General features: G+C 45.2%; 2 protein-coding genes across 4 annotated transcripts in view; both read right to left on the bottom strand.

Moving 5' to 3' along the window:
- Positions 1-21,107, bottom strand: part of LOC137536225 (membrane-spanning 4-domains subfamily A member 4D-like) — an 82,950-nt gene extending 61,843 nt beyond the window's left edge. Inside the window, exons 1-2 of the mRNA XM_068258343.1 lie at positions 20,948-21,107; positions 1-256 (exon numbers count right to left, since the gene is read on the bottom strand). The exon at positions 1-256 is cut by the window's left edge and continues 56 nt beyond it. Of these exons, the coding sequence (XP_068114444.1) occupies positions 1-256; positions 20,948-21,037 (346 nt within the window). The 5' untranslated portion in view covers positions 21,038-21,107. The remainder of the gene's footprint in view (positions 257-20,947) is intronic.
- Positions 21,108-43,929: 22,822 nt separating this feature from the next.
- Positions 43,930-95,132, bottom strand: LOC137534262 (membrane-spanning 4-domains subfamily A member 12-like). 3 transcript variants are annotated; one of them, XM_068255669.1, is made up of 7 exons: positions 95,047-95,131; positions 90,106-90,397; positions 80,256-80,366; positions 80,115-80,171; positions 74,018-74,149; positions 59,787-59,909; positions 43,930-46,927 (listed from the first exon to the last, which is right to left on the bottom strand). In XM_068255669.1, exons 2-7 carry the CDS (start codon positions 90,376-90,378, stop codon positions 46,844-46,846), a joined length of 780 nt encoding a protein of 259 aa, XP_068111770.1. In that variant the 5' UTR covers positions 90,379-90,397; positions 95,047-95,131; the 3' UTR covers positions 43,930-46,843. The 3 variants fall into 3 exon arrangements, with proteins under 3 accessions (XP_068111770.1, XP_068111771.1, XP_068111772.1); XM_068255670.1 differs by lacking the exon at positions 95,047-95,131 and adding an exon at positions 94,762-94,865; XM_068255671.1 differs by lacking the exon at positions 90,106-90,397 and having other exon boundaries at positions 95,047-95,132.
- Between the last annotated feature and the right edge of the window lie 49,047 nt (positions 95,133-144,179).

The raw sequence follows: 144,179 nt of genomic DNA on the forward strand, positions 1-144,179 counted from the left end.
CAGGCTTGGGGACTGTGGAAGTCACTGTCAGCTGTGGCTGACCGTTAGAGACAGTGAAGAATGGAGGAGATACTGTTAAAGAAAGATATGCTGGGGCAGCAGGTTGGGCAGCAGGCTGGGCAGCAGGCTGGGTGTCGGGATAGACGTACTCGCTACTCCCATTTTTTTCTCTAGCAGAATCTTGACTTGGTGGCTCATTAGTATTTCCAAGACAGGTATCGTAATCATATATATGTGAAGCCATTCTCAGGTCCCACTGAAGAAATCAAACAAACAGAGAATGAAAAATGTAGACAGCCTTGAAAGATAACTACAATCAAAGCTTCTATCTCAGTAAGGGCTGTGGAATCGGTACAAAAGTCATCCAACTCCTACTCCTTAGTTGATAATTCCACCGACTCCTCTAATTTGCATATAACAATCTTGATGATTGAAAGCATACAGTATAACATAAAAAGCATTTAATCACTGCCAAAGCTTAGGAATTTTAAAGCTATATTACAGAGAGTCTGAAGCCTTATAGAATTGTTCTTTTTATTTAATATTTATCTTCTGCACTATCACCATAGCTAAAATGCCTCATCTCCACGGCAGAACACTGTATTTAAACCCCCTTAATCCCGGGGCAAAAATCCATGACTTTCAAAGTTGTGGATTTTGCTGCCCAGGGAGGCAGAGCTTAGCGTTGTAGCTCTGCCTCTATTAGCGTCAATCCCTGCTGATCTCCGCCTCTCCCCCGCCCCTCTCAGTGAAAGAAGACTGAAAGGGGTGGGGAGAGGCGGCGATCAGCAGGGATTGATGCGAGTAGAGGCAGAGCTACGGCCCTAAGCTCTGCTTCTACCAGGAAGCAATTCCCGCATTTTGCCCCGGGTATTTGGGGGTTTAATTACAGCATTCTGGCACAGGGATTATTATTATTATTTATTGAATTTATAAAGCGCCAACATATTACACAACGCTGAACAGTAATTTAGGTTACAGACAATATTTAGGGGTGACATACAGCAATATGACACTACAGGAATACAAGAAAACCAGATAACACACCATAGTATGAGTACCAGGTAATGCTTAGTCAGTCACTGGATGGAGCATGGAGATTAGGCAAGTTAGGTTCACTCAGACGCATAGCATGGGTTCACAGTAATGGAGGTGCAAGATCAGGTAGGACACAAAAGGAGGAGGACCCTGCCCAAAGGCTTACAATCTAGAGGGAGAGGTAAGGACACAAATGGTAGGGGACTAGAGTTCAGCTGTAAGTTTAGAGCACTTGTGAGGGGTAGTTGGCCAGAGTGAAAAGGTGAGTTTTGAGGGCTTTCTTGAAGATGTTGAAGGAGGGGGCTGCCCTAATGGGTGGAGGTAGGGAGTTCCATAGTGTTGGAGCAGCTCTTGAGAAGTCCTGGAGGCGTGCAATGGGACTTAACTATTGTGATATTGCAAAAGATAAAAGTTAAATAGAAACAGCAATTTTATAAGGCTTCAGACTCTCTTTAAGAATTTGCTTTTGGGAACAAAAAACTCCTAGCCAGGAAGCTGACTGACACTCTGCCCTGTCATCCTGGCTTGGATGTACATCACAGGAGCCTATAGACACAGATGGCCTTGCCGGCATCCTAGACTTCGCCCTCCACGAACCTACAAACAACCACCGAGCATATGAGATGCTACACTGGGGCATGCTAGGGCATAGCCCCCCTCCTCCCCCCGGAATCACTATGCCCCCTGAGCACCCCCACCCTCACTCAGTAACTTACAGTTAATTGTTTCCAGGTAAATTTTCTTCAATGATAGCAAAATCGTATGGACAATCTGCTCTGCTCAAAAGCTTCTGAGTTCTGTTTGTGATGTTTACATTTGGTTCCAATCATTGCTGAGCTAGTTAGGCTTAATTTTATCACCTGAGTTAGGCAAAAAATATTTAAAGCTCACCATACAACCCAATTTTAATCCCCCAAAGGGGCCTCACCAGCCAACCATCGCGCCCCCTTTGAGCCTTTTGAAATTTGAAGCTGGAGCCGCCACTGTCTAGAGCTATTAAGTAGTTATAGGTGACCCGAAGTATTAAGTAGCTAAAGGGGCTCCCACCTAAGGGGAGATCTGGTCAGTGGAATGCCAAGAGCTGGGCGAGTAACCTCTCACACTCTGCTCGAGACTCGGCATAGGGAAATAGAAAGGGAGGCACTCGGGGAGGGGAGAGAGACGATTTCTATCATCAGGCGCCTGTAGGCATGTGCCTACAGTGTCTTGTGGTAAATCCAGCCCTGCAGACATTCCAGCCTGTTCTTGTCATTGTGAATTCCCAAGCATTAGGGCAGCACGGTGGCTTAGTGGTTAGTGCTCTCCCCTTGCAAGCGCTGGGTCCCCAGTTTGAATCCCAGCCAGGGCAACATCTGCAAGGAGTTTGTATGTTCTCCCTGTGTCTGCGTGGGTTTCCTCCCACATACCAAAAACAAACAGATAAGTTAATTGGCTTCCCCCTAGATTGTCCCTTGACTATGATACATGCACTACATGATATAGACATATGACTATAGTAGGGATTAGATTGTGAGCCCCTCTGAGGGACAGTTAGTGACAATATACTCTGTACAGCGCTGTGTAATATGTCAGCACTATATAAATACTTTAATAAGCATGTTGTCTGTATAATTAAATTCACCACATGAGCCGGGTTCCAGCATTTAGCTCTGCTACCTTGCAAAAAGGCCTTTCTGGATATCTTATATAGAAAAAGCCAGGGCTATTTTCTACAAGGGGGCAGATGTATGAGCCAGAACCCAGCTGATATGGGGTTCCAGTGAATCTTAATATGTTATTATTATTTATTGTATTTATATAGCGCCAACATATTACGCAGCGCTGCACAAAAGATTAAAGGGTTAACATACAAGGTAGGGCATACAGGAAACTCACAACAAAACAAGATCATGCAAATGATTTGATAATACAGTGTCATAGGTCAAAATAGAGACTGTTCTAGTCCACAAGAGGGGTGATTGTCAGTAAGATTGCATAATCAAGCTGGAAACACTAAGGGAGATGGCCCTGCCAGAGGCTTACAATCTAAAGGGTGGGGGTGGAGACAATAGGTGTATCTGTTGAGAGGGTGTCTAACAGAACATATTATGGTGCTGGTGTAAGGGGGTATGCGAGCATGAAAGGGTGAGTCTTGAGAGCTTGTGTGAAGGTATTACAGGTGGGGGCGAGTCTGGTGGCTGGAGGGAGCGAGTTCCAGAGAGCAGCTTATTGCGGGTGGACCTGGCATTCCAGAGGCCACAGGAAACAGGGAGTGAATGCCTAGGGGTAGGATGGATAGGAATAAGGTTATGCCGAGGGGGTGTGTGGGTAGAGTGTGGGGGGGGGAGGGAAGGGAGGTGCATGGGGGTTGAGGGCCAAAAGGGAGTCTAAGGACAGAAGGGGAGAGGGTGCGGGGAAACAGAAGGGGGACAAGGTGTAGAAGGAGGTGGAGGTAGAGCATGTGGTGATGGGGGAGAGCGAGATGGGGAGGAAGATAGCTTGGAAATGGTGGAGGGGTCAGGGAGTGAATAGGAGGGAACATTTTGTACTGATGGAATAAGGTAGGATGGGGTGTGGAGAGTGGAAGCATAGACAGGGGGACAGCAGTTAGACCAAGATGAGATAAATGTCACCAATGATGTGGCTGAAGGGGTTCAGCAAAGTTGCATCAGTAATCAATCTGGTAAGGAGCAGTCCACAAGAGATCAGCAGTGAAGTTGGCAGAACATCAATGATGGCAACAACAAAAAATCCAGCTGTGTGTGATTGGTAGATGGGGTGTCTGGTTGGTAATTATTATTATTATTATTATTATTTATTGTATTTATAAAGCGCCAACATATTACGCAGCGCTGGACAATAAATATATACAATGATACAAGGATGACATACATAGGGTTATACACATAGAACAAAGTTATACATACAAATTGTACAAAATACATGATCATGCAATATGGGCAGGTTAGGTAGGCCCAGTAATACAAGTACAGGCTGTCATAGGACAGGAGCACATGATCCTGTAGATTACACTAGGGAGTGGAGGACCCTGCCAGAGGCTTACAATCTAAAGGGAGGGGTGGAAACACTAGGGGGGGCTGTTAAATATTCCTTAGAGAGTTACTGTGTGGTAGGAGGTGGGTAGGCCATCATAAAGAGGTGGGTTTTGAGGGCTTGCTTGAATGTGTTGAAAGAGGGAGCAAGTCTGATGGGTGGTGGAAGGGCATTCCAGAGGGTGGGGGCAGCTCTTGAGAAATCCTGCAGGCGGGCATGGGAGTGTGAAATGCGCGGGGTGGTGAGGCGAAGGTCGTTGGAGGAACGGAGGGGGCGACCTGGTGTATACTTGTGAACAAGCTGCGAGATGTAGGTAGGGCATGTTTTGTGCACAGATTTATACGCCAGGCATAGAATCTTGAAACTTATCCTGAGACGGATAGGGAGCCAGTGCAGGGATTCACAAAGGGGAGATGTGGATGCAGAGCGGTGCGAAGAATGGATGAGTCTTGCAGCCGCGTTCATCACTGATTGAAGGGGGGCAGTGCGTTTCAGGGGGAGGCCAGAAAGGAGTGAGTTACAGTAATCAAGGCGGGAGATGATGAGGGCATGGATGAGCAGTTTGGTCGTGTCCGGGGTTAAGAATGGGCGGATCTTGGAGATATTACGGAGGTGGAAATTGCAGGCTCTTGTGATGTTTTGGATGTGTGGGATGAAGGAGAGGTCAGAGTCCAAGGTGACACCCAGGCAGCGGGCCTGGGAGGTAGGGAGAATGGTTGTGTTGTCGATTGTGAGGTGGAAACCTGGGATGGGTGCAGCAGCATGGGGTGGAAGGATCAGGAGCTCAGTTTTGTCTAGGTTAAGCTTTAGGAACCTAGCTGACATCCAGGAGGAAATTGCTGAGAGACACGAGGAGACCTTGTTTATGGTGGTGGCTAAGAGATCGGGGGTATGGAGGTAAATCTACGTCGGTAATGACGTAGGTTGTCTGGAGGTCGGCGATGGATCAGCTGGTGGGGAGTTCAGCAGTGGAGCAGCCAGCGAAGATCAGCAGTAGTGTGGTTGGTGAGGCACGGTGAAACCATCAGTAGTTTGGTAAGCCGGTGTGCAGTGCTTAAATTTAGCTGGCTGTATGTTTAGCTGGTGTATGTTCAATATGGTATTGAAGGTACTTCTATGCAGGGTGCAGAAAATCAACAGCCCAGAGTTTTGTGCTAGTTCACTTCTGTTCCCTTCTGGCTCAATTCTGGTATAATTCTGTTTGTCTAAAGTACCCTTAACATTAATACCCTTAAATTTATACACTGCTGACCAAGGTCATGCTGACTATATGATCTGCTAATATATCCCTGACTAGATTGATGTTAACAAGCAGACTAATTGCAGCTGTGAATATACTAGACACTAGACTCTAGCCACACAGGGGCAGGGCCAGTCTAAAGATATGCAAATTGTGACTAATGAAATGAAATAGGCAAATGGTAACACAGGAAGAAGCCCCAATTATTAACACTTATAATTAAGCAGATTGATGCAGAATTTCGATTTTAAGCATACAGCCAGGAAAATCAATCAGTTGCATACCATAAAAGCAGATTGATGCAGAATTTAGATTTTAAGCATACAGCCAGGAAAATCATATAGGAGCAATGTGTTGGGACATTCTAGCTTTTAAGCATTAGCGTACCTCTGTATTTTTTATGTACACTAGAGATGCATTTTAACTACACTTAGGATATAACTGTAGAGTAGGTGTTAAATAGAAATCAAAACTAATCCTGAGTCAGAGTACTTGTTGTCAGTGGTGGGCCAAAATTTTGAAATTCGCAATTATGCATCGTCATCATAATGCAAAATTTCAGAGAAAATTGTAATTCATTTCGCATGTAATAGTAGTATTTGAAAAAGTCGCATCATTTTTGGCCTTCCGAGGCCAAATAAAAAAAAAAGTTAAATACTTGCATCACATTTGAAGGCACAGAGGACGCCGTCCACACCCTCCGTGCCGTTCTGCCGGGTCCCCGCCGCTCAATAGCCCCCCGGGCCAGCTCCCGACCTCACGGCCCGGGCTCTCCTGCCTCTACAAACATGGCCGCATGAGCTGGCCGTGGCTGCGCAGTCCGCATAGCCGCGAGTGTGGCTGCGCAGCTCTAGGGCCAACCCCCCGATCCACGCTACAGGAAACAGGGGCTATTGAGCGGCGGGGACCCGGTGGAACGGCATGGAGGGCGCGGACGACGTCCTTCGTGCCTTCAAATATGATGCAGGTATTTAACATTTTTTTTCTGGCTTCGGAAGTCCTTTAATAGCAAAGCCCCCATACATGCTATTGCCACCATTGCTAGATATGTTAAGCAGAATAGTGGGTATAAGTCACAAATTTTTTTTTCAAAAAGACTGTAGTTTTTGAGAAACTCAATTTTAAAAATGCAAAAAAATGGTTTTTAAACTGGCATTTTTCTATGTTTAAAAACCATTTTTACTTGCATTTTTAAAATCGAGTTTCTCAAAAACTATATGGTCTTTTTGCAAACTTTTTTTGACTTGTGCCCATGATTCCCCTTAACATATGTAGAAATTTTAGTGTCAATAGCATTTATGGGGGCTTTGCTAGTCACTGCTAAAGTCGGCACGGAATTACACAACATTTTGTGAAATTTTATGTAAAATTACGAATGGCTACATGAAATCAATTGCATTTGCAAATTGTTATTACGTATAAGCGTAATTGCAAAAATTTACACAAAATTTAGCGAAATCATAATTTATTGATTACAATCATCACTACTTGTTGTAGAGGGTTCAGAAAGGAACACAGTTCAGAAAGGAACAGAACATCAACCGGGCCCTAGGCACATGGGTACATCTAAGGGCCTGTTTCCACTGCACGCAGATTGGATGCAGAATGGATGCAGAAAAACTTACTCCAATGAAAGCCTATGGGCCTCTTTCCACTAAACGCAGTTTTTCTGATGCAGATTTTCCCATAGACATTCATTGGAGTCAGTTTATCTATGTCCATTCTGCATCCAATCTGCGTGTAGTGGAAACAGGCCCTAAGAGTGATGTGCAGGTATTCTGCAGGAGAATAAGGGGATTTTTCCTCTATTACATATTCTTCATGCACAATCTGAGCCAGGTTTACCAGTGATAGGCAACACTTCTGCGTTCAATGTGCACAACATTCTTCTCATTGGATTTTCAACAGCTCTACAACATACCATATTAATTGATTAAATACAAAGGGAGTGCATACATGCAATTTGCATAAACTTGCAAAGCAGAATTATTTGCATCTCATTGACCACTAGATTGGTTTATTATTTCACTTTTGTGGACTAAGCACTGCTATTACTGTGTATATGTTATTTATGATGACTATTATCTGAAAAATGAAACATTTTATTATATTTTCTCTTTTAAAGAGAACCAGAGACGAAGCACCCTCATGTATTTTATTACATTTATCAGTGGGAACATGACAGTAAACACCTACCCTGCTTTTAGTTTTATTCTTCTCAGTCTAATCTATCTGTTATCAACTGTGATAAGAATCCACCGACTGATTCAGTCTATGTTTGACCTGGAATCATTATAGCTGAGTCACTCTTCTGTGGAGTCTTTTCAAGCCCAAGCCTGCCCCCTCCTGGCTCAGATTTCATACTCAGAGCTGTTGACATGGGAGGGGCTGCTGCTGCCGAGAAAGAAGCTCTGACACACACAAGTGTATCTGTGTGCAGTGTGCAGCCAGTCATTATCTACTGTATGCAGTTTCATTTCTATGAGAGACACTTCCTACAGGCAGCCACACAGCATACCAGAATAATAGTTGAAAGCAGACAGATGAAAGGTTGCAGCAGCCCTGCTTGTCTATAGTCTCATATAGCCTAGACAGCACATCCAGAACAACTCATAACCCGGAAGTAGTGTTGGGCGAACATCTAGATGTTCGGGTTCGGGCCGAACAGGCCGAACATGGCCGCGATGTTCGGGTGTTCGACCCGAACTCCGAACATAATGGAAGTCAATGGGGACCCGAACTTTTGTGGTTTGTAAAGCCTCCTTACATGCTACATACCCCAAATTTGCAGGGTATGTGCACCTTGGGAGTGGGTACAAGAGGAAAAAAAAATTAGCAAAAAGAGCTTATAGTTTTTGAGAAAATCGATTTTAAAGTTTCAAAGGGAAAACTGTCTTTTAAATGCGGGAAATGTCTGTTTTCTTTGCACAGGTAACATGTTTTTTGTCGGCATGCAGTCATAAATGTAATACATATAAGAGGTTCCAGGAAAAGGGACCGGTAACGCTAACCCAGCAGCAGCACACGTGATGGAACAGGAGGAGGGTGGCGCAGGAGGAGAAGAAGGCCACGCTTTGTGAGACACAACAACCCCGGCCTTGCATGAGGGCAAGAAGCGTGCGGATAGCAGGCTTTGTACCGCCATGCAGTCATAAATGTAATAAAGATAAGTGGTTCAATAAACAGGGACCACGCGGCAACGCTAACCCAGCAGCAGCAGACGTGATGGAACAGGAGCAGGCGCAGGAGGAGAAGGCCACGCTTTGTGAGACACAACAACCCAGGCCTTGCATGAGGGCAAGAAGCGTGCGGATAGCAGGCTTTGTACGGCCATGCAGTCATAAATGTAATAAAGATAAGTGGTTCAATAAACAGGGACCACGCGGCAACGCTAACCCAGCAGCAGCAGACGTGATGGAACAGGAGGAGGCGCAGGAGGAGAAGGCCACGCTTTGTGAGACACAACAACCCAGGCCTTGCATGAGGGCAAGAAGCGTGCGGATAGCATGCTTTGTACCGCCATGCAGTCATAAATGTAATAAAGATAAGTGGTTCAATAAACAGGGACCACGCGGCAACGCTAACCCAGCAGCAGCAGACGTGATGGAACAGGAGCAGGCGCAGGAGGAGAAGGCCACGCTTTGTGAGACACAACAACCCAGGCCTTGCATGTGGACAAAAAGCGTGCGGATATAGCAGCAATGCTTTTTGCCGCCATGCAGTCATAAATGTAATACAGATGAGAGGTTCAATAAACAGGGCCCGGAAACGCAACACCATCCCAGATGTTCATTGGTCATGTTACTTGGTTGGGGTCCTGGAGTGTTGCGTAGTCATTTCCAATCCAGGATTGATTCATTTTAATTTGAGTCAGACGGTCTGCATTGTCTGTAGAGAGGCGGATACGCCGATCTGTGACGATGCCTCCGGCAGCACTGAAACAGCGTTCCGACATAACGCTGGCTGCCGGGCAAGCCAGCACCTCTATTGCGTACATTGCCAGTTCGTGCCAGGTGTCTAGCTTCGATACCCAATAGTTGAAGGGTGCAGATGGATGGTTCGACACAGCTACGCCATCTGACATGTAGTCCTTGACCATCTTCTCCAGGCGATCGGTGTTGGAGGTGGATCTGCACGCTTGCTGTTCAGTGGGCTGCGGCTGCATGGGTGTCAGAAAATTTTCCCACTCCAAGGACACTGCCGATACCATTCCCTTTTGGGTACTAGCTGCGGCTTGCGTTGTTTGCTGCCCTCCTGGTCGTCCTGGGTTTGCGGAAGTCAGTCTGTCTGCGTACAACTGGCTAGAGGAGGGGGAGGATGTCAATCTCCTCTCTAAAGTCTCCACAAGGGCCTGCTGGTATTCTTCCATTTTGACCTGTCTGACTCTTTCTTCAAGCAGTTTTGGAACATTGTGTTTGTACCGTGGATCCAGAAGGGTATAAACCCAGTAATTGGTGTTGTCCAGAATGCGCACAATGCGTGGGTCACGTTCAATGCAGTCTAGCATGAATTGAGCCATGTGTGCCAGAGTCCTACCAGAATCCTCATCATCCTCTTGTGAGCGTTGTGATAGTTGTTGTGATGCATCATAGTCGTCACCTTCCTCCTGGTCTGCTTCTGCTGACCATTCGCGTTGAATTGTGGAAGTCCAACGTGCACCGCTCTGGCCCTCGTCAGTGGTGGCATGAAATTCCTGCTCCAACTCCAGCTGTTCCTCCTCCTCTTCTTCGTCATAGCTGCTGGGGCCAGCGTTCCCTGAGGCGGATGGCCTGATGTTGGTACCATCACGCTGATCGTTTTCTCCTTCAGATTCCCCCAGTTGCATCATGACAGCTGTTTCCTTGATTTTTAACATCGACCTCTTCAGTAAACACAGCAGTGGTATGGTAATGCTGACTGAAGAGTTGTCACTGCTCACAAGCAACGTGGATTGCTCAAAATTTTGGAGGACTTGGCAGAGGTCCAACATGTTGGCCCAATCGGATCCACAGAAGCTTGGCAGCTGGCCGGATGCGCCTCGGTACTGCGCCGTCATGTACTGGACCACTGCACTCTTCTGCTCGCAAAAGCGGGCTAGCATGTGCAGCGTAGAATTCCAGCGCGTAGGGACATCACACAGCAAGCGATGGTGGGGGAGATTGAAGCGCTCCTGCATCTTGGCGAGTGCCCCCGAAGCAGTACTGGAATTTCTACAATGTTTGGACACTCGACGCACCTTCAACAGCAGATCGGGCACGCCTGGGTATGTCCTCAGGAACCGCTGAACTACTAGGTTCATCACGTGCGCCAGGCAAGGGATGTGTGTCAGCTTAGCCAACCTTAAAGCGCGAATGAGATTACTCCCATTATCACACACAACCATGCCCGGTTTCAGGTCCAGCGGTGCCAGCCACAAATCCGTCTGTTCCTTTATTCCCCTCCAAATTTCCTCCCCTGTGTGCTGCTTATCCCCAAGGCAGATTAGCTTCAGCAACGCTTGCTGACGCATGCCAACAGCTGTGCTGCACTGCTTCCACGATCCTACTGCTGCTGGGTTAGCGTTTCCGGATGAGGTACAGCTTTGAGATGCGTTGGAGGAGAAGGAGTCAGAGAGGTAGGTGCTGCTGTTATCCAGTGGGAGGGACGGCGGTGCAGCTGTTTGTGGCGTGGGCAACACCCGTGCCGTAGCAGGTGAGGAATCGCTGCCAGGCTCCACAAGGTTCACCCAGTGCGCGGTAAGGGAGATGTATCTACCCTGGCCGAACGCACTCGTCCAGGTGTCAGTGGTGAGGTGAACCTTGCAGGCAACGGCATTCTTCAAGCTTCGGGTTATTTTGCTGACCACGTGCTCATGCAACTCAGGCACTGCAGAGCGTGCAAAGTGGTAGCGGCTGGGAACCACGTAACGTGGGATGGCCACTGACATCATGCCCTTGAAGCTGTTTGTCTCCACCAATCGATATGGCAGCATTTCGCAGGCCAGAAGCTTGGCTATGCTGGCTGTTACTGCCACGGCCCGGGGGTCATTTGCTGGCAATTTCCTCTTGCGCTCAAACATCTCCGACACAGACAACTGAACCGTAGCGCTGCACACGGAAGGGCTGTTGGTTGTTGTGTTTGATGAACACTGGGAGACCTCAAGAGCACTACTCCGGAAAGTGACAGTGTCAGCGTCGTCTGATGTTTGTGAATGTTGTGAACCACGCAATGGCTGGGCTACTGCTGCTGCTGAGGCGGGTCTGGTGAACCCAAGGGAGGCAGTGTTGTTTCTGGTACCCTGTCCTGACGCGTTTGCCCAAAGAGTGGGATGTTTGGATAGCATGTGACGGCTCATGCTGGTGGTGGAGAGGTTGTTAATATTTTTCCCCCTGCTCAGGCGGGTCTTGCACACCTTGCAAATCGCCATGGTAACATCCTCAGTGCAGTCTTCAAAGAAAGCCCAGACTTTGGAGCACCTGCCTCCTTGCTGGCGATTTCTGTTTGCTCCTCTTTTGCCTCTCACTTGAACTTCCACGCTTGTGGTGCCTGAAATTGCGCGCCGCCTACCTTGTGGCACAAGGCGAACTCGTGCAGCAGTGTGTTCTTCAACAGACTCATCTGTGCTGCTGCTACGACGGCGATGTTCTCGTTCACAAACAAAATCTGGGTCTCTGTCCACATTGTCCATACCCTCCTCTTCCATCTCCTCAAACTCGTCATATGTCATTGTGGGCCACCGCCGTGGAGTAGAGCTCCCCACAACAACCTCTGCGCAGCACACTCCAACGTCGTCTTCCAGATCTTGTCGGCCGACCTCCTGCAATTGCAACCCCTCCTGCCCAAATTGCTCTGGGATTTGGGTTTCCGAGTCCTCTTCGGACTCGCCTCGTATTTCAGTGCGCGGTACATTTCCCACAGTTAACGGTTGTGAATCCAGGCACAACATTTCTGGCTGTTCCTCCATTGACCTTTGAAAGGTGGAAGTTTGTTGGGCTGGGAATAGCTCCTGCGAATACCCCATTGTGTCCTGAGGTAATTCATCGGACTGGTTATCTGGCAGTTGTGTGCGTGGTGTCGCTGCCGGTTGTGTCAGCTTTGTGCCCACTGGCTCCTTGTAACTGGCTGAGGACTCGGACCTCGTGCGTGATGTGCTGGTGCTGCTTAACCCACTGCTGGACGCTTGAGAGGTCATCCAAGTAATTATCTGGTCCTGTTCTTTTGGATTTGTGAGGGTTGTTGTCCTGGACAACATGGGTGGTATTGAGTGGGTTTTCTTGGGTGCTCCCCTGTGGCCTGTACGTGAACCGTCAGGGGAAACACCTCTTCCCTTGCCCCTCCCTCTTTCACCGGATTTCTTCCTCATTTCACTTATCCTTACAGTACACGCTGACTGGCAGCAGTACAGTGGCAGTACAGAAATGCTATACAGTACCACTATTCCCAGCAGCGACACAGAGCACAATGCTATACAGTGATGGGTGAGCGGTGTACCACTATTCCCAGCAGACACAGAACAGTGAACAGAATGCTATATAGTGTGGCTGAGCGAGCGGTGTACCACTATTCCCAGCAGACACAGAACAGTGAACAGAATGCTATATAGTGTGGCTGAACGAGCGGTGTACTACTGTTCCCAGCAGACACAGAACAGTACACAGAATGCTATATAGTGTGGCTGAGCGAGCGGTGTACCACTATTCCCAGCAGACACAGAACAGTGAACAGAATGCTATATAGTGTGGCTGAACGAGCGGTGTACTACTGTTCCCAGCAGACACAGAACAGTACACAGAATGCTATATAGTGTGGCTGAACGAGCGGTGTACTACTGTTCCCAGCAGACACAGAACAGTGAACAGAATGCTATATAGTGTGGCTGAGCGAGCGGTGTACCACTATTCCCAGCAGACACAGAACAGTGAACAGAATGCTATATAGTGTGGCTGAACGAGCGGTGTACTACTGTTCCCAGCAGACACAGAACAGTACACAGAATGCTATATAGTGTGGCTGAACGAGCGGTGTACTACTGTTCCCAGCAGACACAGAACAGTACACAGAATGCTATATAGTGTGGCTGAACGAGCGGTGTACCACTGTTCCCAGCAGACACAGAACAGTGAACAGAATGCTATATAGTGTGGCTGAGCGAGCGGTGTACCACTATTCCCAGCAGACACAGAACAGTGAACAGAATGCTATATAGTGTGGCTGAGCGAGCGGTGTACCACTATTCCCAGCAGACACAGAACAGTGAACAGAATGCTATATAGTGTGGATGAGCGAGCGGTGTACCACTATTCCCAGCAGACACAGAACAGTAAACAGAATGCTATATAGTGTGGCTGAGCGAGCGGTGTACCACTATTCCCAGCAGACACAGAACAGTGAACAGAATGCTATATAGTGTGGCTGAGCGAGCGGTGTACCACTATTCCCAGCAGACACAGAACAGTGAACAGAATGCTATATAGTGTGGCTGAGCGAGCGGTGTACCACTATTCCCAGCAGACACAGAACAGTGAACAGAATGCTATATAGTGTGGCTGAGCGAGCGGTGTACCACTATTCCCAGCAGACACAGAACAGTGAACAGAATGCTATATAGTGTGGCTGAGCGAGCGGTGTACCACTATTCCCAGCAGACACAGAACAGTGAACAGAATGCTATATAGTGTGGATGAGCGAGCGGTGTACCACTATTCCCAGCAGACACAGAACAGTAAACAGAATGCTATATAGTGTGGCTGAGCGAGCGGTGTACCACTATTCCCAGCAGACACAGAACAGTGAACAGAATGCTATATAGTGTGGCTGAGCGAGCGGTGTACCACTATTCCCAGCAGACACAGAACAGTGAACAGAATGCTATATAGTGTGGCTGAGCGAGCGGTGTACTACTGTTCCCAGCAGACACAGAACAGTACACAGAATGCTATATAGTGTGGCTGAACGAGCGGTGTACTACTGTTCCCAGCAGACACAGAACAGTACACAGAATGCTATATAGTGTGGCTGAACGAGCGGTGTACCACTATTCCAAGCAGACACAGAACAGTGAACAGAATGCTATATAGTGTGGCTGAGCGAGCGGTGTACCACTATTCCCAGCAGACACAGAGTGGCAGTAAACAGAATGCTATATAGTGTGGCTGAGCGAGGTACACAGAGTGGCAGTAAACAGAATGCTATATAGTGTGGCTGTGCAAGCGGTGTACTACTATTCCCAGCAGACACAGAGTGGCAGTAAACAGAATGCTATATAGTGTGGCTGAGCGAGGTACACAGAGTGGCAGTAAACAGAATGCTGAGCGAGCGGTGTACTACTATTCCCAGCAGCGACACACAATGACTGGGGGGGACCCTGGCTAGCGTGGCTGGAGCGCGAACTACCCTGCCTGCCTACCCAAAGCTAAACCCACAGACAAATGGCGGAGATATGACGTGGTTCGGGTATTTATTTACCCGAACCACGTGACAGTTCGGCCAATCAGAGCGCGTTCGGGTCCGAACCACGTGACCCGTTCGGCCAATCACAGCGCTAGCCGAACGTTCGGGGAACGTTCGGCCATGCGCTCTTAGTTCGGCCATATGGCCGAACGGTTTGGCCGAGCACCGTCAGGTGTTCGGCCGAACTCGAACATCACCCGAACAGGGTGATGTTCTGCAGAACCCGAACAGTGGCGAACACTGTTCGCCCAACACTACCCGGAAGCAGAACAGGTATGAGCCGGCGGCCATATTGGATATTTCCTGGAGCAATAATGGATAAAAAACACTGAAAAAGGCACACCAGAGTGGCGAAATTATCAGGTAGAGCATTTATTCTTTACAAGCTATCAACTGATATGTTTATTTTGTGTGAATCGTTCATCTCTGGTCCCTTTAAATACAGTTTAAATGTATTAGGAGGCAGTGCATTTTTTTCGGATTCTGACTCAAGGTACCTAAAAATTGCTCTGACTCTTTAACTCTGACTCCAACTCCATAGCTCTGATCTCAGTATTAGGTGAAGGCCAGCATACTGAATCATCTACCATCTGTTTAAATCCCTTTTCCCTTTATGTGTCATGTAAGGTATACTAAATATGATTTACCTTCTTAAAACAGAAGATATTTGCAATAGTTCACCTTTAACCACTTAAGTTCCAGCAGTCTCTTTCCTCTTAAGGACCAGAGACCACTGGTACAAGAAATGGCAGAATAGCGACGAATACCGAGGAATTGCCGCCCATACTCGCCCCAATCGCTGTCACCGCCGCATGTCAGTAACCTGGGCCACCCACTCTGTCGTCTCTATGACTATGACAGCAGAGTTCCTGTGAGCCGGTCAGGAGCCGATTTCATTGGCTCCTGACCCTGCCTATCAGTGTAACCCAAAGAGAGCTGCTTGCGTTGATAGACAGGGTCGGGAAAAACTATAAGTCCTATAAGGCCTATAAGGCCTTTTTGAAAAATGTTCCTCTTGTTCCCACTGTTCTTCTTAACATATCTGGCAAATTTGGTGTTTCTACCATGTAAGGCAGCTTTGCTATTAACCGCTAAAGTTGGCGGGTTTTAATCACAGCTGTGATCATTTCTAAATCCATGATCACGAGCCGGATTTGGACCACCCATCACGGGTGCATTCAGAACTGAATCCGTGAATTCGGATCACGACATCGGATAGTGAAAATGCGGTGATCACGAGCTTGTGATGGGCATCTCTAATATCTCTTTATACCCCTGAAAGCCAAGCATGCATCCAGAACTGCTGGTGTATATTGTGCCTATAGCTTATACATTTTATAGGGCAATACCAATCCAACATGCAAACAGCTGTCTTTGGACTTAATGTTTCTCATCACCAGTGCATGACATGGATTAATATGGTTTTATGGGATAGGGATTTGACCAGTACTACAGAATACCCAGATAGCTCATTGTGACCCGGCCAGAACCACTAGTAGAGTATACAGTATGTGGCTAAAAGAGACCAAAATCCCTCTTACTAAAAAAGTGATTCTAAATATAATTTTGCCTTCTTAAAGATATTTTTAGTAAGAGAGCTTTTTTAGCAGGAGGGCTTTTCGGTCTCTTTTAGCCCCTTATACTGTCCTCTGTACTTTACTTTCTGGGTCAACATGAGCTGTTTGGGTATTCTCATGTTAGTTAGTTAGTTAGTTAGTTAGTTAGTTAGTTAGTTACATAGTTTGGTTGGGAAAAAAAAAGTAATTTGTCTATCAAGTTTATCCAGAAAATATGAAACTGTCTTGATCTTGACTTGAGGAAGTAAATAAAAAATCCTTACAAGACTTACAAGCCTTGGTTGGTTGGAATAATTCCTTCCTGCCAATCAAATAAAATATCTTGATCAAAATCGCTAGGAATTACCTAGTAACTATAGCCACGGATGTCCTTCAATGCAAGACCCCTTTAAATGCAGATATAATATTTGTCATAACTACATCCAGTGGTGATATTTCCCACATTTTAACTACGCTTCCTATAAAGAACCCATTTCTAAATAGATGGCAAAAACTTTTTCCCCCCATACACAGATCATGTCCTCTAGTCCTTTGCAAAAGCCTAGAGACAAAAAGCACATCTGCCAAGCGTTTGTATTGTCCGCGGATGAATTTATACATGCTAAATAGATTATTTCTAAGGCGCATTTTCTCTAAACCAGGGCTTCTCAACCCTGTCCTCAAGTACCACCAACAGTGCTTGCTTTGTGGAAATCAATAGAGGTAGTTAATCAGCTCCGCTGAGACACTAAGAGCCCATTCACACTTGAGCAGGAATCGCGCGATTCCAGCTCACCGCAAACCGCTAGCTCATGTAATCCTATGGCAGTAGTCTCATTGCCACAATCGCAGGCTTTTTGCGGTTAGCGTTAACCGCAAACGCGTTACTTGCATTGTTTTGGCAGTGATTCTGGAGCGATCACTATTAGCATGTATAGAAGCGCTAATCGCGATCGCTCCCAAAATTCTACTTCGTCCAGTGATTTTTTTTTTTGCATTTAACGTGGAAAAATCACTTCCACAAAATGCTAGTGGTAATCGCTAGCGTTTTGTGATTTTAGGTGTGAACGGGGCCTAAGTACCTAACCTGTGAATGTTTGTGGTTTTCGGGCCCCATAAGACCTACTGAGGGTTCAGAGCCACCGGTGAAGGAAGAGAAGAAGCTGTCTGGAGTAGGTAAATATTGCTTCTTCCTTCCACGCACTATCAGTGCAGCAGCAGCAGGTTTCAAACTAGGCATCTTGTCTGAAGCTGTTAAGGGTAAAGATAAGTATAGGAGCTAGAGAATGCCTGAACAATTCGCCAGTGGACAGTTCCTGGCATACTTGGGCTGTCCTCCTTTTGCATTTAATGCAAATTTTGTTTGTAAAAAATGTGCTTATTTTTTTTACATTAACCTCCTTAGCGGTAATCCGCAGAACAGGGTGGTAATCCCGTGTCTGAGAGAGTTTCATGCAGGAGCTGCTGCAGACCTCTCTGAGGTATGTTTTTCTTCTTATTTTTAGGGTCTAAAAGCTTGTGAAAATATTTTATGGCTTTTAGACCTTACATCTGGAAATAATCATTACGCCAGGAAGGTTAAAATCACTGGCTGCTGACTTTAGTGGTTATAAATATATAGTGGGGGCAAACACCACAACAAAAAATTGCAGGGTGTTTTAAGAAGGACAGCGGGAAAAAGAGGAAAAAAATCCAAAACCCTTATAGTTTTAGAGAAAATCAATTTTAAAGTCCTTGTGCTGAGTGTGGGAAATGGGTTAATGGCCGCTGACTTTAGCAGCTAATAGCAAAGCCCCTGAAAGTTCTAGAAACACCAAATTTGCAGGGTATGTTAATGAGGAAGGTGTGAACAAGGGGGACAAATTCAAAAAGACCTTATAGTTTTGAAGAAAATCATTTTAAATTTACACTAGCAAAAAAGTACATTTAAATGTGGTAAATGACAGATTAATGTATCAACCTAACGGTAGTGTAAATGTACATGAATCAAAAGAAACAGCAGTGAATTTCATGATGGGGGTTCCAGGTGGTCAGTACACAGCGCATAATGACCACCTAGAAACCACCTGTGAGGGGTAGACTAATGACCACCTATGAAGAGTAGATTAGTGTAATGACCGAAAGGCTGAGCATATGGGAATGAATATGGGGGTGGACAGGGCCTTGTTGTAGATGCTTGTTGTGTACAGCCTTGTTGTAGCTCCAGCTCAAGGTCAGAGCCTTGAGACAGAAGCTGTTGGCATACTGGAAGCCTACTTGTTCTTAAATGCTTGTACTTGTTGATTTTAATGTGAGTGCACTACTTTTTATGGATTTTGGATAAAAGATTTGTATACTTTGCCAAGCAATTGGAGGAGGATTGAAAAGCTGTATGAGGATTGAAGAGGTGGACATGATTGGTTGAGATATTGACTGCTGTTAGCTGTTTTATAATCAGAACAGCAGAGCAGAGGGTGAAGAGGCCATCATTATATGTGGGGGAGGAGTGTCGTTTATAAGCGGTGGTGAACATAGCTGAAACATGGTCGTCGTCTGTGATTTGGGCAGCAATATCAAGAGGTGAGAGGCTATGATACTTGGGGCCTGCTGGTGACGGTGTTTTGTCAATGCACTCCATTGTTTAATGTTCTTGGGACATACAGTATTGTTGCATGGTGGTTTGGTATGCACTGTTGAAACAGTGTAAAGCTATCTGTATTTAGTTTTTTTGGCTTGTTTTAAAGTACTCAGGGATTGGACTGGATCTAAAGCACACGTGTGGGCGCAAGCTCCAATATTGGACTTTAAGATATACATACACAAGATCGCTTCTGTTGCCAAACTCTACATCAGGGGAGAGGGGGGACAATATCAGGGAAAGTTATACAAAGGGAAAAAGGGACAACTAGACCACCAAACTAAAGTAAAGGGAAAGGGGGGGCTACTAGACCACTAAGAAAAACAATTAGGTGAAGGGAGCAAAGCAAAAGCGCCATTATAATGGATGCACAGCATAAGGGTGCAAAACATAAGGACCAATACAATGAAGAACAACATAGGGAACACTAAAGGGAGTCATACTGAAAAATACTTGGTTATTTCAAAATCAAACATCATCACCATACTTTTTTTTTTACCAGTGACATAATTTGAGCGTTATGATAACTAGGATAAAGAGTAGCCTGGTTTTTATTTAAAGCAGTACTCTGTATTTTAAATCTACAATAGGTGAAAACTAAAGGGGCACATACACTGGTCGATTTCTGCCAACGGCCGATTTGACCACTCTGATCGAATTGGCTAGAAATCAATGCATCAGGAAGCATGATCGATTGGCCGAACGATCGATTTCCGACCGATATTGACCAATTTGCTCAATTGGTCCGGATGGAAAATCTAGGCTCGGAGAGTTGCATTGGATCAAATGGTGCAATAATGCATTTCAATCAATTTTCAATAGAATGGAAATCTATTTGTGAAACGTTGTGCAGTTAAAGGATGATCATATTGCAACATACTGTTCCTAGTGTGAAAACAGCCTTAAAGAGAACATGAACTGAAAATAAAAAGTCAAAATAACCATACACAGGTCATACTTATCTCCTGTGTAGTCTACTCCTCAATTTCTTTTTCCTCTCCTGCGTCCCGTTAGTCCACTCTGATGGATGGAATTCTCCATCCTCCATTTTAAAAATGGCCATTACCCCCTAACAGCTTCCTGGTCAGCACACTGTTAAACTGTAATATCATCCATTTGAGCCATGGGGAAACATGGACATTACTTTGCACATTCAGTTGTAACTGACAGCTGCTGATACATAACTGAAAGCAACTGGTATATTTTAGTTCTGACAAAATATTGTCAGAACTGGAAGGGATCACTGTAAGAAGATAAGGTGAGCTTCTGAGAGGAGCTGACGGTGAGGTTGGTATGTAATATTCATTTGCAACTATGTCGTGTTTATTTTAAATAATTTTACTCGCTTCAGGTCTCCTTTAAGCACTCCTGAAATTAAAATGAAATTAACCTGTAGTTCTACTTTTCTACTGTAGTTCTAATTTCCTTAAAACTCCCTTTTTTGTGCTTAAATATAAAAATTATAGACAAATAAGAAGTACACTTTTTCCAGAGTAAAATGAGCCATAAATTACTTTTCTCCTACTGTATGTTGCTGTCACTTACAGTTGGCAGTAGAAATAGACAGAAGCGACAGGTTTTGGACTAGTCCATCTTTTCATAGGGGATTCTCAGAAAGGCTTTTATTCTTTATAAAGATATTCCCTAAAAATGATTTAAACAATGATGGTGGCCAGCTTCCCTGCTCGCTACACAGGTTTTCTGCAGTTGGACAGAGCAACTGCCATTCACAAAGTGCTTTTGAAAATAAATAAATTCCTGAGAATCCCGCATGAAGAGATGGACTAGTCCAAAACCTGTCGCTTCTGTCAGATTTCTACTGCCTACTGTAAGTGACCGCAACTTAGGAGAAAAGTAATTTATGGCTATTTTACTCTGGAAAAAAACGTACTTCTTATTTGTATATGTTTGCACATATTTTTTACATTTTACAATTTTTTGCCATAGTGCCCCTTTAATTATCAGTGAGAGTAAACTACAATCAGACTAAACTTCAACTGGAGAGAACCTGCCAGGCAAACCAGGCCATCTGAAGGAAGATTGGAGTCTACTTACAGTTGGCTGCTCCCGCTCAGTTTGAGAAGGTGGACTTGAAATAACGGTTATATAACCTCTTGCAGTTTCCTCTTGGCAAAGTACCAGCATTTGTTACATGTTATGTTTCCTGGAAGATCTGGATCTATTTTGTTAGGGGAACTTGAAAAGTCATGTTGGAGGAATGTTTCCTAAAAAAAGATACATATCAAAGGTAATTATCGGAAGATCTGTGATCAATTGCAACACAGCGCAAATCTGGTTACGGTCCAAGCAGTGACTTTTATTTATACTATAATTTGTTTTCCTCTGCAAACCAAAGTAGAGTATTGCTTTCTTCAGTAATCAAACCAAAGTGCAGAGTCGTTCAGCAAAATTGCAAATATACACTACAGTCTTTCAGCACCAACCAGTAGCATTGCCAGGATCCTGAAAGAGTTGAGGCAACCTTGGGATGCAAGAAAGGGGAACTATGTGGCATGCGCAGCGTGCTGCACCAAAGAGTAGGCATAATAATATTGGATAGTGGGTGGAGCCAAATGTGTAAGAACCTAGCAGAGGTAACTCAAAAGTCAACAGATTTGCCCAGCAAAACTTTGGATGTAGCTTCCTCTTTATGAATAAAAAAAACAAGGTCTAATTAACAAAGAAAGAATCTTATAAGATAACAAAATTGACATTTTCCTAAATACCACTTCTTAGATTATAATTAAAGGACTTACGAGCCCAAATAGTAAAAAAAAGTTAAGTACCTTAACAGGGGCCCTGTTCGGCCGGGCATTCAGCAGATCGGGCGAACCAGGTGTTCGGCCGAACTCGAACATCACCCGAACAGGGTGATGTTCTGCAGAACCCGAACAGTGGCGAACACTGTTCGCCCAACACTAGTACACACTAGTACACACACATATGAATGATGTGTTTTTTGAGGGAACATGCTGCAGAGCTGTTGTGTGGGGAATCACTGTGCTTAAAGGACTTACGAGCCCAAATAGTAAAAAAAAGTTAAGTACCTTAATCATTTTAAGTGCACGGAGGACGCCGTCCGCGCCCTCCGTGCTGTTCCGCCGGGTCCCCGCAGTCTGATCGCCCCCCCGTGCCGCTCCCGACCCCACTGACGGGGTCGGGCTCCCCTTCCTCTCCCAAGATGGCCGCCGGAGCCGGCCGCGGCTGTGCAGTCCGCATACGCGTTAGTGCGGCTGCGCAGCTCCAGGGCCTCCCCCCTCGATCCACGCTACTGTGCGTGGATCGAGGGGGAGGCCCTAGAGCTGCGCTGCCCGGCCTCCCTCAACGCGTCCTACTCCGACTCCTCCTCCTCAGTCACTTCATAGTGCCAGCCAGCCACTGCAGCAGCCAGCCACCACCACCGGTACTATTTTACTTTCGTCAAACTTTTGTATGGGGAAGCTGGCAGAGGGGGGAGCGCTAGCGGAGGGGGTGGGGGGAATTTCCGACCCCCCCGTGATCGGGGCATGCTCCCCCCTTATGCCTGCGACCCCATAGGGCCCCCAAAAGCGGGATGTTCGGGGAGTTCGGGGTTCGGCCCGAACATGCCGAACATCGCGGCCATGTTCGGCGAACGTTCCCGAACATCCAGGTGTTCGCCCAACACTAGTGTGTACCACTAAATTTTGAGTGTGGAGTCGCACTCGCTTGGCTTCCATCAATTTCAGATGGTCAGGTGTGCAGATCCAATAGTCCCGGACACCATGGGACTCAAACTGTAGCAAATGAAGAGAAAGATCCGCACCACCTTCAGAAAAGCTTAGTCTGTTTTACTGGAAAAAGACATACAAATTTAAAAAGAACTTTACGGCAGGAAAAGTAAAGTTCTTTTTAAATTTGTATGTCTTTTTCCAATAAAACAGACTAAGCTTTTCTGAAGGTGGTGCGGATCTTTCTCTTCATGTTTCTCTTCATGTGTACCACTACTATCTACTCCATTCATTATTCTCATCACACACACAACTTTTGTCTAAAGTGAAACAGTTTACATATGTGGATTCCAGGTGAGACCTATCCACCATGGTAACCAGAAAGTAGCTTTGCCCTGAGAGGGCATTGGTCTATGAAATTAGATCCTGAAATCATCTTATCTTTTGTGATCAGTCATTGTTATTATGTTAGATTTAAAAGTGCTTGTGATGTCTTCAAACCCAGGATCATTGTTGTCCTTAGAAGACCAGTAGATTCAAAAGCGTTGGTCAGCCCTCAAGGGGTTACATTTTCAGTTGTTCTTAGCTGTTTTTCCATTAAGAGGAATCATCATTTACTGTTGAGTGCATATGATATCTCAGGCAGGACCAAGGCAGAGGCTGGGAAGGCACCAGCGCCAAGTCTACAATGACTTAGTCTATCACCTCTCTGCTAATTCTCTGTTTCATGACCTCCAATCTGGATTCCACCCCAGCCACTCAAACGGAACTGCCCTACTCCAAGTAACCAATGACCTGGCAACTGCTAAATCTAAAGGCCTCTACTCGATTCTCATCCTCCTAGATCTCTTTTCCACTTTCGACACAGTGAACCAACCTCTCCAAATCCTCTCATCCATGGGCATTTAGGGTCTTGCTCTCTGCTGGCTTCCCTTTTATCTCACAGGTAGGACCTTCAAAGTCGCTCAATCCGGCACCACCTCCTCTCCACAACCCCTCAGCTCATCAATTCCTTTGGCTTTCAATATCACGTGTATGCTGACGATTCCCAACTCTGCCTTTCAGCACCAGACTTGGATACTTTAACAGCTCATGTCCCTGACAAAACACTACTGCCTCCTTCATGCCCTCCCGTTTTCTAAAACTCAATATGTACAATACTGAAATGGTAGTCTTCTTTCCTCACAATTCAATGCCCTTGCCCAGGGTCAGCTTTCTGGCAAGGGCCCTTAGCCCGAGGCCTAGGGAACGTGAAAATCTGTGTTATTTAGGGCAGCTGGGGACAGTAAAGTGTGAGCAAACAGTAATGATTAGAGATGGCCCGAACGGTTCACCGGCGAACAGTTCCAGGCGAACTTCCGGTGGTTCGCGTTCGCCATGTAAGGTGAACTTTCCCGGAAGTTCGGTTTGCGCCCATAGTGCACCATTAGGGCCAACTTTGACCCTCTACATCACAGTCAGCAGGCACATTGTAGCCAATCAGGCTACACTCCCTCGTGGAACCACTCCCCCCCTTATAAAAGGCAGGCTCCGCCGGCCATTACACTCACTCTCGTTAAAGGATTTAAAGTTGATTCATTTCACATATACAGCAGGGCCTCGAAAGTCCTCTTGTATTGTTATTTTTGGTCACTACCTTGGGACATGCATGCCTGCCTGCTGCCTTCCTTGGATGTGTGGTGGTAGCCATATCTTAGGCTCCAACTCCGGACCAGAATCGAACCAGGATTCCCCGGCCATTACCCGTGGTCACCATGGTACTGAGAAAGTACCATAGAAAGTTTCACACAGTTGAATGAATGGCAGAGTTGCCCTCCATAATAACAAATTTTTGGCAAATGCTTTCGATTTGGTTCGTCTTGCGCTGGGTCAAGGGTCCATCACAGATGCCTGGTCTGCAAAGCACAGTCAGGGCAGGTACATTACTTATACAGCATAGGTCTCAGGCTCCCACTCTGGACCGGAATAGAACCCTGATTCCCCGGCCATTACCCGTGGTCACTCACAATGGCAGACTTGCATAACAGATTCTCGCCTCCTTGAAGAGGTGACCAACCTGGTGAGTCGCAGTGAAGGCACCATCAGACTAGCCCTCCATAACAGATTCTCGTTAAATGATTTAAAGTTGATTCATTTCACATGTACAGCAGGGCCTCGAAAGTCCTCCTGTATTGTTATTTTTGGCCGCTACCTCAGGATGTGCGGGGGTGGTAGCCATTTCTTAGGCTCCCACTCCGGACCGGAATCGAACCAGGATTCCCCGGCCATTACCCGTGGTCACTCGAAATGGCAGACTTGCCCTCCATAAGATTCTCGTTGCAGGTACTGAACAGCAAGCAGAACAAGTATTTAAAAAAATAGATGTAAGCATTAACAATGGTAGAGAAAGAACGATTGAAAGTTGATAAGGCAGTCAGACATTACCTGACATCACTGAGTGAGGAAGAGCAATCTCGCCATGGTGTGCACCAGTCCAGCACCGCCGTCACTACGCAAACAGCTGTTTGTGGTGCGTTACACAGTGAGTGTGAAGCAGTACTCTAATTACACTCCCTGATTGATGTATACACATGCAAGATGTTTTAAAGGCCTGCAATTTAGCATTCAATGTGATTTCTGCCCTTAAAACGCTGCTTTGCGTCAAATACAGATCTTTCCCTGGGACTTTTGGCGTCTATCCCACTCATCCATGCAAAAACTCAGATGTTAGATCCCTTGAAACATCTTTTCCATCATGTTTGTGGCCAGCGTAAGGGTTTCTAGTTTACAAAGTTCGCCTCCCCATTGAAGTCTATTGCAGTTCGCGAAAGTTCGCGCAAACCGAACCTTTCGCGGAAGTTCACGAACCGAAAATCAGAGGTTCGGGCCATCTCTAGTAGTGATGGATTGAATATCAAATTTTGCAAATATACTGCAAATGATTGCAAACCGTCCGTTTGCTGTGGGCTCCATAGACTTTAATGGCAGGCAAATTTCTAAAACTTTCAGGGCGACTCTGCAGCCACAATTTCTTTAAAAAAGATGAAAAAGTGTACCAAAACCTGGACAATAGCATGGCGGAGGAGGATCAACTGCAAAATAGTCGCCAAAAAATACATATTTTGCGCAAACGCTTTTTAATGGTTATTATGAAAGTTTAATGGCTGCTGATTTTAGCGGTTCAAAGCAAAGCCCCCATACATGCTCGAAACACAGGTTGCTGTGGGTGCTCCAGGGTGCTGGCTTGGGTGAGCGCTATACGTGCGGTGAGCCGAGAGGAGAGCGGGAACCCCACAGGGACAGGGTTCTAGCTATACTTAGCTAGAGCGCATAAGCATCTTTAAATTTGCCTCCAATGCTAGCCATTGGTCTATTAACAGACTAATGTGAATCCTCCAGATTCCCGGGTATCTTCAATCAAGCTCATAGAGGATATTGGCTTGGGATCATTTCCGAGGATAATGGTGTGGAAACATTTTTTAAAGGTACTGTATTTTTTGCACTATAAGACTCACTTTTTCTCCACCATCACTGTGTCTTATAGTCCAAATGCAAGAAGTTCCTAACTTGTGAACATCTGCCAATATGAACCTCCAACCCGCCGCAATGTCGGGGACTCCCTGTACTTTGCCCATACAGAGGAGGACACAGGGGGGCAAACCGAGGACACAGGTGAACCCAAAGCGGCATAGAATATGACACAAGGAGGACAGAGGCGGACACATGGGGGACATAGGAGGAAACAAGGGGGGCAGAAGAGGACACAGGGAGGCACAAGGGGGGCAGAAGAGGACACAGGGAGGCACAAGAGGTACAAGGGCGCATGAGGTACAAAGTTGGCATATCCACAAGATGCCCCTTCACCGTGGATGCACTAGGTTTAGTATAGATTTTTTACCCCTGTTTTTTTCCCCCCTAGGTACTACTTGTGGTCAGGAGTGTCTTATAGTCTGAAAAATGCGATAAGCATTCTTAGTTAATTAAGAATAATAAAGGACTTTCTTTCGTGGTTGTGTTTTTATTTCTTGTAACCCTTTGTGGAAATGGGTAAGGGGTACTATGTATTTATTTATGTATTGTACTTATAAAGCGCCAACATATTACGCAGCGCTGAATGCACCCCTATATTCATTTCTCCTGGGGAGTGGACTGACATCTGGGGGTCCCCTTCTTAAAGGGGACTCCCAGATGTCACCATGAACCCCCTCCCCCCGGGCTTCATCAGCCCCCACCTCCTCCTGTGGTACTGGGGGTGGGGAAGAGCCTCTTGTTCATGGATTGGACAAGGGCTCTGGGGGAGAGGGGAAGGCTTGTCCCCCATAACTTGGACCGTATGAGCTGGTATAATTCAGAGTGCGAACCTCCATGCGGCCGGGGCTCTGCATTCTTGCAATACCAGCCTGCATGGCAGACAAGGAGTTAAAGAGGCTTGGGAGAGGGCACTCCACGTTATTTTTTAGGCATTTCCCACACTCTTAACAAAAATTGTAATGGTCCAAAAAACAGGCAAAGTTGGCGGGAAACCTTATACAGCCATATTGCGGCTGTATAGCGATCCCTAGCCAAAAATCTTTGCCACTTCCATGGGGGTTCCAGGGAGTCAGTACCCACTATGTACTGACCGCCTGAAAACCCCATCATGAAACTCACTGCTCTTTCTTTTGTTATACGTAAATTTATTAACATTAGGTTGATACATTATCTGTCATTTAACCGCATTTAAATATAGTATTTTTTTCCTATCGCACCTGTAAAATGTTCTCCATAACTACAAGGTCTTTAAAAAAAATTCCTCTTGTCACCACTGTCCTTCTTAACATACCCTGGTGTTTCTAGCATGAACGGGGGCTTAACCGCTAAAATTAGTGACCATTGACTTTAATGTAAAAATGCGAATGCAAATTTTTAACAAAAACACTATCCCAAGTTAACTGGGCATTGTCTCCCGATTAACTGTTATGGCCATCACTAGCAGATAGTCGGGGCGCAATCATTCATGCTGCCCAGCTACAGCCTGGACTCTACTCCATGGGCAGGCTGGATGGCCGGGTCTGCCACATGACTCTTCGAACATCTGACAGCATCTGGTAAGGGATGAAAGATCTTGGACATTAGGGTCAGGCAGCAATCCTGTCCAGGAGACAGCCAGCAAGCTAACACACAGGAGCAGCCAACTTATACATGTTGCCTGGCTGCAGCTCAGCTGACTGTCCTTCATTGTGTGCCTGTCTGAGTCTGACCTCCTTGCCGCACCGCTGGGGTGATGGAGGCGGAGAGCAGACTACAGGCTATAGCAGCACAGAGATGGTCTTGCAGGGCATGGCTTTATGTTGTTAGCTGTCCCGAGTTCTGCCACCTGCCCATTTAGTCAGAGTTAAATGTGAACTCTTCCACCCTCAGCTCAACACACTACCATTTGGAAATTCCTCTGTCTCCATAACACTCCTAATTTCTGTTGTGAGTGTTATGGGGAGGGACCTGGGACAAGAAATAAACAATGATTGCACTCAGCTGCAATTAAGATAAGCTGATTTGCTGGGGATGGAGGCTGCTGCTGGATGCTCTGTGTGTCTCAGCCTGCCTGCTTGACAGCTTATATGATTTAGGGTGCCCATACATTACTTGGTTTTCGGCATCAATATCCAGCCACTTTGATCATAATGATCAAATCTTGCAGAGATCGAGGGCACACTATGGTCAACCAATCACACATTTACATTACATTTACATTGATTTCTGGTTATAATCTGACATGCTGGAAAACTGTTCAAAGGGCTCAATTGGGTGCACAGTGCTAATGGCATTTGACTTTCCGACGACCGATGGACCCCTAGCTAGTCTCCCCCAAGTGTATGTGTGTGGAATCAGTACAACTGTAACACCAGTGCACCTTCTCGCCTCCTCCTAAGTCTGCCATGTTCCTTCATTGCCACCGGGGCGCCTGTACTAGCGATGAGCAGAAATTACGCCTGTGCCTAATTACGCATCATAATTCACAATTAGGCATCAAAATCGTAATGCGAACTTTTGGGGGAAATTGTAATTAATTTTGTACGTAATTGTAATATTTTTAGTAATTTTTCTTAATGTTTTGCATAATTTTCAAGTAATTTTGTGCCACCTTTAATGATTAATAGCAAAGCCCCCATGCATGCTATTGCTACCAAAATTGCTACATATGTAGTGGGTACAAGTCAAAAAAAATAATTTTTCAAAAAGACCTTGACATTTTTGAGAAAATCTATTTTAAATATGCAAAGAAAAATGTTTTTTAAACTGTCATTTTTCTGATTATAAAAAACATTTTTCTTTGCATTTTTGAAATCGATTTTCTCAAAAAATGACAAGGTTTTTTTTTTTTTGATACTAATGTATGTAGCAATTTCAGTGTCAACAGTAGTGATGGCTCGAACCGTTCGCCTGGCGAATCTTTCTGGGCCTCTTACTACTTCCGGGTCGCAATGACCCGGAGTAGCAATTTCTGCGCATGTGCATGACGTCATGAGTGACGTCACGCTCATGCGCAGAGAGTGCCCGGCAACAGGAGCGCGATCTAGGACGCACTCCGCCGGGCAGCGCAGGCGTACTACTCCGGGTCATTGCGACCCGGAAGTAGTAAGAGGCCCAGAGTAGCAGAGCGGTTCGCCGGCGAACGGTTCGGGAACCGTTCGCTACATCTCTAGTCAACAGCACGTATGGGGGCTTTGCTATTCACTGCTAAAGTTGGCACAAAATTATGCAATTTTTTATCTGAAATTATTAATGACTATACAAAATTGATTGAATTTACAAATCGTAATTATGTATAGGCATAATTGCAAAAATGTACGTGACATTTTGCACAATCGTGATGAGCTGATTATGATCATCATTAGCCTGTACCACGTGACATTGCCGCATGTACTGACCGTTCAAAAAGACACCAGACACAGGAGGAGACAGAAATTCATGCCACTATGACAGATGAGGCTGCAATGTGGCAAAATGATTGATTCCTACCACACATAGCACAACAATTTGATTTCAGCTGGACATTGCTTGAAAATCGATTGCACTGCAGCATTGCACTGTTCAATGCGGTGCAACACTTTGCGCCGTGGATCGACTGCTGTACCAATTGATCTACATTTTTCATCTGGTTTGATCAATACTTTTAATCAATTTTAGGTGTATCTTGATCAAAAAGTGTTCTAAAAGGAATCATTTTGGAAGTTGATCCCCTGAAGATTTGATAATTCTGATCGAATCGTCTAGGCAAATTGATAAGTATATGGGCTTTGTAGTGATAGGCGTGGGAGGCAGTGACATAATATACCACATTCCAAATTATTATGCAAATTATATTTCCTTCCAATTTTCCTAAATAGTGGATGCAAGTGGCAGTCAGCATCATCTTTTGGTCATCAACAATTAGAGCATGATTCAAATATTATCCAACAAACCTACTCATGATAACAGGATTTAAAAAAAAAATTAAGCAAAAATTAAAATGCACTGTTCCAAATGATTATGCAGAACAGAGTCCTCCAGTGATATCTGAGTTGCTATCATCCTGGTGTCCAGGCCTTAAAGGAATACTGTAGGGGGGTTGGGGGAAAATTAGTTGAATTTACCCGGGTCTTCTAATGGTCCCCCGCAGACATCCCGTGCCCGCACAGCCAATCACTGATGCGCCGGCCCCGCCTCAGGTTCACTTTCAGGATTTTTGACTTTAAAGTCTGAAAACCACTGCGCCTGCGTTGCCATGTCCTTGCTCCCACTGATGTCCCCAGGAGTGTACTGTGCAGGCCCAAAAAATTGTATGGTGTGGAATCAGCATTATGCATGTTGGTTAATTAAGAATTAAGTTGATTAGATAGATTAAGTTGATTAAGTTAAGATTAAGTTGATTGTTTCAATTGGTGTACTTAGCTTGGGTAGGCCAGAAGTGTTTTCTCCTGATGAGGTATACATGTGTGAAAGGTCCAAAAAACCCATCACGTTCCTTAATTTGGCCTATTTGTAATTATTTTCTATAATTCAATTTAACATACGGGAGTGAGACTGCATCTACACCCCCTTTTGGCATATTGTACCCAATTTTTCCAAATACTGGAAAGGATCAATATGTATCAAACCATACTGATGTATTTAGTGGCGTTTATAATGATAGTTTATGTGTTTAAGAATTTGTTTAATACATGTAAAAACGTGTATTCAAAGTATGGCCTATCAAGTGGACTTGTCCTCTTGTGTATTAATGGTTTAATTATCATACATTTATTTCATCTTAAAAGTCACATGACCCACTTTTTCTCATTCCTCCTGTGGGGGAGCCAATATTGGCCCATAATTACCTAGTGATCTAGTGAAATAAAAAGAATGGAGGGTGATTTACTCCTGGTTCTGCTCCTTTAGGATCCTAGATTAGCTCACGTGTTGTACATACTAGTAAACTGACCAGTGACCAACAGCATCACCAGCAGCATCACCATCCCCACCACCCTACACCTGTTGTCTCGATAAAATTTCAAATAAAAAAAATTAAGATTTTTTTTAACTATAATTCGAGAACTGACTTCCCTACTGGCTGTATTGGCTAGAGATATCTCTGTGGGACACCCCCATCTGATAAGGCCCAGCACGATCAGGTGCCAGATTTTGAAGGACATAGCAGGGCACAATGATACTCACAGCTTTGGCTGGGCTGTACATCATTGAGCCACCTGTGATTTCAAGGTATCTGCACCTTGTTTTTTAAGCATGCTGAAATGTGTACATGCAAAAAGGGTGCTACAGTAATCTGGGTGCCGAAAAGAGCTGCTAGGAATATTGGTAAAAAACATTGGACTACTCAATTCTGATAGTAAATTATTAATAAAAATTTGCAATATTTTACTAACACCTAACCTAACCCTGTTCTGGCATGAGCTCTCCCTCTTCCCTTGCCTAACTCTAAATGCCCCCCTCCCCCGAACCACAAAATGCAAAATGCCCCACACTAACTGACCCCCATATGATTGTGTAACCCTAACTGATTCCCCCACCCCACACAATACCTAACACTAATTGACCCCCTGCTACAAAATGCCTACCCCTACTGACCAACCTCCCCCCCTTCTCCCCCTCCTTGCTCTAACTGGTCCTCCGCTGCAAAATTCCTAACACTAACCTACCCCCAACTGATGCCTAAATCTCACAACGATGCCACAGTCCCCACCACTAAATATCTGCCACGTGTTAGTTTGGGTGTCATCGTAGGTGTCCATGTTAAACAACTGAAGCAACAGGAATATAGAGGCTGCAATATTTACCTCCTTTTAAGCAATACCAGTTGCCTGGCCTGGCAGATGTTGCAGACATTACTGCAGCTGAAGCTGCAAATATCGGGTATGACCTGGCAGTTCTGACACACAAATTTCCAAGTATTCCAGTACCCAAATTACCTAATTTGGCTGAAACACTTCTTCACATCTGGTCATTGCTTTCTTTGGACCTCATTGTCTGAAGGGTATCTGTAGGGGGACCAGGAGTCAAGGGAGAGACAGACAGAAAAAAAAAACTTGGTTAAACAGAAGCATGTTCTCTTTAACACACGTTGAGCTGTTTGCCATCATAAGGCCACATTGCAAATTGTTTTATTTATTCTTTTCCAGTGATTATGTTATATGCTGGGAATTTGCTTGTTGTTGGGGGAGAATCAGGATGTTGTACGGTTAAAAAGTTCTTAAAGGATACCACAACTGACATGTGGCATAATGAGATAGACATGGGTATGTACAGTGCCTAGCACACAAATAACTATGCTGTGTTCCTTTTTTTTCTTTCTCTCTCTGAAATATCAGGTATGTAAGTGGCTGACTCAGTCCTGACTCAGACAGGAAGTGACTATAGTGTGACCCTCACTGATAAGAAATTCCGCTTTTTATCTCTTTCTTGCTCTCAGAAGCCATTTTCTGCTAGGAAAGTATTTTATAGGTGGAATTTCTTATCAGGGAGGGTCACACTGTAGTCACTTCCTGTCTGAGTCAGGACTGAGTCAGCCACTTACATACCTGATATTTAACTCTTTCAGGCACAGAAAGAAAAAAAGGAACACAGCATAGGTATTTGTGTGCTAGGCACTGTACATACACATGTCTATCTCAACATGTCACATGTCAGTTGTGGTATCCTTTAAGGTTATTTGGACATGGTTGTCTGGCCATGATGAGGTTGCTTTTAGTTCCTGGTTGGCATAGATATGAAGGAAGTTTAATATTAACCGAGAAACCAAGGAAGTTATGAGCAGATCTTCAATTCCAAAATAAGAAAAATGCGGACAATAAAATGCACTGGTAAAATGAGACAAATGCAACCAACAGCCAACACTCTTAAGCTTCTCACATATAGTTATATCAGATCGATTGAGTGGAATAACATTTGTCTTAAAGAGGAACTGTGGTTAAAATACCATATTTACTAATTTATTTATTTTTTACAATATTCATTTATAGATCATTTGGTTGCTGTTCACTGTAAAATGTATTTACATTTTGAAATCACTGGTGGTGATATATGTAGTTCTGCCAGGTCATCTGTAAGGAATGTTCATTACTGAAAGTTCTATGCACAGAGGGAGAAATTGCTTGTTTGGCAGTTGGAAAAGCTGTTTCTTGCTTGGCAGTTGAAAAACAAAAATAGCCGTCATTTCCAGAAACAAGGTTCACAGACAGCAAACTGTCAGGACCATGGTCATGACATCACAGTATGGGAGGTGCTTCACCACAATATCAGCAATACAGACCACCTGATGATCCATTTGAGAAAAGGTAAAGCTTTCTCATGGGAAAGGGGGTATCAGCTATTGATTGGGATGAAGTTGAATCCTGGGTTAAAGTTAAGTTCCTCTTTAAGTGTTTGACATTAAAGAGACTCCGTAACAAAAATTGCATCCTGTTTTTTATCATCCTACAAGTTCCAAAAGCTATTCTAATGTGTTCTGGCTTACTGCAGCACTTTGTACTATCACAGTCTCTGTAATAAATCAATGTATCTTTCCCTTGTCAGACTTGTCAGCCTGTGTCTGGAAGGCTGCCAAGTTCTTCAGTGTTGTGGTTCTGTGATGCATCTCCCCCCTCAGGGGGGAAAGAAACACACAAATGATCTCTTGAGATTCAAAAGGATGGCTGTATACAGCCTGCTTGTGTATGGATGTATTTTCTATGATTGGACATACTGTACATCAACCTACTTCCTGTTTTGGTGGCCATTTTGTTTGTTTATAAACAAACTTTTTAAAACTGTTTTTAACCACTTTTAATGCGGCGGGGAGCGGCGAAATTGTGACAGAGGGTAATAGGAGATGTCCCCTAACGCACTGGTATGTTTACTTTTGTGCGATTTTAACAATACAGATTCTCTTTAAGTAAGTGCAGTAACACAAGGCAATTCAGCTCATTATGAACATGAGCAGGGAACCAGGAAATAAATGCAGTGTGTGGATCCTGGCAGGTAGTTTAATGTAAATGCTTCTGCTATGCACAATCTGCATGCGCCCACACCTCTTCAGATACCAAAACAGGGGGATCTCTGGCTACTTCATTGTCTTAGATGTCTTTTATAAACACAGATACCAAGCAGCTAGTGAGGATGGCAGCCTGAAGGAGGCTGGAGGAAGCCCCAGGTATGTGTAAAGAAAAATGGGTGCCGGCTGAAGCTGATATAAGTCTAAACGATAAATAAATGGGCACTGGGTGAAGCCAATTTACGTCTAAACAATAAATTCAATTGTGAATTGGGCACCAAATGAAAATGCAAAAATATTTACAGTGATAATTATTTATTTTAATATATATAGCGCCAACATACAGTATTACACATCACTGTACAGAGTACAGTATATATTGTCTTATCACTTAACTGTTCATCAGAGGGGCTCACAATCTAGTCCCTACCATAGTCATATGTTTATGCATGTATCATGTAGTGCACGTATCATTATCTATCCTAGGGTCAATTTAGGGGGAAGGCAATTAACTTATCGGTATGTTTTTTTGGATGTGGGAGGAAACAAGAATGCCCAGGGAAACTCCACACAGACATGGTGGGAACATACAAACTCCTTGCAGATGTTGACCCAGCGCTGCAAGGCAAGAGCACTGACCACCACGCCACCATGCTGGTAATGGTGATAGTAAAACATTGGTAAATGTTACCGATATTTTACTACAACTAAACCTAACCCTACTACCCTAGGGGCCTGGTGGATGCCAGCTCCCACCAAATCTTACAAAAAAAAACAGGTGATGTGACCATCAGCAGTGAGCAAAAACTGCTATCTTGCCTAGGGCCGATTTGAACCTAATAAATTTCTGCCCTCCCCAACGAAACAAAGTTCACTCAGGAGTGTGACAGCCAGCCGGCTGCAAAATAACCTCACTTTTAGTAGTTGCTGCTACGCCTGTATAGGTATCCCAGCTGGCTTGCATGTGTCCCTCTAGCCGGGGACCGGGCTCTGTGCCAAACACGTTCAAATCCGGCTCCTGTGTGGACCAAACAGGCTTCTCCTGCCATCAAACAACTATAAGGTACATTTGTTGCCATTGTGTGTTTTGCCAGATGTGAGGGTAACACATACCGCACAGAATACAAAGTGTACTGCAGAGGTTCATATGTGCTGAATTGCTTTTATTAATAATTCCTTTTAGGCAAAAGTCAATGCATGTGGTTCCGTCACAGCACTATATTCCTTGTATAGCTGTTTTGTTTTCTTTTTGTTGGTGTTGTTTTTATCTGTTTGTTTGCTAGTTTGCTAGTTTTTTTATTTTGTTTTTTTATGCATTGGATTGCATAAACATGTGGAACAAATATATACATTTATTGGTGTTCTATTTTCTAAAAATCATACACCATGCAGATAGTATACACGTGACATCCCTACTGCTCACATTTGTCTTCCTATTGATGCAGGCTTTAAATGGGTAAACTTGCTAAAACCTTGCTCATAAAAAAGTCCCCAAAATTGAATGGTAGGTTGCTCACTGGACCTAATGTTTCTATCTCCCCATGCACTGCTAATAAACCACAGACTCTGTGCTATGCTAACACTTGATACCTTCCACCTCCTTCTTTCTGGTCTTGCTCTGTCTAAATTGGCCTCATTAACTTTAACGAATTCCCATAGCTGCTGCGCATCTGAAGGCACGTATACACAATTGGCTGTTATCGCCAGTCAGATGCAAAGTCAGCTGTATAGCTGACAACCCGCTTTGTTGCCATGCAAGGGACACACACACACACACACATCACACAGCAGGCAGGGGAGCGGCAGGCACAATGAAGCTCGGCCAAATTGATCCAGGCAGATCGCTTGCAGATCGGCGGTCGGGGCTGCTGTACACACGCATGAGGTTGTCATTATCGGCCGCCTCAAATGACTTTGATCATGCATGTGTATGTACCTTAAGACTCAAAACGTATTTAAAGTACTACTGTAGGGGGGTAGTGGGAAAAATAATTGAATTTACCTGTGGTTTCTAATGGTCCCCTGCAGACGTCTTGTTCCCGCGCAGCCACTCACCGATGCTCTGGTCCCCGCCTCAGGTTCACTTCTGGAATGTAATACTTTAAAGTCAGAAAACGCCTGTGTGGTCGTGCATTAGGGGTGTGTCTTTATATACAGTATCCATATTGCATCTCTATTACTGTTCATACTGGATTTGCTTGTGATGTGAAGCTAACTTTGATTAGGCCTTGAATAACATCAGTTTTGCTTATCTGAGGTGATGGTAATTCAGAGCTGGGTATACCATAAGGCACTGAAGGCACATGACTACAAGCGCCTGATGATGGCAGAGGGGAGAGGCTCTCTCTTCCCTCCCCGAGCACCTCCCTGCTCTTTTCCTATGTAGAGTCCAAATGAGAGGTTACCCATCCTGCTATCAGCCTTCCACTGATGAGACCTTACTTCAGCCAGGATACCTCTAGCTACTTAAAGGGAAGATTCGCGGTGGGGGGAAAAAATTAAAATGCACATCCACTTACCTGGGGCTTCCTCCAGCCCATGGCAGGCAGGATGTGCCCTCGCTGTTGCTCCGCAGACTCCCGGTCTCCTCCGGGGGCGCACACGACCTGGCCAGGCCGGCTGCCAGGTCGGGCTCTTCTGTGCTCCAAAATGCGCCCAACGCGGACGCGCTGACGTCATTGGACGTCCCCTGGGCTGTACTGCGCAGTCGCAGTAGTTCTGCGCCTGCGCAGTACAGCCCGGAGGAGGAGGATGTTGGATGACGTCAGCGCGCCCGCGTGAGGTGCATTTTGGAGTGCAGAAGAGCCCGACCTGGCAGCCGCCCTGACCAGGTCGGGTGCGCCACCGGAGGTGACTGGGAGCCTGTGGAGCGGCGGCGAGGGCACGTCCTGCCTGCCACAGGCTGGAGGAAGCCCCAGGTAAGTCAATGTGCATTTTTTTTCCCCCACCGTGAACCTTCCCTTTAATACTGTGGTTCCTCTAGCTACCTAATACTTGGGGACACCTCTAGCTACTTAATATTGAGAATACCTCTGGCTACCTAATACTAAGGGACACCTGTAGCTACCTATGATGGGCAAGGGAAGTAAGGGAGAAGTGACAGCTGGGAAAACCGGTACACTTGCGATGCAGGGTGGGGGTTTGTAGGTTCATGAAGGACAAAGTCTAGGGTGCCAGGACATCTGTGCCTATAGGCTCCTGTAAGGTAAATCCGGGCCTGTGGTAATTACCACTTTAGGCAGATCTGCATTTTTACTCACTGGGGTTGATTCACCAAACCGTGCTTTGACAAATAGCACACCTTATCAAAGATATCACACCTTATCAAAGTTAACATGCCTCATCAGAGTAGCATAGAGAGCACTACAAACCTGCAGGGGCTCAGGGCAGGACGAGTACCATTGCCAATTAGCAGGCATAAGTTTGTAGCGCTCGCTATGCTACTCTGATAAGGTGTGTTAACTTTGATAAGGTGTGATATCATTAATAAGGTGTGCTATTTGTTATAGCATGGTTTAGTGAATTTTGTACTTGGCATAGCTTTTTCAGTTGAGGCTTTTTAGTTCTCTATGTCTCACTATGAACATATTAGAAGATATAACAACAACAAAAGTTGTTTAGGTGATACCTTTAATGACTAACTGTACAGGATTACAATCTAATTCCTGCCTGCCATGTCAGTACCTGTACCTGGACATATGGTGATATTGCTCTTCTTTGCTGGCAGACAACCATCTTTACATATTGGGCCTGGTTGAATTCACCTTTTCCCCTGAGTTTTCTCCTTGGAGATTATTTTTAACTGCTGTTTAAATACATTTTTAACACTCTGCATATGAAAAGTACAAGTAGAGGAAAAAGTACTATCAAAATTATGTTGAGTATTTTCTTGCTTGTTGGTGGCTTAAATGCATGTGATTGCTAAGATGTAAAATATCACCTAGGATAAAACTTAGAAGAAAAAGAGAATTGGATCAAGCCCATTGTCTCTTCAATCTGATTTATGCTGTACCAAATGGTAATGTATTAATATAATACTGTACTGTTCTAAGATATTAAAATAACAAAACCATGTTATTGCTAAATGTTGCATTGTATTGTAAGATATTGCCATCTAGTGGAGAAAAAAGGGTAATTTTGTATTTAAACAATGATCACATTTTTTTTATAAAGGACTTAAACAGAATCTGTATTGTTAAAATCGCACAAAAGTAAACATACCAGTGCGTTAAGGGACATCTCCTATTACCATCTGTCACAATTTTGCTGCTCCCCGCCGCATTAAAAGTGGTTAAAAACCGTTTTAAAAAGTTTGTTTATAAACAAACAAAATGGCCACCAAAACAGGAAGTAGGTTGATGTACAGTATGTCCACACATAGAAAATACATCCATACACAAGCAGGCTGTATACAGCCTTCCTTTTTAATCTCAAGAGATCATGTGTGTGTTTCTTTCCCCCTGCAGCTATCTTCCACTGAAGTGTCAGGCTGTTTCTTCCTGCAGAGTGCAGACAGCTCTGCCTGTATGTAATTCATATGTATGTGAAAGCCCAGCCAGCTCAGAGGAGGATTTATCCAGCTTGTAAAAGATAATAGAGCAGAGAGAAGCTGTACTAATCGAAACAACAAACAGGCAGTGTGCAGAGAGGGGCCTGGAGGGGGGAGATGCATCACAGAACCACAACACTGAAGAACTTGGCAGCCTTCCAGACACAGGCCGACAAGTCTGACAGGAGAGAGATAAGTTGATTTATTACAGAGATGGTGATAGTAGAACGTGCTGCAGTAAGCCAGAGCACATTAGAATAGATTTTGGAACTTGTAGAATGGAAGAAAACCGGATGAAATTTTTGTTACGGAGTCTCTTTAAAAGACAACTGAATTGAGAGCGATATGAAGGCTGCTATATTTATTTCCTTTTAAGCAATACCAGTTTCCTGGCAGCCCCGCTGATCATCTGCCTCTAATACTTTTAGCCACAGACCCAGCATAGAACAAGCATGCAGATCAGATGTTTCTACCATTTTTGTAAAATCTGACAATATTCGCGGCGTGCTTGTTTCTGAGGTGATTCGGAACTACTGCAGTCAAATAGATCAGCAGGGCTGCCAAACAACTGGTATTATTTAGGAGGAAAAAAAATATGGCATCCTCCATATACCTCTCACTTCAGAGGTCCTTTAAGATTAACCAACCAAATAGAGATTAAAGAAAGAATTATTGGCAAAGCCACCTGTAAATTCCTGGAAGGAATAAAAAAGAAAGATTTTTTTTTTCTGTAATGATCTGAAGACAACTTAATGTTCCACTACACGCTTCCAGCAGACCGCTTCACAAGCATGGCTGATTAGCTAAAAAATCATTCACAGTCCTGCAGGCTTCCAGAAGAAATAACACACCCTGAAGAAGCCCCTGGGGCAGGGCGAAATGTGTAGACATCACGCTACGCTTTCCTCCATCTTGGGGATGCCATGCCTCTTCTTGCCCAACGATCCTGTGACACAGCACCTTTGTTTGTTCCTGGTACCGGCTTTTCCTTTCCTAACACCAACAGCAGCTCAAACCTATTACTCGCTGGAGTGTTTACAGCCAATATGGAGCAGATAAGTGACTAACACCACTGTGATTTCATCTATATACTGATATATCGGATGGTGTCATTGGCGTAACTTTGGAACTTAATACAGCAAACTCTATGCTATCCACTGACATTTGTCAAGTTTTTTGCAAACTGCGCTACATCAGATATGTGCGATTGGCGTTTCTTGGCGCATCTTGGAACATTGGATAGCAGAGACTATCTCAGTTTATTACTGCTTGTTGAGCTGTACCCTATTGACATAAAGATACACTGTATACGATTGTGGAGACTTACCTGCTGGGCTAAGGTGGTGCCTACATGGCGTGCGACTGGCGCTGTGGAATCTTTTTGATCAGTGGACCCACTTTCATTTATGGCTATATGTAATGTTATATCACCTTGCTGCTGAGTGTTATATGGAAGACTGATACCTATGGATATATGATACATTCACAATACTTGAAGCTTCCATTCGCTTATATATACCTATTTGCATCTTGTTGATACATCTTTTGAACATTCCAGGAACTGCATTCTATTGAGGCTGGAACTTTGATTTATCCCACGTTTTCCTTATTACAGGATGAATGTACTTTCAGGTCTCTAATAGATAAGTGATGGTGCTTGCGGGAATATACACGCAGGATTACAAATATGGCAACTGCCTTGGGCTGTTATTATGCATGGATCTCCAATTTTATTCTATGAATAATATTTTATTGATCATATTGGTTGTACCCAGTTACCCTATGTTATAATCCTCATTATTTATTGATAACTATTGGATTACCTCCTTAGGTGATAGCTGGGTGCACCAGGTATGACCCTTAAATGCAAGTAGTATGTGTAGTAATTACTGTGGGGGTCATCAGTATTGTATATATTGTTCATAGTGAGCTACTGTGCTTTGCTTTTGTACTCTCTATCAATACTCGGTCGACAACTACAATACTACATTATATTGTGTCATTACTACAATAATTGACACTCATTTTTAAATTTTAGGTGATGGTATATGATTATGCAAATACATTGTGCAGTTTTTTGAACAGCATATACTGGTTTGTTCTCCTTCCTTTTTCATTGTTGCTTATTACCAGTGCTGGACCTGCACTATACTCACCTATTTGAATTAATGTCCATACAATATATTTTTTCTTTCTTTCTTCCAGAGGAAATATACATTTTCCAGAGTCATTAAACAGTCTCCTGTTACGCTACTATATATCACATTGGATACAGCAGATTGAATATCTGTTGGACAAGCAGATCAAGTCATTTCATAAAGTATATTTTGTGGAGTCAACTGAAACTAGAGTTGGTCGGAACAGCTGCATTCTGTTTTTGTCATCATTTGGTATTCCCTATGCAAATGCCGAAATTTGATGTTCCAACTTTCATGCATTTCTATTGGAGTCAATGGCACAGAACTCCACAGTTATAGCAAAGCCCCCATGCATGCTATTGTCGACAAATTTGCTACATGTGTTAGAGAGAACAGTAGAGCCCATTGTATACAGACAATGTGGGGTCCCCCCTCTCAAGCCTCTTTAACCCTTTGTCACACATGCAAGCTGAGATAGCCAGAATGCAGAGCCATGACCATGTGGGACTCCGCACCCTGAGCTATACCAGCCTACATGGTCCATGGTATGGGGGGGGCTATGGAGGGGAGGGTTTTCCAGCCCCCCCCCCTCCCCCAGAGCCCTTGTCCAATCCATAGACAAGGAGCTCTTCCACACCTCCAGTGCCCAGGAGAAGGTGGGGCTGCCGATGCCCTGGGGGGTTCATGGTGGCATCCGGGGGTCTCCTTTAAAAAGTGGAACCCGGATGCCCACCCCCTCCCTGGGTGAAATGGGTATAGAGGTACTACTGACATACCCGTTTCTGCAAATAGTTAAAAAGAGAAATAAAAACACAACAAAGGAAAAAGTCCTTCATTGTTCTAAATTAACAAGAAATACTTACTTTTAGATAATCCCATGCCAATATCCTCAGAAGCAATTGCACACCAGTATCCTCTGAGGAGGCCCCACATCCCCGCCGATCCTGACAAACTTCTGGCACTAAATGGCCTTAGACAACCTCTGCAATCTTTATTGCATTTGCTGGGGACACAGAAATTGGCTTCCGAAACAAACATTTTCAGCAAGGAGTAGCACCAACAAAATGGCCGCTAGGTAGTCCTCGGAAGCCATGTTACAGTGGCAGAACAAGTAGTTTTCCACACGGATAGTGGGTCAAACTAGCGACGCTGAATGGCCATAGACAGCCTTTGTAATCTGTTATTGCATAGGCAATGACACAAGAATTTTCGGCACACAGTAACGCAAACAAAATGACCGCTGAGTAATCCCTGGTCCCTGAGACCATGCTAGAATTACAGAGAGAGGGCTTTTTAACAAGGATTGGTGGTCCAAGGGACCAGGGGAGGGAATTCCCTGGACCCCCATTCATGTAAAAAAAAAGCTTGTTCTGCCACTTTAGTGTGGCCTCCTGGAACCAAGGATCTTGGCCATTCTGTTGACATCACTATAGGCCAAAAATTCATTCTGAAACTTCTTTTTGAAAAAACTTTTTGAAAATCTGTTGTGAAACCCAATTTTCAAGTTCCACTTCCCATCCCATGCCTGAAGAAATTCCTGTTTCTGAAGGTTATTCGTTGGGGGTACATAATATTCTGGTGCCAGTTAGAGATGTCGCAAACTGTTCACCGGCGAACTTCGGTGGTTCGCGTTCGCCTACCAAAGGCGAACTTTCCCGGAAGTTCGATTCGCCCCATAAAGCAAAACTTTGACCCTCTACATCACAGTCAGCAGACACATTATTGCCAAACACACTGCTCTCAATGCTGGAGGCCCAACCCCCCTCCAAGCAAGGTCCTTATACCATTTGACTCACTTGTCTGCCTACACTAATTAGTTAAGGTACAGCTGCTATGCTCCCTCCTACCCTTCTATCTCCCTCCTACCGGAGGGAGGAGGGTCTCATCTGCCAGAGAATTATATTATTTCAAAAGCCAGTTTACATACCATAGCTGAGAATTGAACCCAGGTCTCACTGTGTGGTGGGCAAGTACCTTAACCGCTGTACCACAACAGTACTAACTGAAGCTGGCCTAGCATTTACCATTTATGCTCAATCCAAGAGAAAAATTAGACAAGATAGCAGCGTTAGGAAGACTTGCCTAAGGTCTCCTACTGAATAGGTGCTGGCTTACTGAACAGACAGAGACGAGATTCAAACTCTGGTCTCCTGTGTCAGAGGCAGAGCCCTTAACCATTACACCATGCAGCCACTGCCTACGGATATGTAGCCAGACATGGCCGGAGGTTCGCGACATCTCTAGTGCCAGTCACTTGGGCGCAGGGTGAGCCAAATGACGGCTCTCCCTGCTGCCGCTAAAAACATGGTTGTTAAGAAAATTAAGATAGCACCAGTGATTCATGCTCCAAACTTTTTAAGATAACTTGTAAGAAGTACACCTTGAAAACATGCATCTCTCACACCTCCTGTGGCATCCTTGTAACATCAAACAGGCATATCACAGAGAATGAATAACCAAAAGGCATTCAAACTGTCCAAGTATACTGCGCCAGCCATAGCGATCAGGATAATTCAATAGACAGCAGCTTTTAGTGGGTGCGCACATAGGCAATGTTCCAGGATGTAAAAGCAGTATATCAGAATGCCAGTGCACTCTCCATAGACATCAGAATTGAAAGAGAAGACACAAGGCTTCCATAGCGTGATGCTGTAACTTCAGATAATCAGCAGCAGCTACTGCATAAAATCAGTGATCATACACAACCAAAATCCTCAAACAGTAGGACAGAGGCTCACCGGATTGTTGCCACCTCAAAGACCAGGTGGATCTAGCGCTCTGGCTATCATCCAGCCAATATAAAGTACACGCAGGCAGGTTCCACAGATAAGGCTTTGTTCCAACGGATCCATCCCACATGGATTTACAAGCAGAAAGGTAGCTCCATGTGGGATGGATCCTTTAGAAACACAGCGTGTTGGCATACTAGAAGCATTGGAGCCGACTGTATACGTTTCTAAACATCACATTGCTGTTGGCTTCATGCTTACATACAATGCAAATGTTAAAAATTACAATTTAAAACCAATCTACCCCCAAAGCTAATACATAGAAGCACCTAAATGTAGATAGTATTGAATATAAAAATGCAATTTTGTACATATATTAAGCGCATAAAGCTAGGTGCATGATAAATTGTAAAAATACCTATATTAAGATGCATTAAAATAGTGGCACAAAAAATAATAATGCTAGGATGACCGAAAGGACAATTTAATATAAAAAAGCATAAAACCATAATACATTGATGTATTATGTATCTCACTATCTCACTATCATCATGTTAAATACAATAAACTACAGTAAAAAAACTGCAGATGCTATATCCAGAGGCCATACACACACACACACACACACACACACACACACACACACACATATATACTATATATATATACTGTATATTCTGACATATAAGATTACTTTTTAACCCTTAAAAATCTTCTGAAAAGTCAGGGGTCGTCTTATACAGGGATGGTCGTAGTCAGCCAACTTCGCTACGCTGGAAATACGCGTAGTTTTACGCAATTATGCTTCGCCAAACTATGGCTTCGAAAACAAATATTCGCTTCGTAAGCATTTCGTATAATACGCGTTAAAATGTATGCGGATACTTATGCCCGTATGCAGAAAATTGTACGCATTAATTTCTCTATTATTGCATATATCGGAAACCCTTCTATGCGTACATTCCCCTTTCCAATGCGTAAATTTGGAAGCATACACTCGCATGCGGAAAATTAGACGCGAGTAACGCATACGCATAGTGGGCGTAAGCTACGCATAGCGGTACTTCGCTACCCGTAAATTGAAATGTCACCTATGAACTACGATGCGTAGATGCGAACTACGATGCGTAAATTCACACTGGCATAGTTTCTGCTCATCCCTGGTCTTATACACCGGGTGTCATTAATGCCAGGTGATACTCCCTATCCTGATACCATCTCTCGGATCTCGCTGCTGAGGACTGTACTGAAGGGGCACAGGCACACATGTGCTAGATCTGAGAGGCAAAGAAGGAGGTACAAAGGATACAAGGATGGGCCAGAAGGGTAAAAGAGGCGTGTTTTATGGGCACAGCACAATCTATTCTTCCATACCGCTCTGATATACAGGTAGACAAGGAGAGCCGACCAATCCACTTAAGGAGAGGGTGAGTTGAACAATCCAACCAGTCACTCACCTGTATACTGTTATATACTGGGTACCACATACAGTACAGCACCAGTATCTGTTCATACATAGCACCAGTATATGATTTTTTTTTTACTTTTATTTGGTGTGCGTTGGAAGAGAGGTAGTCTTATACGGTGACTGGCAGCCATCAGGGGGGGGGGGGGCAACTGACACTGCAGTGAGGGGCCCAGGGCTTCTGAGGGCCCTGGGCTCCTCCAAAGCGCAGGAATAGCTGCGGGCCTGTGGTTCACTAACCAGCACACCACATTCCAGCACTGAGAGAAGAGTGACATTATCACTTGAACGTGGGGAGCAGATGAGTGAGCGCGCTACAGCGGACTTTCTATACTGGGGCACCACCTATATCTAGTTACAGGGTACCTATACTGGGCCTCCACCTATACCTGGCTACCTATACTGGGGCTGAAACCACCTATACCTAGCTACCTATACTGGGGCACCACCTATACCTGGCTACCTTTACTGAGGCTGGAACCACATATACCTAGCTACCTATACTGGGGCACCACTTATACCTGGCTACCTATACTGGGGCCCCACCTATACTTGGCTACCTATACGGGCACCACCTATACTTGGCTACTTATACTGGGGTGCCTATAGCTTTCTACCTATACTGGGGACACCTGTACCTGGCCAAACTATACTGGTGCACCACCCATACCAGGCTACCTATACCACGGCACCTGTATCTTGCTGGCCTATACTAGGGCACCAGCTATACCAGGCTACCTATACTGGGGGCATCTACACCAGGCTACCTATACTGGGGTACCACCTATAGCTGGCTACTTATACTGGGGGAACCTATACCTGGCTACCTCTACTATGGGCACCTATGCCTGGATACCTATACTGGGAGCACCGATACCTGGCTAGAGCAGGGGGATGGGCTGAGACAGAAGGGGACAAGAGGTAACACAGGAGGATAAAAAAGGCACAGGGGGAACAGAGGTGGACAAAATAGGCACAGGGAGAAAAGAGATGAGACAGGAACATGAGGTCACACAGAGGGACACAAAAGAGGCACAAACTGAGGTGAGACAGAGGGGGACAAAAGAGGCACAGGAAGAAAAGATGGGGACAAAAGAGAAAGGATAAGAATGGACCTACAAGTCTCTATCTCATTTGTTAACCGGGGACTACCTGTATTTTGCTAGTATTTGGCTCCACCCACAACATGCCATGGTCATGCCCACTTTTTGCTGGATCACGCTGTGCATGCCACTTACTTTAGTGTCAAGCAATGCATATTTTTCACTGCAGTGCACTTCGCGCACGTACACGGGGGTGGGGTGGCTAGTGGGCGGGCACAGCAACCAGTGGGTGGGCTCAGAGAGGGGGGGCCCATGCCTGATCATGTGTGAGGGGCCCCAAAATTTCTGATGGCGGCCCTGACGGTGAGTATATCCCAGACTCTATACTTTAACTGAAAAAGTTAGGGGGACGTCTTATACACCCAGTCGTCTTATACGCCGGAATATACGCTATATATATTATATTTCAGACCACACTGGTCCTTTCTATAATATCTCCTTTTACTTCATATTAACATTTCACAATTTGTTATACTGTATATAATTTTACAGAATCTAAATCTGAATAATGTTCAGAGTTTCATAAACACATTTTAGTAGAAAAATATATAGATTTACACAGATCTCTATATCAGTCTTGAAAGAGGGACAAATGAGAAGGAAAAGGGTACAGAGGGGTTTCATTCCAAAAGAGGGACTGTCCTTGCAAAAGAAAGAACTATGCTGTCTAATAAGGGCAGAAGCAGTTGGGTTCATATAGAAAGTTACACTCAGCACTTCTCCTCTGGTGTCCCATAGACATTTAAGCGCTGTGTGTGATTTCTGTTGCTGGATGGCGCTTGAACTCATCTTCTTGCACAGTGTGAGAAGCCGGTTACTGCATGAATGGTGGCGAGCCAGTTGAAACTACTGAAGCTGGGATTTGTACCAAAACACCATTCTGTAGCATCACTTGTATCTGTAATAAAACAATAAAATGAAACAAACACAACAAGATGAACTAATTCAATTTTTTTTTTAAAAAAAGGTGTTTATAATTTAGAAAAGGTATATCAAAAAATCCCCAGCAGAGCCACCAATAGGACACCACAGGGGGACAGGTGTATGGGGCTCCAGGGATTCTGGGGCCCAGCCAGGTTGGGCCCTACTGTGAAGCACAAGAAAGCATGTATCAACTACTTGGCCAGAGCTGCAAATTCTGAGGGGGATGCTTGCTGGTATAATATAGATTCTGAATGTCATTCAATAGTTGTCTCTCACACAGACCTCTCTGGACACCCATGTTATGTGAATGCATCTTCTCAACATTATTCACTTTAGTCAACTCCCCTCCCAATGTGCAGTGCTGAGACTGTTGGCAATGTTTTAGGTATGTCAACTTTGACACTTAGGGCCAGGCTGAAGACGAGCAGAGAAAGACTGGTCTACTTCTTTCTGCTGTCCTTGTTTACAGCTCGGGGTCAAGCTGATAGTGAAGTTCAGAGATTCATTTGGCAGGATCGGGAGAGCCAACAATGAGTGAGGGATAGTGGCTGTATGTAATGTATGCATAGGTATGGAGTATGTGTGTTTCCATTTTGTGTGCTCTGTATACTATGTACAGATGGCTGTTGTGTATTTGGATCTAAAGGATCATGCACACTTACAATGCACATGCAAATGCATTGTCTCTCAGGTGTTTCGTCACTCATCCTGTGCCTTTTGTACTCTTAGAAATGAGCTCATTTTCTGTTGCAAACAGCCCCAAAACACAAGAGTTGAGTATGTCATCTGTTAAAATGCATCCTGTCATGTGGTAGCACAGAGGATAAAAATGCATGTTAATATGAAAACTTCATATGTCCATGTACATCACAAAGCATGTGAAGTGCACCAAAGTGGTACATATACATACACCAGCAAACATATACACCAACATCGATGCTGTAGATGAAAGATGAAAACTGTGAAAAGCTTGACATGTAAAGCCTAACTTATAGCCTGTGAAGGCTAACAGTATTGAGTACATAGGCATAACGTCAAACTGACTCAGAGATGAGGCGCATGCGCGGCGCGACTGAGATGGCCGCTTGAGAGAGGAGCTCCTGCCCGCAATACCGCAACCTGAGCCGCCATACGCTAAACCTCCGCAGCTGACACGCAGCTCCTATCGGGTCCTCTACCTCAGCCCTCCCCGCAGCAGATGCCGCCTAAAGTGCAGTCCAAAACCGCCACACAAAGAGGTACGATGGACCGGTTTGTCTCCCACGCTGGCTCCCAAGATGGCGCTGACAGCCTAGGCCACGCCGAGTCTCCTCCTCCCTCACAGGCCAGTATGTCCAGCGACACTACCCCGATCACAGCCTCAGTGCTGGAGACCACCCTAGAGAGGCATTATCGCTCCATGCATGAGTCCCTGCAGCAGCTCATGATATCAGCGCTGCAGGACCTAAAGACAGAGCTGACAGGGCTGGGCAATCGCACAAACACTTTAGAAGGGAAAGTGGACACTATATTACTGAAACAAGCTGAGCTAGAGGAGGAACAACAGATTATGCTTTCAGACCTTAGCTCACTCCGCTCAGCCCAAGAAGACACGGAAAACAGAGAGAGACGACAAAACCTAAGAATCAAAGGGGTTTCAATGTCAGTCAAACCTGATCAAATCGTCTCACACCTTACTGAATTCTTCAAATCTGTAGCCCCAGATGTCCCTGACGAGCTATGGAGACTAGACAGGGCTCACAGATCCTTGGGGGAACGCTCACCCTCTGCACAGAGACCAAAAGATATTATCACCAGACTCCACTACTATGAAGCCAAAGAGGCTGTTTTACAAGCCCTGCGAAAATCCCCATCAGTCACCTTCAAAGGAGATGAGCTGCATGTTTACAATGATTTATCATTAATAACATTGGCAAAGAGAAGAGCTCTCAAACCCGTTACACAGCTACTCAGAGACTCCCACATCCCATATAAGTGGGGATTCCCCTTCCGCCTTATCGTGATCAGGAACGGAATGACTTTTTCCCTCTCAGACATCGATAATGCTCCTCTGTTTCTCAGACAAATGGGCCTTAAGATGCCCCCTCCTCTACCTGACCAGTGGCGGATCTAGAGGGGTGCAGGCATGGCTAGTGCCATGGGCGCCAGCACACCATGGGCGCCATGCCTGCCCCCATGCTGCCTGCCACCTCTGCATCCTTGCCGCTCTTCTACTATGCCTCCGGTCCCCCGCGCCCCCTCCCCCGTTCCTTCCCACCTCCGCATCTTGCGCTTCCCTCCCATGCTGCCTCCGGTCTTCCGCGCCCCCGCCCGCCGGCTCTCTGTCCCTGCTGTCAGACTTTACTTTAGCGGCAAGAGGCGAGACAGAGAGGGCACACTCCATACACCGTCGCGTCACATGCGGAAGTGACGTCATCAACCACTTCCTGCATTTGAAGCGCACCGGACGGGAAGTGTGCGCCCTCTCTGTCTCGCCTCTTGCTGCTAAACTAAAGTTAGACAGCAGGGACAGAGAGCCGGCGGGCGGGGGCGCGGAAGACCGGCCACCGGAGGCATCTAGCATGGGAGGAACGCACAAGATGCGGAGGTGGCGAACATCTAACTCTAAGCCAGGTCCAGGAACAGAGAGCCGGGAATGTCAGTGGTAGAGGTGAGCACTTCACCCCTCCTCCTTATAATCTAACCCCTGCTGCATTCTGCTGTATGTCACCACAGGGCCTCTTTACTGCATTCTGCTATATGTCACCACAGGGCCTCTTTACTGCATTCTGCTATATGTCACTACAGGGCCTCTTTACTGCATTCTGCTATATGTCACCACAGGGCCTCTTTACTGCATTCTGCTATATGTCACTACAGGGCCTCTTTACTGCATTCTGCTATATGTCACCACAGGGCCTCTTTACTGCATTCTGCTATATGTCACCACAGGGCCTCTTTACTGCATTCTGCTATATGTCACCACAGGGCCTCTTTACTGCATTCTACTGTATGTCACTACAGGGCCTCTTTACTGCATTCTGCTATATGTCACCACAGGGCCTCTTTACTGCATTCTGCTATATGTCACTACAGGGCCTCTTTACTGCATTCTGCTATATGTCACCACAGGGCCTCTTTACTGCATTCTGCTATATGTCACTACAGGGCCTCTTTACTGCATTCTACTATATGTCACCACAGGGCCTCTTTACTGCATTCTGCTATATGTCACTACAGGGCCTCTTTACTGCATTCTACTATATGTCACCACAGGGCCTCTTTACTGCATTCTGCTATATGTCACTACAGGGCCTCCTTACTGCATTCTACTATATGTCACCACAGGGCCTCTTTACTGCATTCTGCTATATGTCACTACAGGGCCTCTTTACTGCATTCTACTGTATGTCACTACAGGGCCTCTTTACTGCATTCTGCTATACGTCACTACAGGGCCTCTTTACTGCATTCTGCTATATGTCACTACAGGGCCTCTTTACTGCATTCTGCTATATGTCACTACAGGTCCTCTTTACTGCATTCTACTATAGGTCACTACAGGGCCTCTTTACTGCATTCTGCTATATGTCACTACAGGGTCTCTTTACTGCATTCTGCTATATTTCACTACAGGGCCTCTTTACTGCATTCTGCTATATGTCACCACAGGGCCTCTTTACTGCATTCTACTATATGTCACTATAGGACCTCTTTACTGCATTCTGCTATATGTCACTACAGGGCCTCTTTACTGCATTCTGCTATATGTCACTACAGGGCCTCTTTACTGCATTCTGCTATATGTCACTACAGGACCTCTTTACTGCATTCTGCTATATGTCACCACAGGGCCTCTTTACTGCATTCTGCTATATGTCACTACAGGGCCTCTTTACTGCATTCTGCTATACGTCACTACAGGGCCTCTTTACTGCATTCTGCTATATGTCACTACAGGTCCTCTTTACTGCATTCTACTATAGGTCACTACAGGGCCTCTTTACTGCATTCTGCTATATGTCACTACAGGGTCTCTTTACTGCATTCTGCTATATTTCACTACAGGGCCTCTTTACTGCATTCGGCTATATGTCACTACAGGGCCTCTTTACTGCATTCTGCTATATGTCACTACAGGGCCTCTTTACTGCATTCTGCTATATGTCACCACAGGGCCTCTTTACTGCATTCTGCTATATGTCACTACAGGGCCTCTTTACTGCATTCTGCTATACGTCACTACAGGGCCTCTTTACTGCATTCTGCTATATGTCACTACAGGTCCTCTTTACTGCATTCTACTATAGGTCACTACAGGGCCTCTTTACTGCATTCTGCTATATGTCACTACAGGGTCTCTTTACTGCATTCTGCTATATTTCACTACAGGGCCTCTTTACTGCATTCGGCTATATGTCACTACAGGGCCTCTTTACTGCATTCTGCTATATGTCACCACAGGGCCTCTTTACTGCATTCTACTGTATGTCACTACAGGGCCTCTTTACTGCATTCTGCTATATGTCACCACAGGGCCTCTTTACTGCATTCTGCTATATGTCACTACAGGGCCTCTTTACTGCATTCTGCTATATGTCACCACAGGGCCTCTTTACTGCATTCTGCTATATGTCACTACAGGGCCTCTTTACTGCATTCTACTATATGTCACCACAGGGCCTCTTTACTGCATTCTGCTATATGTCACTACAGGGCCTCTTTACTGCATTCTACTATATGTCACCACAGGGCCTCTTTACTGCATTCTGCTATATGTCACTACAGGGCCTCCTTACTGCATTCTACTATATGTCACCACAGGGCCTCTTTACTGCATTCTGCTATATGTCACTACAGGGCCTCTTTACTGCATTCTACTGTATGTCACTACAGGGCCTCTTTACTGCATTCTGCTATACGTCACTACAGGGCCTCTTTACTGCATTCTGCTATATGTCACTACAGGGCCTCTTTACTGCATTCTGCTATATGTCACTACAGGTCCTCTTTACTGCATTCTACTATAGGTCACTACAGGGCCTCTTTACTGCATTCTGCTATATGTCACTACAGGGTCTCTTTACTGCATTCTGCTATATTTCACTACAGGGCCTCTTTACTGCATTCTGCTATATGTCACTACAGGGCCTCTTTACTGCATTCTACTATATGTCACTATAGGACCTCTTTACTGCATTCTGCTATATGTCACTACAGGGCCTCTTTACTGCATTCTGCTATATGTCACTACAGGGCCTCTTTACTGCATTCTGCTATATGTCACTACAGGGCCTCTTTACTGCATTCTGCTATATGTCACTACAGGACCTCTTTACTGCATTCTGCTATATGTCACCACAGGGCCTCTTTACTGCATTCTGCTATATGTCACTACAGGGCCTCTTTACTGCATTCTGCTATACGTCACTACAGGGCCTCTTTACTGCATTCTGCTATATGTCACTACAGGTCCTCTTTACTGCATTCTACTATAGGTCACTACAGGGCCTCTTTACTGCATTCTGCTATATGTCACTACAGGGTCTCTTTACTGCATTCTGCTATATTTCACTACAGGGCCTCTTTACTGCATTCGGCTATATGTCACTACAGGGCCTCTTTACTGCATTCTGCTATATGTCACTACAGGGCCTCTTTACTGCATTCTGCTATATGTCACCACAGGGCCTCTTTACTGCATTCTGCTATATGTCACTACAGGGCCTCTTTACTGCATTCTGCTATACGTCACTACAGGGCCTCTTTACTGCATTCTGCTATATGTCACTACAGGTCCTCTTTACTGCATTCTACTATAGGTCACTACAGGGCCTCTTTACTGCATTCTGCTATATGTCACTACAGGGTCTCTTTACTGCATTCTGCTATATTTCACTACAGGGCCTCTTTACTGCATTCGGCTATATGTCACTACAGGGCCTCTTTACTGCATTCGGCTATATGTCACTACAGGGCCTCTTTACTGCATTCGGCTATATGTCACTACAGGGCCTCTTTACTGCATTCTGCTATATGTCACTACAGGGCCTCTTTACTGCATTCTGCTATATGTCACTGCAGGGCCTCTTTACTGCATTCTGCTATATGTCACTACAGGGCCTCTTTACTGCATTCTGCTATATGTCACTACAGAGCCTCTTTACTGCATTCTGCTATATGTCACTACAGGGCCTATTTACTGCATTCTTCTATATGTCACTACAGGGCCTCTTTACTGCATTCTGCTATATGTCACTACAAGGCCTCTTTAATGCATTCTGCTATATGTCTCTATACGGACCTCTTTACTGCATTCTGCTATATGTCACTACAGGACCTCTTTACTGCATTCTGCTATGTCACTACATGACCTCTTTACTGCATTCTTCTATGTCACTACAGGACCTCTTTACTGCATTCTTCTATGTCACTACAGGGCCTTTTTACTGCATTCTTCTATGTCACTACAGGGCCTCTTTACTGCATTCTGCTATATGTCACTACAGAGCCCTTTTTACTGCATTCTGCTATATGTCACTACAGGGCCTCTTTACTGCATTCTTCTATGTCACTACAGGGCCTCTTTACTGCATTCTTCTATGTCACTACAGGGCCTCTTTCCTGCATTCTTCTATGTCACTACAGGGCCTCTTTACTGCATTCTGCTATATGTCACTACAGGGCCCTTTTTACTGCTTTCTACTCTGTCACTACAGGGCCTCTTTACTGCATTCTGCTGTATGTCACTACAGGACCTCTTTACTGCATTCTACTATATGTCACTACAGGGCCTCTTGTTTTCCTTGTAATTTGCTTGTGTGATTCCATCCACACTTTTGGTGGTATAATAACAATGTATAATATTACAGAATCACGTTTTATTATTCACAGTTCACTATTCTGCTCAATATAGGCAGGTTTCCTTTACATCACAGGAGGCTGATTTCTGGGACTCTTGTATGAAGCAATGCTTGGCATTAGTGGAGTGACGATGTTAGAGTAGCAGGATTTCCAGAATTAGATGCTGTTAGACTCTGTTGTCTCATCTAATTTACCATCACAGGGATATCATTTAGTTGTGATTTTTCATCGGAATCATTTGTCATCTGCAACGCATTTGCTAATTCTGTTACAGGGGTGCAGGTATACCTTGTGTGGGGAGGGGGGAGGGGGGGGGGATTGGGCTGGCTGTGCAAGAGGAGCTTACAAACTAACTTCTGCCGCACTTGGCTACCTAATTATTTGATCTTGATGCCCCTGACTGTAATGCTTATTGTCAGGCACCTGGTTACTGAATTATTGCATCTGGAGGTGTGTAACTACTTAATAAAAACTACTACTAATCTGGAGGCATGTGACTACTTGGTTGGGGGGGGCGCAATCTCAGTGTTTGCCATGGGCGCTATATTGCCTAGATACGCCTCTGTACCTGACTCAAACCTCCGCTCACCTACCACATCCTCCCCGCCGAGGAAAGTCCGCCATATATCTGAGGGGCCTAAAGCTCCAGTTAGAAGTCTCACATTCCCACAGGGACTGGAGGATATGGAAGCTCTCTCCACCTGAAAATTTCCAGAACCTCTAACTGCGGCATGAGCCTTAACATACCCGTTAACACTACCTATTTACCTGCATTACTTATTGTTGTTATCCATTTGGCTGTTCTTAGCTAAAACAAGTCTAAAATGATCTTACTTTACTACAATGTCACATATCCTTCTAGAGGATGTGAAATGATAGTATATTGTACTGTATTCTCAAACCGGATGCATGTTTTTTCCTATGTTTGAGGATCCCGGGTAATCCTTTCTCACCATGCTGGTGTCGGGCTCCTGGGCGTCCATCCTGGTGCTCCAGCATTCGCCTCCGGAGACTCATCCCTAGGTTGTCCTGGCCCCCTGAGTGTCTGGACTCCCCTGGGATGACCTCACTTCGACAACTACTTTTAGTTGTCATCATATGTGGCCTCATTTTTCACAGAGGCTTTTGTCTTTCAGAATTTATTGTATGGTTGTTATCATATTGGTTTAAGTTTTACCTTGCTATGTCTTTGGCTTTGTATCCTCCCCACTCCTTCCCTCCTCCCTTCCCTAGGGCGCAGTGTTCGGTACCTCTCCTACCACGTAGCTATCTCACCTCCATGGACTATGGTTAAACTTCTGACACTAAACGTAAAGGGTCTAAATCTACCCCAGAAGAGAGTCTCACTCCTCCGAGATCTCAAGAGAATGGACATAGACATAGCTATGCTTCAAGAGACTCGTCTATGCGCACATGACTCAGTGCAACTAGGAGATAGACTCTACTCAGGGACATATTTGGCCTCGGGACCAAATACTCGAGCGGGGGTTGCAATTTTAATTAAAAACACTCTCCCCCTACAGATAAACAAAACCATACAGGACCCCAAAGGACGCTATTTAATCCTAACAGGTACATTAGCCGGTAAACCTATCACTTTAGCCAATATCTATGCCCCCAACTCCCAACAGGTATCCTTTCTCTCCTCCTTCCTAATAAAACTTCACAAAATTTCCTCAGGTACTCTCCTCCTAGGAGGCGACTTTAACTTAGCATTCTCATCTATCATGGATCGTAGCTCTCCTGCGTCGCCATCCTCAGCTTCCACACATGATCGAAATTCTCGTAAGTTCAGAATTTTAATGAGAAAATATAGGCTCCTAGATATCTGGAGAATCAACAACCCTACTTCAACAGAATACACTTTCTATTCGCCTCCACACGCTTCCCACTCAAGACTGGACTATTTTTTCTCTAACGCTGCACTAATCCCTTTAATTAAGGATTCAGATATCCACCCGGTAGCCTGGTCTGACCACCATAGCGTCACTTTGGAGATAGATTGGCTTCATAGACCACACAAACCCCTATATTGGAGACTGAATGAGACGCTACTTCAGGATAAAAACCTCGTCTCTGAATTCACTAAAGAATTACAGTCATTTTTCCAGACAAATACTGATTCGGTCTCATCCTATGGCATCCTTTGGGAATCACACAAGGCCTTCATTAGAGGCCTTTTCATAGCAGAGGGGTCCAGAAGGAAAAAACTGTCCTCCCAAAAACTACTATCCCTCCACACAGCCTTATCTAAAGCCCAAAACTTATACAAACTAGACCCAACTCAACATCATTTCACTCAGCTCCAACAACTGAAACAAAACATACGCTCCCTACAATCCACCCAGATTGAAAAAAGCCTCAGCTGGACCAAACAGCTTTTCTATGAAAGAGGAAACAAACCGCACACAATCCTAGCTAGAAAACTGAACCCTAAAAGCTCCCAACAATTCATATATGCCATGAAAGACCCAGATGGACATACACACTACAACCCCCAAAAGATTGCTCAAATCTTCACAAAATACTATGAACAGCTCTACAATCTACCCGATCATGATAAAGACCCTTCCTTCCTATCAGCAGTGGACACATTTTTGACACCCTTAAACCTGCCCCAACTCACAGATCCCCAGCGTGCTATACTCAACTCCCCCATAACCACGACAGAACTAGCTGAGGTCCTAAAATCACTTTCTTCGTCAAAATCTCCTGGGCCAGATGGATTGCCCTACACCTATTATAAGAAGTTCCAACATATCTTACTCCCCCATCTAGCGACCCTGGCCTCTAAGATAATGGAGGGGCATACCCCCCCTCATACCATGCTAGCTTCCCTTCTCTCAGTAATCCCTAAAGAAGGAAAAGACCCCCTACTACCTCAAAGCTATAGGCCAATCTCCCTCTTAAACTCAGATCTGAAAATAATAACCAAAACCCTTGCCAACCGCCTAAATCCCATTCTTACATCTCTAATAAATAACGACCAAGTAGGCTTTATATTGGGACGCCAAGCAGGAGATAACACCAGGAAAGCGATAGACCTCATTTCACTTATGAATAGAGGGGGTAAACCTTCTCTTCTCCTAAGTCTAGACGCCGAAAAGGCCTTTGATCGACTATCCTGGTCCTTTCTCTTCAAAGTCCTTCAACACCAAGGCTTCTCTGGTCCCTTTGTGACCCTTCTTAAATTTCTGTACTCTTCCCCTACCTCCACAGTTAAGCTTCCCTCGGCCCCCCCACTTCCCTTTAGCATCAACAATGGCACTAGACAGGGCTGCCCACTGTCCCCCCTGCTTTTTGCCATTAGTATTGAGCCCCTGGCTAGCGCAATAAGACTTAATAAAGATATTTTAGGTATAAAACACAGAGGTCACGAGCACAAAGTTTCACTTTTTGCTGATGACATTCTGCTCACCCTCAATAGCCCCTTAACCTCTCTCCCAGCCCTTCACTCAACAATATCCTCTTATGAAACCATTTCAGGATTTAAGCTAAATAAGGATAAGACTGAAGCTCTTCCGATCAAAATTCCCCCGAATATGCTACTTGCCCTAAAATCTCACTTTAACTACAATTGGAGAACCCAAACCTTAAAATACCTAGGGATTAATCTGACCACCTCATACTCCTCCATTTATAAACACAACTTCCCTTCTCTTATTCAGAAAATTCTCCAAGATCTTCACAAATGGACAGCTTATAAAATTTCATGGATCGGGAGAATATACTCACTTAACATGAATATATTGCCTCGCCTATTGTACCTATTTGAGACTCTTCCGGTCCAAGTCCCTTCAGCACAGCTGTCCAGGCTACAATCCGCATTTTTAAAATTTATCTGGAACCACAAACGCCCAAGAGTCTCTAAGACTGTCCTTCTCTCCTCTAGAGAACAAGGAGGGTTGGGTGTACCACACCTAAAACACTACTACCAAGCAGCACATTTAAGACAGCTGACGGAATGGTCGGACCTAAGAGTTTTCTCTAAATGGGCTATAATTGAGGCCATGGAGGTTTCTCCCCTATCTTTAGCCTCTTTTGTTTGGACCACAAACCCCCCTAAACTACCATTTATGAACTTACTCCCCACTATACCTTTTACTCTCAACATCTGGAAAACCACAGCACGAAAAGCAGGCCTAATGTCAAGCCCATCCCCACTATACCCCATATTAGGGAACCCCCTATTTCCCCCCAGCACTATCCCCACTTTTATAGCCAAATGGTATCGCCTAGGTTACTTTAACTTAAAAAACTGGACAGACTTCGTCACTGGCAAACTTATCACACCATCTTCACTAAGAGAAAAAATTCCCCTTTCCCCTTCAGGAATCATGGAAGCGAACCAAATATCCCATTTCCTCAACTGCCATACCAAGGGGGCATCCTCATTATCCTCCCTCACCGCCTTCGAAAGAATCTGCCTCCATAAGGGACACCTAAAAGGCTTAATTTCCCAGATATACTCTCTTCTACAATCGAACTCAGGCACTCTAGAGGCCTCCCACCTCTATATGAAGAAATGGGAAAAAGCTCTCTCAACCAATATAAGCAGATCCGATTGGGAAGATATCTGGGAAAATGCCAAACACTCATCTATCTGCACACAAATCAAAGAAAATATATACAAACTCTTATTCAGATGGTACCTGACCCCTGAAGTTCTTGCAAATATCTATCCCAATACACCTGATACCTGTTGGAGAGGTTGCCCTCACAAAGGCACTATCGAACATATTTTTTGGTCCTGTCCAGAAATCACCCCTCTTTGGGAAGAGGTCCGCCACCTGATATTATCGGTCACAGACATATTTATCCCACTGGACCCAGTCACCTTACTTCTAGGCAAACCTATCCCCGGAGTCACCAAGTTCCCTATGCGCCTAATCACCCATATTTTAACTGCGACAAGGCTCTCAATAGCATCAGCCTGGAAGAATATAGCTCCCCCTACCATTGCAGACATTAAAATTAAAATCAACTGGATGAAGACAATGGAACAAATGACAGCCACATTGAGGGATACTGAAACCCAATACCACAAAATTTGGGGACCCTGGCTCCTTTATTCACCAGACTACATGCCTCCTTGAACGGGCAGGGCACTATACACAGAATCCTAGACCCTTTGCGTCTTTACGGTCTCTCCACTTAGATTTCTACCCACTAGGCTGAGGCTATCGATCACTGTGCCCTAACAAATCTCCCCCCCTCCCTGCCCTACTCCTCTCCTTCCCCTCTCCCCCGCCACACCTACAACCCACCCCCCTATGCGATAGTTCTTTTCCCTTTAGTTCCACCCTAGGGTATATACTAAAGATTGGATAACAGGACTCTAATTTCGCATTGTCTTCGCTCTCAACACAGATGTGGGACATTTTCTATGTGATGCACTTGCATACCCGTCTCAAAGGACAACAGCAAAGACTTTTTATCTGGTCTTTCTTCCTTATCTTTCTCTCCCTTTCTCATGCAAAGCTTGAGATTCACACGGAGGATAGACTGTTTTTTTCTGTCTAGCTAGATACATGTCAGTGTCTGGAAATCCCAGACAGAAGAAGTTGTTATCCAATGCACCTCTATATGACTTTGCAATATCCCATACTGTTATCATCTGTATAGCATATTCTATTCGTTTGTATACCTTTCAATAAAAACAGAGTTACAAAAAAAAAAAACTGACTCAGAGATGGGGGAAAGGAGAAGGGGGTGGAAAAAAAAACAAGCTGGAGGTTGGTGAGACGAGGGTAAGGATCTAGGAATTGGTGCATTGGTGCAAGATTAATATTTCTACAAAACGTTTTAAACCATATTTCATTTACAATTATGCTTGGGTTAATGTATATAAATATTGTGCCTGCATTTCAACTTGAAGTAATACCTTTCTGTGAGGTCCAAAGAAGTCATTTACTATCTACTAGGGTATACAGCAAAATGACCTTTGAAATTGGGCCAATGTTAAAATGCTTTGTTTCCTTCTAACTTACCTGAATAGGATATGTTGGTTTCCCATAAAGAGCACGTCCTCCAAAAACAGCGAGAGAGATGGTCACAGCCAGAATGAGGAGATTGATGACCAAAGATAAAGAATGCACAGCAATTCCACCATTCTGTAATGAGACAAATCAATTCAATGAGGAACAAATAACTTATGCTAATGTAAATCTGGATGTACTTCATAACTTTATATTACAAAAGAGATGCGGATTCTGGAACTCAGAAACAGGATTCTTTTATTCAAGTACGGTACAAAATGAGGTTACAAAAGGTAAAAAGTAGTCTGTGTCAACAGCTGTTTCGTGTGATCCCACGCTTCGTCAGGACACTCAGACCCCTGACCCCTTCATAACTTTGTTTTTCCTTTCAATTTAGGCTTTTTAGTCAAAACTAAATAATAATAATAATTATAATAAAAAATGTTAAAATCTCCAGTATACATAAATGTCTACACATACAGTAAGTCAAAGGGCTAACTTACAATGTACATTAAGTATAAATACCCCCATAATGTTTAACAGCCAATCCCCACTTCCTCAAAATCTCAACAATGGCAATCTTTGCAGTCTAGTATTGTTATATTGACAAAAAGTAATCATATTAGGTTTAAATATAGTGGGTATAATGAACCACCACTTCACAGGGCTGTATATTTCTTGTAAATACCACTGCAAATGAGTTCTTAAGAGTAAATGTCCCAACAGACTTCATTATATAGATCTGGGGTGTCAAACCCAAATACAAAGTGGTATGAAATTGAGTTCTGAGACCAAGTCACGGGCCGACCTCAATGTCTAGTGGCCGCCTCTCTCCCTTATAAAGGTCCCTGGTGTCTAATAGCTCCCATCCATCCCCTATACAGTTTCCTGGAGTTTAGTGATCCTCCCTCATTTATACAATTCCCTGATGTTTAGTGGTCCTCCCTCCCCTATACAGTTCTTGATGTTTAGTGGCACCCTCCTTCCGCTATAAAGTTCCCTGGTGCCCATTGGTCCCCTTCCCTCTTTATACAGTTCCCTAATACCTAGTGCTGCCCCCCTTCTCATATGGTGATCTAAGGCTTACCCTCCAATATAGATTCTCTGGTGGTCTAAAGTGGGCCAAACATAATGCAAAGTGGGAAAACTACCTAAGGGCCAGATTTGGTCCACGGGCCAGAGTTTGACATGCATGATATAGATGCATTTCAAAATGGCATACTCATTTCCAGAAAGTTTCTTTTTGAGACAGATGGACAGTTGTAGCTCCTATCATCAGACCATTGGTTTACATTTTTCTGCTCATTCCTTTTGGTTTTCCTTGTGTCTCATTTCCCTCTTTTACTGGGCTTGTAGATGCCCTTCTTTTTGGCTGTGTGGATGGATTAAATCAATAGTGGTAATATTTTGGACACAGAGCTTGGCAGTGAGGGGAGTAAAGGAGGAGCATTCTCCACTACCCATAATATATTTACATTTCAGGAGGTCATAAACTTGAAGACAAGAGGACAGCTATGGGCTCAAGTTTTGCTACTAGTAAGGCAAATCTAACAATGGGTTTATTTAAAGCAGCATATACAAATTACAAGTCATGTTATATAAATTATATATCAATGACCTTCTTTTCATTTTGAAAGGCAACAATTGATCTATAGAATCCTTTTGAAAATATGTAAACATAAACACATTTGGTCTTATTTTTACATGTAATTGCAATCGTTTGGAAATTCTCTTGTACCACAAAAACTGAGAAATAAACATAGAATTGTTTTAAATAAGTGGATGCAAATCCATACATAAACTTCAATAGTTGTTATTACAGACCATGGAGGTCTAATAGTGTATTTCATAAGGCCAGTTTTGAAGGATCAAGAGGAACTGTACTGATGTCAAAGTATATGGCTCTTGAAAAAAAAATCTTGGAAAATGTAGTCATAGGGAGGGAATTTCCTAAAGGGTTCATTAAACAAGCTAAAAAAAAAAGCAAGAAAACTGAACCAAACATCACTATTTCCCAAACAGAATAAAGAATCAAACATGGAGAATTATTTAAAACAGAACCAAGTTTTCTACTGAATACAAGAGTAAGAACATTTTTAAAAAAATGGACCCTTTTCCAAGAACCTCCATTGGTGTACAACCTAGATGTATATTCAAGAGAGCTAAAATTATTAAAGTATACTAGCTCCATTTAGGCCCAAAGCACTCTTGGTACCATCCCTAGAGTACATAAAAACCTAATGAACAAGCAAGGTCTTTCCAATTCAATTACCTAAGAAGCCTCCGTTGTGACTTTATCCATTATGGAAAACAAAATTAGATTGATTAACATAGACATGAGTTTCAATTTATACCAAATAATAAAATGCAACACTCAATATGTGATGCACTTAATCATGTCTGCATGTGGTATGCAATGTTTAGGTAGATTTACACAACAATTGAGAGCAAGGACCACACAGAAGAAATATAGAAAAGACTACCCATGCCACAGTGTTTCTCATCACTTTCCAAAACAAAGTAACTGCCAACAGAACATTTGCAATCCAGGGAGATTTACTTGATCTATATACTTAAAGGACAACTGAAGTAATAGGGATATGGAGGCTGCCATATTAATTTCCTTTTAAGCAATACCAGTTGCCTGGTTATTCTGCCGATCATCTGCCTCTAATACTTTTAGCCATAGACCCTGAACAAGCATTCAGCAGATCAGGTGTTTCTGACATTATTGTCAGATCTGGCAAGATTAGCTGCATGCTTGTTTCTGGTGTTCTTCAGACACTACTGCAGGCAAATATATCAGCAGGGCTGTCAGTCAACTAGTATTCTTTAACCACTTCAGCCCTCAGTCATTTTTTACCTTACACATCCGAGCAATTTTCACCTCCCATTCATTCGCCAATAAGCCTATAACTTTATTACTAATTATCACAATGAATTGATCTATATCTTGTTTTTTTCTGCCACTAATTAGGCTTTCTTTGGGTGGTACATTTTGCTAAGAATTATTTTTTTCTAAATACATTTTAACAGGAATATTAAGAAAAAAAATGGAAAAAATTCATTATTTCTCAGTTTTCGTCCATTATAGCTTTAAAATAATACATGCTACCATAATTAAAACCTATGTATTTTATTTGCCCATTTGTTCCGGTTATTACACCATTTAAATTATGTCCCTATCATCACAATGTATGGCGCCAATATTTTATTTGGAAATAAAGGTGCATTTTTTCAGTTTTGCATCCATCATTATTTACGAACTTATAATTTAAAAAATATTACTAATACATCCTCTTCACATGCATATAAAAAAAGTTCAGACCCTTAGGTAACCATGTTTTTTTTTTATTGTAATTTTTTTTTCAATAAAATTTTTATTTGGGTAATTTTTGGTGTGGGAGGTAAACAGTTAATTTTAAATGTAATAATACAAGTATATGTTTATTCAATAAAAAATGTATTTGGATGTAGTTTTAGTATTTGTCTCCAGTAAAAAAAACTTTTTTTTTTTAGTCCTGGAAGTGAAAGCTCTCGCTTCCAGGAAGTGTAGGGAGGATGGGAATTTTTTTCATAATTCATGATTCATAAAGGTAAATGCATGGAGAGCCATGTTTGCAGATCACTAACTTAGATCAATGAATGGGAACTATGCACACAATCGAGCAGCCCAGCAGCAGCCAAATGGACAGGACAGTGATGTCCTTTGGCTAAAATGGTTACAAGTAAATAAATATAGCAGCCTCCATAGCCCTCTTACTACAATTGTCCTTTAATACTCTCCAACCCAAGGAGCTTAACCTGTAATAAACTCTAATACCTGCCATAAATTCCTTCATATTATCTGCTCCACCACTATACATTTGACATGGGGCCAGGGGCATAACTAGAAACCACAGGGCCCCCTGCGAAACTTTGAATGGGGCCCCCTCTCCAACCCCCCCAGATCCCCCCCTCCTCGATCAGGCAGGCTGGCAGCAGGGCCGGCGCTACCATTAAGGCAAAGGAGGCAGCTGCCCCAGGGCCCCAGAGCTTGTAGGGGCCCCCAGTGGCTACAAGAGGAAAAAAAAAATTTCAAATCGGCCTTATAGTTTTTGAGAAAATCGATTTTAAAGTTTCAAAGGAAAAAAAAACACATTTAAAAACCTGCCGACTTTAATGGTTAATAGCAAATCCACCTTAAATGCTAGAAACCCTAAATGTGCAGGATATGTTAAGGAGATCATTAGGAATAAGAGGAAAAAATAATTTTTCAAAAAGACCTTATAGTTTTTGAGAAAATTGATTTTAAAGTTTAGAAGGAAAAAAAATATACTTTTAAATGCGGTAAATGCCACTTTTAGTAGCAAACCTAACGGTAGTGTAATTTTACATGCATCAAAAGAAAGAGCAATACATTTCCTGACGGGGTTTCCAGGGGGTCTATACGCAGCCACAGCGCTTTGGCCAGGGATCGCTATACAGCCGCAATATGGCTGTATGAAGATCCCTGGCATTTTTTCCTATTTTCCCAATTTTTTTTAATGTTTAGAGTGTGGGAATTTTTTTTTTTTTTAATTATGTGGGGTCCCCCCTCCTGAAACTTTTTAACCCCTTGCCCCCCATGCAGGGATAGCCAGAATGTGGAGCTCTGACCGATTGGGGCTTCACACCCTGACTATACCAGCTGCAAAAAAGGTCCCCTAATGCCGATTTTTGTTCCGGGGTATATGTTGGGGGGGGGGGGGGCAGGTTTATTTTGCCCTGGGGCCCCATTGTTGCTTAAACCAGCCCTGGCTGGCAGCCCTCCCCCACACCCTCCCCTGCAAAACAGAAATCACAGAAATCTTGCAGGCACCCCCGCAAAGCAGAAATTAGGCAGGCAACCCCTTCCCCCACACAAAACATATCATGCAATAACCAAGTAAATCATGTAGTAAATCAGGCAGGCACCAGACCCAGCGCCCCCTCCCCCCCCTCCAAAAAATAAATAAATAAAAAAAAATAAAGATAAATTAAAAAGTAAAATAAATCAGAAATCAGGAACTCCTCAAACAAAATAAAAAATAAAATGAAATACAGGGAATGTGTGTGTGTATATACGTGTATGTGTATATATATATATATATATATATATATATATATATATATATATATATATATATATATATATATATATATATACTTACTGCACTGAGACTCAGGGTTCCCCATGGCTGTCTCTGCAGCCCCAGCCTCACCAGTCCTGCCCCCCCCCCCCCCGACACAGGCAGGCTGTGTGATGTGACAAGCCTGAGCACACACAAACTCAGCCGCAAGAAGGCTGTGTCTCACTAGGGGCAGCGAGCTGGTAGGAGCATAGTCGTCGTCTTCTTCTTCTTCATCACGGCCTGAACTGCACCAGAGCGTGGAGTTGCGGGAGGAAGGGATTACGTCCCTCAATCCTGCGTGCTTGAGGAGGCGAAGAGGGGGGGGGGGGGGGGCTGATAAGGAAGCATCCAGGAGATAGAAAAAAGCATGCTGCTCAGGTCCTAATGCCTGCCACCACATGCTAAAGCACACAGTCTGCTCGCAATGGCGACGGGCTTCAGAGCTGGGCCCCTTCTCAGGCTCTTCCACCTCTGCCCCCCCCTGCGCCTGCACCCCTTGCAAGCTCTATAGTTACACCTGTGCATGGGACTCTTTCAAATGTATGCATTAGATCTCATTGCCTACCATTAAAGAGGAAATCCAGTGAAAATAAAGTCATAAAAAAAATGCTTAAAGGGAAGGTTCACGCAGGAGCTGTAAAAAATAGAAATCAAAATCCACTTACCTGGGGCTTCCTCCAGCCCGTGGCAGGCAGGAGGTGCCCTCGCCGCCGCTCCGCAGGCTCCCGGTGGTCTCCGGTGGTGATCCCGACCTGGCCAGGCCGGCTGCCAGGTCGGGCTGCTCCTGCGCTCCAAGTTGTGTGTCACTTGTGCGCGCTGACGTCATCCGACGTCCTCCGGGCTGTACTGCGCAGGCGCAGAAGGTAAGTGGATTTTGATTTCTATTTTTTACAGCTCCTGCGTGAACCTTCCCTTTAAGTTTTACAATACTTATGTATAAACAATTTAGTCAGGGCTTTCCCATTATAAAATCTTTCCTCTCCCTGATTTACATTCTGATATTTATCACATAGTGAAATTTTTACTGCTGACAGGTGATGTCACTGGAAGGAGATGCTGCTTGCTTTTTTGGCACTTGGAAACAGCTGTTATTTCCCACAATGCGACAAGGCTCGAACAGTGTGATGTCAATACCCTGGTGCTGACATCACACCGTGGGAGGGGTTTCTCCACAAAATCAGCCATACAGAGCCCCCTGATGATCCATTTGAGAAAAGGAAAATATTTCTCATGGGAAAGGGGGATCAGGTACTGATTGGAATGAAGTTTAATCCTTGGTTACGGTTTCTCTTTAACTTCCTTTATATGGATACACCATTTTACGTGAATGGTAAAGTTAGCAAACAAAACCACCACTATTGGTCTGACACTAACCCACATTGGATAGATCCCTCCAAGACTGTTGGAACAAAAACATTGATGGTATGGTGTGGTATATGGGGTGTATCCATAGATAAGGTGTATCCATATAAATGACCCACCCTGTAGTTGCCATCTCCAAACATACAGTATGTTGTTTGAACTTCTTTGCCATTTTGGTTTATATAGATCTTACAGTTATTAATACTGTGATACATATTGTTGGATTTTTAACCATTAAAACAATACAATATCCTTACACTTGACACTAAACCTTCTTTATAAATTGCCATTGGCATAGCAATAGGGGGTGCAGAGGTAGCAACTGCATCAGGGCCCTTGGGCCAGAGGGTCCCCAAGGGGCCCTCCCTCAAGCACAATATTAGCTCTCTATTGGTCCTGTGCTGGTAAAAATCACTTCTATAGATGCTTTAAATAGTAGTAATCATTAACAGACCATTCCCCATCCCCTTCTTGCACCTCTGACTCTGTGGTTGTCCTTGACATATCAATTGTTATGTATAGAGTGCTTGGGGGGCCCCATGTAAAACTTGCACCAGGGCCATAGCTCCTTAGCTACGTGAGTGTAAACTGCTTTACTTGTATTGCAGTAACTATAGTCATGATAAGAAAATATACCATTATTAATCTCTGCAGTACCATATATCACTATGAATAATCAATATGGAAAATTATGTTGCTCTTCATCATATTTAATGTGATAGATCAGTAAGTAATGTGGTTAGTGACCATATGCAGGCAAAAATACCAATGTTACAGTTTTTCTGTACACTGTTTCAAAACATAGCTGATATCAGTGATACTCGGATTCCTCCAATCACGGATTCAAATAAATCTGGACACGGCAGTCCCAAAATCCGGATAAGCCGTGATTGTGACCCAGATTTGAAACTGACTTACAAATTTTAGCTGTGATTACCATTATAATCCGTGATCCAGATTTACCTTCAATGTTAATAGCAAAGCCCCCATACATGCTACAATACCCAACATTGCATGGCTTATAAAGGTGATCACTGGCTACAAATTAAAACGTTTTTTTTTTTCAAATAGACCTTATAGTTTTTGAGAAAATTGAATTTAAAGCTTCAAATGAAAAAAGTATTTGTGATTAAAAACCGCCAAAACCCACGATTTGAATGGTTAATAGCAAAGCCCCCTTACATGGTAGAAACACCAAATTTGCCAGATATGTTAAGAAGAACAGTGAAAACAAGAGGAAAAAACATTTTTAGAAAGACCTTACAGTTTTTGAGAAATTTGATTGTAAAATTTCACAGGAAAAATGTATATATTTAAATGCATAAATGACAGTTAGTTAATGAAGCAAAACCCGCCGACTTTAGCAGTTAACAGCAAAGCCCCCTTACATGCTAGAAACACAAAATTTGCAGGATATATTAAAAAGAACAGTGGGGAAAAAAGACAAAAGTGTTTTATTAATCTTAATTAACCAGAAATACTTACCTGTACTTTTAAAAAAATGTTCCCACACCAATATGCTCGGAAAGGTCCCACGCCAATATCCTCTATCTTGCGATCTTCTGTTACAGTTGATTAACCACTTGAGGATCACAGTTTTAAACCCCCCTAAAGACCAGGACTTTTTTTGTAAAATAGGTCACTGCAGCTTTAAGGCCAAGCTGCATGGCTGCACAACACAGCACACAAGTGATCCCCCCCCCCACCTTTTCTCCCCATCAACAGAGCTCTCTGTTGGTGGGGTCTGATTTCCCCCAGGTTTGTTTGGGGTTTTTATATAAATATATATAGTATTTTTTTTTAAATAAATATATGTATTTTTTTTCTTACCGTCCCTCCCTCCCCTGGCCAGCGTATCACAGCAGATCGCTCCTGCGTCCCACAGGGGGACAGCTGTGTCACATGGCTGTGCCCAGTACAGCACTGCTGCAGATCATAGAGCTGTACAGGTAAATAGATGACGGTTTCACCGTCTAACAGTCTCCCGAGCGGCGATCGCTCCACCCACCAAGCAGGAGATGCGCACACAGCCTGCGTGCAATCTCCTGCAAAACAGAGCCCCAGGACTTTATGCTGATTGGCAATAGGCGGTCCTTGGACTGCCATCGTGGCCACGCCCATCGGCATGACGAGGTAGGCTAGTAGTTAAAGATCACCGCCGGCCACCACCACACATGTCGCTCCCTGCCCCACTGCTCTCAGCTATATTAAGTATAGCTAAGAGTGTGTCCTATGTGGACACTATAAGGAACCAATGGGAAGCCTTGGAGGGAAATTTAAAGATGCTTTGGCTCTCAGCTATACTTAGTATAGCTGAGAGCATGTCCTATGCACCCATGGGTGCACTGGGTGTCAGCATGGGTGAGGGTGATAGGCGTGGAAGGCAGGGAGGACAGCGGGAGCTGGCGCTATAGCGTCCGCATAGGTGCACTGGGTGCCAGAATCAGTGAGGGTGATAGGCATGGAAAGCAGGGAGGACAGCGGGAGCTGGTGATATAGCGTCCGCATAGGACATGCTCTCAGCGATACTACAGTGGGTTGCAAAAGTATTCGGCCCCCTTGAAGTTTTCCACATTTTGTCATATTACTGCCACAGACTTGAATCAATTTTATTGGAATTCCACGTGAAAAAACCAATACAAAGTGGTGTACACATAAGAAGTGGAACGAAAAGCATACATGATTCCAAACATTTTTTACAAATAAATAACTGCAAAGTGGTGTGTGCATAATTATTCGGCCCCCTTTGATTTGAGTGCAGTCAGTTGCCTATAGACATTGCCTGATGAGTGCTAATGACTAAATAGAGTGCACCTGTGTGTAATCTAATGTCAGTACAAATACAACTGCTCTGTCACAGCCTCAGAGGTTGTCTAAGAGAATATTGGGAGCAACAACACCGTGAAGTCCAAAGAACACACAAGACAGGTCAGGGATCAAGTTATTGAGAAATTTAAAGCAGGCTTAGGCTACAAAAAGATTTCCAAAGCCTTGAAAATCCCACGGAGCACTGTTCAAGCGATCATTCAGAAATGGAAGGAGTATGGCACAACTGTACACCTACCAAGACAAGGCCATCCACCTAAACTCACAGGCCGAACAAGGAGAGCGCTGATCAGAAATGCAGTCAAGAGGCCCATGGTGACTCTGGACGAACTGCAGAGATCTACAGCTCAGGTGGGAGACTCTGTCCATAGGACAACTAGTAGTCATGCACTGTACAAAGTTCGCCTTTATGGAAGAGTGGCAAGAAGAAAGGCATTGTTAACAGAAAGCATAAGAAGTCCCGTTTGCAGTTTGCCACAAGCCATGTGGGGGACACAGCAACCATGTGGAAGAAGCTGCTCTGGTCAGATGAGACCAAAATGGAACTTTTTGGCCAAAATGCAAAACGCTGTGTGGCAGAAAACTAGCACTGAACATCACTCTGAACACACCATCCCCACTGTCAAATATGGTGGTGGCAGCATCATGCTCTGGGGCTGCATTTCTTCAGCAGGGACAGGGAAGCTGGTCAGAGTTGATAGGAAGATGGATGGAGCCAAATACAGGGCAAACTTGGAAGAAAACCTCTTGGAGACTGCAAAAGACTTGAGACTGGGGCGGAGGTTCACCTTCCAGCAGGACAACAACCCTAAGCATAAAGCCAGGGCAACAATGGAATGGTGTAAAACAAAACATATCTATGTGTTAGAATGGCCCAGTCAAAGTCCAGCTCTAAATCCAATCGAGAATCTGTGGAAAGATCATAAAACTGCTGTTCACAAAGGCTGTCCATCTAATCTGACTGAGCTGGAGCTGTTTTGCAAAGAAGAATGGGCAAGGATTTCAGTCTCTAGATGTGGAAAGCTGGTAGAGACATACCCTAAAAGACTGGCAGCTGTAATTGCAGCAAAAGGTGGTTCTACAAAGTATTGACTCAGGGGGCCGAATAATTACGCACACCCCACTTTGCAGTTATTTATTTGTAAAAAATGTTTGGAATGATGTATGATTTTCGATCCACTTCTCACATGTACACCACTTTGTATTGGTCTTTCACGTGGAATTCCAATAAAATTGATGCATATTTGTGGCAGTAATGTGACAAGATGTGGAAAACTTCAAGGGGGCCGAATACTTTTGCAACCCACTGTAAGTATAGCTGAGAGCTAAAGCATCTATAAATTTCCCTCCAAGGCTTCCCATTGGTTCCTTATCTGCCAATGGGGATCAGCGGGGGCGGCGTGTGTGGCGCCAGTGGGCGGTGATCTTCAATCAACTGTAACAGAAGATCACAAGATAGAGGATATTGGTGTAGGACTTTTCCAAGGATATTGGCGTGGGACCTTTTCGAGGATATTGGTGTGGGAACAATTTTTTTAAAGGTACAGGTAAGTATTTCTGGTTAATTAAGATTAATAAAATACTTTTCTCGTGGTTGTGTTTTTATTTCGTTTAACCCGTTGTGAAAATGGGTAAGGGGTACTTTGTACCTCTATATTCATTTCCCCTGGGGGGGGGGGGTGTCAGGCATCTGGGGAAGAGCCCCATGGATTGGACAGGGCTCCGAGGGGGGGATGGGAAGGCTTAGCCATCCCTCCCCCCCGGAGCACCCCCATACCATGTACCATGTGGGTTGATATAGTTCAGGGCGCGAAGCCCCAGTCGGCCGTGGGTTCCGCATTCTGGCTATCCCAGCCTGCATGGGAGACAAGGGGAACATAAAAAAAAAATTAAATAGGAAAAGATTATTTTTTCCCACTGTTCTTTTTAACATATCCTGCAAATTTCGTGTTTCTAGCATGTAATAGCTTTGCTATTAACTGATAAAGTCGGTGGGTTTTGCGTCATTAACTAACTGTCATTTACGCATTTAAGTGTATACATTTTTTCTTTGAAATTTTAAAAGCGGTTTTCTCAAAAACTATAAATCATCTTGTTCCCACTGTTCTTCTTAACATATCTGGCAATTTTGGTATTTCTACCATGTAAAGGGGCTTTGCTATTATTAGCCGCTAAAGACAGCAGGTTTTCAGGTGATAATCACGGATATTTTTCCCGTGATCACGAGCCAAATACTTGGAATAACGGCTGAATTTGTGATTGACTGCCGTGATCGATTCCCAATCACGGATTCGGATCCCGATGTCGCATAGTGAAAAAATGCTCATGAATCACGGCTATGCCGTGATCACGAATCGTATCCGAGCAACTCTGGCTGATATACAGTATGTAACCTTGTCAATATGCCAAAAGGGAAGAGCTTAATACTTTATATAGTCCTACTTGAATACATACAATGATCTGAAACTCTTAGATTACATTTTTGTTCTAAAACATTAAACACAGCAAAAATGTAATCTCATTCAAAGGCATATTTAGACTCTACTAAAGCTAACTCATAACATTGCTGTATTTATGAATTTCATGATATGACATATATGAGCGAGTTATGATGGAAAACAATTAGATTATTTGTTAACTTAATTTTTAATCAAATCTACTGAATATAATACAGAAATAAAGTTCCCAAAGGAAGGATTGGATAAATCAGTATAAAAAAAATTGATTTCCAACTAATTTGATCAGAGTGATCAAATCTGCAGGGAATCAAATGTGAAAACCGATGTGTGTATGGCCACTTTAAGACAGCAGTGCTGGTAGATGTAGCAGTGCCAAGTGACAGTGACATGGTGAGGATGCAGTATGAGAATTTCAGGCCAGGACCTGCCCATATTATACCATGGTATACCACAATGCCCAATTTATTCATTTAAACGCATTGTATGTGTTCTGACAAAGTAGAAGCTGTTCTGTGAAACACATTGAAGTTTATAATTTGCATTATATACACAATGGTGTTGATTCATCAACTGATGCTGTTAAAAGGCAGCAGTGCGACTTAAATACAGCACTCCTGCGCTATGCGAGGTAGTGCTGTGTAGTGTGTGGTGCTAAGTTACTGGCGCTCCTTTTAAAAGTATGCGAGCTCCTACAAGGTACCTCGCACTCCTTCTGGTAGTGCGAGATGTGAAGTATCCTCCGGCAACAAAGGAAATTCTCATTGTGGATCTGTTGATAGCAAAGAATCCCAAGTGTTTTTCTTTTTACAAACTAACAGGAAGCCCATTTTTCTTAATCTCTGGGTGAGCAGGGGATGAGCAGTGACATAGAACATAGACTGTGCATAGACTGCAGCGGACGAGAAAAAAAGTGCTGGAAGTACTGGCAGATGGGTGAGCTCCTTTATAGCCCACTATGAGAGGAGGTTATGAACAAGGACATAAGTAGAATATTAGTGGATATGGGGGGAGGGGGGTTGTGGTATATTTAAGATGAATAAGAGATAAAGGAAAAACGTCCTTTGGGATCCTTGCACAATCACAGCCATTTCTAATTCTCTCTAAAGGGAACCTGAAGTGGGAGGGATTTAGACGCTGACTTTTTTACTTTTTAAACATGCAAATGTCCTATCTGTCCCGCCTATTCTGTGGGTCACTCTTGGTATTGAAGTCTGACTAGATTAGCTGCATAGAGATAAAAACAGGGAACACCAAGAGCCCCAATAGTGTAATTCGTACTGGACAAGGTGGCAATAAGTTTGTGTTGCTAGATACTCACAAGTCAGGGTCACCAGCAGGCAACCACTGTAAAGGCAGGTGGGGAGATTGTCCTGACCCCACTCAGGATTAAGAAGTCGCTCTCTGTAGACAGGAAGAAAGGGTAGCAACCCTCCACCAAGGGTGGACTCAAAATTGTATACAATGAACAGAGGCGCCAAAAGTATAAGATTAGATTAAATGAGCTTAAAAACCAACTTAAATGGCAAAATTGAAGGAGGAAGTGGTGGTCTTACCTCCCTCAAGCAGACACGACAACGACTGCGATTCAGACAGTCAAACACATTTATTAGGAACTCCAAAAAGAAATGCAACGCGTTTCGCAGGTTCAACCCCGCTTCATCAGGCAATATAGGGAGGAGTATCAAACAATCTGCACAAGGATTCAAATTAAGACAGAGGCGCTTAATTTGAATCCTTGTGCAGATTGTTTGATACTCCTCCCTATATTGCCTGATGAAGCGGGGTTTAACCTGCGAAACGCGTTGCATTTCTTTTTGGAGTTCCTAATAAATGTGTTTGTCTGAATTGCAGTCATTGTCGTGTCTGCTTGAGGGAGGTAAAACCACCACTTCCTCCTTCAATTTTGCCATTTAAGTTGGTTTTTAAGCTCATTTAATCTAATCTTATACTTTTGGCGCCTCTGTTCATTGTATAGATTAGCTGCATGCTTGCTTCAGATGTGTGATTCAGACAATACTGATACCAGAAAGATTAGCGGGACTGTCAGGATTCAGGAGTAGGGATTATCAATGATATGCAAATATTTCCAAGTTTATGCAAATGTATGTACATTTTTTTGCAAATATATGCAGCTTGAAAATTGAACAATCAAGTCCCACCCAGGTTTAAATTGATTGGTCCTTTTTCAAGCCACATATATTTGCATTACAATTTACATAAATTTGCACTTGGAAATATTTGCATATCATTCATCATTCCCGTCAGGAAATAAATATAACACCCTCCATATCCTTCTCAATTTCTTTAATATTAATTGGACAGGACAATTCAGGTTCCCTTTAATTTGATATTTAAAATACATGAGAACATGAATGAACAAGATGTAACTCCCCCCTTCTTCCACAGCATTTAATCTACTGCGAAAACAAAAACTGCACTTTAAGTGGTCAAGAAGCACACTTACCCAGTTGAATTGTAGGGCATTGTGAAATACTATCCATGATTGGCTGATAGCCACTAAATCTGCACAAGCCAGAATTGCTCCACAGAGGCTCATGATGGCACTAGTAATGTTCATGCCGAAAGAACCGGTCATCTGCACAGGAAAAGCATGAAAAGATGAAGAGTTTAGGTCAATTCTTTATGTACAGCCTTATACATATTTTATGTTATGTAAGCTCTTCAAATTAATACAAATGGCAAAGGTATTATAGAGACTTATTGACCAAGGAAGGGGCCTTGTTCATTGTTGTTTTCAATCTACATGTAAATATCTAAATAATTGGTCTTTGTAAAAGAGCAGCCAACATTAAGGGGAACTCCAGAGCAGCCATGTGACCATGTGCATTTAGGAGTCCCTCCTCAACATAACCTCCCAACCTCCCTCACCTCTCAGGAATCCCTGCATTAACGAACAATTGCCTTAAAGGGAGTCTGAAGCCAATAACCCCCCCCCCCCCCAAAAAAAAACAGATACTTATCTAAGCAAAGGGAAGGCTCTTGGTCCTAATGAGCCTTCCCGTTCCACTCACGGTCCCCACATTCCAGCGCTGGATCCCCGTTAGCAGTCTCCAGCCGATGGGTCAGAGACTGCTCTCTGCCACTGCCCAAGGCTCCTGGCTCCTGTCCGTGTCCCACCGGCAGCTCCCGTTACCAGTGACACCCGAGACGGGTGTCGGGCGACCCTTTCTGGATCTTCACGCTCGTCGTCATCACGCCAGCCGCTACAGGTCATCAGCCAGCGTGACAGGTCTGCACATGCGCAGTTTAGAGTTACAAAACCATGCATGCGCAGACCTGTCACACTGGCCGGCGTGATGACGATGAGCGTGAAGATCCAGGAAGAGTCGCCCGACACCCGGCCTGGGTGTCACCGGTAACAGTAGCCGCCGGAGGGACACAGACAAGAGCCAGGAGGATGCCGGGTGACCTCGTGGCCTACGTTGGGCTGGAGGAGGCCCAAGGTAAGTGATTTTTTTATTCTAGCTACTGTTCAGGGTCATTTTAATTAAGACAAGCACACACACACACACACACACACACACACACACACACACACACACACACACACACACACACACGTCAAGTTAGTACTTCAAAAATAAACAAGGATTGGCTGAAGCTGAGCCAGCAATGAGTTGGTCAATCACATACTTTATTTTCTGTACCTCTGAAGGCCCATCCAGCTAAATAAAAGGCCGCACATTTATCCATATGAGTGCAAGTGGAAGTACTACCCATGCATTTAAGCCAAAAACCATACCTGAAAAAACATCTTTATTGATTTCAGTGGTGATCACCTTCTTCTGGCACTTGAATTTTACAAGTCACAAGTTACATTTGAATCTGAACAGCACTCTGTCTTCATAGAGAAGCACATGATAAATAATTACCATGATCAGTGTGTACTTCTGTTACTGTTTGAATATGACCCAGTGATCATAACCAACCAATCAGAAAATCAAAAACTGATAGCCTGATAAATTTGTTCATGTGTTTCTACATGAATTCTCCTTACAGCAGAAGGTCTCTTAGGAGAGTTAACTAATCATCATTATAGGGCCAAGTGAATGCTAACGTTGCAATTTGCTCACTGGCACTGTGTCTGTGTGTCTGTGTCTGTGTTACAGCGAGGCTGCAAAGCAAAATAGGTGAGAGACAGTGGAGGCCAAGCTGTGTGAGAGAACTGTGCTTTTGATTTATTGCCTGCTGCCCTACCTTCTTACTGAGGGCCTGTTCATTCTATAAGGACAATCATTTTACAGATATTACAGACAGTCAAGGACATATTCATAGTTTTTCTGCACAATGCCTACTTTTCTGTAACCTTCTTTCCTTGTGCAGCAGTCCCCCTCAATATTCATGTGCAGCCACCCCTGTCCACGTGTAGCATCCACGTGCAGCATTCCATATTTTTCGCATACAGCTACCTTAGGCAGAAGCTCCCCCTTCCATGTGTGGTTTCTGATTTTCAGCCTTTATTTTCCATTTTCAGCCTCCTTTTTCATTTACAGCAAGCCCTCTTCCATGTCCTGCTGTCCTCTTTGGCAGAAACCGTTCAAATCCTCGGCCTTTGTGGCCTTTACAGAAATCTGGCCCTGACTGCAGTGAGCCGGAGACTGTATGTCTTTTTTGTTTGCATGGTTTCCATCTGAGCACCCTGGTTTCCTCCCAGATCTTCAAAACATACTGGTTAGTTAACTGACTTTTCACCAGATTGGCCCGACAGTATGCTTGCAGTATCAGACTATAACTATGGTGTGGACTGTAAACTCTTTTGAGTGACAGCTAGTGACTGAAATTATTTGGTGTATAATGTAAAATACTGTGAAAATTGTCAGCTCTGTGTAAATGCATGATAATAATAATAATAATAATAATAATAATAATAATAATAATAATACAAAAACACTGTCAGATTTGACCATGGTAACTTACTCTCCACAGAAGTCAATCATTTGTATGGATGGCTTAATTTAATTATTATTTGTTGCATTTATAAAGCAACAAAATTTTACACAGCCCTGGACGAAAAAAATAAATAAAAACATACACTGGTACAAAGGATGGCAGACATAATATAACAAGATTATAGAACATAGGACAGGCAAACAGGGTACAAAAATACATGATCATGCAATTTGTTTGGGCTGAAGAGAAGAGAATCTGTAACATCAAAATGTCCCCTGGGGGGTACTCACCTCGGCTGGGGGAAGCCTCAGGATCCTAATGAGGCTTCCCACGCCATCCTCCGTCCCTCAGGGGTCTCACTGCAGCCCTCCGTACAGCGGCGACGTAAATATTTACCTTCCTCCTGCGCAGGCGCTCTGGTGGCTGTCGGCTTAGAAGTAGGCGGAAATACCCGATCGCCATCGGGTCTGCTCTACTGCGCAGGCGCAAGTCTTCGGCACCTGCTAAGTAGAGCGGACCCGACGGAGATCGGATATTTCCGTCTAGTTCGGAGCCGAAAGCAGCCACAGCGCCCCCGCTGGAGCCTGCAAAGGTAAATATTGAACTCACAGTCGGGTCTGTCGCCGGCTGTTCGGAGGGCTGCAGCGAGACCCCCGAGGGACAGAGGACGGCGTGGGAAGCCTCATTAGGATCCCGAGGCTTCCCCCACCCGAGGTGAGTACCCCCAGGGGATCTTTTTGATGTTACAGTGTCTCTTTAAATAGATACAGTCAGTCAAGTAAGAGGCAGTCATAGAAAAGGAGCACAATGATGGGGGGACACATACTACAATACACTAGGTAAGGGAGAACTCTGCCAAAGGTTTACAATCTAAAGGCTTTGAGAACTTCAGCAAATCTTGAAAGCGAATGTGTGTTGTGTTGGTACTGTACATATTAAAATAGGAAAAGTAATTTACTGGGCCATTTCCTGCTTACTGGAGTGATCTACATAGTGCTGTGAAATCATTAACTATACGGGACAAATGTTATTGGTTTACTTTGCAATCAACTTGAAGCAGCAGCTGTTACATCATACAATAAACAGAAGGTAGACAATCAGGTCTAGTGACCAAATAAAGAATGAGTTATCATTGCAAAGTACAAACCCTTGATTTGCTTCCAAGGCACCCTTATTGGTTGTAGTAAGCCTTTACAATAGTAGTGCAACCATGATGAAAATATAATCCCCCTATTCTTTTAGAATGTAAGCTCATAAGGGCAAGGTTCTATCCTCGGTTATTTCCTGTAATTGCTGTTTGCAGGGGCGTCCCTTCCATTGGGAACTAGAGGGCATGGAGCACAGACAGGAGAGGGGTGTTAAAAAGGCCTCCCGCAGAGGCCATGAACAGGAGAGGAAAGCAGCGTAAGAAGGAGAGGCAGCAGGGACAGCTCCCTCACCTGGGTCACTTCCTTCTGGCACTTGCGCCTCCAGATATGCAGCTGCAGACAGGTGCGGTGGGTAAGGAATTACTAACCTGCTTCCTTCATTTCAGGCACTTGCGCGCTATGTCATCATCATGTGCCACTGGTCTCCGCCTTCTCCACAGCTCACTGTGCTTCCTGATTAGCGGAAGAACAGTGAGTGGTGGAGAGACCAGGCGGAAACTGGAGTGCAGGAAGCAGGTGAGGTGGAGTGCAGAAAGCATGTCTGGAGGGGAAAACGCCAGAAGGAGGGGACCCAGGTGAGGGAGGTGGGGCTCTGGCCACTCTCCCCATCGCTGTCCCCGCTTCCCCTCCTTCCAAGCTTCCCCCATGCCAGGACCAAGTATGCTACCTATACTAGGGGCAACTATGCTATCTATACTGAGGGCAACTGTATTAGCTATACTGAGGCAACTATACTAGCTATACTAGGGCAACTATACTATCTACACTGGGGGCAACTTTACTACCTACACTGGGGGCAACTATACTACATACACTGGGAAAACTATACTACCTACACTGAGGGCAACTATACTACATACACTGGGGAAACTATACTACCTACACTGGGGGCAAGTATACTACCTACACTAGGGGCAAGTATACTACCTACACTGGGGGGCAACTATACCAGCTATACTGGGGCAACTATACTATCTATACAAAGGCAACTATACTAGCTAAAAACGTCCCTTGGGGGTACTTACCTCAGGAGGGGGAACCCTCAGGGTCCCAATGAGACTTTCCCCATCCCTGTAGCTGCAGGCAATCCAGCGCTGGCTCCCCCGAAGTCTCCTGCAATCTTCCCTCGACAAGCCTGACAAGGCTTGCTATATTTACCTTCCCTGGCTCCAGCGGGTGGCAATGTTGCGGCTCTCAGCACAGAAATAGACAGTAATAGCCAATTCCAGTGGGGTCTGCTCTATTGAGCAGGTGCAGGCGTCTGACGCCTGCGCAGTAGAGCGGATCCGCCTGGAATTGGCTACTTCCGTCTATTTCTGAGACCAGAGCGGCTACTGTGCCTGCGCTGGAGCAGGAAGGTAAATATTTACATGCTCGCCGTTCCTGGACCCGCAGCAAGACCACCGTAGCCGTAGGACAGAGGAGGACGGGGGAAGCCTCGATAGGATCCAGAGGCTTCCCCCTCCTGAGGTAAGTACCCCTCAGGGGCATATTTTTTTTAATACAGATTCTTTTTAAGAGGAAATACATATTGTTGCCTCCACATAACGCTCGCTTCAGGTTACTTTTAAAGAACAGGTCCGAGGTAAAAAAACAAAACAAAACAAGATCTACTTACCTGGGGCTTTCTCCAGCCCCTGGCAGCCTATTTGTCCCTCGACACAGCTCCACTTCCAGCCAGTATCCCCAGGTGCCCTCCGTTGCAGAAACCAACCTTGCCAGGTTGGCATCTCCGGCACCTGCGCGAGCGTGTGGCCGCTGCGTACATAGCCTGGAGCATTGTGTGCAGATGCAAAAGTACTCCCAACGCCGGGAGCACCACCGTGAGCGCTCGCACAGGCGCAGAAGACATCTGCAACGGAGGGGATGTTGACTGGGAGCGGAGCTGCGGCAAGGGATAGATCGGCTGCCAGGGGCTGGATGAAGCTCCAGGTAAGCAGATCTTGTTTTTTTTTTTGTTTTTATTTTATTTTTTTTACTCCAGATGTGTCCTTTAATTTGAAGCAAGGCTGATCACGTAGAATGAATGAAGCCCGGTTGCAAATGTTTACTCATCCCTGATTGTTGAAAATTCCTGTTTAACAATTAAAGTTGATCTCTGAGTCAAAACTAAATTGCTTTAGCAAATAATACACCTACATACTGTAGAAATTAAAGTATGCAAGCATTTGAGTTTGTAATTTAGCAGCAAAGGAGGTGTTAACTACATATTTTCTGCTTATTTCATCTGATAATCTAAAGCAAGTGACTTAAACATTACTGATATTCCACAAGCGTGCCAAATCCAATGTGCCAGACCCATCGGTACACTGCATGGAATTCTTCAAGCCCAGATCGCTATGCAGTCTATGGCTTTATATTGTATGCAATGTTAATTTAACAAACACACATTTTATATGTGTACAAAGTACATGAAATCTTAGTAAGCATTACAAAAGATTTGAAATAAAACCATGTAAAATATCACGCTTTCCCAAAAACATTTATGGATTATGAACTTACCAAACAGTCGGATTGTTTACTGTGAGATGACATTGTTAGAATTCCTGTAACAACACACTGTAAACAAACAGAAAAAATAATTTAAAAAATAAATATTGAAATATGCAAAGTTACGTGCAATGCAACTTACATAGTACTTACTGTCAGTCCACCCCAGAATGGGTGCCCACTAATTAAAGAATAACCAACGACGGTAAAAATCATGCCAACTCCCAGGGATATCTGAACCACGCCTGCAACAGTCACCAGTATCTGTTAAGAAAAAAAAAAGGGCAGTTTTTGTATACTGTTCGGTGTAGATAAACCCTAGATTTGCTATTACTTGCTCTTTACTGTTGCTAAACTCCTCACTGTCTTTTATTTTAAGCATAACTGAACTGGCAGCTAGTTTATTTAAAAAAAAAAAGCAAAGAATTTGAAGGGAACCTGAAGAGAGAGGTATATGGAGGCTGCCACATTTATTTTCTTTTAACCACTTCGGTACCAGCAGCCTCTGCCCCCTTAAGGACCAGAGGCTGCTGGTACACTAAAACGCTGCATCCCGACGAATCACCGCAATAATCTGTTGCTCCCGCCGGTCACGCCGCTCTATCCCCGCCACAGGCTGCTCTCTCTGCCGTCTCTGTGATGGCAGAGCGCTGTGCGCCGGTCAGGAGCTGCTTTCATTGGCTCCTGACCCTGTCACTCAATGTAAGCCAATGGGATTGGCTTACAGTAATGACAGGGCCAGGAGCCAATGAAAACGGCTACTGCCCGGCTCACAGTGCTCTGCCGTCATAGAGGCGGCAGGGCAGCACATTGCGGCGGGTAGAAAGCGGCGAGAGCGGCGGGAACGGGCGGGGACGCGCGGTGAATGGGACGTAGAGCTTACGTCCAGTCAGAACCGCAGCGCCACCCGCCCAACGTAGATTTAAACTGCGTCGGTCCGCATTCGGTTAACCACTTCGGTACCAGCAGCCTCTGCCCCCTTAACCAGTTCACCCCCAAGGGTTTTTATCCTAACGGACCAGAGCAATTTTCAGTTGTCAGCGCTCCTCCCTTTTATTCCCTAATAACTTTATTACTACTTATCACAAGAAAATGATCTATACCTCGTTTTTTTCGCCACCAATTAGGCTTTCTGTGGATAGTACATTTTGCTAAGAATTTTTTTATTCTAAATGCATTTTAATGAGAAAAACAGAAAAAAAATAAAAAAAAATCATTATTTCTCAGTGTTCAGCCTTTATAGTTTTAAAATTAAACATTCTCCTGTGGATAAAACAAACACGTTTTATTTGCCCAGTGGTCCCGATAATTAAACCGTTTAGATTATGTCCCTACCACAATGTATGGCGACAGTATATTATTTTGAAATATAAGTGGTTATTTTTCTGTTTGTTCTGGCCATAATTACAAGCCCCTATGTAATAAATTAAAATTAATTTTCCCCCATAAAATATAGAATAAAAAAAGCTGAGTCCCTAAGGTAACTATTTATTTATTTTTTTTAAGCTGATTTTTTTTTTTTACAAGTGTTTTTTTTTGGGGGGGGGAGGGTTGGAAGTGTAATTTTATTAATGATGTGTATATACTTGAAAATGTATGTATTTTGTAAGTGTAATATACTTTTTGGCCACAAGATGGCGCTGGTGAACACTCATAGGACGTGTTCACTTTTTTTTTTTTTTTTTTTTTACACACTTTATTAAACTGTTACATTTCCTGTTTATGTGAATGGACGTAGCCGCTGTTCGCGGTCACGTCCATTCACTCCAGGCACTGCGATTGGGTAGAGGACTGTTCAGTCCTCTTCCCCAATCGCCCAGCACGGGATCCCGACGGTAATGGCGGCGGTAGCGGCGGACACACGGCGGTAGCAGCGGCGGGAATGCGCGACGTATTAAAACGTCATGTTGCTGTTAATAGCGGTAAGCATGACGTTTTAATACGTTAGGATGGCGGTAAATGGTTAAGATAGTTTCTAGGGAGTGTCTGCAACACCTCAACCAAATAACTGTGTGTGCTAGGGCTCAAAACAAGAGCAAATATATGGTAGAGGAAGAAAGCCCTTAAAAAATAGCACCTCCCACAGCAAAATTTGAAAAAGTATAACAAAAATCTTTATTCAACATTAGGTATAATAATAATTACAGTAATGATTATTCAATAAAGAATAAAACCATTTAAAAAACAAGCAAACATTCCAACATGATCCCTACTGCATATGAAACAATCAATCTAAATGCAATATATTGTATAATGACACAATGCTGCTTTCAGATATAAAACCCCACAGTAGGCTCAATATTGAGCCCAACAGGGGGAGAACCCGGGTTCAGTATACAACCTAGTGTGATGCAAGACCAATAAACAACACCTGTGCAATGAAGAAAAAAAAAACACGAATAAATATCGCATATATAAGATTATGAAATAAAGTGCACAATTGCTATCCAAGTATACAGTATTACTAGTGATAAGATGCCTAGTAAAACATTAAGGCAAAGGAGCAGCCCATAGGAAAAAGAGCAGAAAGTGGAGTAATGCAAAAAATAGGAGATACTTAGCCTAGAAATGGTGAAGTCAATCTCAGCAGCACAGCAGGGAACAGGCAATCCCCTCAGAGGACAAGTCCCACTAGTTCCGCGAGAGTCACCTCGCTTTATCAAGGAGAGAGGATGCCCATCCTCTCTCCTTGATAAAGCGAGGTGACTCTCGCGGAACTAGTGGGATCTTGTCCTCTGAGGGGATTTCTTGTTCCCTGCTGTGCTGCTGAGATTGACTTCACCATTTCTAGGCTAAGTATCTCCTATTTTTTGCACTACTCCACTTTCTGCTCTTTTTCCTATGGGCTGCTCCTTTGCCTTAATGTTTTACTAGGCATCTTATCACTAGTAATACTGTATACTTGGATAGCAATTGTGCACTTTATTTCATAATCTTATATATGCGATATTTATTCGTGTTTTTTTTTTCTTCATTGCACAGGTGTTGTTTATTGGTCTTGCATCACACTAGGGGCTTGATTCACAAAGCGGTGCTAACTGTTAGCACGCCTGTGAAAACCCCCATAGCACGTCAAAACAAGCTTATCGCGCATAAAACTTTACGCGCGCAAAACTTTATGCGCGTAAAACTTTACGCGCGTACTGCACAGAGCGCAGGGCGCTCTGCGCGAAGTGCCCATTAAAGCCTATGGGACTTAGCGCGCGTAAAACTTTGCGCGCGTAAAACTTTGTGCGCGCAAAGTTAGCGCGCGATCTGATTGAGAAATCCGGTGCTAACCTACTTAGCACCCTGGTTAGCACGTCTAAAGACTTTAGACGTGCTAAGTAGGTTAGCACCGCTTTGTGAATCAAGCCCTAGGTTGTATACTGAACCCGGGTTCTCCCCCTGTTGGGCTCAATATTGAGCCTACTGTGGGGTTTTATATCTGACAGCAGCATTGTGTCATTATACAATATATTGCATTTAGAGTGATTGTTTCATATGCAGCAGGGATCATGGTGGAATATTTGCTTGTTTTTTAAATGGTTTTATTCTTTATTGAATCATCAGTACTGTAATTATTAATATACCCAATGTTGAATAAAGATTTTTGTTATACTTTTTCAAATTTTGCTGTGGGAGGTGCTATTTTTAAGGGCTTTCTTCCTCTACCATATATCTGCCCCCTTAAGGACCAGAGGCTGCTGGTATGCTAAAACCCGCATACCGATGAATCGCCGCAATAATCCATCGCTCCCGCCGGGCACGCCGCTCTGTCCCCGCCGCAGGCTGCTCTCTCTGCTGTCTCTGTGACGGCAGAGCGCTGTGCGCCGGTCAGGAGCCGCTTTCATTAGCTCCTGACCCTGTCACTCAATGTAAGCCAATGGTACCAGCTTACAGGAATGACAGGGCCAGGATCCAATGAAAACGGCTCCTGCCCAGCTCACAGTGCTCTGCCGTCATAGAGGCGGCAGGGTAGCACATTGCGGCGGAGACAGAGCGACGAGAGTGGCGGGAACGGGCGGGGACGTGCGGTGAATGGGACGTAGAGTTTACGTCCAGTCAGAACCGCAGCGCCCCCTGCCCGACGTAGATTTAAACTGCGGCGGTCCGAAAGCAGTTAAACAATACCAGTTTCAATCCTGGCATTGGAAGTAAATAAATATGTCAGCCTCTATTTCCCACTCGTTTCAGTTTTCTTTTAAAGTGGACCTGAACTCTAGCACAGGACAGGAGGAAAACATAGAAAACATACCCTGTATGTATTTAGAGAGTTTTATGTATTTAGAGAGTTTGGCCTGTCTAATTCCCTCTCATCTTTGTCTAATCCCAAATTGTAATTTAATCTCTCCCTTGTGTCACCTGACTGCCTTGGAAGAAAAGCCCATTTGAAAGCACAGGATGTTAAAAATAATTCTGCTTCCCTGAAAGCAGGAAATAGAAGCAGTGCAGATGTATTGAATGATTTGGTTATTATGTTGTTGCGTGTTTTTTAGAGCAGAGAGGAAGTTCAAAGTTCAGGTCCAGTTTAAAGTTTTGATCGATAATGCAACAAATATGAATGATTGATTATGGCCCCGCCCCATCTTAATAGAGCGGCAACTAGGGATGGCTGATGAAATGCAAATTGTTAACGTTATTACTGGATTATGCAGGTCCTGCATGCAAATGTATTCAGCTTGAAAATTAACCACATTTTCAAACTGCATCAATCTGCAAACAAAATTGTCATAATCTTTGCATTAAATCGGAAAGATTTGCATCTCATTGTCTATACCAAGAAGCAGCCTGTGTATACAATATAAGAGAGCCAATCTTAGTAATCTAACCAATGGAGTGGGCGTTATCACTAAGGAGAATTAAGTAAGTAGTTTTTACTTAAAGTGCACCAACATTGCCTTCATTAATAGTTACAAAAGAAGAATCATTTGAATCATTGTAAATAGGTCACCTGATGGAAATATTTTTTTTTTCAGATTATATGTTCAACTTTACAGGCAAATTGTAATCTGTTCCTTTTCATAAATGTGTTTTGATGAATTTTATTTAGAGCTAAAAGTATTTTAAAAATCAGTTTTAAGCACTTGGGGCCATATGCAATTCGAGGAGATAAGAAGCTGAAAACATGCGAGCTTCTTATCTCCTCACATCGCTCAGGATTTACCGGCAAATTCAATTGCCAGTTTCACCTGAGCGATGTCCTTGTGTAAAGGAGCATAACTCAGGCGAATACTAGGTATTCGCCGAGCGATGCTCCTGTGTGGCCAGCGATGTGGAGCGAGGCATTAGTGCTGGGGAGCTGTCCTTCAGCACCACAACACTGCTGCCTCGCTCCCGGGAAGATGCGCGCGCATCGTCGCAAGAGCCAGCGCATCGTTGCAAGGCTCATACCCGCCGCCCGTCGCCTTCTGCCGCTCGTCGCTACCGCGGGACCTTCAGAAGATACATACCTCCATCGTTCCCGTCTCGCCGCATGTCCCACGCCGCTCCTCCGCTCATCTCTGTGACTGTGAGTATTCTTGGAGCCGGCAAAGCATCTTTGAGTCTCCCGCCGGGGCTCCCCATTCCTCCACTAGGTGGTCCAATGAGAATCAACCTGATTCTCATTGGGCCACCTGGTGGACGAATGGGGAGCCCCGGCGGGATACTCAAAGATGCTTTGCCGGCTCCAAGAATACTCACAGTCACAGAGATGAGCGGAGGAGCAGCGTGGGACATGCGGCGAGATGGGAATGATGGAGGTATGTTTTTTTGTTACATTTTAAATAGGTAAGGAGTCAAAGCTGACTCCTTTACCTATTTAAATCACTGGCATCTGGGGTTTCCTTAGTAAAGGAGGCTCCCAGATGCCAAAATCAGCCCGCTGACAGCAGCGATAGGTCTTTTCGCCTGCTCAGAGCAGGTGAAAAGTTAGCACCTATGTTTGCCGGGAAGCATCGCTTCCCGGGGAGTGCAAAATGCAATTGCATAGGGGGAAAGGAACTTGCTGGGCGATTATATCGCCCAAGCGAGTTCTTTTCCGCCCTGGGGGGTGTTAAATGCAATTGCATTAGGCGACCTTGCTGACGCCTAATTTAAGCCACTTAGCGCTGGCGAGTTTTGTAATTGCATAGGGCCCTTGGTGTTCCTGAGGCAGTATATCTATGCCCCGCAGGAGGACTGTTCCTGTTCCAGGGGCGTAGATATACGTCTCTCGCCGCATCTCCGCTTTGCGCGCTCCCTGCTGTCTCCCACCCACGCTCCTGCACTTGTTCACATTGTCGCCGGTTAGCAGGTCCATCAGTGAATGTTCTCATTCATTAATCTAAGTCCACATGTGAATGCTCGCTGGCATCAATGAGATGCCTGCATCATTGTATGTTCCAGGGGTAACACGTCCACCATTACTTCCTGTTTAGCGTGCTTATAGTACGCTAACAGGAAATAATGCGCAAGGCCATCTTGTGGCCAAATAGTAGAAGTACCCCTACATACATTTATTGTATTACGTTTTACGTTTAAATTTAACTCCTTCCCTCCCACATTCTCCCATAGTACCCAACACATTTTTTTTGCGTAACAAATTAAAAAAAAAAATGACAATTAAAAAAATACATAAATGGTTACTTTAGGGACTGACCTTTTTTTTAAATGGATGCCACAAGGGTATATTACTGTTAATTTTTAAATAATGGGCTTGTAGTTAGTAATGGGTGAACAAATGCACCTTTATTTCCAAATAAAATATTGGTGCTATAATTTGTACTAGGAAAATATTTTAAATGTTGCAGTGACCAGGACAAATTGGCAAATAAAATGTGTGGCTTTTATCCACAGTTGAACATTTTATTTTAAAACTATAATGGCCGAAAACAATGACATTTTCCTCCCCTTTTCTTATCGTTTCCATTAAAATACATTTAGAATAAAATAATTATTAGCATAATGTACCACCCAAAGAAAGCCTAATTGGTTGTGATAAAAAAACAAGATCATTTTGTTGTGATCAGTAGTGATTAAGTTTATTCATACCAAAAACAAATGAGCCCCAAACTGTCTAGTCCAATCCACTGACAGCATATCCCATATAAGGGGAAAGTAAGTATACATAGGGACCAGGATCGTCGATCCAAAATAATATATTCAAATACAAGAGCACAGTAGTCCCTCTCTTATTGATTATAATAATAAATCACTGTTCAGAACACCAGCAGTACCATAGAACACATTTTATTAAACAGCAATCATGTTAAAAACAATTAAAACCATAAGGATCTCCCGACCCATTTCTATCCATAAACTCCATAACACATATATGTGCAATAATAACCTCAAACTGCCAGGCTTGATATAGCTCTCAAAACCGCCAGCACACTGGTCCAATAATATGTAGCCCACCAATGTTGTTTTAACAAAATCTCCAATAAGGTGGGTCACTGGATCAATGCTACTGCCAATCAGAGAGCCAAAAATAAATAAAGAAATAATAAAATATATATATAATATGCGCTGGTGTGGTATGAAAATTCACAAAAAATATAAAGTGACAGTGCTAATCCATAATAAGCAAAATATTCCACAATAATTTGCATATAAATAAAGTGCTAGTGCTTAATCATTAATATAGGGAAAACATATGCCACAGTATAAGGTATCAAATAACCTGAAAAGTAAGATGCTAGTGCAAAGAATCACTGGCCATAATCAGGACTGTGTACAATAGTGCATGCCAAAAGAGTGAATCCGTGAGAACTAGAAAAAGGAGAAAATGAAAAACCCAAAAATCAGGAAAAGATCAAAATACCCATGTGTACAAACATGAAAGAGGCCAGGCAACATATGCCCTGGTAAAGAAACAAAGAAACTTGAGGTAGGTTCGGTGCAACCGGTAGGATCCGAATCCCGACGGCCCCGTCCTTCCCAACTTACTAGGGTAAGCTCTGCCAGGCTTCTCTCGTTTCTGTTTCCATGGGCATTTCGGTACTCTGACTATACTCTGGTTCTGGTTTCTCCACGTGGTGGTTTATTTCTGGGACACATATAGCATTTTTTCTTTGTTTCTTTACCAGGGCATATGTTGCCTGGCCTCTTTCATGTTTGTACACATGGGTATTTTGATCTTTTCCTGATTTGGGGTTTTTTCATTTTCTCCTTTTTCTAGTTCTCACGGATTCACTCTTTTGGCATGCACTATTGTACACAGTCCTGATTATGGTCAGTGATTCTTTGCACTAGCATCTTACTTTTCAAGTTATTGATACCTTATACTGTGGCATATGTTTTCCCTATATTAATGATTAAGCACTAGCACTTTATTTATATGCAAATTATTGTGGAATATTTTTGCTCATTATGGATTAGCACTGTCACTTTATATTTTTTGTGAATTTTCATACCACACCAGCACATATTATATATATATATATATATATATATATATATATATATATATATATATATATATTATTTTTTTTTTATTGATTCTTTATTTATTTTTGGCTCTCTGATTGGCAGTAGCATTGATCCAGTGACCCACCTTATTGGAGATTTTGTTAAAACAACATTGGTGGGCTACATATTATTGGACCAGTGTGCTGGCGGTTTTGAGAGCTATATCAAGCCTGGCAGTTTGAGGTTATTATTGCACATATATGTGTTATGGAGTTTATGGATAGAAATGGGTCGGGAGATCCTTATGGTTTTTAATTGTTTTTAACATGATTGCTGTTTAATAAAATTTGTTCTATGGTACTGCTGGTGTTCTGAACAGTGATTTATTATTATAATCAATAAGAGAGGGACTACTGTGCTCTTGTATTTGAATATAGTAGTGATTAAGTTATCGGCGAAAATTACTCTGGTCCTAAAGGGGAAAAACCCCTCAGTGGTCAAGTGGTTAATTAAAGAGGAATTTCAGCCTAAACAAACATACTGTCCTTAAGTTACATTATCTATGTTAATTAAAATAGATAGGTAATATAATCTCTTACCCACCCTATTTTAAAAAAACAGGCAAATGTTTGTGATTTCATGGGGGCAGCCATCTTTCTGGTTGAAAGAAGGTGACAGGGAGCATGAGACACAGTTCCAACTGTCCTGTGTCCTGATCACAGGCAACATGAATAACAACATAGGAAATCCCATCATGCTTTGCACAGCATCAGGGGAAAAAAGCCTGGGCAGTTTTCTTTGATGGGCGGAGCTTAGTTAAAAATGTAGCTAAAAATGAGACTTCTATAAGAAAAACAAGGGTCTGATACTGTAAAACTGTTAAAGAAACACCAAGCCTTTTCAGTTCTGCTCAGTAGATTTTTAGTCTGGAGGTTCACTTTAAGGAGCATAGTATGACATTTTATTTATTGTTAGGGCTCAACCCCACTAGCAGCTTTTTCTAAGTGCTAGTGATTTGAAAAGCTCTTGCTAATGCAATGCAGTTGGGATTTTTATAAAATCACATTGCTCAAGTGGGATCACACAAATAGCATTACAACAGTAAGAGCTTTTCAAATCACAACTGCTTAGTAACATACTGCTAGTGGGTTCCAGGCCTTAGAGAAAGTAGCGTTTTACATTCTCTTAACACTATTAATAATAAACTTAATAAATGGTTAAAACTAAACTTGAATAAAAAGTCATAATTAATTTTATTCAGGCCAACATGAATAGCTTTCATGTTACTCTGAATGTATATATATTTACGAAAACACAAAAAAACTATATTTTTACCACAAAAATGTGCAAAAAGTGTGAAATTGTGGAAAAATTTTATCGTGCATATTTTGACAGTAAAAACGTAAAAATCAATATTTACAGCAAGAATTTGCAAAAAAGCGCAAAAACGTAAAAAAACTAATTAAATTAATTAAGATTTAATTAAACAATATTTTTGTGAAAATCGTCAGGTGTTCACCTTTTAACTTTATTATTCCACTAAAACAAGTTTCTGTTAAAAGCACCTAAACATTGTGCCTTAACCAGGGCTTTATGCAAACTCAATAGAAAGTCATTCATATAGTTTTCATACAAACAAGACAGTACTCACTCCAAGTTCAAATGGCCTCCCTTTTTGCTGTGTCTGTTTTAAACTGGTTATATTGGAGCCTTGTGGCAAAGCAGCGTTGACATTCCATTGCGGGACAGGGACAGTCATGTTTACCATCGGTGGAGCTGACTGGACATTATGTACACTGGAGACCGATTGGGCTTTTTCTATTGAAATTGGATTGTGGGTATCTAAATCAGCGTCATTCAAAGTGTTGTTTGCAGGTACAGCTTCATAACTGTGTGAACTGGTTTCACTCACAGGGGACATCATCTTGTACGGTTGGTTAACTCTGAAAGTCAGTAGTCACCACACAGTTAAATTCTGATCATCATTCTACACAATGACGGCATAGCTCACAATATTCATGGTGACTAGAAGTAGTTCAATTATCCATTCAAACTATTCATCTGAATAGATATTAAAATATACATAATGAATGCATGCTAGAAAAACTTTTAACAAACAACTGAAAAAAACTTTTCAAAACATAAAATAGTTTAGATATACTGTACAAAAATATTCACTGAAACACAGAATAAGGGAAGCATGGTCTGACATTAGTCATGGAGAAGATCTGTTGTGATCAAACCAACAAATGTTTATGCCGGTAATACCCTTAAAGTGTATCTGAGACCAAGAAAAAAAATGACATACCTGGTGCTTCCTTCAGCTCACCGTTCTCCCAGACTGCCTGGATTCTACGCTAAGTAGCCCGGTAATTCATCCAGTCAGGTGCAGGTCCAGTTAAAACAGATGGCAAACAGTCCTGGCATCAGGAGCACAAAGGGGCAAATGGCCTGGCTGAGTATGCGCAGTTTCCTGCCACTGGATGAACTAACAGGGCTGCCTAGCAGAGGATCCAGGTGGCCTGGGAGGACGGTGAGGGACCGATGACCCTGATGGGGCTGAAGTTATGTATAGGTATGAATATTTGTTTTCTTTGCTCTCAGGTTTCCTTGAATGACTAGCTGTACATAGTTTTCTTGCAAGCATTTGAAACTTTAAGTTTCTTCTTTAGGCATGATACAGAAACTGAAACACAACATATTTCAAGTATAGAAACACGGAGTAGCGCATTTGCTCATTTTAAAAGGATCGGCAATGGCTGATCTTTTTGAAAAGGCGTTTATGTCAATTCAAAATGAAAAATTCCAGCTGTTGTTTCTCTTCCCCAGAATTAATCTTCCAAATTTGTATCTGTTTACACTGGGAAAAAAAGTAACAATAACAATACCAATAATATTTATATAGTGCTTTTCTCCCTGGGGACTCAAAGCGCTGTGACCCTGCATTATGCAGTCTCAAAGGCTAGGGAAAAGAGGTGAGTTTTTAGCCTTTTTTTAAAGCTGTCCAGAGAAGGAGCCTCTCGTACTGATTGTGGAAGTGAGTTCCATAGAGTAGGGGCTGCATAGGAAAAGGCCCGAGCACCAAATGTTAAGTGTATCCTGGGAATAACCAGCTTCATCTTGTTGGCAGAGCGGAGGGTGCGTGGAGGGGCATAAAGTTCCAATAGATCCGCTATGTATTTGGGTCCCATGTGGTGTAGAGCCTTGAATGTCAGCAGGCAGATCTTAAAATTGATTCTCCATTTTACTGGCAACCAGTGAAGAGTTTGCAGTACTGGGGTGATGTGTGAGCTGCGGGGGGCATTGGCTAGGAGTCTGGCTGCAGCATTCTGTACTAGCTGTAAGGGGCGCAGAACCTTATCTGTAGATCCGATTAACAGGGCGTTGCAGTAGTCTAGGCGGGAGGATACAAATGCGTGAACCAGGGCAGGTAGGTCTTCAGCTGGGATAAGGTGTTTTATTTTCGCTATATTTCTTAGATGGAAGAAGGAAGACTTGACGACAGCTGATACCTGCTGTCTGAGTTTTAGATTTCCATCCAGGATCACCCCAAGGTTTCGCACAGAGTCTTTATACTGCACAGTATCTCCCCCAATTGCTAGTTTGAGGTGGTGAGCGTTTTGAACTTTATCCATCATGTGTGGACCACCTACCACCAACACCTCTGTTTTGTCAGAGTTCAGCCTCAGCCAGCTGGTGTTCATCCAATTTTGTAAATCCACTAGACACGCATTTATGGATGTTGATGGGTCTTGGGTGCCAGGCTTGAAGGACAGATACAGTTGTGTGTCATCTGCATAACAATGGTATCCTAAACCATAGTTCTGGATTATTTTGCCCAGTGGGAGCATGTAGACTGCAAAGAGTAATGGTGATAGTACAGAACCCTGTGGAACTCCATAGGCAAGTGGCACTGGATTAGAGTAGTGTGTGCCCAGACATACTTGCTGTGTCCTGCCAGATAGGAAGGTCTGAAGCCAGCTAAGAACAGTACCCCTTAGGCCACAGTAATTCTTCAGTCGCTGGATTAGTATTTCATGGTCCACAGTATCAAATGCTGCTGACAAGTCAAGAAGAATCAGAATTGAGCAATCACCCTTGTCCCTTGCAGTAAGTAGATCATTCATTACTCGGACTAATGCTGTTTCAGTGCTGTGCCTTTTCCTGAATCCTGACTGAAAAGTATCAAAGATGTTGTTATCTGTAAGCCTGGCTTCTAGCTGGTTGGCGACTGCTTTCTCGATAACTTTTGATAGGAATGGTAAGTTCGCCACAGGTCTGTAGTTGGTTACAGAATCAGGATCTAGTGATGGTTTCTTCAGGAGGGGTTTTATGATTGCTTTCTTTAGTTCTTCTGGGAAAAGTCCACTTTGCAAGGAGCACTGAGTGATTTTGTGAAGTGCTGGCCTGAACAGCGCTGGGCACTGCATTAAGGATCCAGTTGGGCCAGGATCCAGGTCGCAGGTAGTGGGGCGGAGACTTTGAATGAGAATTCCAAAATCTTCTACACTCAGAGTGTCAAAGACTTGCCATGGTGGTACGGTAGTAGGCATATGCAACGTCCAGTGGTCATTTGATGTTGTTGGTGTAATGCTGGCACGGATGCTAGACACCTTGTTTGTGAAGAAGGCAGAGAATTCTTCACACCTTTCCCTGGAGTATGTGGTTGGGGCTTTTAGGCAGGAAGGATTGCAGAGTGATTCCACTGTGTGGAAGAGTTGAGCAGCTCTGTTGTTGGCTGTAGATATTTTGTGCGAGATAAAGTCTGATTTTTTCTTGGTTATTGCTTGTTGGTATTGTCTGAGGTGTTGAACTAGGCTAGATTTGTGCTCCCCAGTCCCTGATTTACGCCACTGTCTTTCTAGTCTGCGCCCTTTCTTTTTTAGATCCATGATGGTTTTGTCAAACCAATTAGCTTTCTGCTTTTTGGTTGCTGATTTGGTGCGCCATGGGGCAATACTGTCAAGTGTTTCATATATCGTGTTGTTGTACTGGGTTACTAGAGAGTTTGGGTCCATTTGACTGTGGAGCAGATTTGTAAAATCCAGGTTGGCAGTTATCCTCTCCGGTGTTAATTTACTCAGGGGACGGGTTTTGATTGTTTCTTTAGGGAGCTGCTTGATAGGGTGATGTTCAATAGTAAACTGTATTATGTGATGGTCTGACCACACCACTGGGGTTACTGTTATGTTACTAATGTCCATTCCGAGGTGGAACAGTAAGTCTAGCGTATGCCCTCCTCTGTGGGTAGCTGATTTTACAACTTGTGTGAAGCCTAGTCCACCCATGAGATTTATTAGTTCATTTGCATCTTGTGATTGAGTGTTATCAGCCCGGATGTTGAAGTCACCAAGGATGATCCATCTCGGATAAGACAGAGCCAGCATGGCCAGAAGTAATGAGATATGTGCAAGGAGATTCTAATTCAAACACCCTTGCCATAACAAATCACACAAGGTTCTCCATACTGTAAAATCAACAAATACATGCAATTCAGTGGGATGTATGCTTTACTTAAGAGTTTGGTAGATGGTCCTGCAAAGCAAAATTCAAATTGAACTGACAAGCCCCACAGAGACCACCAGTTAACAGTACTACATACTGCAACATGTATCAGCATTTCTAAGCCATTCTAATGTATGAAAAGACAAAAAGAAGACATTCGAGAGCCCCAATAGTGTATTATTGCTAACAATGGTGGATAAATAGCCAAAATAACAGTGATATACCCACAAATCTGGGCTGCCACCACAGGCAACCACTAAATGCACATGAGGGGAAAATAAACCTGTCCCCACTCAGGCTAAGAAGTCGCTCTCTGTAGACAGGAAAAAGGTGATTTCACCAATGGATATATAAGTACTTTTGAAGATTACAGAGGCGCCAATACAAGATAAAATATATTAAGAACAATATAACATGGGGGGTAGTGGTGGACTTTCCTCCCTAGAGATGACACAACAGTAGTTATCATAAAAATATAATGTTTATTCTTACTACAACAATTCTGCAACGTGTTTCACGGGTCTATAGCCACTTCCTCAGGCAAGATACAACAAGGAGCAGCTATACAGTTGTAAAAGCATGTAAAGTGCCTCTGTCTCATTTATGGAAGTTCTGGGTCTTCAGACCAGGACTTCCTATGCCAGAACCTGCTGAGAATTCAATTACGTGAATTAAGTATCTTAACACTATTTATGGCCGGAGTTCTTGCAAAACTCATCTCAAGCACTAACTGGACCCTGAATCGAGCATGGTAAAAACTGACAAGACAAATAATATTTATAAATATTTATATCGCACTAACCTCCTGGCTGACTCAAAGCGTCAGAGCTACAGCTTCTAGGAAATTCTGTATAGGCAGTAGCAGGGAGTCTTGCCTAAGTTCTCCTACTGAATACCTGCTGGTTTACTGAACAGGAAGAGCGAAGATTTAAAAACAGGTCTACAGTGTCAGAGGCAGAGCCCTTATTAACCATTACACTACCCAGCCACTGTAGTAGCAAATAACTCTTTGCATGACACTGATTTAACTTTAGATACCCACAATCCAAAAATAGGCCCTAAAGCTTTCCAAATTGAATATACTCACTTTTATTTGTTGATCCGCTCTGAATGGTGTACAGCTCACTTTTGTCCTTTATATGAGTGATGTTTGTTGAAGTTTCCATTGTGTCAGTTTTACTACCTGCTCATTTATAAATTACCTATTCCACAGTATGTGATTCTGGCACCTGGTTTCATTGTGAAATAAAATAATGTTGGGTAAGGGTGTGTTTATACATTTGATGTGACATTCACTTGTATTGAAACTCCTTGACAGTGCCCTACCACACCTAAAGATATTTAAAGATATTTCAGTTTTGCAGTTTTGCTTTTTTTTGCTATTATCTGTCACCATGTATAACAGTTTTCCTAATTTCTTGCTTTGATCGGAAACAGATATTATTATTCAACAGAACCAGAGACGGGAACAATTATAACCGTTTTTCGAGTTACAAGAGACTTATCTCCTAAGTTCTTAAGAGTATTATATTTATCTGCGCTTTCATCACCTCCTTTATTAGAATAAATTGCTCTCCCCAAGTTAATAAGGTAAATCATTAATTATATCACCCCATCCCTTAATATTGATAGGAGGCATGTCTTTATGATACAAGGACATAATCAGAGAAAATCCATCTTCTATGTTTAAAGGATACCCCAACTGAAATGTGACATAATGAGATAGACATGTGTATGTACAGTGCCTAGTACACAAATAACTATGCTGTGTTCCTTTTTTTCTTTTTCTGCCTGAAAGAGTTAAATGGAAGGTATGCATGTGGCTGACTCAGTCCTGACTCAGACAGGAAGTGACTACAGTGTGACCCTCACTGATAAGAAATTCCAACTATAAAACACTTTTCTAGCAGAAAATGGCTTCTGAGAGCAAGAAAGAGATAAAAAAGGGGAATTTCTTATCAGTGAGGGTCACACTGTAGTCACTTCCTGTCTGAGTCAGGACTGAGTCAGCCACTTACATACCTAATATTTAACTCTTTCAGGCAGAGAAAGGAAAAAAGGAACACAGCATAGTTATTTGTGTACTAGGCACTGTACATACACATGTCTACCTCATCATGTCACATTTCAATTGGGGTATCCTTTAAGTAACACTTGGGCTAATGATACATATACTCACATCTGCAAACAGAACATTATTAAGGGCCGGTTTCCAGTCCACCAATGTTGCTTGCAAATTTTGAACGAAGTCATTTTCACATCGAAAATGTCATTTTTTTATTTTAGAAAAGACTTGCGAAAATACATTGTATATTTGCAATATGGTCAACGAAAACAATTTTTTCTTTCCCATGTAAAAAATTCACAAAAAATGCAAAACATTAATTATTTTACAACAAAAATTTGTGAAAAGCATAAAAATCACTTATTTTAGTGCAAAAAAAAAAAGCAAAAAATCACAAATGTATTACAAACTAATTTTTGATGGCATTTTCATGCAAAAGTTGAATTTTACGGGCGGCTCTGAACTCGCACGCTCACGCAGGCGCAGAACAGAGATGCCCGAATTCTGCACTCAGCTCCCAAAGACTTCCAAAGCCTTCTCCAGCGGGGGATTCAAATGGCGAAGCCAGCGCTGCAACGAGTGGACCGTGAGTTTTTTCTTTAATTCCCATTACCTTTAAAAAAACACCTTAACACACTATGCCACCCACAGTTATTTCAGGGACTTGTGCTCTTTAAAATACCTAACAGTTTTATTCAGCAAAGCAAGGAAATCTTTCTTAACCTTTCTTAATATAAGGAAGATGACATCATCAGTGGTGTGACTATCAGATGGTAGCAGGAGTTGGCACTCCCTGACCTGATCACTACAAGGGCCTGTCAGTTGCAATAAAAAATCATTTTCCTGTTTCATATCCTGCTTCTAAACACTTGCCAACATTTTCTGGACAGGTCATATGTCACTGAGTTTTCCTGTCTGATGATGCCATAGCCAGTTGCAAATTGCTTAAAGAAATCATCAGCAAAAAAAAATAAAAAATCAGCTTTACTCATCTGGGGCTTTCTCCAGCCCCTTGCAGCCAAGTGTCCCATGCTGGCCGTTCCGATCTCCGCCGACGTCCCGGGCTACCCGCACGGTGGCGAGGCCGACCTCAAGGTTGGCCTTACTGCACCTGCGTGAAGCGCTGCTGTCAATCATGGCCCCATTGTCCGCGGCATACTGCGCAGGCGAAGAACTACTGAGGGTAGTTAGCCTGTGCAGGGTAAAGGTGGTAGTTAGCCTGTGCAAGATATATGAAGATTCCGTCTAATTCTCAAATCTACAGCTTTTTGTAAAGCATAAGAGTACTGTTCCCGGAAGTCTCACTTAAAAAAAAATTAACAAAAAATGTGTACCTCCCATACTAAAAGTAAACCTGAAGGGAAAATAAACTTATGGAATAAATAATTGTATCTGTAGATCTAATCCTTAGTTGGGATTTCCTGGAGGCCATATTCCTAATTATGCTTTTAAAGGTTGTAAACCTTAAAGAGAGTCTGAAGCGAGAATAAATCTCGCTTCAGACCTCATAGATAGCAGGCGCATGTGTGCCCCTGCTAAACCGCCGATATCGTGCCGCTAAACGGTGGTCCCTTCACCCCCAAATCCCCCACCGTGCAGCGCATCCCCTCTTCCTGGTTGGGGCAGGGCTAACCACCGCAGCCCTGCCCCACGCGCGTCTGTCAGCGCGTATCTCCGCCTCTCCCCCGCCCCTCTCAGTCTTCCTTAACTGAGAGGGGCGGGGGAGAAGCGGCGATGCGCTGCTGATAGACGCAACTGGAGGCAGGGCTGCAGCCGTTAGCCCTGCCTCCAGGAACGACCAATTCTGAGACCAAGGTTGGCAGGGGTGGGTTTGGGGGTGAAGGGACCCCCGTTTAGCGGCGCGATAGCGGCGGTTTAGCAGGGGCACACATGCCTCTGCTCACTATGAGCTCTGAAGCGAGATTTATTCTCGCTTCAGAGTCTCTTTAAGGTGGCCACTAACGATACAATTTGCCGAACGATCTTTTACGAATGATTGTTCGTATGCACAATCGGAAATGTTCCATTGGGACCACTAACAGACAAAAATCTCCTAACCAATCTGGTCAGATTGATGAAATCGATTTTTGAATTGATCACGTCAATCTGATCTGATTGGTTAATAGATTTGTTGTTTAGTGGTCCCAAACAATAATTTCCGATCGTTCATACGAATAATTGTTTGTAACGATTGTTCGGCAAATTGTATCGTTAGTGGCGCACCCAAAATCTAAAGTTTACATCAGATATAATGCCACACTGACATAGCTGCAGTTTATTTAGGTATATCACTATCTGCCTATCATAAGTGTTTGCTCAGAACATAGAAGTTTTCAAGAGAGCTACCACTATAGCCCATCTTCCCCGACTGTAGGAATAAAGCACTGGTTTTTTAACCCTTGCAATAAATAAAAAATAAAAAGGAACATATGGGAATTCTAAGAAGGTTTGGTATTATATGCATATACCGGTAAGTTTATTTTATCCCACCACATGTCAATTCAGATAATCATGAAAGAGGCTACATTTGTCAGGAGAGGAAGCACGGCCTCAAAACACAGCTCCCTACCTCTTCCATCTCATTTCAGAGCTCTGTCCCCACTTTTTGTTGCAAACCTTTCCTCCTCAGCTGGAACAATAGTTTGTGGTGTTTTCAATGATCTTGAAAATGTAGTGATCAAGCACCTTTTCTCTAGGCAATGACTATAAGTGGTCTCCTGAGACCGATTACGTGCATGTAACGATCGGTGGGCGCAGAGAGTATCTGATTACCGGTGATCTGCAGTATCACCGGAAGTACAGATATATACCAGATTATAAGTGAACTGCAGTCTCACCGATAATCCGATATACAAACTAACCTCTGATCACCCGAGTAGAGTGTAGTGTTTGGTGTAACTGTAACACTAAGAGGACAAGGCCTCAATGCAGTAAGGAGTACTGCACAGATTCCTTCCGCAGACCTGAGCTCTCCAAGACGGGAGGAGTCAGACTGACAGTAGGAAGGGATATCTGAAAGTGACCCTCAGGAGGAAGGATCGCTAACAGAGCGAGGAACCGCCTCTAACGGTAAGGTCGGTTCTCGAGGTCGGACAAGCCAGGTCGTACACACACGGACAGATAAAGTACAGGATCAGGAGGCAAAGGCAGAGTCAAAGTACAGGCAGGGTTCAGCAGCGGGGTATCAGAAATATCGGGGTACAAAATCAGGAGGCAGAAGCAGAGTCAAGGAACGAGCCGGGGTTCGGCAACAGAGTATCAGAAATATCGAGGTGCAAGATCAGAGTTCAGGAGGATAGTCAAGGCAGGCAAACGTCATAACAGATAATCACAATCAAACTAGTACTTTAGCTATCAACAGAATCTAGCTTAGTGTAGGATTACAGCTCCAGCTGGTCCCGACACACTAACGGATCTAACTACGGATCTGGGTGCTCCCACATATGTGAACGCAACGCCAGACAAGGAGCAAGTGAACAACCAGCAGTATATATACTCTAGGACCTTTCCAGGACCTCCCTAATTGCTGGTCCAATGGGAGCAGTGGAATTTGTCAGCTGACCCAGCTGGTCAGCCGACACCCTTCTAACTGCTATTTAAACTCTGCCTCTGTGCTCGCGCGCGTGTAAGTCTGAATCTTGGTGGACTATCAGTCCCAGCCACACCAGTACTGTTTTGCAATGTATCTAATGCGGGGGTCGCCTCTGATGTGGATTCCGCCGTTACCAATGCGGATTCCGCCGCACTGCCCATGCGGCATGCGGCGTTTTTTCTGCGTTGTGACGCCATGCTGGACGCGGAAACAGCCGCCTCACCTCGAGAGACGGCGGCTTTTCCGCGTTTCCTCACAGTACCCCCCTCCCGAGGAGTGGACTCCGGACAACTCCCACCAGGCTTCTCGGGATGCACAGCATGAAATTCCTTCACTAACCTGTCCGCATGCATGCGGTTCCTAGGTACCCATTGCCTCTCCTCAATCCCGTACCCCTTCCAATGTACGAGGTACTGTACCGAGTTCTGTACAGTACGTGAATCTATGATCTTCTCCACTTCGTACTCGGGTTGGGCATCCACCAACACGGGAGGAGGAGGAGTAGGACCCACCTGGACTGCTGGTTTAAGAAGGGACACGTGGAAGGACCTCACCCCCCACATGCTGGTGGGAAGGTCAATGGAATAAGTAACATTATTAATCTTCTTGGTCACGGAAAATGGGCCCACAAACCTGGGACCCAGTTTGGCAGATGGCTGCTTCAGGGTCAAGTGACGTGTGGACACCCAGACTAGATCCCCTGGCCGAAACTTCCATTCCACGGACCGTCTCTTATCTGCTTGACCCTTCTGACTCTGGAACGCCTTCTGTAAATTCCCCTTAACAATTCCCCAATTGTCCCTGAGTGATCTCTGCCAATCTTCCAGTGCTGGAAATGGAGACGAGACAACTGGAAAAGGGGAAAATTTGGGTGACCTCCCTGTTACAATCTGAAATGGGGAAAACCCAGACGAGGAATTCTTTAAATTATTTTGAGCGAATTCTGCGAAGGACAAAAATTTCACCCAGTCACTCTGCGCCTCAGCAACGTAGCATCTCAGAAATTGCTCCAGGGATTGGTTAATGCGTTCTGTCTGCCCATTGGTCTGTGGGTGGTAGCCTGACGAGAAAGACAATTTCATGCCCATTTGGTGGCAAAATGCCCTCCAGAATCCAGACACAAACTGGACTCCCCTATCAGACACGATGTCTTCCGGAATGCCATGCAGCCGGAAGATGTGAATGATAAACAATTCAGCCAGTTCTTGAGCCGAGGGGAGTCCTTTCAGGGGCACAAAATGGGCCATTTTGCTAAACCGATCGACTACCACCCAAATGACCGACATGCCTTCAGACCTGGGCAATTCCCCCACAAAATCCATGGACAAGTGGGTCCATGGCTCACTCGGGGTGGGCAAAGGCTGCAACCTTCCTACAGGTGCCAGCCGGGAGGGCTTACTCTGGGCGCACACCGCACACTCCCTAACATACTCCTTGCAATCTGTTGCCAAGGAAGGCCACCAAGCACACCTGGCAATCAGATCCTGCGTTCTGGCAGCTCCAGGATGACCAGCATTCTTATGGGCGTGAAAGAGTTGCAGAACCTGTAACCGGAATGGTAATGGTATGAACAAGACCCCTTCGGGTTTCCCTTCAGGAACCTCCTGCTGAAAGGGACCCAAGATCTCTGTCCACTCTTCCCAAGACTCCGTGGCGGCTAACACCAGTTTCTGCGGAATGATGGATTCAGGAGTGGGAGGCTGTGCTGTCTCAGGTTCGAAACACCTGGAGAGGGCATCTGCCTTGATGTTTTTGCTACCTGGAGTGTATGTGATTATAAACCTGAATCTCGTAAAAAACAAGGACCACCGGGCCTGACGGGGACTAAGCCTCTTAGCCCCCTCGATGTACTCCAAGTTCTTGTGGTCGGTGTAAACAGTGATCGTGTGCTCTGCCCCCTCCAACCAGTGGCGCCACTCCTCAAATGCCAATTTAATGGCCAGGAGCTCTCTGTTGCCTATATCGTAGTTTCTCTCCGCCGGAGAGAACCTACGGGAAAAGTACGCACAGGGGTGTAGTCTTCCCTGTAACCCTGATCGCTGAGACAGCACAGCCCCTACCCCGACCTCCGAGGCATCGACCTCAACAATGAACGGATAAGCGGTGTCGACATGTCTCAGGATTGGTGCGGAACAAAACAATTTTTTCAGACTAGAAAATGCATTCTGAGCCTCCGGAGACCAGTGGGTAGTATCTGCCCCCTTTTTTGTGAGACTGGTAAGGGGTGCAATGATCGTGGAGTACCCTTTTATAAACCTCCTATAATAATTTGCAAAACCCAGGAATCTCTGGAGGGCTTTCAGGCCCACAGGTTGCGGCCATTCTAGGACAGCTGTGACTTTAGCAGGGTCCATTGACAGACCTGAGGTAGAAATCACATACCCCAGAAACGTGACGGATGTCACCTCAAAAATACACTTTTCTAACTTGGCGTAGAGTCTATTCTGTCTTAATTTGTTTAGGACAAATTTCACATGGACCCTGTGTTCGGGGAGGTTATTGGAATAAATTAATATATCATCGAGGTATACCAGTACGAATTTACCCAATACCTCCCGGAATACCTCATTGATTAGTTCCTGGAAGACGGCGGGCGCATTGCACAACCCGAAGGGCATCACTAAGTATTCGTAATGCCCGTCGGGTGTGTTAAAGGCCGTCTTCCATTCATCGCCCCTTCTAATGCGGATTAGGTTGTATGCCCCCCTCAGATCTAACTTAGAAAAGATCTTTGCAGTAGTGACCTGCGTGAATAAGTCGTCTATCAATGGTAACGGATAGCGATTCTTCACCGTGATTTTATTGAGACCTCAGTAGTCGATACAAGGTCGAAGACCCCCGTCTTTTTTCTTAACGAAAAAGAAACCGGCCCCAGCAGGTGACCGAGAGGGCCGAATAAACCCCTTGGCCAGGTTGTCACGAATGTACTCCTGCATGGCCAACTTCTCGGGACCGGACAAGTTATACAGGTGACCCCTAGGGGGCATACAACCAGCACGGAGATCAATGGGGCAATCGAACGGGCGATGAGGAGGTAATTGATCAGCAGACTTGGGACAAAAGACATCAGAAACATCGGAATACACCTCGGGAACACCCTCCACGTACACCTTGGTCTGACCCAATGTCACCTTTCCTAGACACTGTTGGTGACAACGATCAGACCATCTGGTTATCTGACCCGTGGCCCAGTCGATTTGTGGAGAGTGGGCCTGTAACCAAGGCATGCCTAAGATAATAGTGGAGGTTGACATGTTCAAAACGAAAAACTGTAGCTGTTCCCCATGCAATACCCCTATCGTGACCCTCACCTGCGGAGTCTGAGACAGGGGACGATCCCGTTGCAGCGGGGAATCGTCTACTGCCGTGACCTGAATGGGGGGACTTACTGGAGTGAGAGGAATACCCAACTCCCGAGCAAATTCAAGGTTCATAAAATTGGCCGCTGAGCCAGAGTCAATAAAAGCTTCAGTGTCCACAGACTTATCATCCCACGTAATAGTACAGGGGAGAAGTAACTTCTTCTCTTTTTGGGGTGAGAATGAAGTGCCTAGGGTGTCACCCCCCACTACTCCTAGGCAGACCCGTTTCCCGACTTGTTAGGGCAGTTTCGCACCCTGTGCCCTGCTTCTGCACAATACAGGCACAGTTGTTCTGTTATTCTCCGCCTACGTTCCACCTGGGTCAATCTTGATCGACCAATTTGCATGGGTTCGGGTGGTGGTGAGGCTGGAGAGGGTGACACCGGTGGAAATGCCGTTACTGCGGGCGTACCAGAAGGTGCCACATACGAAGTCACCCTGACCCGGTGACTGCCCCTAGTCTGCCTCTGATGGCGTAGTCGACGATCGACTCTGATGGCCGATGATATGGCCTCATCGACTGTTGCGGGCTCGGGTAAGGTTAGCATCAAATCAGAGACCTCCTCCGACAACCCAGATAGAAAATAATCCATCAGAGCAAAATTGTCGAATCTGGCGGTAACAGACCACCTACGAAATTCTGCTGCGTAATCCTCGACCGACCCTCTGCCTTGCCGCAAAAGTTTGAGCTTCCGCTCTGAAGTTGCCGCAAGGTCAGGGTCGTCGTATATTACGGCCATAGCCTTAAAAAATTCCTCGACTGAGGTCAGAGCTAAATTAGTGGGGGACAGGTTGTATGCCCAGGACTGGGAATCACCAGTTAACAGTGTTTTAATGAAAATGACCCGTTGGGTCTCAGTCCCCGAGGATCGGGGTCTTAACTCAAAGTATGACAACACTCTACTCTTGAAATTCCGGAAGTCAGACTTGTGGCCGGAAAATTTATCAGGTACAGGCATACGTATGTCATCACTAGGAGGGGATCGGACTGAATCAACTGACGTCTGGAGGGTTTGCACAGAGCCTGAAAGGGCATCAATCAAAGCTTTGTGCTGGCCCAGTGCTTGATGGAGGTTATCCACCGAAGTGGCAAGCATACCCAGACGACCAGTGTTTGCGTCCATTTTGATTTTTGGTCTGGCGTTCTGTAACGATCGGTGGGCGCAGAGAGTATCTGATTACCGGTGATCTGCAGTATCACCGGAAGTACAGATATATACCAGATTATAAGTGAACTGCAGTCTCACCGATAATCCGATATACAAACTAACCTCTGATCACCCGAGTAGAGTGTAGTGTTTGGTGTAACTGTAACACTAAGAGGACAAGGCCTCAATGCAGTAAGGAGTACTGCACAGAATTCTTCCGCAGACCTGAGCTCTCCAAGACGGGAGGAGTCAGACTGACAGCAGGAATGGATATCTGAAAGTGACCCTCAGGAGGAAGGATCGCTAACAGAGCGAGGAACCGCCTCTAACGGTAAGGTCGGTTCTCGAGGTCGGACAAGCCAGGTCGTACACACACGGACAGATAAAGTACAGGATCAGGAGGCAAAGGCAGAGTCAAAGTACAGGCAGGGTTCAGCAGCGGGGTATCAGAAATATCGGGGTACAAAATCAGGAGGCAGAAGCAGAGTCAAGGAACGAGCCGGGGTTCGGCAACAGAGTATCAGAAATATCGAGGTGCAAGATCAGAGTTCAGGAGGATAGTCAAGGCAGGCAAACGTCATAACAGATAATCACAATCAAACTAGTACTTTAGCTATCAACAGAATCTAGCTTAGTGTAGGATTACAGCTCCAGCTGGTCCCGACACACTAACGGATCTAACTACGGATCTGGGTGCTCCCACATATGTGAACGCAACGCCAGACAAGGAGCAAGTGAACAACCAGCAGTATATATACTCTAGGACCTTTCCAGGACCTCCCTAATTGCTGGTCCAATGGGAGCAGTGGAATTTGTCAGCTGACCCAGCTGGTCAGCCGACACCCTTCTAACTGCTATTTAAACTCTGCCTCTGTGCTCGCGCGCGTGTAAGTCTGAATCTTGGTGGACTATCAGTCCCAGCCACACCAGTACTGTTTTGCAATGTATCTAATGCGGGGGTCGCCTCTGATGTGGATTCCGCCGTTACCAATGCGGATTCCGCCGCACTGCCCATGCGGCATGCAGCGTTTTTTCTGCGTTGTGACACCATGCTGGACGCGGAAACAGCCGCCTCACCTCGAGAGACGGCGGCTTTTCCGCGTTTCCTCACAGTGCAAGCCCAAGGTGTGTTGAAGTTTGAATCAATAAAATACACAAGTTGTTGTATTTCATTCTGAAGTCTTTGGGGTTTATTACTGAGACCCATCATCATCATCATCTTCAGCAGCAACTTTTATTTCAATGTGGAGTCTGTATTGTTGATAGAAAGCATCTGCTTGTTTGCTGTTGCTTGCAGCCTTCCATCTTGCTTAAAGAGTCTCCAGGTGGAAGTGCTTTCTCTTCAAGCTTGTCCCTTAAAGAGATTCTGTACTCTAAAATTCTTACAATAAAACGTATACCATTCTATTCATTATGTTCTCCTGGGCCCCTCTGTGCTGTTTTTGCCACTCCCTGCTGCAATCCTGGCTTGTAATTGCCAGTTTTAGGCAGTGTTTACAAACAAAAGACATGGCTGCTAACAAGCTTGTGATAGGCTCAGAGAAGCTCAGTCTGTGACTCATACGGAGCCTGCAGGGGGCGTGGAGAGGGTGCATATAGCTTCTCTCTATCACAAGCAGAGCAGCACGTTCTTGCCTGAGTCGACAAAGCTGACAAAGGAAAGAAGATAAGATTAGATAACAGAGATATTACAGCGACTGTGCAACTAGGAAAGGCTGCAGTAAGACAGACAACATTAAAACAGGTATAGGAACTTATAGGATAGAAGAAATAAGGTTGACAAGTTTGTTACAGAGTCTAGCTAACAGATTGCAGAGAAGGAGCCCATGACAGCCAAATGGTTGAACAAAATAGCTCAGAGAAGATGGCAGCCTATTGGTTAAGTGAAAAAGTTGAAAGTGGATGGCTTTCCTCCACAACCTCTTCCACGGTGGCGGTGCTACACTGGGGCCCCTGGGAATCACTGTGCCCCTTTGAGTTCCCGCCCCCCCCCCCTCCCCCCCCCCCTCAGCCTAGTTACACACATTTTACGGTTTCCAAGCTTCAGAAGCTTGCACTGAACAGGATAGAACCTGTAAAAACACTCCATATCAGTTAGAGTCTAAGTAGGGGTTAAGTAAGCAAAGGATCTCATCTGTCTGCCATAAGCACCACCTAATCCTTGCAAGCTCCCTTGTAATTAATGTAACTGGATGACAGTTATATTTGCAAAAACCTTTCTTCCTCCTTTTGTATATTCAATTGTTGTATACTATGGGCTTGATTCACTAACCGGCGCTAAGCCGGTTAGTGTGCCCTAAGTGTTAGTGTTCGCAAACCACGGCATTAGGTGGTTTGCGCCCACACAGTTGAAATAATCCTGCTCACTGCGCGGATAATAGTGCGCATAGCAGGTACTTAAAAGTCGCACCTGATGCAACGAAAATGATGCATCGGGTGCCTGTTAAGCAGCGCTATGATGCGCCACTTCAGGGGCACCCGATGTGTAATTTTCCTCGCATCGGGTGCGACTTTTAAGGACCAGCGGGTGCAACGTTATTGTCGCGCCACACCCGAATACCAGCGCACCTGCGCAGTGCACGGGGCCGCGCGCAAAGTAGGTTTGCGCACACTAGCGGCCAAAAAGGGCTTTTCACACCGGCGCTAACACTTAGCGCCGGTTAGTGAATCAAGCCCTTTGTGTTCTAACATTGTCAGTTTATCTGAATAGAGTCTGAATAGAGTTTAAAAAAAAGCTTAGTAACCACTGTTGCAAAACCAGCTTTAATTATTAAGTTTAACAAAGCGCTCGTTAAACTATCAGAGCAGAGCTTAATTTAGCACCTACGCTAGGACTGCATAGCGTGTGCTGAGAGTTATTACCATGTGCTGCTGTCATTAAGCTGTGCTGCTGTAGCAGCGCAGCTTAGTGAATAAACCCCATAGAGCTCTGTCGAATGCCTTCTCTGCTCCTAACCTTGGATGTGGAGAAGGCATTTGACAGAGTTCATTGGCATTTCATCAGGGTAACTTTGCTCAAATGTGGTTTCTCAGGTAATATAGCGTCAGCTATCATTATTGCAGAGGTGGCCTTAGAGTATGCGGGGTCTGGGGCGAGAGCCATATGCGGGGCCTAGAGACATATGCTGTAGATACACACACACACACACACACATATGCTGTGGAAACACACACTCTGTATAGGTTAGATAGGTAGGTGCCCCGCAGTATAGTTTAGAAAGGTAGGTGCCCCGCAATATAGATTAGATAGGTTCCTGCAGAATAGATTAGATAGGTGCCTGCTGTCAGGGGTGCTCAGCAGGACCCCGAATGCGAAGTTTACCCGAAAATTCTGGTGAATTTTAAGGTTTGCCGAATGCGAACCCGAATAATACAATCCATGCCGAATCCGAATGCAAAGTCTCCCGAATGTGCGCACTCGAATTCGGCCGGATGGAGCTGTGGGTTCGGTTTCGGCTTCGGGATTCAGGGATGACATAATTGGGCCAATCAGAAGTCCTCCAGCCGAGGACCTGGCAACCCTAGCAACCAAGCAGAGGAGGGGAGCCTGGCCCTCCCCTCCTCTATATAAGGCGGCGGCCATCTTGCGGATCCACGCACTTGTGTGACTGCTTGGTACTGAGAGATTCTCCAGTGCTGTGCTGTGTCTGAGCAAGTGCATTTCACTGCTAAACCTAGTGTTTTGCTTCCTAAACACCTCCTAAACACATTTATTGTTGTCTTATATAGTTAGCTAGTATTTTGATTGTTTTTAGTCAGCTAGTGTATACTGTATACTGTGCTAGGCTAGTGTTAGTCTGAGTGCAGGCTAGACCTGCTAGCCTAGGTAGCCTTAGCCTACTACTAGCTTAGGTAGGTTAGGGATTCTAGTTAGTTGTGTACTTAGTAGTACTAGTTTAGGTTAATTATTTATTACTTACTGCTGTAGTCTGTTACTTTATTAGTTTCAGTACTGTGTTAGTTAGTTACTGACTGTACAGGCCACCACCACCAGTAGGGTCTGAGTGACCTGTGACTGTCTGTCACCTGCCCGAGCCTATTGATTGATTGATTGCGTCTGACCGTGTGTGACCGATTGTAATTGTCACCGACTGTCTGCCGCACGCCTTACTTATAGTATACTACGCTAGGTGTTTCTTAGTTACCTGCGTGCGTACTACTACTAGTGTCTACTACTAGTACCCCGTTCACTTATTTTTTTTCACTGTTACTGTGTGATTTTATTATCATCTGTAGTGTGTAATAAATAAGAGTTAGAACACACAAAGGCCACCACCAGCATCCGTTGTGAGTGACCTGTGACTGTCAGTCACCTGCCCGAGCCTATTGATTGCGTCTGACCATGTGTGACCGATTGTAATTGTCATCGACTGTCTGCCGCACGACTTACTTATAGTGTAGTACGCTAGGTATTTCTTAGTTACCTGCGTGCGTGCGTGCGTACTACTACTAGTGTCTACTACTATACTACTAGCACCCCGTTCACTTATTTTTTTTTCACTGTTACTGTGTGATTTTATTATCATCTGTAGTGTGTAATAAATAAGAGTTACAACACACACAGGCCACCACCACCAGCATCCGTTGTGAGTGACCTGTGACTGTCACCTGCCCGAGCCTATTGATTGATTGATTGCGTCCGACCGTGTGTGACCGATTGTAATTGTCACCGAGTGTCTGCCGCATGACTTACTTATAGTGTAGTACGCTAGGTGTTTCTACACCTGCGTGCGTACTACTACTAGTGTCTACTACTATACTACTAGACCCGTTCACTTCTTTTTTTTTTACTGTTACTGTGTGATTTTATTATCATCTGTAGTGTGTAATAAATAAGAGTTACAACACATACAGGCCACATCCAGCATCCATTGTGAGTGACCTGTGACTGTCTGTCACCTGCCCGAGCCTTTTGATCGATTGATTGCGTCTGACCGTGTGTGACCGATTGTAATTGTCACTGAGTGTCTGCCGCACGACTTACTTATAGTGTAGTACGCTAGGTGTTTCTTAGTTACCTGCGTGCGTACTACTACTAGTGTCTACTACTAGTACCCGTTCACTTATTTTTTTTTCACTGTTACTGTGTGATTTAATTATCATCTGTAGTGTGTAATAAATAAGAGTTACAACACACACAGGCCATCATCACCAGCATCCGTTGTGATTGACCTGTGACTGTCACCTGCCCGAGCCTATTGATTGATTGATTGCGTCTGACAGTGTGTGAGCGATTGTAATTGTCACCGACTGTCTGCCGCACGACTTACTTGTAGCGTAGTACGCTAGGTGTTTCTTAGTTACCTGCGTGCGTACTACTACTGCCTACTACTACTACTAGTCACCACCAAGTCACCACCAACACAGACTTTATTAAAGTTTACACCCTTTCCCGCCCTCTTCTACTTTTTTTTTTTAACTGTATTTGTATAGTGCACAATGACTGGCAGAGGTAGAGGGTGAGGCACCACCAGGAGAGGCAGCGCCATTGCAGGAGCCACTGCCAGCAGCAGCAGGTCTGGGACTGGTCCGCCGCCAGACACTGACCGCAGGGAGGAGGGAGCAGAGGCGCAACAGCAGCGTGTTGTGCCCATCTTTGAGACGGGTTGTTGCCCATGGCCCATTGGGGAGAGTCAGTTTCAGGCTGTGGTGGAAATGATGGCGGGGCAGGAAGCCACCATTTCCAGCCAGGCCTCCAGCACCAGCGAGACAAGTGCCACCACCACCAGCACTCCGGTCCGCAGCAGGCCTCCACCAGTGCTTGAGGCCATGGTCACGGTGACCCCATCGACCAGCCTGCCCTAAATGAGCACGCTCTTCTCCCCTGAGACTGTGACCATGTACAGGGATGTTTTGGAGAAGTATGAGTTGGAGATGATGGGGCCATCCAAAGAGGAGGAGGAGGAGTTTGAGGTGCAGAAGTTTGTTGTTGGCGCTGAGGAGGAGGGGCGTGATGCAGGGGATGTTGGGGTAGAGGAGTTGGTTGGAGCTGGCTCACAGGATATGTTTGGGGTTGATGATGACTTGCTGGATCCTTCCTATGTGCCACCAGTACCACCAGCACAGTTGGTTGAAGGCAGCTCGTCATCGGAGGAGGAGGCATCTGTGGCGCAGAGGCGGCAGCAGCAAGGCGGCCAGCACAGGGCGTGGAAGGCAGGAGCCACAGCCTGCTGCTTCAGTCGCTACCACCACCCGCAGCAAACCTCCAACTAAAACTAAAAAGGCACAATCCTCCAAGGGCACCCAAAAACCCCAGCCCTCAAGCTCAAAGAGCAGGTTGAAGTCCCCAGTCTGGCGGTACTTCACCAAGTGCCTAGTGGACGCGACACGTGCAATTTGCAAAAGTTGTGGTGTCAGTCTCAGCAGAGGTCGCGATCTGCTCAAGTTGGGTACCTCGTGCCTGCAGACCCACTTACAGAGCAGACATTTTGAGGACTTTAGTGAGTTGGAGAAGCTGTTGCAAAGTGGTGCAGGAAGTGGTCAGAGCCAGACAGCAACTGCACAGATTTCAGCAGCAGCAGCAGCAGCCGACCCTCCTGCCCATCCAGCAGCAGGAGCACAGCAGCAACTCACTCCCACCCCACCCCCTCCCCCAGGCAGCCCTCAGTGGCCTCATCAGCTCCCTCCACAGTGGCCGCCTCAGCTCCCTCCACAGTGGCCTCCTCATCCTCCAGCGCAGGCAAATGCCGCTAGACCCTGCTCAGCGAAGCATTCCCCGGTGTGACCAAGATGCTGCCTCCCGCCCACAGGCACATCCGGTTGCTGAACGGGTTGCTTGCCCAGGCCATGTGCTCCCAGCTCCTGCCATATTCCTTTGTGCAGGAGGGGAGTGACATCAGAGCGCTGCTGCAGGTTGGGATCCCAGAGTGGTAAGTCCCCAGCCGCCACTATTTCTCCCACAGGGCAATCCCAGCACTGCACCACTCTGCCATGGCGAACGTGGGCCGCGCACTGGATCATGCTGTGAGTGCGCGGATTCACACAACCATGGATTCATGGAGCAGCCGTTTTGGGACAGAGCACTATCTGTCCTTTACGACCACTGGATCAGCCTGGTGGAAAGCCCGAGCAAGGAAGCAGCAGGTCCACCCTCGGGCGCAGCAGCAGCGGCACCAGTGGCCCACTATGTGGTGCCACCGCGTGGGGTCGATTCCGTCTCTCCAGCAGCGTGAAGGCCCGGCACTGGCAAGCGCTGCTGGAGATGAAAAGCCTGGGGAAAAACTCCTCGACGGCATTGATACCTCAGGGAGCAGGAGAGGACGTGGCTGACCCCAGAGGCCTCACTGTGGGATTGGTGGTGTCCGACAATGTTGCCAACCTGATGGCTGCCATCAGCAGGGGAGACTTGCTCCACGTCCCTTGCTTGGCCCACGTCCTGAACCTGGTGGTGTAAAAGTTCATGCGCACCTACTTGGGGATCGAGGAGCTGTTAGAAGCGGCAAGGAAAAATGTGTGCTCTTTCCGCAGCACAGCATCTGCCGCAGCAAAACTGGCAGACATCCAGCAGCAGGAGGGCCTGCCACGACACCGCCTCATCATAGATGTGCCAACTTGCTGGAACTCCACCCTGGCGATGTTGGAGCGGCTGGTTGAGCAGAGGAGGGCTGTCAACCGGTACATCTATGATGCCACTGTTGCCGGCACCAGCAGCAGCAGCACCAGCACCAAACTCTAGCTCCTCACCAATGCGCAATGGGGGCAGATGCAGCAGGTCTGCTTGGTGTTGGCTCCCTTCCTGCATGGAACCAACCTGGTGAGTGAACAACGGGCATCCCTCTGCCAGTGGATGCCCTTTGTTTGTCTGCTGGACAGGGCACTTGGCAATTTGGTGGATTTGGGAGAGGAGGCCCTGAAGCAGCTGGAACAGCAGCCGCCTGCACAGTCCACTGCTCCACAGGTATTTGAGTCCCTGGAGGAGGATGAGGAGGAGGAGGAGTTGGAGGTGCTGGACGTTGCTGCTGGGGGGGAACATCGGAGCGCAGCAGCAGTGGTGTGAGGGTGGAGAGAGGAGGAAGAGTCTCAGGGGCAAGAGGAGGAGGACGCTGACCCTGATTTCTCTGTTAGACGGTTCACCCTGTTCCCCATGGCAGCGCACATGCTGTGCTGCCTGCGCACAGACCCCAGAGTCAAGCGGATGCATGCGAGGGAGGACGCCTGCATCAGCATGATCCTGGACCCACGGCTGAGGGGGGGTGGGATCAGTTTCTGCCTTCCAGAGACCGTGAGCAGCGAGCAAGGGAGTTGCAGGAGATCCTTGTTCGGCGACTGGAGGAAGCCTTCCCCCCGCCTTCCACCCCCTCTGTCCCTTTCCAGCAGCCAGCACAGCAGCCAGTGCTTGCGGCCAGCAGCAGCGTCAGGCACCCAGGAGACCTGCTGTCATTGACGCAGGCGTTCTACATGAAGGTACAGCAGCCGAGAGAGGAGGTGCGGGCAGCAGCCACCTTCGCTGAGAGTCACAGCCAGCGCATGATCCGGATAGTGGCTGACTACATGGGGTCCTTCAGTGGGCTTGACACCGGCAGCGAGGAGCCTGTGGACCCCATGGAGTACTGGGTGGAGCGCTTGCACATCTGGAGGGAGCTTGCGCAGTACGCCCTGGAGGTATTGTCTTGCCCCCCTTCCAGTGTGCTGTCCGAGAGGTGCTTCAGTGCGGCCGGTGGCATGGTCACAGAGAAGCGCTCTCGTCTGTCCACAGAGGGCGTGGACAGGCTAACATTTTTGAAGATTGACCAGGCCTGTATAGAAGGCACGTTCCTGGCACCTGTTGTCAGTGAAAGGAGGACATGAGGTGCCTGCCTGGAAATTATAATACATTGTCTGCTGCCTGCCATACGTGACGACTCCTCCTGCTGCATTGATTTATTTATGAATTTATTTATGTATTTATTGTATTTCTACGTGACTCCTCCTGCTGCATTTTTTTACCTATGAATTTATTTATGTATTTATTGTCTTTCTATGCGACTCCTCCTGCTGCTGCTGGCCTGCTGCATGTATTTACCTATAATTCTTCAAGATCCGCACCGTCAGTTAAATAGCTTTATTAGAAGTTAAAATTTAAAACATGGTAAAAAAGCATGGGTCAAGCCAGATGACGCACAGGCGTTTCGGACTAACACAGTCCTTTGTCAAATCTTCATAGACCCACACTGAATAACCTCTATTCTCATCATGTTAAATACACACAAAGAGGACCACATAGAGAACTGCCCACTTAGTATGGTCGCATATGTATGAGAACTAACCCACCAATCACATGTCACCAACGGCTGCACACAACCAATCAAAATGCAGCACACTGGAGCATATGCCTAAGCATAACATATAAATAAATGGTACTCACATGTCCCCTCACATATATATCTTTATAGTGAGATTGGGGCAGCACTCATCATACCCCTGTTGTAAACAGTAAAAATGCATAAAATCTGTCCAGAGAGGAGATGCGCCAGTCCAGCCAATCACACTCTCGCCTACAAGGTCCGCACATAGAGCCTGCAGCCACAGCCAATAGGAATCCCAAAGCATCCAACCTGTGGTCCAATGAAATCCCACAGCGTGAGTGGCCAATGGAAAGTGACGAGACCTCCGGCAAAGCGGACACGTGACGCGGCAAGGAAGCCGCATCCAATCCCGTGTGCGCCGACGGCGTCCGCCTCATAAACAGGCTGAAATGAACAATAAGGAGCGGCAACAAAGACGCATCCAATCAAGTGCACGCCGACAGCGTCCGCCGCTAAGCCAGTCTAAGCTAGCACCAATCAGATGCAGCGGGGGCAGTGCAAAAGAGGACATAGTAAACACGCCCCTAGTATCCGCATAGTGCTCAAATATAAATAAGAAGGTGCATCAAATATACAACAGCCCATTGTATATGAAGGGCGGTACGCCAATGCATTACAGCAATGGTCAACCCATATGGCTGAGGCCAATGGCTACAATACACAGTGATAATAATACTATAAGGGACATCTATAAATCAGGCAGACGAATGACAGGTCGGCCAATAACATCTCCCCATATTGCGCTGCAGTCTGAAAGGTGAAAGAATAAGATTTTTATATTTACCATACCACAGTAAGCCAGCCGCCGATGATATATCCTGGTGAAAAAAAGATACACACTATTAGTTATGCAAAACACACCATATGATACATTATAAGAATTCAAATCAAATTAGACAGATCATAATCTCTATTGAGGCCCCTGGGTTCTAATGTATCTAATTTTTTGATCCAAAAATTTTCTCTAAGGGCCAATTTTTTGTGCCGATCACCACCTCTACGTGGAACGGGTACCCCCTCTATGACCTGAACCCTCAACTGGGATAGACGATGACCCTTACTACAAAAATGATCAGAGACAGACAACTCACGGTTCTGATTTCTGATATTGGACTTGTGGGAAGACATTCTGTCTTTCAACGGTTGTGTAGTTTTACCTACATACCCCAATCCGCAGGGACATTTCAAGAGATATATCACAAATCTAGAGTCACAGCTATAGCTGCCCCTAATCTTGAATTTTGTCCCTCGGCTGGGGTGGGTAAAGATGTCCCCTTTTACAATATAACTGCACAAATGGCACCCCATACAGGGAAATGTGTCATTTTTCCTCCCAGTTACCCCTGGCAAGGAACCCAAATCATTATGGACAAGTGTATCTCTTAGGGAGGGGGCTCTTTTGAAAGACATTAAGGGCCAGTCATGAAATTCCCTTACTGTAGGTAAGCCCCTTTTCAGAATGGGCCAGTGTCTGTTAATAATATGGCTCACTTTGTCAGAGAGTACATTATAGGTGGTTACACAGGGAACACGTTCCCTGATTCCCAATCTGATGCCTGATTGTTTTGAAAACATATTACCCCCTCCCCTAAATCTGAAGTCATCCTGTAGACATCCAATAAGATAACCCCGCGCCAAAAATTTATATTTCATCTCTTCCAATCTCTGCGCCCTTATTGTAGGCTCTTTGACTATTCTCTCTATCCTTTTAAATTGACCCTTCGGGATGTTATATCTAACATGAGGGGGGTGGAAACTTGTAAAATGAAGAATGGAGTTTCTGTCTGTGGGTTTAGTAAACAGATCTGTGGTCAACCGACCACCCTCTTTCATCACCCACGTGTCAAGGAAACTGACCCTGGTCAAGTCACAATGGATGGTTAATTCAATTGTAGAGCATCTGTCATGTAATTCAGCTACAAAGGCATCTAGGCTCGAACGTGGCCCCCTCCAAAGTACAAAAATGTCGTCAATATAGCGTTGCCATAGCAATGCATGATTACAGAATAAACTACTGAAATACACAAAAGCCTCCTCATACAATCCCATAAAAAGATTAGCGTAAGAGGGGGCCACGTTTGAGCCCATCGCCGTACCCCTGAAATGCACATAGAAGGTAGATTCAAAGAGGAAATAATTGTTTCTCAAAATGAACTCAAGAAGCATCATCAAGAACTTTCTTTGTCTATCATCAAAAATCAATTGCCTCCAGACCCCCCTCATGGGGTATGGCAGTATACAAGCTGCTCACATCCATTGTGACTAACCAGGTCTCATCATCAACATTCTCAAACCCTGCAATAATCTCTAGAAAGTGTTTGGTATCTCTCAGATATGAATGTAGATTCACTACTATGGGCCTCAGTATCCTATCCAAAAACATAGCAATATTGGAAAAGATGGAATCAATACCCGAGACTATCCGGCGTCCAGGGGGGTCTTTCAGACCCTTGTGTATTTTCGGAAGTATGTATAAAATAGGGATCCTGGGGGTTTCTTTAATCAAAAATGTCTTCAGATCTCTATCAATAATTCCTCTACCTTCAGCATCATTAAAGGGATACTGTAGGGGGGTCAGGGGAAAATAAGTTGAACTTACCCGGGGCTTCTAACGGTCCCTGCAGACATCCTGTGTTGACGCAGCTACTCACCGATGCTTCGGCCCCGCCTCCGGTTCACTTCTGGAATTTCAGACTTTAAAGTCTGAAAACCACTGCGCCTGCGTTGCCATGTCCTCGATCCCGCTGATGTCATCAAGAGCGCACAGCGCAGGCCCAGTATGGTCTGTGTCTGCGCAGTACACTCCTGGTGACATCAGCGGGAGCGAGGACACGGGCGTGCAGGCGCAGTGGTTTTCTGACTTTAAAGTCAGAAATTCCAGAAGTGAACGGGAGGCGGGGCCGGAGCATCGGTGAGTGGCTGCGCCAACACAGGATGTCTGCGGGGGACCATTAGAAGCCCCGGGTAAGTTCAGCTCATTTTCCCCCGACCCCCCTACAGTATCCCTTTAAGAATATTATCAATTTGTCGTTGAAGACCAGGGGTGGGATCATTATTCATTTGTTCATATACAGCCTGATCAGCTAGCTGTCTAAGGAAGCTAGCTGTGGAAGGAAGAGAACACAGTTCCGGTTGATCTTGTGGTGAACATTTCATCCTATGAACTCACAGACACAGAACATCGTGTGTTGAATCTTGGGCTATCTTTCTGCCCCAGTAACTTTCCGGACTTTTTCTTACTAGACCTCGAGTTGGCAAAATTCTTCAGATTTTTGAAACTGAAGCAATTTTTTTCTTCTAACCACTTTTTCTCCCATACAGATGGACAGACTAAAAATTGTCTCCAGTTAAAAGACTGGGATTTGAGGAACTCTAGTCAGTTCACACCGTCCACCCACGGGGTGATTAACACCTATATAGAACAAGTGAATAAGGATATTCGTAGTTTACAGACCGAGTTCGAGGCTAAAAAGTGTTCACATATAACTAACAACCTTTCTTTTCAGGAACGACAAGCAGTATCTTCATTGTCTAAAAATAAATTGATTAATATTTGTGCAGCAGATAAGGGTGGTGCTGTTGTGATTTTAGATAGGGCTCAGTACAGAGGAGAGATCCTTAGACAGCTAGCTGATCAGGCTGTATATGAACAAATGAATAATGATCCCACCCCTGGTCTTCAACGACAAATTGATAATATTCTTAATGATGCTGAAGGTAGAGGAATTATTGATAGAGATCTGAAGACATTTTTGATTAAAGAAACCCCCAGGATCCCTATTTTATACATACTTCCGAAAATACACAAGGGTCTGAAAGACCCCCCTGGACACCGGATAGTCTCGGGTATTGATTCCATCTTTTCCAATATTGCTATGTTTTTGGATAGGATACTGAGGCCCATAGTAGTGAATCTACATTCATATCTGAGAGATACCAAGCACTTTCTAGAGATTATTGCAGGGTTTGAGAATGTTGATGATGAGACCTGGTTAGTCACAATGGATGTGAGCAGCTTGTATACTACCATACCCCATGAGGGGGGTCTGGAGGCAATTGATTTTTATCTCATGTTGTACACAGATTTTGATGATAGACAAAGAAAGTTCTTGATGATGCTTCTTGAGTTCATTTTGAGAAACAATTATTTCCTCTTTGAATCTACCTATGTGCAGCGCAGGGGTACGGCGATGGGCTCAAACGTGGCCCCCTCTTACGCTAATCTTTTTATGGGATTGTATGAGGAGGCTTTTGTGTATTCCAGTAGTTTATTCTGTAATCATGCGTTGCTATGGCAACGCTATATTGACGACATTTTTGTACTTTGGAGGGGGCCACGTTCGAGCCTAGATGCCTTTGTAGCTGAATTACATGACAGATGCTCTACAATTGAATTAACCATCCATTGTGACTTGACCAGGGTCAGTTTCCTTGACACGTGGGTGATGAAAGAGGGTGGTCGGTTGACCACAGATCTGTTTACTAAACCCACAGACAGAAACTCTATTCTTCATTTTACAAGTTTCCACCCCCCTCATGTTAGATATAACATCCCGAAGGGTCAATTTAAAAGGATAGAGAGAATAGTCAAAGAGCCTACAATTAGGGCGCAGAGATTGGAAGAGATTAAATATAAATTTTTGGCGCGGGGTTATCCTATTGGATGTCTACAGGATGACTTCAGATTTAGGGGAGGGGGTAATATGTTTTCAAAACAATCAGGCATCAGATTGGGAATCAGGGAATGTGTTCCCTGTGTAACCACCTATAATGTACTCTCTGACAAAGTGAGCCATATTATTAACAGACACTGGCCCATTCTGAAAAGGGGCTTACCTACAGTAAGAGAATTTCATGACTGGCCCTTAATGTCTTTCAAAAGAGCCCCCTCCCTAAGAGATACACTTGTCCATAATGATTTGGGTTCCTTGCCAGGGGTAACTGGGAGGAAAAATGACACATTTCCCTGTATGGGGTGCCATTTGTGCAGTTATATTGTAAAAGGGGACATCTTTACCCACCCCAGCCGAGGGACAAAATTCAAGATTAGGGGCAGCTATAGCTGTGACTCTAGATTTGTGATATATCTCTTGAAATGTCCCTGCGGATTGGGGTATGTAGGTAAAACTACACAACCGTTGAAAGACAGAATGTCTTCCCACAAGTCCAATATCAGAAATCAGAACCGTGAGTTGTCTGTCTCTGATCATTTTTGTAGTAAGGGTCATCGTCTATCCCAGTTGAGGGTTCAGGTCATAGAGGGGGTACCCGTTCCACGTAGAGGTGGTGATCGGCACAAAAAATTGGCCCTTAGAGAAAATTTTTGGATCAAAAAATTAGATACATTAGAACCCAGGGGCCTCAATAGAGATTATGATCTGTCTAATTTGATTTGAATTCTTATAATGTATCATATGGTGTGTTTTGCATAACTAATAGTGTGTATCTTTTTTTCACCAGGATATGTCATCGGCGGCTGGCTTACTGTGGTATGGTAAATATAAAAATCTTATTCTTTCACCTTTCAGACTGCAGCGCAATATGGGGAGATGTTATTGGCCGAACCTGTCATTCGTCTGCCTGATTTATAGATGTCCCTTATAGTATTATTATCACTGTGTATTGTAGCCATTGGCCTCAGCCATATGGGTTGACCATTGCTGTAATGTATTGGCGTACCGCCCTTCATATACAATGGGCTGTTGTATATTTGATGCGCCTTCTTATTTATATTTGGGCACTATGCGGATACTAGGGGCGTGTTTACTATGTCCTCTGTTGCACTGCCCCCGCTGCATTTGATTGGTGCCAGCTTAGACTGGCTTAGCGGCGGACGCTGTCGGCGTGCACTTGATTGGATGCGTCTTTGTTGCCGCTCCTTATTGTTCATTTCAGCCTGCTTATGAGGCGGACGCCGTCGGCGCACACGGGATTGGATGCGGCTTCCTTGCCGCGTCACGTGTCCGCTTTGCCGGAGGTCTCGTCATTTTCCATTGGCCACTCACGCTGTGGGATTTGATTGGACCACAGGTTTGATGCTTTGGGATTCCTATTGGCTGTGGCTGCAGGCTCTATGTGCGGACCTTGTAGGCGAGCGTGTGATTGGCTGGACTGGCGCATCTCCTCTCTGGACAGATTTTATGCATTTTTACTGTTTACAACAGGGGTATGATGAGCGCTGCCCCAATCTCACTATAAAGATATATATGTGAGGGGACATGTGAGTACCATTTATTTATATGTTATGCTTTGGCATATGCTCCAGTGTGTTGCATTTTGATTGGTTGTGTGCAGCCGTTGGTGACATGTGATTGGTGAGTTGGTTCTCATACATATGCGACCATACTAAGTAGGCAGTTCTCTATGTGGTCCTCTTTGTGTGTATTTAACATGATGAGAATAGAGGTTATTCAGTGTGGGTCTATGAAGATTTGACAAAGGACTGTGTTAGTCCGAAACGCCTGTGCGTCATCTGGCTTGACCCATGCTTTTTTACCATGTTTTAAATTTTAACTTTTAATAAAGCTATTTAACTGACGGTGCGGATCTTGAAGAATTATGGCTGATTACTCTTACTCCAGAGTGGATCCTTGCACGTCACATCCATACATTGGTGCATGAACATTTCTACTATCGCATGTATTTACCTATGAATTTATTTATGTATTTATTGTATTTCTACGTGACTCCTCCTGCTGCTGCTGGCATGCTGCATTTATTTATTTATACATTTATGAATTGATTTATGTATTTATTGTATTTATAAAGCGGCAACATATTACGCCACTCTCATTTTCATCCTCCTGCTGTCAGTGGTCCCACCACCAGGGTCCACACAATGCATTGCCTGCTGCCAGTGCCACATGTCACTCCTCCTACTGCTGCTGTATTTATCCTCCTGCTGTCAGTGATCCCACCACCAGAGTCCACACAATACATTGCCTGCTGCCAGTGGCACATGTCACTCCTCCTACTGCTGCTGTATTTATCCTCCTGCTGTCAGTGGTCCCACCGCCAGGGTCAACACAATACATTGCCTGCTGCCAGTGTCACACGTCACTCCTCCTCCTGCTGCTGCTGTATTTATCCTCCTGCTGCTGTATTTATCCTCCTGCTGTCAGTGATCCCACCACCAGGGTCCACACAATACATTTCCTGCTGCCAGTGCCACGCGTCACTCCTCCTCCTGCTGCTGTATTTATCCTCCTGCTGTCAGTGGTCCCACCGCCAGAGTCCACACAATACATTACCTGCTGCCAGTGCAAGCCGTCACTCCTCCTCCTACTGCTGCTGTATTTATCCTCCTGCTGTCAGTGGTCCCACCGCCAGGGTCCACACAATACATTGCCTGCTGCCAGTGCCACACATCACTCCTCCTCCTGCTGCTGTATTTATCCTCCTGCTGTCCGTGGTCCCACCACCAGAGTCCACACTATGCATTGCCTGCTGCCAGTGCCACACGTCACTCCTCCTACTGCTGCTGTATTTATCCCCCTGCTGTCAGTGGTCAAACCGCCAGGGTCCACACAATACATTGCCTGCTGCCAGTGCCACATGTCACTCCTCCTCCTGCTGCTGTATTTATCCTTCTGCTGTCAGTGGTCCCACCACCAGGGTCCACACAACACATTGCCTGCTGCCAGTGCCACACGTCACTCCTCCTACTGCTGCTGTATTTATCCTCCTGCTGTCAGTGGTCCCACCACCAGAGTCCACACTATGCATTGCCTGCTGCCAGTGCCACACGTCACTTCTCCTTCTGCTGCTGTATTTATTCTCCTGCTGTCAGTGGTCCCACCGCCAGGGTCCACACAATACATTGCCTGCTGCCAGTGCCACGCGTCACTCCTCCTCCTGCTGCTGTAGTTATCCTCCTGCTGTCAGTGGCCCCACCGCCAGAGTCCACACTATACTTTGCCTGATGCCAGTGCCAGACATCACTCCTCCTCTTACTGCTGCTGTATTTATCCTCCTGCTGTCAGTGGCCCCACCACCAAGGTCCACACAATACATTGCCTGCTGCCAGTGCCAGACGTCACTCCTCCTCCTGCTGCTGTATTTATCCTCCTGATTTCAGTGGTCCCACCGCCAGAGTCCACACTATGCATTTCCTGCTGCCAGTGCCACACATCACTCCTTCTCCTGCTGCTGTATTTATCCTCCTGCTGCCAGTGCCAGACGTCACTCCTCCTCCTGCTGCTGTATTTATCCTCCTGCTTTCAGTGGTCCCACCGCCAGAGTCCACACTATGCATTGCCTGCTGCCAGTGCCACATGTCACTCCTCCTGCTGCTGTATTTATCCTCCTGCTGCCAGTGGTCCCACCACCAGGGTCCACACAATACATTGCCTGCTGCCAGTGCCACATGTCACTCCTCCTCCTGCTGCTGTATTTATCCTCCTGCTGTCAGTGGTCCCACCGCCAGGGTCCACACAATACATTGCCTGCTGCCAGTGCCACATGTCACTCCTCCTCCTGCTGCTGCTGTATTTATCCTCCTGCTGTCAGTGATCCCATCGCCTGAGTCAACACAATACATTGCCTGCTGCCAGTGCCACACGTCACTCCTCCTCCTGCTGCTGCTGCTGTATTTATCCTCCTGCTGCTGCTGCTGTATTTATCCTCCTGCTGTCAGTGGTCCCACCACCAGGGTCCACACAATACATTGCCTGCTGCCAGTGCCACACGTCACTCCTCCTCCTGCTGCTGTATTTATCCTCCTGCTGTCAGTGGTCCCACCGCCAGAGTCCACACAATACATTGCCAGCTGCCAGTGCCAGACGTCACTCCTCCTCCTACTGCTGATGTATTTATCCTCCTGCTGTCAGTGGTCCCACTGCCAGGGTCCACGCTATGCATTGCCTGCTGCTAGTGCCACACGTCATTCTTCCTCCTGCTGCTGTAGTTATCCTCCTGCCAGGGTCCACACAATACATTGCCTGCTGCCAGTGCCACACGTCACTCCTCCTCCTGCTGCTGCTGTATTTATCCTCCTGCTGCTGTATTTATCCTCCTGCTGTCAGTGGTCCCACTGCCAGGGTCCACACAATGCATTGCCTGCTGCCAGCGCCACACGTCACGTGTTTTTTTTTTTTTTTAATTACACCTATTTATATGTGATTTCCCTTAAAAAAAAAAAACCCGAATTCGCGAACACAATTTTTTTACCAAATTTTGACCCCGACACCCGAACCGAATCTGAAACCGAACCGAATTTCATGATGGAAGGTGAATTCGAATTCGAATGTCATGCGGACCCGAATTCGAGTGTACCCGAACCGAATTTTGGTACATCTGAGCATGCCTGCTTGCAGTATAGATTAGAGAGGTGCCCACAGTATAGATTAGATAGGTTCCTGCAGTACAGATTAGATAGGTAGGTGCTCTGCAGTATAGATAGGTAGGTGCCCCGCAGTATAGATTAGATAGGTGCCTGCAGTATAGATTAGATAGGTAGGTGCCCTGCAGTATAGATTATATAGATGCCTGCAGTATAGATTAGGTAGGTGCCCCACAGTATAGATTAGATAGGTAGATGACCTGCAGTATAGATTAGATAGGTAGATTCCCTGCAGTATAGATTAGATATGTAAATGTCTGCAGTATAGATTATATAGGTGCCTGCAGTATAGATTAGATAGGTGCCTGCAGTATAGATTAGATAGGTGCCTGCAGTATAGATTAGGTAGGCAGGTGCCCCGCAGTACAGGTTAGATAGGTGCCTGCAGTATAGATTAGATAGGTGCCTGCAGTATAGATTAGATAGGTAGGTGCCCTGCAGTATAGATTAGATAGGTGCTCTGCAGTATAGATTAGATAGATAGGTGCTCTGCAGTATAGATTAGGTAGGTAGGTGCCCCGCAGTACAGGTTAGATAGGTGCCTGCAGTATAGATTAGATAGGTGCCTGCAGTATAGATTAGATAGGTAGGTGCCCTGCGGTATAGATTAGATAGGTGCCTGCAGTATAGATTAGATAGGTAGGTGCTCTGCAGTATAGATTAGATAGGTAGATGCTCTGCAGTACAGGTTAGATAGGTAGGTTCCTTAAGTAAAGGTTAGATTGTGTGGTTAGCAAGTGGCTGCAGGGGTGGGGAGAGCGGGCATTGAAGTTAAAACTCACATTTCTTCTGACTATCATCGCAGCTTCCATCTCCTTCCTGTCCCAGCATCTGTGTATTGGTAACAGCGTCCCCTGTGTTGACATGCGGTCACGTCATCACAGGGGGAGCTGTTACCAATATGCCAGATGCTGGCAGAGGAGGAGATGGAAGCTGTGATGACCAGTGGAAGAAATGTGAGTTTTAACAACTATGCCTGCTTTCCCCACCGCCACAGAGGGTGCTGGGCCAGAGGCGTATCTATAGGGGTGCATATAGGGCACCTGCCATGGGCGCCCCTTGTCACTCACCTGGGGGGGGCGCATCCCCCTGTTAGCAATAGATCACCCCTTTAGGTCCGTCAAGAGAGCGGGACTATATGTAGGTGTGCGCCGCTCAGGGCCGCCTATTCACTTCTGCAGTTCTGCTCCTCCCCGCTGCTCTGCCTCCGGCTTCTGTGGTTGACATAGCAACGTCGGCGACTCGGTTCTACCTCACGCCTCCACTTGCTGCCTTCCATCCCCAGCGTAGCGAATCCTCCTCTCCTCTTGATCGGCTTACTCACGCTAGTCCACAGGTCCAGACTCACTCCAGACCTCTGCTCTCTCTGCCCCCTGCGTCTGGTCTGTGAGTGTGGTCGTCATAGCAACGTTGGCAGGCGACTCGCTTGCTGCCTCGCTCGAATCCTCCTCCTGATCGGCCGGGCATCTTCTCAGCCGGGCGCCGGCCCGTAGGTCCAAACAGTCCTCCTCCCCGCTGCGCTGCCCTGGTGACCGGTCCCAGTGTCTGCAGTCTCCATAGCAACGGCAGCCGCTGGCCACTTTGTTGCCTTTCATTCCCGGCGATCCCTCTTCCTAATAGGCTGCCTCTGTGCCGCTGGGGCTGATGGGGGTGGGAGAGAGGAAACAGTGCTTAGCTAGAGAGGTGGCTGGTCAGGTGACAGTGCACAATGCACATAGAGTGACTGTCTGTCAGAGAAGCAGTTGGTGGGCAGCACAGGCAGCAGAGCGAGATCAACTGGCTGCTGGTGAAAATGAGTAACACAGATAAGGTAACAATATGATAAGTGATTCACTCACCCACCACTGTCGGTGGCTCTCCTAAAGTAGACTATCTCCCCACTGTCCACTCACTGACTAAAGATACCAGAGCCAAAGCGATGGCATTTTGTGTGTGTGTGTGCATGTAGTGTTGGGCGAACAGTGTTCGCCACTGTTCGGGTTCTGCAGAACATCACCCTGTTCGGGTGATGTTCGAGTTCAAACCGGCCATATGGCCGAACTAAGAGCGCATGGCCGAACGTTACCCGAACGTTCGGCTAGCGCTGTGATTGGCCGAACGGGTCACGTGGTTCGGACCCGAACGCGCTCTGATTGGCCGAACGGGTCACGTGGTTCGGGTAAATAAATACCCGATCGACGTCATTTCTCCGCCATTTGTCTGTGGGTTTAGCTTTGGGTAGGCAGGCAGGGTAGTTCTCTCTCCAGCCAGGCTAGCCAGGGTCCCCCCAGTCATTGTGTCGCTGCTTGGAACAGTAGTACACCGCTCACCCACACTATATAGCATTGTGTTTACTGCCACTCTGTGTACACCGCTCACCCACCACTGTATAGCATTGTGTTTACTGCCACTCTGTGTCTCTGCTGGGAACAGTAGTACACCGCTCACCCGCCACTGTATAGCATTGTGCTCTGTGTCGCTGCTGGGAATAGTAGTACACCGCTCACCCACCACTGTATAGCATTGTGCTCTGTGTCGCTGCTGGGAATAGTAGTACACCACTCACCCGCCACTGTATAGCATTGTGCTCTGTGTCGCTGCTGGGAATAGTAGTACACCGCTCACCCACCATTGTATAGCATTGTGCTCTGTGTCGCTGCTGGGAATAGTAGTACACCGCTCACCCACCACTGTATAGCATTGTGCTCTGTGTCGCTGCTGCTGAAAATAGTAGTACACCGCTCACCCACCACTGTATAGCATTGTGCTCTGTGTCGCTGCTGGGAACAGTAGTACACCGCTCACCCACCACTGTATAGCATTAGGGACAAAATGCATTGCTATCCGCATGCTTCTTGTCCTCATGCAAGGCCTGGGTTGCGCCTGAAAGTGTGGCCTTCTCCTCCTGCGCCTCCGCCTGTTCCATCACGTGTGCTGCTGCTGGATTAGCGTTGCCGGCCCCTTTTTACGGAACCTCTTATCTGTATTACATTTATGACTGCATGGCGACAAAATGCATTGCTATCCGCACGCTTCTTGTCCTCATGCAAGGCCTGGGTTGTTGTGTCTCAAAGCGTGGCCTTCTCCTCCTGCGCCGCCCTCCTCCTGTTCCATCACGTGTGCTGCTGCTGGGTTAGCGTTACCGGTCCCTTTTCCTGGAACCTCTTATCTGTATTACATTTATGACTGCATGGCGACAAAAAGCATGTTACCTGTGCAAAGAAAAATGACACTTTCCGCATTTAAAAGACATTTTTTCCTTTGAAACTTTACAATCAATTTTCTCAAAAACTATAAGCTCTTTTTCAAATATTTTTGTTCCTCTTGTACCCACTCCCAAGGTGCACATACCCTGCAAATTTGGGGTATGTAGCATGTAAGGAAGCTTTACAAAGCACGAAAGTTCGGGTCCCTATTGACTTCCATTATGTTCGGATTTCGGCGCGAACACCCGAACATCGCGGCCCCGAACATCCAGGTGTTCGCCCAACACTATGTGCATGTTTAGCAGTGTAGTGTATTCTCTGTGTGAGTTTCTGTTGTGGTTTCTGGAGTGTAGGGAGGTTTGTGGTGTCAGTGTGTGTGTGTGTGTTTAGCAGTGTAGTGTATTCTCTGTGTGAGTTTCTGCTGTGGATTCTGGAGTGTAGGGAGGTTTGTGGTGTCAGTGTGTGTGTGTGTGTGTGTGTGTGTGTGTGTGTGTGTGTGTGTGTGTGTGTGTGTGTGTTTAGCAGTGTAGTGTGTTCTCTGTGTGAGTTTCTGCTGTGGTTTCTGGAGTGTAGGGGAGCTTATGTCAGGGTGTGTGTGTGTTTTGTAGTGTTGTGGATTATCCGTGTGAGTTTCTGTTGTGTGTTGGGTATTAGAGTATAAGCAGGGGCATATCTTAAATACGCTGCTCTCCTCTACCGCCTGCATGGGCTAATAGAAAAAAATGGTGCCTTGTGTGCACTGTCGTGTCCCCACTAGTGTTGGGCGAACACCTGGATGTTCGGGTTCGCGAACGTTCGCCGAACATGGCCGCGATGCTCGGGTGTTCGCGCCGAACTCCGAACATAATGGAAGTCAATGGGGACCCGAACTTTCGTGCTTTGTAAAGCCTCCTTACATGCTACATACCCCAAATTTACAGGGTATGTGCACCTTGGGAGTGGGTACAAGAGGAAAAAAAATTAGCAAAAGAGCTTATAGTTTTTGAGAAAATCGATTTTAAAGTTTCAAAGGGAAAACTGTCTTTAAAATGCTGGAAATGTCTGTTTTCTTTGCACAGGTAGCATGCTTTTTGCCGCCATGCAGTCATAAATGTAATAAAGATAAGAGGTTCCATAAACAGGGACCGGAAACGCTAACCCAGCAGCAGCACACGTGATGGAACAGGAGGAGGCGCAGGAGGAGAAGGCCACGCTTTCAGACACAACAACCCAGGCCTTGCATGAGGACAAGAAGCGTGCGGATAGCATGCATTTTGCCGTCATGCAGTCATAAATGTAATAAAGATAAGAGGTTCCATAAACAGGGACCGGAAACGCTAACCCAGCAGCAGCACACGTGATGGAACAGGAGGAGGCGCAGGAGGAGAAGGCCACGCTTTCAGACACAACAACCCAGGCCTTGCATGAGGACAAGAAGCGTGCGGATAGCATGCATTTTGCCGCCATGCAGTCATAAATGTAATAAAGATAAGAGGTTCCATAAACAGGGACCGGCAACGCTAACCCAGCAGCAGCACACGTGATGGAACAGGAGGAGGCGCAGGAGGAGAAGGCCACGCTTTCAGACACAACAATCCAGGCCTTGCATGAGGACAAGAAGCGTGCGGATAGCATGCATTTTGCCGCCATGCAGTCATAAATGTAATACAGATAAGAGGCTCCATAAACAGGGACCGGCAACGCTAACCCAGCAGCAGCACACATGATGGAACAGGAGGAGGCGCAGGAGGAGAAGGCCACGCTTTCAGACACAACAACCCAGGCCTTGCATGAGGACAAGAAGCGTGCGGATAGCATGCATTTTGCCGCCATGCAGTCATAAATGTAATAAAGATAAGAGGTTCCATAAACAGGGACTGGCAACGCTAACCCCGCAGCAGCACACGTGATGGAACAGGAGGAGGCGCAGGAGGAGAAGGCCACGCTTTCAGACACAACAACCCAGGCCTTGCATGAGGACAAGAAGCGTGCGGATAGCATGCATTTTGCCGTCATGCAGTCATAAATGTAATAAAGATAAGAGGTTCCATAAACGGGGACCGGAAACGCTAACCCAGCAGCAGCACACGTGATGGAACAGGAGGAGGCGCAGGAGGAGAAGGCCACGCTTTGAGACACAACAACCCAGGCCTTGCATGAGGACAAGAAGCGTGCGGATAGCATGCATTTTGTCGCCATGCAGTCATAAATGTAATAAAGATAAGAGGTTCCATAAACAGGGACCGGCAACGCTAACCCAGCAGCAGCACACGTGATGGAACAGGAGGAGGCGCAGGAGGAGAAGGCCATGCTTTCAGACACAACAACCCAGGCCTTGCATGAGGACAAGAAGCGTGCGGATAGCATGCATTTTGCTGCCAAGCAGTCATAAATGTAATAAAGATAAGAGGTTCCATAAACAGGGACCGGCAACGCTAACCCAGCAGCAGCACACGTGATGGAACAGGAGGAGGCGCAGGAGGAGAAGGCCACGCTTTCAGACACAACAACCCAGGCCTTGCATGAGGACAAGAAGCGTGCGGATAGCATGCATTTTGCCGCCATGCAGTCATAAATGTAATAAAGATAAGAGGTTCCATAAACAGGGACCGGAAACGCTAACCCATCACAGATGGTCATTGTTCATGTTACTTGGTTGGGGTCCTGGAGTGTTGCATAGTCGTTTCCAATCCAGGATTGATTCATTTTAATTTGAGTCAGACGGTCTGCATTTTCTGTGGAGAGGCGGATACGCCGATCTGTGACGATGCCTCCGGCAGCACTGAAACAGCGTTCCGACATAACGCTGGCTGCCGGGCAAGCCAGCACCTCTATTGCGTACATTGCCAGTTCGTGCCAGGTGTCTAGCTTCGATACCCAATAGTTGAAGGGTGCAGATGGATTGTTCAACACAGCTACGCCATCTGACATGTAGTCCTTGACCATCTTCTCCAGGCGATCAGTGTTGGAGGTGGATCTGCACGCTTGCTGTTCTGTGGGCTGCTGCATGGGTGTCAGAAAATGTTCCCACTCCAAGGACACTGCCGATACTATTCCCTTTTGGGCACTAGCTGCGGCTTGTGTTTGCTGCCCTCCTGGTCGTCCTGGGTTTGCGGAAGTCAGTCTGTCGGCGTACAACTGGCTAGAGGAGGAGGAGGATGTCAATCTCCTCTCTAAAGTCTCCACAAGGGCCTGCTGGTATTCTTCCATTTTGACCTGTCTGACTCTTTCTTCAAGCAGTTTTGGAACATTGTGTTTGTACCGTGGATCCAGAAGGGTATAAACCCAGTAATTGGTGTTGTCCAGAATGCGCACAATGCGTGGGTCGCGTTCAATGCAGTCTAGCATGAATTGAGCCATGTGTGCCAGAGTCCTGCCAGAATCCTCATCATCCTCTTGTAAGCGTTGTGATAGTTGTTGTGCTGCATCATAGTCGTCACCTTCTTCCTGGTCTGCTTCTGCTGACCATTCGCGCTGAATTGTGGAAGTCCAACGTGCACCGCTCTGGCCCTCGTCAGTGGTGGCATGAAATTCCTGCTCCAACTCCAGCTGTTCCTCCTCCTCTTCTTCGTCATAGCTGCTGGGGCCAGCGTTTCCTGAGGCGGATGGCCTGATGTTGGTACCATCACGCTGATCGTTTTCTCCTTCCTATTCCCCCAGTTGCATCATGACAGCTGTTTCCTTGATTTTCAACATTGACTTCTTCAGTAAACACAGCAGTGGTATGGTAATGCTGACTGAAGAGTTGTCACTGCTCACAAGCAACGTGGATTGCTCAAAAATTTGGAGGACTTGGCAGAGGTCCAACATGTTGGCCCAATCGGATCCACAGAAGCTTGGCAGCTGTCCGGATGCGCCTCGGTACTGCGCCGTCATGTACTGGACCACTGCACTCTTCTGCTCGCAAAAGCGGGCTAGCATGTGCAGCGTAGAATTCCAGCGCGTAGGGACATCACACAGCAAGCAATGGTGGGGGAGATTGAAGCGCTCCTGCATCTTGGCGAGTGCCCCCGAAGCAGTACTGGAATTTCTACAATGTTTGGCCACTCGTCGCACCTTCAACAGAAGATCGGCCACACCTGGGTATGTCCTCAGGAACCGCTGAACTACTAGGTTCATCACGTGCGCCAGGCAAGGGATGTGTGTCAGCTTAGTCAACCTTAAAGCGCAAATGAGATTACTCCCATTATCACACACAACCATGCCCGGTTTCAGGTCCAGCGGTGCCAGCCACAAATCCGTCTGTTCCTTTATTCCCCTCCAAATTTCCTCCCCTGTGTGCTGCTTATCCCCAAGGCAGATCAGCTTCAGCAACGCTTGCTGACGCATGCCAACAGCTGTGCTGCACTGCTTCCACGATCCTACTGCTGCTGGGTTAGCATTTCCGGATGAGGTACAGCGTTGGGGGAGAAGGAGTCAGAGAGGTAAGTGCTGCTGTTGTTATCCAGTGGGAGGGACGGCGGTGCAGCTGTTTGCGGCATGGGCAACACCCGCGCCGTAGCAGGTGAGGAATCGCTGCCAGGCTCCACAAGGTTCACCCAGTGCACGGTAAGGGAGATGTATCGACCCTGGCCGAACGCACTCGTCCAGGTGTCAGTGGTGAGGTGAACCTTGCAGGCAACGGCATTCTTCAAGCTTCGGGTTATTTTGCTGACCACGTGCTCATGCAACTCAGGCACTGCAGAGCGCGCAAAGTGGTAGCGGCTGGGAACCACGTAACGTGGGATGGCCACTGACATCATGCCCTTGAAGCTGTTTGTCTCCACCACTCGATATGGCAGCATTTCGCAGGCCAGAAGCTTGGCTATGCTGGCTGTTACTGCCACGGCCCGGGGGTCATTTGCTGGCAATTTCCTCTTGCGCTCAAGCATCTCCGAGACAGACAACTGAACCGTAGGGCTGCACACTGAACGGCTGTTGGTTGTTGTGTTTGATGAAGACTGGGAGACCTCAAGAGCACTATTCCGGAAAGTGACAGTGTCAGCGTCGTCTGATGTTTGTGAATGTTGTTGTGAACCACGCAATGGCTGGGCTACTGCTGCTGCTGAGGAGGGTCTGGTGGTGAGTCTGGTGACCCCAAGGGAGGCAGTGTTGCTGCTGGTACCCTGTCCTGGCGGCCACAGAGTGGGATGTTTGGATACCATGTGGCGGGTCATGCTGGTGGTGGAGAGGTTGTTAATATGTTTCCCCCTGCTCAGGCGGGTCTTGCACACCTTGCAAATCACCATGGTACCATCCTCACTGCAGTCTTGAAAGAAAGGCCAGACTTTGGAGCACCTGCCTTGCTGGCGATTTCTGTTTGCGCCTCTTTTTTGTCTCACTTGAACTTCCACGCTTGTGGTGCCTGAAATTTCGTGCCGCCTACCTTGTGGCACAAGTCGAACTCGTGCAGCAGTGGGTTCTTCAACAGACTCATCAGTGCTGCTGCTACGACGGTGATGTTCTCGTTCACATACAAAATCTGGGTCTCTGTCAACATTGTCCATACCCTCCTCCTCCTCTTCCATCTCCTCAAACTCGTCATATGTGATTGTGGGCCGCCGCCGTGGAGTAGAGCTCCCCACAACAACCTCTGCGCAGCACACTCCAACGTCATCTTCAAGATCTTCTCGGCCGACCTCCTGCAATTGAAACCCCTCCTGCCCAACTTGCTCTGGGATTTGGGTTTCCGAGTCCTCCTCGGACTCGCCTTGCATTTCAGTGCGCGGTGCATTTCCCACAGTCAATGGTTGTGAATCCGGGCACAACATTTCTGGCAGTTCCATTGACCTTTGAAAGGTGGAAGTTTGTTGGGCTGGGAATAGCTCCTGCGAATACCCCATTGTGTCCTGAGGAAATTCTTCAGACTGGTTATTTGGCAGTTGTGTGCGTGGTGTCGCTGCCGGTTGTGTCTGCTTTGTGCCCACTGGCTCCTTGTAACTGGCTGAGGACTCGGACCTCGTGCGTGATGTGCTGGTGCTGCTTAACCCACTGCTGGACGCTTGAGAGGTCATCCAATTAATTATCTGGTCCTGTTCTTTTGGATTTGTGAGGGTTGATTTCCTGGACAACATGGGCGGTATTGAGTGGGTTTTCTTCTGTGCTCCACTGTGGCCTGTACATGAACCGTCAGGGGGAACACCTCTTCCCTTGCCCCTCCCTCTTTCACAGGATTTCTTCTTCATTTCACTTATCCGTAAAAGTACACGCTGACTGGCAGCAGTACAGTGGCAGTACAGAAATGCTATACAGTGGCGGGTGAGCGGTGTACTACTATTCCCAGCAGCGACACAGAGCACAATGCTATACAGTGGTGGGTGAGCGGTGTACTACTGTTCCCAGCAGAGACACAGAATGGCAGTAAACACAATGCCATACAGTGGTGGGTGAGCAATGTACTACTGTTCCCAGCAGCGACACAGAGTGGCAGTAAACACAATGCTATATAGTGTGGCTGAGCGGTGTACTACTGTTCCCAGCAGCGACACAGAGCACAATGCTATACAGTGGTGGGTGAGCGGTGTACTACTGTTCCCAGCAGAGACACAGAGTGGCAGTAAACACAATGCTATACAGTGGTGGGTGAGCGATGTACTACTGTTCCCAGCAGCGACACAGAGTGGCAGTAAACACAATGCTATATAGTGTGGCTGAGCGGTGTACTACTATTCCCAGCAGCGACACAGAGCACAATGCTATACAGTGGTGGGTGAGCGGTGTACTACTATTCCCAGCAGCGACAGAGAGTGGCAGTAAACACAATGCTATATAGTGTGGCTGAGAGGTGTACTACTGTTCCCAGCAGCGACACAGAGCACATTGCTATACAGTGGTGGGTGAGCGGTGTACTACTGTTCCCAGCAGAGACACAGAGTGGCAGTAAACACAATGCTATATAGTGTGGCTGAGTGGTGTACTACTATTCCCAGCAGCAACACAGAGCACAATGCTATACAGGGTGAGCGGTGTACTACTGTTCCCAGCAGACACACAGAGTGGCAGTAAACACAATGCTATATAGTGTGGCTGAGCGGTGTACTACTATTCCCAGCAGCGACACAGAGCACAATGCTATACAGGGTGAGCGGTGTACTACTGTTCCCAGCAGAGACACAGAGTGGCAGTAAACACAATGCTATATAGTGTGGCTGAGCGGTGTACTACTATTCCCAGCAGTGACACAGAGCACAATGCTATACAGGGTGAACGGTGTACTACTGTTCCCAGCAGACACACAGAGTGGCAGTAAACACAATGCTATATAGTGTGGCTGAGCGGTGTACTACTATTCCCAGCAGCGACACAGAGCACAATGCTATACAGGGTGAGCGGTGTACTACTATTCCCAGCAGAGACACAGAGTGGCAGTAAACACAATGCTATATAGTGTGGCTGAGCGGTGTACTACTATTCCCAGCAGCGACAGAGTACAATGCTATACAGGGTGAGCGATGTACTACTGTTCCCAGCAGAGACACAGAGTGGCAGTAAACACAATGCTATATAGTGTGGCTGAGCAGTGTACTACTATTCCCAGCAGCGACACAGAGCACAATGCTATACAGGGTGAGCGGTGTACTACTGTTCCCAGCAGACACACAGAGTGGCAGTAAACACAATGCTATATAGTGTGGCTGAGCGGTGTACTACTATTCCCAGCAGCGACACAGAGCACAATGCTATACAGGGTGAGCGGTGCACTACTGTTCCCAGAAGAGAGACACAGAGTGGCAGTAAACACAATGCTATATAGTGTGGCTGAGCGGTGTACTACTATTCCCAGCAGCGACACAGAGTACAATGCTATACAGCGTGAGCGGTGTACTACTGTTCCCAGCAGACACACAGAGTGGCAGTAAACACAATGCTATATAGGGTGGCTGAGCGGTGTACTACTATTCCCAGCAGCGACACAGAGCACAATGCTATACAGGGTAAGCGGTGCACTACTGTTCCCAGCAGAGAGACACAGAGTGGCAGTAAACACAATGCTATATAGTGTGGCTGAGCAGTGTGTAATACTATTCCTAGCAGCGACACAATGACTGGGAGGACCCTGGCTAGCCTGGCTGGAGAGAGAACTACCCTGCCTGCCTACCCAAAGCTAAACCCACAGACAAATGGCGGAGAAATGACGTGGATCGGGTATTTATTTACCCGAACCACGTGACCCGTTCGGCCAATCAGAGGGCGTTCGGGTCCGAACCACGTGACCCGTTCGGCCAATCACAGCGCTAGCCGAACGTTCGGGTAACGTTCGGCCATGCGCTCTTAGTTCGGCCATATGGCCGAACAGTTTGGCCGAACACCATCAGGTGTTCGGCCGAACTCGAACATCACCCGAACAGGGTGATGTTCTGCAGAACCCGAACAGTGGCGAACACTGTTCGCCCAACACTAGTCCCCACCCCCACAACCCGCATGTGTTCAGTACCTGTCTCCACCCTCCACATATCTTGCAGAATAGTGCAGGAGTGGAGTGGAGTTTCATGCTTAACCTCCTTCATGACGGAACAGGACCACTTCACTTCCTCTTCAGTGCAGCAGCGCTCACCTTGCAGCTCCAGACACTGTACTATGACTTGACTCGCATGGGGAGCTGCAAGGTGATAGGTTTCATGGTGCGGCTACACTGAAGAGGAAGAAAAGAAGACCTGTCTCGTTGCTGGAACGAGATAAAGTATGAGGCTCCGCTGCAGCGATACTCTGCAAGCTATGGGGTGGGGTGGGGGTGTGGTTATTCAGGGGGTTCTTATGGGGGGGCGCAATTTCAGTGTTTGCCATGGGCGCCGTTTTACCTAGATACGCCTCTGTGCGGGGCCTCTTCAGGCGCGGGGCCTGGGGCGATTGCCCCACTTGCCACTCCCAGGCCAGCTCTGATTTTTGTATACTGCTCCCTCTGCTAGAGTAAACACTGTGTGGTTCATCTCTCAAGGCTTTTCTATATCTAATGGGACTTGTCAGGGCCGCCCCCGTTTCCCTTATTATTTTTTGTATTAATAATAGACTATTGCTCAAAAAATCTACTCAAACCCATTGATCTCAGGGATTAACATTAAAGGTACACCACACGTCGATAGCTTATTTGCGGATGACATAGCTTTATTATTATCAAACCCATCGATTTCCCTCCTGTACCTCCTAAAAAAACCTGGAATTCTGCAAAGCTTCTCTGAATTAGTGGTGGGCAGGGATGCTTATCCGGATCCGGGTACCCGGGTAAACCGACCATTTTTACGCTATCTGGGTCGGATCCAGATCCAGATACATGGGTCAATATCTGGATAGCTCTATGCGGGTATCTGGCCGCATAATCTGAATTATGGAAGCAGTGTGTGTATCAGCGTATGCAGAGAGGAGAAGACCAGCGGCGACTGAGTGGCGATGGGAATGCAGGGAGGTGAGTTGTATAGTAAAGGCTCCCCTGCGCAGTGCGCATTGCTCTATGAAGTCTGGAGGGGGGAGCACGGAGGGCAGCCCTGGTAGAGGGAGGGAGAGGTCGGGCTGCCCTCCCTGCGGCTGCGGTTTCCCCTCCATTATGGGGGGGCACCTACCTAATACTGGGGGGCAGCTACCTATCTAACCTATACTGGGGGGCACCTACCTATCTAACCTATACTGGGGGAACCTACCTAATCTAACCTATACTGGGGGGCAGCTACCTATCTAACCCATACTGGGGGAACCTACCTAATGTAACCTATACTGGGGGGCAGCTACCTATCTAACCTATACTGGGGGGCAGCTACCTATCTAACCTATACTGGGGGAACCTACCTAATCTAACCTATATTGGGGGGCAGCTACCTATCTAACCTATACTGGGGGGCAGCTACCTATCTAATTTACACTGGGGGCAGCTACCTATCTAACTTATAATGGGGGGCACCTACCTAATCTAACCTATACTGGGCAGCAGCTACCTATCTAACATATACGGGGGGGGGGCAGCGACCTATCTAACCTATAGTGGGGGGCGCCTACCTAATCTAACCTATACTGGGGGAAAACCTACCTAATCTAACCTATACTGGGGGGCAGCTATCTATCTAACCTACAGTGGAGGCACCTACCTATCTAACCTATACTGGGGGCAGCTACCTATGTAATCTATACTGGGGCACCTACCTATCTAACCTGTATTGGGGGCACCTACCTACCTAGCTAGCCTATACTGGTGGCAACTATACTGGCTACCTATATTGGAGGCACCTACCTAACTAACCTATACTGGGGGCACCTACCTATCCAACCTATGCTGGGGGCAACTATTCAAGGCGGAGCTTGAGGACCTGCTTCATCGAATGCATGTGAAACCGCTATACGGAAGTGTCCATGCAGAGGAATCTGGGCAGTTGTGAGACCTATGCCGTGCTGGCGGCTCAGCGTCCCCTCATCAGCGTTTACATGCTACTAAACCACATGAGTCACGGACATGGAGCGGCATTGAGGAGGAGGACACGGACAGACTAAAAGAACTGTGAGTGCAAACCGTATGAGCGAAATGCTCTACAATAAGCAAGACGGATACTGTTTATGGTAATGGACTGTCTGTGTCATGCCATTTGAACTGATACTTCCTGCTTGCAAACCCAGCTTTTGGCCTCTTGCACACTGCAAGCAATTCAGATTCAGATTCCGCTTTTTAATCTGTTTTTACCTCCGATTCAGATTCAGATTTGCAGTGTGCAAGGAGCAAACTGCAAATCTGAATCTGAATCGGAAGTAAAAACAGAAAGCGGAATCTGAATCTGAATTGCTTGCAGTGTGCAAGAGGCCTGTGTCCTTTTGCCTGCAATACTGTCAGCCAGTCCTCTCCTCTGCTAATTTTGCTAAACTCTGCCATCTGCATGATTGCCTAACCTGCCTGTCTTACAAGTCTGCGAGTGGGACTTATACTACTAATGAATTGAACCTGGAGACATTAATTCAGGAAGATATAGTGTTGGAAATAGGCATCTTGGCTACATATTTATTAGCATCATGTCCGTGACAGAATGAACTGACCTCCTTGATGACCTTTCATTATTGTGTCCACAGCAATATTTATCACATGGTCCTCACTCCTTGGGTTTTATGAGTGGGTGGGTGGGCTTTTGCAATCTTGTCTGACATCCAGTCACGAATTTTATTAAATTTTGATAGAATAAAGTGAAGATTTTGTACCGAACACATACTAGTCTAGTTTCTGGTTTTGTCTCGCTTTGTGCACCACCCCCTTTTTTACTGGCTACCTATATTAGCCCACTGCCTTACAGTTACATTACAGTTACCCCCACCCATGTGATGTCATGTCCACACCCATTTTTTTTTGCCGCTGCGCACTTCGCTTTTTTTTGTGTGTGTGTGTGTGGGGGGGGGGGGGGGTGTCAGTGAATTATCCGCACCGGGTGTCAAACGCCCTAGCTACGCCACTGGTCCAGTGCTCTTCAATTTATTTATTAAAGACCTAGTAGATGCAGTGGAAAGCATTGTTGCTATTTTTGCAGATGATACAAAATTGTGCAGAATCAACTCTCAGGGAGATGGGGACATATTGCAACAGGTTCTGGATAGGATGGCTATGGGCACATAAATGGAAGATGAAATTCAATGTTAAAAAATATAAGGTCATGCATTTGGTTGTACCAATGGTCTAACACCATACAAAATAAATGGGATACAGTTGGGGACAACAAAATTGGGGAGTACTCATCGACAATAAGTTAAATAATCGTATTCAATGCCAAGCCACTGCAGCTAAAGCTAATAAAATTTTTAGATGTATTAAAAGGGAAATAAAAACTTGAGATGCTAGCATAATATTGCCCATGTTTAACTTTCTAGTAAGACCTCATCTGGAATATGGAATTCAGTTCTGGGCACCACATTACAGGAACCATGTTGCAGTTTTAGAGCAGGTGCAGAGAGGAGCAACAAAATTGATACGTGGGATGGAAGGTCTCACTTACCAAGAAAGGTTAGATAAACTGGGTTTATTTAGTCTAGAGAAAAGATGCCTTAGAGGGGATCTAATTAACATGGATAAATACATCAGAGGGCAATATAAAAGCTTGGCGGATAAGTTTTTTGTCCCTAGGCCTTCTCAAAGGACTAGAGGACATGATCTGCGCATGGAGGAAAAATGTTTTAGCCATTTATTTAGGAAAGGGTTCTTTACAGTAAGCGAGATTAAGATGTGTAATGCATTGCCACTGGAAGTAGTTATGGCAAATTCTATACCTGCATTTAAATGGGGCTTAGATGTTTTCCTTGCGTTGAAAGACATCCATGGCTACAATTACTAGATAATGCCCAGTGATGTTGATCCAGGGATTTTATCTGATTGCCATCTGGAGTCGAGAAGGAATTTTTTCCCTTTTGGGGCAAATTGGACTATGCATTGTAAGGGTTTTGTTGCCTCCCTCTGGATCAACAGGGATATGTGAGGGAGCAGGCTGGTGTTATACTTTGTTCTCTGGTTGAACATGATGGACGTATGTCTTTTTTCAACCCAAATAAACTATGTAACTATGTAACTATATCTCCTAATGATTAGGAAATTTACTGTAGTTCCTGAGCATTGGACCTGCTGCTAGGCAGGTGCGTAACTAAGGGGGAGCAGTCCCTGAGACTGCAGTGGGGCCCAGAGATGTACTTACTGGTAGGTTAACTGCCTCCTCCAGGTATATTGGTGACATGAATTCTTTAGTGTTCTCTGTAAATATCACAATGCTACATAAAATGTATGGTAACAATAATACACAGAATGAGAAGAGCACCAATGTAGTATGCAATGGGTAAACATGGGTAATGGGTAATGAAACAATGTTCCCTTAGATGGGAGGTTTATAAATAATAATTTTATTGGAAACAGGAAAGACGATGCGTTTCATGGCACCTGCCTGCTATCTCTGGTCTGCAATACACAGTCTTATGTAGCTGAACGCACAGACTGAGCGCATCACATAATAATAATAATTGTCACAATAGAGGAAGTTTCTTATCACTTATTTGGTTAGTAGTGGCTGGATAGTGTACTGGTTAAGGGCTCTGACTCTAACACAGGAGACTAGGGTTCAAATCTTGGCTCTTCTTATTCAATAAGCCAGAACCTATTCAGTAGGAGACCTTGGACAAGACTTCATAACACTGCTACTGCCTATAAAGTGTCCTAGTGGCTGCAGCTCTGGCGCTTTGAGTCTGCCAGGAGAAAAGCGTAATGTAATTGTTAATTGTCTTGTCTTTGTAGATTGAGAGCTTGAGTTGAGTACTAGCAAGATATTATTTAAAGAGGCGGTAGCTACTATCACCCTAATTAGCCATTTGTTCTGTGCCTTGACTAATGTTAAACTGTACTTCTGTGTACTCAGTATTTTGTCTTATTTGAAAGATGTTTTTTAAAGTAGAGAGTAGTATAGTGAAGGGATGCCTGTGTGTTTAATATGCCATGAAGATGCATCCATTGGAGAAATTAAGTAGAAAACAAAAAGCACTTGTGATACTTATCAATCAGATTTCTATTTTATTGAAAAAGGTGTCAAACCGTCTGTAAGGAAGAACATGATTATTTCCCACTTAATTTTTTTTTTAATCCCAATAACAGGAAGGTGCAAGTATATTGATTTTTATATTTAACAATGGTAATACAAATTATCAAAATTAAAGTGCAGCTGAGCAGTTCAGGTATAGTTTTATATTTTCTAATAGAATATTATTTAAACATTGTTACATTTTTCTAACATTGGCTTTGCAAAATAAAAAAAAAAATATTTGTTACACAATCTCTTACACCTTTAACTTGTCAGTGACCTACAGCAGCCTGCTCACTCCCAGTCAGTCTGAAACACTCCCCCTTTGGTGACATGGGAAGGGTGGAAGTAGTTAACATAAACAAAGCCTATGATATGCTGCCTAAATAGGGGCACAGCAGCAGCAGCCAATCAAAGGCTTTCTTAACCTTTGAAAACCCACCTATTCCCTAGAGGTAGGGTGCAGCTGACACCATCTTTGATGTGGGTAACAAGTCCATAGCCAATATCTTAAAACTGACAGGAGACCTCTAACCCCTTTAACAAGGCAGCCCTTACTCTGGTGAAAGGATACCCCAACCTCATTAAAACCTCCCCAATGAGTTATTGTACAGTGATTGCCAATAAAACCCTGCATATGGAATTATTTGGCTATACAGTGGTGGGTATTCAAGTATGTAGCTCAGGCTTATTTGAGAAAAAAAGGCATGCTGCCCTTTCAGAGGATAAGTCATGGACATATTATTAAACACCAAGTTGAAAACTTTTTATTTTATTTACCTAAAATCACTGTTAGTGTTTTTTCTTTGGGGTAAAGGATATGTGCAGCTATGGTTCTTCATGGGGGTGGGGTAATGGAGGATATCTAGGAACCTAAACTGTTGAAGGGGTATTTCAGATTCCAAGATAAGTTACCCCAACACTCATTTTGACCTCTTTGGACCCCCAAATGCACTATGATTATGGTGGTGGATTCAAGGACTGACTTATGGGGGAATCTGAAAGCCCCCTTTAACTATGGTGCTCCCATATATCTTACCCCTAAAAAAAGGTACAAGTATACACTGATAAGCTTATATTGATTGCTAATGTGTGGGAATATCATATGATGCTATCAGATTTGGTGTGGGTAGTCATCATAACTGTAGTGTCCCAGTAGACTGTTAATGACATACACTGAATAGGTTATTTGTCGTAATTAAATCCCATGGCGGAGGTGCTGGATGGTTAGTGTCAGTTGTGGTTCACTTTCACTCTTGCACCATTTAATTCAACCTCAAGAAGTCTTATTGAGACATCTGATATTCAGAGATCTTTGTAACCAAAATGGAGAAGCCGTCAACACAGCAGCTGCTGCCATAAAGTTCTGTAGCCGGGTGCTTTATTTATTCAGTTTGAGGCTAGGTTCTCAGTGGGGCATTGGGCTGATAAGTTATAAAGTCTTATAATGCAGCTTACCGCAATTCAATTAAGACTCTATGGGCTTGAATCACAAAAGAATGCTAACTGTTAGCACGGCCATTTTCGTGCAAATTTCCGCATTGCGCGCGATCACGAATTTTTGCACGAAACGATAACGGTTTTCGTGCGTAAACATGAATTTTTGCGCAAAATTGATATCGTTTTCGCGAGAAAATTCACGTTTGCGCACGAAAACTGTTATCGTTTTGTGCGAAAATTCGTGATCGCGCGCAATGCGAAAATTCACATGAAAACGGCCGTGCTAACAGTTAGCACTCTTTTGTGAATCAAACCCTACGTGACATTCACAGTGCGACGTTAGCATTGCATTGTAACGTGTAGTGTTATGATAACGCACTGCTGCAGTGCATTACTTCGAAATGCACACGCTACCATGTGTAGGAAAGCATACTTTTCATTGACTGTATGCTTTACTGTACCTACTTAATGCAATGGTAACGCAGCATTAATTTTTGTTACCATTTTTTTGTTGCATTGCCTTGTAATGTTGTGTGGCAAATTAAACATTGCATCACAACGCAACCTTCTTACTGTGGTCCTAGCCTTAGGCACTAGAGCTGGGCTGGAGCCTCTATCAATCCACTGGTCAAGCCTCCAATATGTTCAGGTGCAGTTCTGTAGTTTAGGGGAAGCTAGAATTCTGACTGTGCTTTTTAGAGAAGAAGGAGGCTGAGTAATGGGGTCTGAAACTGTCTGGATAAGTGTAGAGCTGCAGGTAAGCCCAGCTTTATTGCTGATTTCTAAATTAACAGGGCTGGCTCTAGGTACAATGAGGTTCCAGGAAAAGTTTTCCTGATAGACACCGACTACCCAAAACAGAATCAGAGGCTGCTAAATTCATCCAACACCCCAAAAGAGTCCCTGGTGTCCATGGCTTTGCACGCTCCCATCTTCATCCTCGCAGGGGTGCTCTCCTGCGTGACCCAATGCATGCTATTGCGTATAGCATGCCCAAGGTCATGTAGTAGAGTTGCCCCTGCAAGGATGAAGAGGGAATTGCACACAGCCATGGATATTTGAAGGATTGCTCACTGGCCAAAACAGGTAAGCCCCTATACTGCAGGAGACCCAGTGACCAAGAAAAAGTGAAGGGTGAATACCTGAAGGGGCCCAGCAGCACTCAGGGGCCCTGTGGCAATTGCTCAGGTTGCCCTTATAGTGACTCAGGCCCTGAAATTTAAACATGCAGTGGAAAAATTATGCTTATAATTTACATTAGACAATGTGTGTGCTTTTATAATCCATTTAAGGGGAACTTCAGCCTAAACAAACATACTGCCATCAAGTTACATTAGTTATGTTAATTAGAATAGATAGGTAATATAATCTCTTACCCACCCTGTTTTAAAAGAAAAGAAGAAGTTTGTGATTAATGGGGGCTGCCATCTTTGTCATGGGGGCAGCCATCTTTTTGGTTAAAAGGAGGTGACAAGGAGCAGGAGACACAGTTCCAACTGTCCTGTGTCCTGATAACCCCTCCCAGTTGCATGCGCTAGGCTTCAAATCTCAAATTCAAAATGTAAAAAAAAATTTGCACCCAAACAGCAGAACTAGAGCAACAACATCAGAAATCCCATCATGCTTTGCACAGCATAAGGGGAAAACTGCCCGGGCAGTTTTCTGCAATGCAGCTAAAAATGAGGCTTGTATAATAGAAACAAAGTTCTGGTGCTGTGAAACTGTTAAAGAAACACCAGGCCTTTTCAGTGCTGCTGAGTCGATTTTTAGTCCGGAGGTTCACTTTAACATTAGTTTTAGAATTGGACTGGGAATATCTGTTGCTAAAAATTATCTTTATACAGCAGGGCTGTATAGGGGGCTCTGCACGCCTCTGTTGGTAGTCATTTCAGATGCGGCCTGATTAGGAGCGCTGCCAATTGTTCTCTGTTCCCTAAAAAAAAATATCTTTAAAGATTTTTCCAAGCAATAGTTTTGAAACAATCACTTTACAAACACACTGCCTGGCTGTTAAGAAAGTAGTGTTTACTACTGTATGGAGAGGTGATTCAATTAGAGTAGGGATGGGACGACGAATCCGGCGAATCCACGAATCCCTCGAATATTAGGAAATATTCGAGATTCGTGGATTCGAATCCCGACGCCATTTTCCGCTCGCCGAATCCCGACGCTGTATCGCCACGCATCCGCCGCTTCCCCTGCTCGCAACTGTCCTCCTCCCGCTCCCCGCAGCCTCCTCCACTCGCCCGCCGCATAAATAAGAAGCAGCAGCCTCTCACCTCCAGCGTGGAGCCCGGAGCGGCAGACCTCCTTCAGACTTCCTTATTCCCCCTAGTGACTGGCTCTTACTACGTCATCAGTAAGAGCCGGTCAGGCGGCCACTAGGGGCAACTAGGAAGTGAAGTCTGCTGCACTGCACTCCACGCTGGAGGTGAGAGGCTGCTTCTGCTTATTTATGCAGGGGGGCGAGCGGAGGAGGCTGCGGGGAGCGGGAGGAGGAGGAGGATATGACCCAGCTACCTACTGCAGTGTAGGTAAGGTAGCCCACCCAGCCTGCTAACTACACTGATCCCCCCAGCCTGCTACCTACACTGATCCCCCCAGCCTGCTACCTACGCTGAGCCCCCGAGCCTGCTACCTACGCTGAGCCCCCCAGCCTGCTACCTACACTGAGCCCCCCAGCCTGCTACCTATACTGAGCCCCCAGCCTGTTACCTACACTGAGCCCCCCAGCCTGCTACCTACACTGATCCCCCCAGCCTGTTACCTACACTGAGCCCCCCAGCCTGCTACCTATACTGAGCCCCCCAGCCTGCTACCTATACTGAGCCCCCCAGCCTGCTACCTATACTGAAGCCCCCCATACCCTGCTGCCTATACTGAAGTCCCCCATACCCTGCTGCCTATACTGAAGGCCCCTATACCCTGCTGCCTATACTAAAGCCCCCTATACCCTGCTGCCTATACTGAAGCCCCCTATACCCTGCTGCCTATACTGAAGGCCCCTATACCCTGCGGCCTATACTGAAGCCCCCTATACCCTGCGGCCTATACTGAAGGCCCCTATACCCTGCGGCCTATACTGAAGGCCCCTATACCCTGCGGCCTATACTGAAGGCCCCTATACCCTGCGGCCTATACTGAAGGCCCCTATACCCTGCGGCCTATACTGAAGGTCCCTATACCCTGCGGCCTATACTGAAGGCCCCTATACCCTGCTGCCTATACTGAAGGCCCCTATACCCTGCTGCCTATACTGAAGGCCACTATACCCTGCAACCTATACTGAATGCCCCTATACCTTGCAACCTATGGTGAAGGCCCCTATACCTTGC

This window comes from Hyperolius riggenbachi, chromosome 10, assembly GCF_040937935.1.
Source record: "Hyperolius riggenbachi isolate aHypRig1 chromosome 10, aHypRig1.pri, whole genome shotgun sequence".
Taxonomy (NCBI): Eukaryota; Metazoa; Chordata; class Amphibia; order Anura; family Hyperoliidae; genus Hyperolius; species Hyperolius riggenbachi.

Bases quoted from the DNA above. Each gene is read 5' to 3' on its own strand.
- LOC137534262 (XM_068255669.1), bottom strand. From the start codon at position 90,378: ATGATGTCCCCTGTGAGTGAAACCAGTTCACACAGTTATGAAGCTGTA. The intron at 80,367-90,105 runs GTGAGTACTGTC...TTTTCTTAACAG, and splicing joins GGAGGCCATTTGAACTTGGA to ATACTGGTGACTGTTGCAGG. The intron at 80,172-80,255 runs GTAAGTACTATG...GTTTGTTTACAG, and splicing joins CATTCTGGGGTGGACTGACA to TGTGTTGTTACAGGAATTCT.